The 144,179-nt window shown below is 45.7% G+C and overlaps 1 protein-coding gene across 1 annotated transcript; it reads left to right on the top strand.

Moving 5' to 3' along the window:
- Positions 1 to 25,614: 25,614 nt before the first annotated feature.
- On the top strand, positions 25,615 to 98,730 carry B4GALT5 (beta-1,4-galactosyltransferase 5). Its single transcript, XM_043479096.1, has 9 exons — positions 25,615 to 25,897; positions 78,432 to 78,566; positions 87,612 to 87,725; positions 88,689 to 88,813; positions 89,887 to 90,003; positions 90,632 to 90,819; positions 91,750 to 91,872; positions 94,515 to 94,616; positions 95,505 to 98,730. Exons 1-9 carry the CDS (start codon positions 25,783 to 25,785, stop codon positions 95,650 to 95,652), a joined length of 1,167 nt encoding a protein of 388 aa, XP_043335031.1. The 5' UTR covers positions 25,615 to 25,782; the 3' UTR covers positions 95,653 to 98,730.
- The last annotated feature ends 45,449 nt before the right edge of the window (positions 98,731 to 144,179 follow it).

Raw genomic sequence — 144,179 nt, 5'->3', positions numbered from 1 at the left:
GGTGCTGAGTAAGGATTCCTCTTAGCACTATTCTGTGTCGTTGCCATGGTTATTTCCTGTAGGTGTTCTTGCAGCTTCCTGGGGGGATCAGGCCCTCTTCTCCTGCTGTGATTGGATGCTTCTCTGGGGACCCTGCAGAGCTCCACCCCGACAACTGGGTCCACTCGTCCATCCAAGCACTTTCATCCATTCCCCAGAGGCAAGGATGGGTTCCGTCCGGAGGGAACACATTCTTGGTGTCCTGCACTACTTCTGGGTCTCGGCTTCAGAGAACCTCATCTGGATACAGAGTGTCATGAAGACATTAAGTGGCACCTAACAGTCCATGGTGACTTTTCTCTCTGAAACAGGGGAGGGCACCCCAGGAAGCCGTGCTTCAGTTAAGTTCAGTTCAGTTCAGTTCAGTCGCTCGGTCGTGTCCGACTCTTTGCAAACCCATGAATCGCAGCACGCCAGGCCTGCCTGTCCATCACCAACTCCCGGAGTTTACTCAAACTCATGCCCATCGAGTCAGTGACAACTACACAACCCTGTCTTCAAGCCAGAATTGATTGGATAAAGGTGGGTACCTGATTAGAGGAGCCAATCAGATCCTCTCTCCTGTGGATTTGGGATTATGACCTAATGATTTTGTGGTGGTTGCTTAAAGAAAGGGGTCATGCACTAAGGTGCTGTGAGGCTGCCATATTTGGTCACAGGCTTAGAGAAGAAGGTAGAGGGGAAGAGAAACAGAAGTGATGGAATCTGTGGGCAGGGTGACAGAGGAACACAAAATACGCTGCCACAATTCCTGGTGGTTTTTCAGATGCTAGTTCGAGAAATGTCTGAAGCCACTGCCCTTCCTACTCTGTTGTTTGATATAACCCTGGTTCTCGCATAAAGATAGCTGGGTGATAGAGTGGACACCTATCGTCTTAGCTTTTGAGATCTTGATTCTCCCCTCTTTCAAAAATAGGACTTTGATTTTCCCAGGGGAACTACCTCCGCTTTACTTTCTGTCCATGGTGTTCAGCAAAGCTGATTCTATCTTCATGTGGCTCTAAGCTGGCCCAATCACAACATTTTTTTGTTTTCAATCACAACATTTTATCCCCTGAAGATGATAAGGGACTCATCTCAGAAATGAACACAGGATGCAGCTAGATCCAATGAGACTCCGTTTTGGAATGTTAGGAGCAGTGAGAAGACAGATTCTCTTGACCCTGCAGTTGCTGAGAGGGCTGGAGCCACTGGTGCCATGTTGTTCCCAGGAGGAGAGGTTCGCCTCTGAGACGGAGGGAACGTACCTGCAGCATCATTTTAGCCTTAGATCCAGCTGTGCCTGAAGCTGGTCTTTTCAATTAAGTGAACCAAATGACTTCTCTTTTTGCTTAACCCAATTTTTTGTTGGTTTCTTCTGTCACAAAGGAAATGCTCCTCCTTTTCACTTGAGCTAGTGATGATTTTGAAGGACTGATGCTGAAGCTGAAGCTCCAATACTTTGGCCACCTGATGCGAAGAACTGACTCATTTGAAAAACCTCTGATGCTGGGAAAGATTGAAGGTGGGAGGAGAAGGGGACAACAGAAGATGAGATGGTTGGATTACATCACCGACTCAATGGACATGAGTTTGAGCAAACTCCAGGAGTTGGTGATGGACAGGGAGGCCCAGTGTGCTGCAGTCCATGGGATCGCAAAGAGTCGGACATGGCTGAACGACTGAACTGAACTGAACAGTGATGATTTAAAGACGTTGGATTAGGATTAGAATTGAGTTTCTGTTCTGATGACCATGCTTCCACTCCTTCCCCAATGACTCTCCTTCTCCTCACTTTCTATTTTGAGAAACTGTCTGGGAACAAGAGAACTTGGAACTCCCCTTCATCAAATGATGACAATTTTAACTGTATCTCTGAGGAGGGGATTATAATCAGCCAGAAGTGAGGAGAGGATCAATGAAGGCAGTGTTGTACAGATGGGGAAACTGAGGCTCAAACAGGTGAAGTGACTTGCCCCAAATTAGCCACATAGTGGATAGCCGATCTGAGATTTGAACCCTGATCTATATGACTGTGCAGCCTGGCCTTTAACCACCAGCTGTCCTACTCAGCAATAAAAATACGCCCATGCTCCACCACCTGCTAACATATACATGGAAAGGCTCCCAACTGATGCTCTTTGACCTGCAAATCTCAGGTCAAAGGTTTATTTTAAGAACTGAAGATGTGCGTCACAACACGGAAAGTTAAACCTGGAGATACCGTGAATGTCTCTGAAAGGAGATTTGATCAATTATGATATCACAAATTGTGCTAGGAAAAGCTATATTTATATATATTACATGGTTGTAGTTAAGATCATAGACTCTGGAATCAGACTTTCTTGAGTTCAAGTCCTGACTCTACTGTTTACTAACCATAAACAGCATATGTGCATGCTCAATCGTGTCTGACTCTTTGCAACCCCGTGGGCTGTAACCTGCCAAGTTCCTCTGTCCATTGGATCCCCCAGCCAAGAATACTGGAGTCGGTTGCTCTTTCCTTCTGCAGGGGATCTTCCAGATCCAGGGACTGAACCCTCGTTCCCTGTGTATTCTGCATTGGTAGGTGAATTCTTTTACCACTGAACCACCTGGGAGGCCCCTTTCTGATCATATACTCTTAAGTTAATTTATTTGACCACTATGAGCTTCACTCTCCTTTTCTGTAAAATGGTTATAACAATGGTCCCCACTCCAGAGCAGAGGGTGCTAGAAACATCACTGGGTGTAAGCAAATGTGGACTCTGGAATTAGATTCTATGGGTGAAGCTTCTAGCCCTGCTGTTTAATTTCTCTTCTTTCCCCATCTGTAAAATGAGCCTAAGAATAGGATTATAGTGATCAGTGAATACATACATACAAGTACAGTGCTTTGGACAAGGCTTGGCATAGAGCAAGGACTTAATAAATGTTAGCTATGGATAGGGAACGGTCCTTGCTCCTCCTCAAGGAAAGACTCACATGACAATCTGATACGTATCTCTGAGTTCTTCTACACGAACTAAAGCTCCCATCAAGATGGGGGATGATAACTTCAGGCTGACCACAAGCCCTGGACCCCAGACTGGTTGAAACCAGAAAGCTGATGATTGAGATTCTTGGAACACCATCCTGTTACCTCACCACCAACCAGTACGAGGAAGATAACACATCCTACAGACCTCCTCTCAAATTTTCTTATAAACATTCTTCCCCCCCAAACCACAGGGGAGTTCAGGCCTTTGGGCACCTGTACTCTGCATGGCTCTTGCAACAAACCTTGCTAAGCTCCAAAAAAAAATTTTTTTTTTAAATACTATTATTAGTATACCTGCTAAAGTCTTATAGGGGTATCCCGGGTGTCACTAGTGGTAAAGAACATGCTCACTAATGTAGGAGACAGAAGAGACAAGAGTTCAACTGCTGGGTCAGAATCCCAAGGACAGAGAGCCTGGCAGGCTACAGTCCACAGGGTTGCAGGGAGTCAGACATGACTGAAACAACTCAGCATGCATGCACGCACACACAGTCTTACAGGGTCACCTGTACCTACTTTTTACATATTCTAAGTGTTCCCCTCAATGTGATAACTGTTAATGTTCTGGAGCACTTATATGTGCCAGATACTGTGTTTAACTCTGTATTGAGCCTGCTGCCTGTTTGTTTGTTTACCTAGATGGAAGATTTATAGTTTACTTCTCCAATGATATATTTATGGTTGAATATAAATTAAAAGCCTGCTTGCACACCAAAGCTGGGTCCTTTGGGTGGATATCACCTATGTTTGTACACCTCTTGAGCTAAGATTTCCTTTTTTTTTTTTTTTGAGCTAAGATTTCTTTTCACATTTTTAATAGTTTACAGAACTCAAAAGCTGAAAGTTCCCTGGTTGGCCTAGTGGTTAGGATTCCAGGCTTTCACTGCTGTGAACCAGGGTTCATTCCCTGGTCGGGAAACAGATCCAACAAGCTGATCAGCATGGTCAAAAAAAGTCAAAAGCCGTATGAAAATGATACGAAATTCAAATTTCAGTATACAAAAACGAAGCTTTATCAGCACACAGCATGTCTATTTGTTTTCTTGCTGCCTATGGTTGCCTTGGCCTCTGATGGCAGAGTTCAGCAGTTATGGCAGAGACTTTGTGGCCCTCAGATGTTTACTAAGTGACTTTTATCTAAAACGTTTGTGGACCTCAATCTTACTTGGGTCTTATAACATTTTTATCCCCTTGGTACCAATCCCATTTGAATCTGCTCTCCTGTTTTTATTTTCTTTCCATTAAGAAGAGGAATCAGAGGTTATGCCTGGCCCGGGGTCATTCTCCAGTTCATCCTGATACTCAGATATCCTGGCTTCTGAGTTCAGGGCCTGCCCAACGAGCTAGAGTAGACCCTGATGCTGGGAAAGATTGAAGGCGGAAGGAAAAGGGGACCACAGAGGACGAGATGGTTGGATGGCATCACCGATTGAATGGTGAGTTTGAGCAAGTTCCAGGAGATGGTGAAGGACAGGGAAGCCTGGAGTGCTGTAGTCCATGGGGTCACAGACAGTCGGACCCGACTGAGCGACTGCACGACCGCACTGAGCTAGAACCTTGCCCCTTAGCCGTGCCTGAGACTCGCCCTGGGAATCCCCCAGCTGCTGGCCTGGCCCGTCAGCTGGGTTTCAGCAGAGGCAGGACCAGCAGCGTCTCCTGGTCTAGAGACTGCAGCGTCTCCTCAGATGGCCCCGCGGGGCGCCTCGCCAGGCCCTTTTTTCCTCTGGAGCCCGGCCTGGCTCACACAGGCTGCTCTGTGAGGCTGTGGGCAGGCGGCCTGTGTCTCCAGCAGTGTTCAGTTACCCCAGTGACATTCAATTGTTCCTGGGAGAGGAGGCCCGCGTTTGGCAGCTCCTAGACCTAGATTCCAGGAAACCTCTGCCTGACTCCTATTCCGTTTGTTTCCAGTCAGCAAGTCGGCCTGTATCGCTTTCCACTGGGTTGCGTTAAGTCCGCCTGCCACTCTTGCTGTGTCTCTCTTGCTGTCCTCTTTATGTCGTCCAGCTCACTGCTGGTCGGGGAGGAAGACCTGGGAGGGACCTCACGGGAGGGGCAAGAAGCAGGCGTGTCACTGGGAGTTCCCTGCTGGGGACACACCCGCAGCCCAGATAACAGATCCCAACGGCCGCCTGGCCGAGCCCTGAAGTCTCCAGGGCTGCGTGTCTCACCCAGGCTCTCCGCTCTGAAAAGAGACCCCCGAGACGGCAGTTCAGGCCTGCAGGTGACGGGCCCACTCCACACGGTGGTTTACAGGAGCTTGGAAAACCGAAGGTGAACACACAGCTCGCCCGGGTTCAAATTCCGGCTGTTGCCACTGTGTGACTCTGGGCAAATTACTGAGCTTCTCTGTGCCTCAGTTTCAGTATCTGTACTATGGAGACAATAATAAAACCTCCCTTTATAGACTGGAATAAGAATTGAATCACTTAATAATACATGTACAGGGCTTAGCACAACGCCTTGTACATACTAAAGGCTCAGTAAATGCAAGTGATTTTACTATAATTACAGTAACAGCTATTATTATTTTTAAATTTTTTATTGGCGTATAGTTGCTCTGGAATAAGAATTGAATCACTTAATAATACATGTACAGGACTTAGCACAACGCCTTGTACATACTAAAGACTCAATAAATGCAAGTGATTTTACTATAATTACAGTAACAACCATTATTATTTTTAAATTTTTTATTGGCGTATAGTTGCTTTACAATGTTCTATTAGTTTCTAGTATACAACAAAGTGAATCAGCCCCATGTAAACATATATCCTCTCTTCTTTGGATTTCCTTCCCATTTAGGTCACCTGTGAGCACTGAGTTTGCTATGCTATATAGAAGGTCCTCATTTTAAAATAGCTATTATTATTGATATTCACCAGAGAGCAAAGGTCACATTTGTGCCCAAGGAGATAGGAATGATAACATTTATTGAAGCATTATTTTTAATAATGGCAAATGGAAAGCCGTCTAAATATCTCTCAGTAGGGAATGGCTAAACAAGTTATGGTAGACCCACTCTGTGGGTTTCTGAGCAGCAGTTCAAAAGAAAAGGGCAGATTTACAGAGCCTGATGTGAAAAGACTTCCGAAATATAATGTTCAGTGACAAAAGGCAAGAAGCTGAAGGATACACAAACAGGAACATAGATGTAAAACACAAATATGCAAACAGTCTGTGAGTAACATTCACATGTAAATAAACAGGGAAAACGTCTGGAACTGTACTGTCTGAGATGGTTGTCAGTAGCCACACGTGGCTATTTACATTTAAATGTAAGTTCATTTTAAAAGTTTAATTAAAATTAGGTAAACAATTCAGTGTCTCCATGGCATCAGCCACACCCCAAGTGCTTAGTAAGTCACCTGTAGCCAGTGGCTAATACATTGGACATTGTGGATACAGACTAGCTCATCAGTGTAGAACATTCTATTGGATGGTGCTGGTCTAGATGGGTGAAAAAGCCAAACTGATAATAGCGGTTGCCTTGGGAGGAGGAGGTCAGGGTCTCATTTATTCTTCTATTTATTTATTTCATTTTTTGGCGGCGACATACCACATGTGGGACCTCAGTTCCCTAACCAGGCATTGAACCTGCATCCGCTGCATTGGAAGCAGGGAGTCTTAACTACTGGACCTCCAGGGAACAGTGTTCACTGAGCGCTGGCTCTGTTCCCGCACTACACCAGGACCACAGCTAGGAGCAAAACAGATCAAACCATTTGCCCTCTTGGAGTTTGCCAGTGGGTGATGTGTCAAGTGGAAACTGAGGCTTTGGTGAAAAGTAGAGCAGGCGCCTGGATAAAGAATGTTGGCAGACGGCACGGGGTGATTGTTAAAAGACGCTTTTTACATTTACCCCAATTTTTAAAAAATGAGGAGACTGCCTTACTTGTGTAATTAAAAATTTATAAAAGGAAACCAAAGTACCTTGGCCCTGGAGAGAAGAAACCTGGGTATCTGCCCCAGTTCTGCCCCTAACCCTTGCACCCTGTGCCTAGTGGCTTAAGCTTTCTGGCCCCATCTATCTGTCTTGATGCGCCTTAGATAAGAGCTCTGAGGCCCCACTTCCAGCCTCTTTATCCTATAGTTGATGTTTCTGCCAGTCTCTTCATCTGTCCAGGAAACCCATGGATCACTGGCGTCCTTTGGAAGTGTTAACACGTAAAGACTCTGCAGGAAGCCGTTGCAAGAATCACAACAACCCAAGAAGAAGGAGGATGGGAAGGAGGGGGCTGAGGAGGAGGACTGGGGAAGTGGGGAGACCACGCGCAGTCAGCAGAGGCTTGGATCTCCAGCAAACTTAGCCTGAGAGCTGCTTCAGCACACCCAGGTTAAATCCACACAGAGTTCTTGTTATAGTCGTGCAGACAGACCCTTCATAATCGAAGCTAATATCTGTTGAGATTGACCATGCTGCAGGCACGCTTTCTGTGGATTAGCTCATTTCATCCTCACGATAGCTTTACTGAGGTCAGTGTAATTTATCAACCCCACTTTATAGATGGAAAAAACTGAGGTTCCAAAAAACTAAATAACACCCAATTGTTAGGCAGAGAGGCTGGACTTTTCAACCCAGATGTGTTAACCACTATGCTTCAGCACCTGTGGCTTATAGTCAACTAGAACACAAAACAGAAGAAGTCAAGGTTTCTGCTTGTTGAAAGCAGTCCCTGCATGTATTCTGGGGGCATAGATCAAGTGGAGGTTAATTCTGATTGAGTGTTGTATCTTCTTGCTTCTGCCCTTGCCAGCCACTCCCCACTAGCCAAAGGAATCCTCAGTCAGATGGTGACCCTCCACACAAAGACTGCCCGGCTCCCAGCTCACTCAGAGTAAAATGCTTGTCATGATCAGCAGGGCCTTCTGCGATGGCCCCCAGCCCACATCGCTTCTGGTATCGGTCACTCCCCTCCAGCCACATCAGCTGCCTCCTTGCCTTTCCCACCGGCAGCTGGGTCCCTTCCCTGGGCTCCCGTGGGAGCTGTAACCTCCCAGGACTTCCTGGAGGAGGTGAGCTCTGAGCTGAGCCTGGCAGGGTGTGTGGGTGTATGTTAGCTTCAGAGAGTGGGAGAAGAGGGGAGGTTTTCAGAGAAACGGGGGTGTGGGGGGGCTGGAGAGAGAAAGACAGGGAGAGAGAGGCTCATGTGAGGGACACAGAGAAAACCAGTGAGGTCCATGTCCCTGAGAAAAGAAACAGTGGGAAACGGTGAGGAGGACTGAGAGGCTGGGGCCAGGCCACGCGGGTCTTGGCCAAGAGTATTCGGATTCTCTCGAGGGTCCCTGGGAGTTATGGGAGCGTTGGAGCAGTGGAAGGACGCATTCAAATTGTCTGCTTTTCCGATGCTCGCTCAGTCCTTCCTGGGGGCACTTTGCAGCTCATGACTTGCCATCTGGTTGAGTTCCAGGTGACTGACTCTCTGTACCACCTCTGTCAGTAACTCTAACTATATATATAGTTTAAAATTATGTCTTTTTCCCTCCTGAGGAATGTGTTTGGGTGCGTGTTAATTTTTGTTTTGTTTTGTTTTTAAGTGCAGTTTTAAGTTAACAACAAAATTGAAAGGGAGGTACAGAGATTTACATAGACTCCCTCACCCTACCCCCTGCCATGAGTAGACTTGCCCATTGTCAACATCACTGGCCAGAAGGGTTCATTTGTTTTTCTTTTTAATCAACGATGAACCTACATGGCCACTTCATAATCACCCGAGGGCTACAGTTTACCGTAGGCTTATAGGTTTGCCCTTTTTGTAGATCCTATGGGTTTGGAGAAATGCACAATGACATATGCACATATGCTAAGTCACTTCAGTAGTGACAGAGCCTGTGCGACCCTAGCCCATCAGGCTCCTCTGTCCCTGCGGATTCTCCAGGCAAGAATCCTGGAGTGGGTTGCCATGTCCTCCTCCAGGGGATCTTCCTGACCCAGGGATGGAATCCGCATCTCTTGCGTCTCCTGCCTTGCAGGCAGATTCATTCCTACTGAGTCATCAGGGAAGCCCTCTTGTCGCCATAGCTCTGCCTTTTCCATAATGTCACATAGATGACATCATACAGTATGCGGCCCTTTGAAATTCGTTCCTTTCACTGAGTAATATGCATTTAAGGTTTCCACTCTTTGGCTCTTATGACCATTTATGTACAGGTTTTTGTGTGGACACATAGTTTCACATATGTTTTGAGCATACCTCAGAGTGAAACTTCTGGGTTGTGTGGTAACTCTATGTTTAACCGATTGAGGAACTACCAGATTGTTTTCCAATGTGGCTGGCCATTTGCATTCCAACCAGGCTGTGTATGAGGGCTCTAACTGATAGCTTTTTATACTTTTTTTTCCAGTTACACAACTATATGATCATATATAGAGAAAGAGCTGAAGAAAGGTGAGGATAGGGTGACCAGCGGGGATCAGAGGGGAAGGCTGGTTGGTCCCTGATCCTGCAGGGTCTATAGGCCTCAGGGAGGTGTTGAATTTTCTTGTGACTTCAAGGAGCGGCTATTGGAGGTTTTTAAGCGGGGAAAGAACATGAACTGATTTGTATGTGTGTGTGTTATGTGTGTGTTTTCATTATTTCGACATTTAATCCATTTTACCCATTTAATAAATGGCTAATGAATGATTTACATGATTCCCTCCCCCTGCAACAAGCTTTACTGTTTATTTTCATGCAAATACAAACATATAGTCTTGCTTTCCTACTGTTTTTATATACAGTAGATATCATCACACTTATTTTTTCACATGACAAAGTATTTTAGAGATTTTTCCTTATCAGTATATAGAGAGATTCATTTTTTTTTTTTTAACTCCTGCATCATATTCTGTTACTGGATGAATCAAAGTTTATTTTAGGGCTTCCCAGGTGGTGCTAGTGGTAAAGAACCTGCCTGCCAATGCAGGAGACATAAGAACCATGGGTTCGATCCCTGGGTTGGGAAGATCCCCTGGAGAAGGCATGGCAACCCACTCCAGTATTCTTGCCTGGAGAATCCCATGGACAGAGGAGCCTGGCAGCTATAGTTCATAGGGTCGCAAAGAGTCGGACACGACTGAAGTGACTTAGCAAGCATGCACGCTCCTCTCAATGGGTAATATTTTTTGTTTTTATTTTGCTTTTGTGACCCATGTTTTTTTTTAATAAATAATTCCATACAAATGTCCTCTCACACATACGCAGAGTTCTTTGTAGGACGAATTAGCAGAAATGAACTTGCTGGATCAAAATGAATATGCATTTACCGTTTTGATAGATTTTTCCAAATTGCCCTTCAGAGAGGTTGAGCCAATTGATACCCCAACCAGGAATTATGAAGGTTCCTGCGGCCTCAAACCCTATGGCTCAGTGTGTTATCAAGCTTCCGGAACTTTGCCAGTGTGATAGATGGAGCATGGTGGTTCCTGTAGTTCCAATCTGCATTACTTAGAAGGAGACAGGCTAAACAGCTTTCCATATGTTTAACAGCCATTCGAATTTCCTTTTCTATGAACTGTTTACATCGTTTGTTCATTTTTCTATTGGGTTTTGTCCATTTTTCTTATCTGTCTCATGAGCTCTTCTTACATGAAGGAGAGTAGTTCTTTGTGGGATGAGTGGCAAGAATTATTTTCTGGCTTGTCATTTGTGTTTTGACTGCATCTGGTGGGTTTTTTTCTCTCTCTTTCTCTCTCTCCTTGCCATAAGTTTTTTGTGTTTTTTTTTTTTTTAACATAGTCAAATTTATCAATCTTTAAAAAAATTTTTTTTTTTTTTAGCCACACCGCACAGCATGAGGGACCTTAGTTTCCCGAACCAGGAATTGAAACTGTCCCCGCTGCAGTGGAACCGGGAATCTCACCACTGGACGGCCAGGGAAGCCCTCAATCAATCTTTTCTTTTATGGCTTCTGGACGTTGAATCATAGTTAGAAAGCCCTTTTTCATATTTTTTTTTTTAGTATTTATAGTTCCATTGTTTATATGTTTTCAGTTCAGTTCAGTTAAATCGCTCAGTCGTGTCTGACTCTTTGTGACCCCATGAATCGCAGCACACCAGGCCTCCCTGTCCATCAACAACTCCCAGAGTTTACTCAAACTCATGCCCATTGAGTCGGTGAGGCCATCCAGACGTCTCATCCTCTGTCGTCCCCATCTCCTCCTGCCCTCAATCTTTCCCAGCATCAGGGTCTTTTCCAATGAGTCAACTCTTCAAATGAGGTGGCCAAAGTGTTGGAGTTTCAGCTTCAGCATCAGTCCTTCCAATGAACACCCAGGACTGATCTCCTTTAGGATGGACTGGTTGGATCTCCTTGCAGTCCAAGGGACTCTCAAGAGTCTTCTCCAACACCATAGATCAAAAACATCAATTTTTCGGTGCTCAGCTTTCTTCACAGTCCAACTCTCACATTCATACATGACCACTGGAAAAACCATAGCCTTGACCAGACGGACCTTTGTTGGCAAAGTAATGTCTCTGCTTTTTAAATGCTATCTAGGTTGGTCATAACTTTCCTTCCAAGGAGTAAGCATCTTTTAATTTCATGGCTGCAGTCACCATCTGCAGTGATTTTGGAGCCCCCCAAAATAAAGTCTGACACTGTTTCCACTGTCTCCCCATCTATTTCCCATGAGGTGATGGGACCAGATGTCATGATCTTGGTTTTCTGAATGTTAAGCTTTAAGCCAACTTTTTCACTCTCCTCTTTCACTTTCATCAAGAGGCTTTTTAGTTCCTCTTCACTCTCTGTCATAAGGGTGGTGTCATCTGCGTACCTGAGGTTATTGATATTTCTCCCAGAAATCTTGATTCCAGCTTGTGCTTCTTCCAGCCCAGAGTTTCTCATGATGTACTCTGCATATAAATAAGTTATATGTTTTAAATTCTGCCAAATGTTCTCCTGTCTGTCTCATTTGCTGTTCTCTCTAGCAAACCTTCAGTTCATTTATTTTAACTGTTACATAGTATGTCATTATGTGACCAATAAAACCACTTTTCCCCCCAACCCCCCTAATAGCGAATTTAGGTTGCCTGTAATTTTTCATTATTACACTCTGTGCTACAATGAACACCTTTGTATGTATGTCCTTATGCTCACTTGCCAGAATTTCTTTGGAGTGTGTATCTAGAAGTAGAATTCCTGTCAGTCTCTGGATGTAAAACAGTATCTGATTCTGGCTTTAGCTTGTATTTCACTGTCCTGTCGCTACACTGGGCATCTTTTCATGTTTACGGTCCCCTCAGATTACCTCTGCTCGCAGAAATGCTTTCCAAACCGTTTAGTCCTTTTTCGTTGGGGTGATGGTCTTTTATTCTTACTTATTGATCCGTAAGAATTCTTTATACATTCTGGATATAATTTCTTTGTTAGATTGATTGTGAGTATCTTCTCTGGCTTGTCACTCGTCTTTTCCCTTTGCGGGGTCTTTTGTCATACAAGGATACTCAGTTTTGATGTATTAATAGTACAACAGGCTGATCTTTTCCTTTGTGTCTTTCATGCCTGGTTTAGGAAAGCCCTTGCTCTCCAAGATCATAAAGATATTCTTTCATGTGTTCTTTTAATCATTTTAGAATTTGAGGGGAAAAAAAATTCTTTTGAAATCTAAATGATGCCCAAGGAGATGGAGGTCTTTTATGTTCACCAAAACTGGGTGTGGGCTCAGAAAATGGAGGAACAGCTCTAAGCTCTGACCATCCTGCGGCCTCTCACTCAGGGCAATATTACATCTGCTGTCATATGGGCTGATTGATTATGGCCAGGCTCTGGGATGTTTAGATCCCAGACTCAAATGATCTCTCACTGCCTTTGATCAAGACTCCTCATCCCTGCCTGTGACCCTGGGGCGTAGCTGCGGCCGCAGCTTCTCCCTCCGGCCCCCATCACTCTGCTCAGAGCACCGCTGCGGGCTCAGAGGATGCGAGAGGGGAGAGGCAAACACAGCTGTTTTTCCTTTCCGAGACTGTGACAACATCTGATTGCTCCAGACACCTGCCACAACATAATGCCCTTGGCTAACTGGCTTTCCCTGTTGCGGACATGGGTGGCCTTTCCTCCAACCAGGGGGTGGTATTTGGAGCTGTATCCGTCTCCTGGGAGTTGGGGTATTTTTCTCATTCCAGCAGAGAACGAACTGAGCTCAGCTTTGGAACGTCAGCGCTCTGTTCAGAGGCTGGGCTGGCAGCGGGCAGCAAGTGGGTTGGACGTGAGAGTCCTCTGACCTTCCCACGGGAACTTTCCAGCGACTTTCCCATCTAGGGTCAAGTCGTTTTAGGATTTTCCTAGTCCACTGGCACTGTTACTTTGTAAGGCCCCATTCACACCCTGCTAAGCAGGACAAAATGCCTCCCCATGGCTCAGTAGATATAATCAGAGGCAACCATGTGAGTTCAGAGGCAGATGACTAGCGGACTAACATTATATGTGTTGTTTTTTATGGTTATGGATTTCTGGCTGTGCTGGGCATTTGTTGTTGCGCTCAGGCTTCGTTCCTCTAGCTGTGGTGAGCTGTGGCTCCTTTTTGCTGGGTACATGGACTTCTCACTGCAGTGGCTTCCCTTGTGGAGCACAGGCTTCAGGAGTTGGGGCACACAGGCTTAGTTGCCCCAGGGCGTGTGGAATCTTCCCGAACCAGGGATCAAACGTGTGTCCCTTGCATTGCCAGGCGATTCCTGTCCACTGTACCACCAGGGAAGTCCCTAATATTATATTTTGTAGGTATTTTCACTAAATGTTAATTTCATTTTCTGCTGTTTTCTTTATATATTTTGGAGTCGGTGTTGGCTTCAAACATCTTTATGCGCCCTTGAAATGTTTAGGGACTCTGGGCTCTGGCTTGCTCTGACTTTTGGTGTTCCTTGGAAAAACTGCCCATCCCCCAGCTTTCCTTCCTAAGATGAGATTTGCCAAGCCCACTACAGCCTGCAGAATCCCCAGACACTCACCAAGCACTTGCTTGTGTATTAAATAACGAACTGCTTCCAAACCCTCCTGTGTGTAACATCAACATCAATCTCTACAAATGTAGAGATTCTTTGTCTTCTCAGAATCAAGGAGCATTTGCTGGACTCCCTTCATCTGTGCAAAATCTTGGAAAGTGTTCTGAATCCCCTCCTACATATAAAATCAAGAGATATTTGCAGACTGCTCCCTCCTCTGTGTGAAATCAAGGAATATTTACAGAACACCCTCCTATCTGTAGCATCATTAACTGCACAGAGTTTCCTGTGTTTGGTGCCATGCAATCTTTACAGAGCATCCCTGTTCTAGGTAGAATCCAGGGAATGAACATCCTTCTCCAGGTAGAATCATTAATTGCTTGCAGATCCCTCTCTGGGATGACCAGTGGTTTGCAAAACACCTTGGAAAATCAAGGGAGAGTCACACAGCTCTTTTCTATTTATAGAATTATGTAATATTTGTAAGTTTCTCTTCCCAGGTATGAAATTATAAAATGTTTACAGAGCTCTTGCTGTGTATAGAATTTTAGGGTGTTTGATCAACTTTTCCTTCCTATATATAGAATTATGGACAGTTTTTGAGGAACATTCTTATACATACAGAATCATGGAATGTTTGCAGAGCCCCTTTTTGTGGTTTGAATCTTGTACTGTTTGCGGAACACCTGCTTCCATAAAATCATTGGATGTTTGCAGAGCCTCTTTGCGTATCATTATGGAATGTCTATAGACCTTCCTCATCCATTTAAACTCAAGGAATGTTAGCTGAACCCCCGTCTCCTGTGTAGAGTCATGGATTGTTACCTAAGCACACTCCTTGGTATAGAACTTGACATATTTGCTCTTCATCCCCACTTATACCTTGGAGGTAGGGAAGAGATACATGGCCAGGTCATGGGGGGTGGGTCTCAAAGGTCAAATGAAGGTTATGCTTTCTTCTATAAGCTAGAGAGAGCCATTGAAGTTTTTTGATAAGAAGAGTGGCATGATGAAAATTATGTTCCAGAAGTTTAATATACTGAAGGAAATAAATGGGATAAACTGAAAGGTGATAGCTTAAAAAACATTTTTCAAAACAAAGTAAAAATTAAGGTACTGATGCATTTTTACTAAGTGTGATAATCTACAGTAAACACTTTGATACATTAAAAACTCATTCTCTGTTGCAGGGGTTAGCAAACTACAACTCATGGGCCGAATCTGGCCCACTCCCTATCTTTGAAAATAAAGTTTTATTGGAACACAACCGCATATCTATGGCTGCTTTTGTGCTATAACAGCAGAATTAGGTGGCTGTGATAGAGACTGTATGCCCTGTGAAACTAAAAATATCTGTTATCTGGCCCTTTACAAAAGAAGTTTGCTTACCCATGCTTTAGAGGGAAAAGAAATATCTTGAAACATTTTTAAAATGATTAAATGAAAGGGGTAATTTTTTGTTTTCTTACAGCAGAGTCAGTTGAGTTCATAAACAGTTTTATTCATTTAACCAATAGTTGCTAAAATTCTACCACGTGGAAGGCCCAGATTTAGGCACAAAGAGTGCGAAGATGAAACAGAGACATTTTCTTGTCCTCAAGGAAATGTATAATCTAGGCATAACAGTCACAGCACTCACACAGAACCAGCTGTGTGACCTTGGGCAAGCTCCTTAATCCTAGACTTAAGTTTCTTCTCCTGTGAATGAGGGTGATAATATCTACCTCGAGATGTTGTTGTGAGGATTAAGTAAGTTCCTATTTTACACAGTGCTTAGAATAGCACCTGATACAGACTAAGTGCCACTTAAGTACTCGTTTTATCATGTACACACACGTGCATATACACCCACATGCTCATATGTGCCTATAAAACAGTGTGATTGGTGCTCTCATAGAAGTGTCTATGATTAGGAGAATTTTATGTCAGGAGGTAGTTCAGGAAATAGAAACCACTCCAAGTATTCTAGTCAAAAACAGATTTTTAAAAAATAGATATTTATTTATCCGGGTCTTCCTTGCAGTATGTGGAATCTAGTTCCATGACCAAGGATTGAGACCAAGGCCCCTGCACTGGGAACACAGAGTCTTAGCCACTCGACCACCAGGGAAGTCCCCCAAAAGGAGCTGATACAGGATTATTGGTGCTTGCAAAAATGCCAGAAGGGCTTGAAGAGTAGTCAGGGTGACTTAAATTTAAGGTTCCTCCACCACGCCTTGCTTCAGAAGTCACCAAACTGCTGCTGTTCCTGCCATCACCACTCACCTCCTACTCCTCGCACCCTCCAAACTGGGGACTAGATGGTGGACCTCACTGCCCATACTCCTCCCGTCTTCTAGGACTGGCTGGTCAGCGGTCACAGCCACAGGGAGAGGACCACTGCCTCCCTCTCACCCTTCAGATTTCACGCAAATGCATCTAGTTGACAGAGCTTAATTTACCACTGACTTCCGTGCTGCAGGAGAGTCTGGTAAATGTCATTTTAAGCTTTTGAGCCTCTTGCAATAGAAGGAGAGGGAAATGGAGGTCAAGAGCACCCATCTGAGTATCCAGATCCAGAATTCTGGGAGATTTCATGATAGGGAAACAAATTTGAGCTGGGTCTCAAAGGATGAAGACAGATGAGAACCCAAGGTTTCCAGGAAGCAGAAACAAAGCATGTAGAGGCATGAAGGCATAAGAAGGCTTAGTATAGTCCGCAGATATCTGTTGTTGTCGCTACTCAGCATCTATTCCACTAGAGCGACTGCGCAGTCGGTCTGCCTCTGGGGAGTCACCCTTTTCCACCATCAGCCACATGGTTCACATGAAGCTCCTCCTGCTGCTCGGCTCTAGGCATGGGCATGTGACCAGGTCCAGCCAATCAGCACACTCCATCCCCTTAGTCACAGCGACAGGTTCAGGGATGATCGTGTGACTGAAAGCAGACCAATTAGACTTGATCACAAATACTCTTTTTTGGGTGCAGATTCCTTGCTATGGGGACCACCTTCTCAGGGGCTGGTCAACAGAGGAATCTGATGAAGCCAAGCCAAAGGAAAGCAGAGCTAAGATATGGAGAGAAATTGTCTGCTGATGATATTACACTGAGCCCTTGGATTCAGCTCTGCCTGAAGCCATGTAAACTTGCCTCAGGCCATTATAGTCATGTAAGGCAATAAATTCCTTTTTCCTTTAAGCCAGTTTGAGTTGAAAGTCCTGACTTATACATTATGTCAAAAGAGTAGTTTACTAGTATCAGAGCCATTACATTAAAGATTTTACAGCAGCATTATTTATGGCAGCCTCCAACTCAAAACTACCCAAATTCCTGATAACAGCTGATTGGATAAGAAACTGTGGAACACTATTCAGCAATTAAAATGAATGACTTGCAACCTCACTCCTCAATATGATTGAATCTCAAATATAATGCTGAACGAAAGAAGTCAGACATAAAAGAACATGCTCTATGATTCTACTTATACAAGTGGGAATCACTGATGTTCTTCTTAAGTGCTTGTTTAATGGGCATATTCAGTTTTTAAAATTCAGTGAGCTATACATTTGTGATATGTGTATGTTTCTGTGTGTGTGTTATACTTCAGTTGAAAACAAAACAGAAAAACCTTAGCAAATAGAAAACTGAGGGGACAGGGTTGGGGGAGTGAATGGCAGGCCAGGACTAGGTGGATTCATGACTGAAATTATGTCATCAGGACTCAATTTCTTTTTGTTACTTACATCAGTTTCTCTCCACATGCTGTCTTGAGCCCCAGGCGCCACATGTTGATAAAATGGCTGCCATTGCTCCAGCATCACAAATTTTCATATTTATGTCTAGCATGAAGGGGAAAGTTGGCTCTCCAAAAGTACAAATTTAAATGTCTAGGAACTGGTCTCGCTGGCTCTGATGGGTCTACCCAACCCTGAACCAATTATTACTACCAGAGGAATACAATATTCTGACTAACCAGGCTGGCTTACCTAACGAGTCAGAAATGGAGTTCAGAGTTCAGAGAACCCCACAGACTGAAAGCAAGAGGAGGAGGAAATTGGAGCTGTTGCAGAAGTGAATGGCTGTTAACTAGCTAAAAAAATAAGTTCAGTAAATACTGGTACCTACACTTCTCCTCCTCCTCCTCCCCTTTCTTCTCATAGCATTTAGAAAAATGCCTGGCACCTACTTTGATAGATATAAATCACTTCTATCACTGGACACTCAAAAGCGACCCAGGCATGCCCTAGGCCAGGCTGTTTAGGGTAGAAAAAATAGCGTCAGAATGTAGAACAGGGGTATGAATCAGTCTTTTGATGGCAAAGCCATAGTGCTCTATAGAATTAATGCTACTAGAGAACTTCTGCTAACTTTTTATGCCAGTTCCTCCTATCTTACTCTCTTTCTTCAGAGGGATTTCATGGCAGAGGGACAGAACCCTGGAACAATCTCATCATAGAAACTGTGGGTGAGGCAGGAAGTCATGAAATCCTTGTTCACTGCTGCAGAGAGTGTAAATTGGCACACCCATTTCAGAGAACAATTTGGAAACAGTTCATCAGAAGAGGTGCATTCCTACTGCTCAGCAAACTGCACTCACATGAATGTGCTCTGGAGAAAGTCTTGCCCTCGTGCGCAGGGCACACGCAGAACGGCACTGTTAAAGATCCTATTGCTATGCAGCAAACCACCCCAGACTTCATGGTGTAAACGAGGATGACTTGACAGCTGGGGGCAAGACTGTCTGAAGGTTTGCTTTCTCCAGTATCTGGTGACTGATGCTGCCTGGCAGCATGGACCTCTGCCAGGGCCTTGACCCGGGCACCTGGACATGGCCTCTTCACGTGGCCTGGACTTCCTCACAGTGTGGTAGCTAAAGGCTCCAAAGGTGGGTGTTTCAACCAACACATCAGAAGCCGCATTTCCTCAGAAGTTATGTGCACTCTCATTTCCACTTCTTTTTCTTGGCTACAAGTGATTCACAATCCCAGCCAGATTCAAAGGGAGGCAAATTAAAGAAAGTTCCGGAAGAACACGGGAATGGGAAATATTGTTGAGGCCACCTTTGTGAGTGACATCCCGCCAGAGATGCTCATTGCAGCTATGTTTGCACTGGGCCACCATCCCTTATCCAAACCCCTTGGGGTCTGATGTGGTTTGCAATTTTGTAAGAATCTCAGAATTTTGAAAGGTAATATGGTATATACACTGAACATTTTGAGTGGTATGGTATATACACTGAGCATTTGAAGTCCTTTGAGAGGACTGGGTCAACCTCTAAGTAAAAATCTAAATATTTGCTCATATAGGAACACAGGAATATTCATATTAAGTGCGATAAAGACTACAAATAGCTTTCTATCTATTAAGGTAAGTTTTGTCACTTGTTCAAGTCAGGTTGAGTTTTACTGCCAAATAAATTATGAAGAAACACTTAGGTTTTAGATTTGTTAGATTTTGAATTGTAGCTAAGGATCTATGGACCAGTAATAGCAAAAAAAAAAAAAAAAGAGACAACAAAATAAACATCATTAAGAAATGAATAAACTCCTGCCACGTTTCTTTGCAGCTATATCTTATAAAAACATGTCGAGAGAAAGCAAATTGCACAAGAGTTTATTTGTGATCAGCTAGGTTAAGCCAGGTTGCATGTATGCATGTGTAGTCACTCAGTTGTGTCCAACTCTCCGCGATCCTATGGACTGTAGCCCGCCAGCCTCCTCTGTTCATAGGATTTTCCAGGCAAGGATACTGGAGTGGGTTGCCATTTCCTCTTCCAGGGGATCTTCCTGACCCAGGGATTGAATCCATGTCTCCTGTGGCTCCTGCATTGGCCGGCAGATTCTTTACCACTGAGTCATACGCCTGGTTATATTGACGTAAAACAAATTGCCCCTGGGACTTCCCTAGTGGTCCGGTGGCTAAGACTCTGTGCTCCCAATGCAGGGGACAGGGGTTCAATCACTAGTCAGGGAACTAGCTCCCACGTGCCGCAGCTAAGAGTTCTGCATGCTGCAAGAAAGATCCACGGTCCTGTGTGCCATAACCAAGACCCAGCGCAGCCAAATGAGTAAATAAATAGATATTAGATAAACAAAACCGAAACAAACCCAAATAGCCCCTGGATCTCAGAGGCTTAAAACAAAGTCTTATTTCTTGCTCAGGTTATATGTTCATCCCTGCCCAGTGGGCTTGGGGGAGTTTTTTCCTCTCTCTGGGACTCAGCGGGTGGGGCACCGTCTGCGGGGCACCGACGAGGACCGCTGTGGAGCACTCTGGTGGAGGGGCGGGAGGACCCACTGGCTTTCAAAGCTGCCAGCAGGAAACGATGTCTGTTTCTTCTGCGCTGTGCCTCAGTTTCTTCTGGAAGGGCTGTGGACTCCCCAGCTGGAGCTTACCACGGGGAGCCTCCCAGTCAGGGTTTCCTCAGCAGGGGTTTCTGGCACCAGAAGTAGTCGATGCCAAGACTCCTGGGGCCTGGAAAGCAGTTAGGACATGTCAGCGATCTTTATCTACACACTGCCCCTGGGAGGGTGAACTCAGCTGTCCCCACTGTGCAATGTTATCACACCACTGGTGATTAGCATTTATGGATTAGGCAACGGTTTCCTCGGGGCAGGTGCCTGGAACAGGAGAGTTTGAGGGGGTTGGGGAGGGCATAGTGCTATTTCTGACTCACTTTAGGCTCTAGATCCTTTGATGTGTTTTGCTGCAGCAAGTCTGTAAGTGAGGGTTGACTAGCATGTGAGGCCCAAATCACGCTCTCCTGGAATTTCTCCAGGGACCTCCCAGTCCCCACCGCCCTCCACCTTTCTTTAGGTCACTCCTCTCCTCCAAAACCTTCAAGGGCTCCCTGTGGCCCACAGAAAAAAAAAGTGTAAGAACAGGACAGTTCCCATTGACTGAGAGCCTGCTACATGCCAGACTCTTTACAGACAGACTCTCAAATCCTCACAGCAACCCCAGGAAGAAGGAGCTATGATCCCCATTTTACAGATGTGGACATGGAGGCTCTGAGAGGTGCAATGACTTGCCAAGGTCATGCAGTCAGGGTCAAAAAGAGGCAGAACTGGTTGGTCAGAAGATCTTTCTGACTCCGAGGCCTCTACTGAGCTACAGGGTCAGGGCCCCTTTTCCTTGGAGGAACCAGCTGCTCCAGGCAGGCTGGCCTCCCCTCCCCGCCCCTGGAGCAAGTATGTCTCAACTCCCTTTCAAAGGCCACCTAGAATCTCACAGGCCACCTCCCCAGACTGCTGGTCGTATGAGTCCCGCACCGGACCGCAGTTACTCACTTTCCTGTCCACCCTGCCGCTGGGCTGCAGGCACCTTCTCTTAGTCACCTGTGCATCTGTCATGCCCAGATGTGTTCAGGGCACATCTGCCATTCATTCAGCATTCCTGCAACAACCATTGCGCACCTACCCCATTGGCTCAGCGGGTAAATATGCCTGTAGGAGGCACAGGAGACGAAGGGTCCGATCCCTGGGTCGGGAAGAGCCCCTGGAAGAAATGGCAACCCACTCCAATACTCTTGCCTGGGAAATCCATGGACAGAGGAGCCTGGTGGGCTATATGGTCCATGGGGTCACAAAGAGTTGGACGTGACTGAACGCTCACGCACGCTGTATGCTAGGCACTGTGCTGGGTGCAAAGATTCAGCAGAGAATGAAACAAAATCTCTGACCTCATGGAGCTTATGTTCCAAGGTGGGAGACAGAAAAGGAGCAAATAAAGACATACATGTGATGTCAAGGATGAAAAGTAACATGAAGAAAAAGAAACTGGGTAAGGAGATAAAGAGTTCTGGGTGGGAGAAGGAAAATATTTTAGAGAAAAATCTCTTGGAGGAGATAACATGTGAGCAGAGACCAGAAAGCAGTGAGCTTGTTTGACACAGAGACTGGATAGTGAATGAATGAATGCTTGAATGAGCTGGAAACCTGACTTGGAGGTGAAAGGAGGTGTGGAGGAAAGGTTTTACCATCTTTCCCCCCCTTCCATTTGAAAAAAATAACCAATCAATGCCTTGTTATTTTAGATGAAACTGAGTGGAGATTGGTCATCAGTATATAGTCCAGATGTGGGAGGGTCTCCCCTTCACCGTGAACAGGGGAATTCCTTGCCCACCTAGGCTAGGGTAGAGATGGATGGTAAGGGAATCCAACTGTGGAGGACATTTGTTCTGAGTCAGCTAGATCCCTGCACCCACTTCCTAGCTGGAGCCCATTTTGGATCTGACTCTTTGCAGCCCCATGGACTGTAGCCCGCCAGGCTCCTCTGTCCATGGGATTCTCCAGGCAAGAATACTGGAGTGGGTTGCCATTTCCTCCTCCAGGGGATCTTCCTGACCCAGGGATCTAATGTCTCCTGTGTTGGCAGACAGATTCTTTACTACTAGCACCGACTGGGAAGCCCACAGAGAGGCCCAGCGCTGTTAGCAGTACTCAAGTCCCCGAGATCTCTCCAGGCAGCAGCACTCTGAGGAAGTCAGTCCTATGAGTGTCATTTACCAACGTGCAGTGATGGAGGGAGGGGTTCCAAATGATGCGTCCGAGGATGGTTATTGATCCCGATCACAAATGCAGGGGCACCTCTTCCCTCAACTTCCAGAACACCCAGCCTCCAACCTCTCTGACTCCTTGGCAGAGTCACAATTTCCTGCTCTGCCATTCAAGGCAGACTTCCTCCAGGCTCGGCCCTAGACGCTCCCTTTTTTCCTCTGAACCAGCAGCCAATGTTATATCGAGGTGTGGTTTTAATTTGCATTTTTCAGGTGACAAATTAATGCAATCATCTTTTCATGTGCTTATTGGCCAGTTGCATATCTTCTAGCTTTTTCCTTCTTCCTTTCTCTTTGGCTGCACCATGGGGCAGGTGGGATCTTAGTACCTGGAATGAACCCATGGCCCCTGCAGTGAAGTGTGGAGTCTTAACCACTGGGTCACCAGGGAAGTCTCAAAGATATTTTTTAAACCCAGGGGGAAATTTGGGAATTGCTGTTGTTGTCCAGTCGCTAAGTCGTGTCCAAATCTTTGCAACCCCATGGACTGCAGCACACCAGGCTTCCCTGTCCAAATTTGGGAATGGACTGGATATTACAGTTCATTGTAGTATAACTGTTCATTTTCTTAGGTGTAATAATATTTTTGTGGTTATGTAGGAAAATGTACTTTTTCTTAGGATTTCCTGTGGAAGTACTGAAGCATGAAGTACCAATAAGGCTGCAACTAACTTAAATAATTCAGAAAAAGAACTATATATGAATATAGATAAATCTGAAAAAATCGGGGGAGGGGCAATGTAGGGATGAGGGAGGGGGACGAATAAACTATTGGATGTAAGATAGGCTCAAAGGTGTATTCTACAACATGGGGACCATAGCCAATATTTTGTAATAACTGTAAATGGAAAGTAACATTTAAAAATTGTGTACAAATAAATTTGTTTTTAAATCTGGAAAAAGAACAGTCCAGGTGGAGAGTGTACAGTTGTTCCTTGTACTAGTCTTTGAACTTTTCTGTGTGTTTGTAAACATTCATTAAAGACAGAGTTGGGAGGGAGGCAGCATTGCATGGTCCAAATAAAAGAAGTGGCAGGTCAGATTATTCTAGTTAGTCTGAGATTTCTGGTCTAAGGCCTCACCTCTGTATCTCACTTACCCTGCAGTACATCCCTATAGGATGGGCACCACTGGGTTCATTTCACAGGTAGTGAATAGAGGCTCGGAGGGTGCAGTGACTTGCTCAAGGTCACAGCCAGTTGAGACCAAGTTAAGATTTGAATTCACGTCTGTCCAAGTCAAAATATTTGCTTTTCTTTTTTGTCGTTCAAGCCTCTTCTTTCTCATCCCATTTCCTGGGGGTGTTGCTCAGCTGAGAAGTAGTGTGCATGTATTACTCAAATTCTCACAACAATCTGATGTAGTCCTTACTGATAATATCCACCATTTTCCTGAGAGGCAGAGAGGTTAAGTAACTTGCCTAAGGTTGTGTTCAACTAAGAATGCAAGAGGCAGGAGTCAGTGAACCAGGACAGTCTGACTCTAGAGCCCTCATTTGAAGAGCCAAAGAAACACCGTGAAAAGTATAAACCACTTTAGGAATGAATACAAAGCAGGATAACTGTTGGTTTTCACAGAATCCCTGCAAAGTCCTTTCTTCCTCTGACTGCTCTGGCATTCCAAGGGGATACTTGGCTCCCCAGTTCAGCTGGCGGCCCACTGAGGCTGAGTCAGGTTCTACTGTGCCCACTGCCTCAGAGGTCTTCCTGCCTGAGGCTGATCGTAAAGCATTGCTTGGATATGGCTGCATGTTATCCTACACAGGAGGATACCAATTTGTCTTCAGGATAGGAATTAGGGCCCAGATGGAATGCTGAGGCACTTAAAATCTACAATCTACTGGTCAAGGGTACCTTGAGAGATGGATCATTTTAAAAAGATTTTATTTATTTATTCATTTATTTTTGGCTTCACTGGGTCTTGGTTGCTGCATGCGGGCTTTCTCTAGTTGGGGCGAGAGGGGCCACTCTCTAGTTGTGGTGAACGGGCTTCTTACTGCTTTGGCTTTAGGGCTTGTGCTCAGCAGTTGTCATGCATGGGCTTAGTTACCCCCACAGCATGTGGAACCTTCCGGAACCAGGGATCAAACCTATATGCCCTGCATTGGTAGGCGGATTCTTAACCACTGTCCCATCAGGGAAGTCTGAGCCTGGTCATTTTTAATTTAACCTCTTACTGCAAGGCTTGAGTGGATTGCTTCTCCATCCAGGGCCCCACTCTTCATTTGTACAATAGGAATAATAAGAGCACATATCTCAAGGTTGTTGGGGGTGATTTAATGAGGTAAGTAAAGGCCAGTGTCTCTCAAGGGCAAGTCTTCCCTTTGATGACTGTTATCATTAAGCTCCTTAGGAGTCTTTGGGATGTGGAATCTGCCCAGAGCTACAACCTGTCCTTGGATTTTATCCATGCTGGTCTTGAGTCAACCTGGGGTCAGATCAAGCTTTTTTAACCTCAGGGCTTTGGCAACTGCTGTTCACCCTTTGATGTGACTCCTTAGGGAGGGCTTCCCTGACTTTAGTCCTCCTCAAACATATTCTGTTTTATTGTGTTTCACATCACTTATCAGTACCTGACATTATGAATTGATCTTTCTTTTTTCCTCCCATTTGAGTGTTAGGTTCAAGAAGACAGAGATTTTGCCTGTTTTGTCCTATGTAGCATCCCGAGTGCCAAGACATGCTCACGCACCCGTCTGACTTGCAATAAACGGTGAACCGAATGTATGATTGAATGAAGGTGTGTACTGGGCCCCCTTGCCTACAATCCCCGCTCTCCTGTCGCAGTGGGTGACCAGCCGCGTCAGACACTGCAGACTGTCCCTGGGCTCCCAGGTCGGGGGCGTCCAACGGGCACTTCAGCGACGCTCCCCAAAAGCCAGGGCGGCGGCCGCTCCGGTGAGAGGGGTTGTCGCCATTTGGCGACGTTCCCCGCGGGCCGCCGCGGGGGGCCGCACGGCGGGGGGGAGCACGCGGTGAGCGCGCGCGCGGGTCTTTTGCGACGGTGCCCGGCGGCGCTGGCTCCGCCCCCGGCCCGCCCCCGCGGCCCGCCCCGCCCCGCCCCCGCCGCTGCGCTCTCCGCCGGGCCGCTCAGGCCCCCGCCCGCTTCATGTGGCCGGGCCCGCGGCGGCCGGCGGCTGGGAGGGCGCGGCGGCGGCGAGAGGCGGCCGGTGAGGCCGGGGAGGCGGAGGCCGAGGCCCGCGCGGCGGCGGCGGCGGCGGCCCGGGAGGCGGCAGACGGGGAGCGGCGTGAGCAGGCCCGGCCCGGCGCCCGAGCGGCGGCCTGGCTGCAGCATGCGCGTCCGCCGGGGGCTGCTGCGGCTGCCGCGCCGCTCTCTGCTCGCTGCGCTCTTCTTCTTCTCGCTGTCGTCCTCGCTGCTCTACTTCGTCTATGTGGCGCCGGGCATAGGTAGGAGGGGGGTCAGGAGCCCCGGGGTGGGGGGGTGCCGCTCTGATCTCCGTGGGGGGACTCCGGGAACCCCCCGACCCGCCCCGGGGGGACCCCGGCTTTCGGAGGACACCCGGCTGGGAGGCGACTCGGAGCCTGGCGCTTGGAAGACTACGGGGACTCCGGCCCGATCCTCGGGAGACCTCCGCCCCACGCCGGGCCCTCGGGGGACCAGGACCTTCCCGCCCTCTGTACCCCGGCGGGCTCCGGAGCCCCCACCCCCCGCCAGCCTCCCGCCCACCCCCTGCCCTCCTTCAGCCCCATCTCCCCGCGCTAACCCGACGGTGCCTTCGCGCGCGCACAGACCGACACACACACATACACACACACACACAAACACACACACACACCCTCGTCGTGCTGGGACGCCCCCTGTTCTGGCCCTGGCCTCTCCAGAACCCCCACTTCCCGCTGCTCGCCTCGAGAGCTCCCGCCCCGGGGTCTCCTCCAGCCCCGGTTCCCGGCATTCCGCGGACCCCGAACCCCCCCGCTCCCAGCCGGCCAGCCCCTCCCCGCGGAGCCCGGGTGCCGAGGTCTCCCGGCGTCCCACCTTCCCGGTTCCCATCCATCCTTCCCCTCTCCGCTCGCCGGCGACTCCACCGTTTCCTGCTCGCTCCCCCTCCCTGCCCTTTCTTCCCTCCACTTTTCCTCATTTCAGCCTCCTGGTCCTCCGCCCCAACGCACACGTCCTCCTCCGAGTGGCCAGATCCCTTTCCTCGCCGGGTGCCGTCTCCCCGCTCCCCCCCGGAGTTCCACCCCCCATTCAATCTGCTAGCCCCGGAGCGTCCCACGCCGCCACTCCATCCCCTCCCCCTGCCCCGCCTACCCCCAAGGGCACACCCTTGTCATTCCCCGCTCCCTTACCGCCTGCCTATCCTTTCCCCGGCCCTCACCACCCCTCTCTGGTCCTCTGCCAGTTTCTTCCCAGTTGAAGTCTTGGGGAAGGGGTGCTGTGTGGCCCCTTCCTTTCTTCCCTTCTTTCACTTCTGGCCTCTCCTGGCGTTAAGGGTAGAAGGGGACCTGTTCTGGGGCCGGGGCGGGGGTGGAGGGCGCTAGAGGAGGAGCTGTGACTAGGGCCTTGGGGAAATGGTGCAGGTGGGAAGGAGGAGCGTGGAGAAAAGATGGAATGGATACTGATTCTTCTCTCAAAGGCTTAGCCTTTAAAGGAAAGGCAGCTCTGGAGAAACTGAGCCCTGCCCAAGCAGAGGCTGTCTAAGACCACAGAGCAGACATCAGGGAGGAGAAGAAAGGTACTGGAAGGAAGTAAAAGCCTGAGGGTTAAGGTCAGGGAACTTGGAGGTCAGACTTGGATTCTGGTCCCTGCCCTGTATGACCTTGAGCAAGTTACTTAGCCTCAGTTTTTCTCCTCTGTAAAATGGGGGTGTGCATTAGGATGAAGAAAACCTCATAGGGATTTAAAGCTGGAAGCAGATAAATTCCCTTTGAAGGCACTTACCTTTGTACTTGATGCTTAGAGAGTTTTAAAAGAAAGAGCTACTGTATGTAGCTTTTGAGAAAGAAGGGAGTAGATGGAAGGTTAGGGTTAGGGTAAGATATGTATTTGCCTGACTTGGCACGACCGTGAGGCCATAAGAAAACCTCAGTTTAAGGTGAAAAATGACCAGAAGATGCTGTTGGGAGTGGGGCAGTTTTGCTCTAAAAAGTCTGGATTATTTGGATGTTAGTAAAGGGTTGATGGTTAAACTCTAGAGAAAAACCCTTTAGGATTGTAGTAATGATTAGTGCCTTTCTGTTGACCTATCAACGCTGAACTAGCCGAATAGAGAAATTTCCAGATACAGCAGGAGATTCTTTCCTGATTTTTTTTTTCTTTTTTTTAATTATTATTATTTTTTTTTTCCAGTGGGTTTTGTCATACATTGATATGAATCAGCCATGGATTTACATGTATTCCCAATCCCGATCCCCCCTCCCACCTCCCTCTCCACCCGATTCCTCTGGGTCTTCCCAGTGCACCAGGCCCGAGCACTTGTCTCATGCATCCCACCTGGGCTGGTGATCTGTTTCACTATAGATAATATACATGCTGTTCTTTCGAAACATCCCACCCTCACCTTCTCCCACAGAGTTCAAAAGTCTGTTCTGTATTTCTGTGTCTCTTTTTCTGTTTTGCATATAGGGTTATCGTTACCATCTTTCTAAATTCCATATATATGTGTTAGTATGCTGTAATGTTCTTATCTTTCTGGCTTACTTCACTCTGTATAATGGGCTCCAGCTTCATCCATCTCATTAGGACTGGTTCAAATGAATTCTTTTTAATGGCTGAGTAATATTCCATGGTGTATATGTACCACAGCTTCCTTATCCATTCATCTGCTGATGGGCATCTAGGTTGCTTCCATGTCCTGGCTATTATAAACAGTGCTGCGATGAACATTGGGGTGCACGTGTCTCTTTCAGATCTGGTTTCCTCAGTGTGTATGCCCAGAAGTGGGATTGCTGGGTCATATGGCAGTCTTTCCTGATTTTTTTTTTAAAGAGCATATTTCATTTGGTTAATATTGATGATTTGAACTACAAACTCGATCTCGACGATAGAACAGGTAATATCAGGTAGCTGTGAAAGTTAGTGTTTCAGAAGCATCTCCCTCCGGGAAGGAACTGTGGGTGGTCTGGTGAGGAGTTAGGAATTTGGTCAGAATAAGAAGAGGTGAGTAATTAGGGGAATTAATTGAGAAAAGAGTTCATTAGCATATTGGATATTAGACTCTAATAAAATTGAGTGTAAAATGATGGGTTTGAACCTAGAGGCAATCTTGGAGCCATAACCCCTTTTGTGAAAGGAACAGGTTTTTTCCTGGTGTGGGTGCATATATCAACTATGTCTAAATGGAAAAATATATCCCACTGGGTTGGTAATCACCCTGTTGATTAGAGAGATTAGAAGCAGGATTCTGAAACAAAATGGAACTTATCAACTTAATTAAAATTCTTCAGTGGTAGATTTTTAGGTCAGTGGAACCCCAGTGTAAAGCAGTGGGCTCTACCACACTTCAGTTGCTTCCTCACTGGTAACTGAAGGAGGTGGAAAGCACTGAAATAGTCACTAATGTCTCCTTAAGTGTAAGTCTTCTAAAGGGCAGATCAAGTTAGGATTCAAATTCTGTTAGTGGGAAAAGGGGAGTGGTGGGAAGGATGTGGAGTGGTTTTTGGGTTCTCGCATTGAGGAGTTTGGTGATTTTCTTTATCTTGGCTTTCCTGTTAACCAACTTAATTTTTTTTAAATAATCAGCTTTGGACAGAGGGTGGCAAATTTTTTCAAAAGGTTAAGGCAAACTAGAGAAAGAGCAGCTTTTATATGCCTTGGGCTGTGAAGGCCTTATTTGAGACAATTATTAAAATGAGCATAGAAAATAATATTAGATGATATTCATGTGAAACTTCCATTTTTTCAAGTCAAAACCAGTTGTATGTTGGCAGTTTGATATAGCTCAACCTAATACATTTTCAACTAATGAAGATTTTGTGTTCTGGCATAACGGGAAGTATCAGACTGGTATTTCCTTCCAGGTTTAATTTTTTCCAGTCCTGCTTTTGGTTTGCTTTGTAAACCCTGTGGCCACGTTGTGCTCAAGGGCTAAAGTGAAGTCCTTAATCCAAGAGTGTGTTAAAATACTCAGAAATAGGCAGACTTGAATTTGAGATGTGAGAAAAATCACGTTAGTTACAAATATTTTCAAGTTGCTCACATGTAATATATCCCAGCTACAGTTTCAGCATAACTGTTGTTGATATTTTTGAGATCTAACGCTGGCTCTCAATATCAGTGACCCATATAGTCTGAGAATGATGGGAAATTTTCCTGGGCTTGAGGGTCATTTCAAATGGGGGTCGTGTACCATTTGACTTAGAAAATTGGATGTGAGGAGGATCACTAAATAGGGCTATAATGTGTTTGTAACAAACACAGAGTGCTCTTAGCTACTGTGATATCCCCATGCTGATCCAGTTTAAGTAATTTAAAAATACGGCTTCATTGGCCGTTACGTTTTTGTTATTAAATCAAAAGTAGTGTTTTAACATCAGCAGCTTAAAAGTAGAAATGAAGAGGATGGGGCAGAAGTGTCAGGGAGATGGGAGTTTTGAAAAAGGAAGAGGAAAGGAATGTGGTTATGAAAGTGCGTGCCTCCCTCTTTGTAGCCCCCTGCCCTCTACAGCCAGAGTGGTTCCTGTTGATTTCATCACTTGTTTCACCTGCACTGTTGAAATATCCCTGTTCTTTCAGAATTCTGAAGGGAACTTCGGACTTACTCATGATCCTTTAACTTAGAAAAAATCCAAGAGCTCAGAGTACCTCTGTTCCAGTCTGACCAGGTCTTTTAGAAGATAAGCGAAGTGAACTATTTATGGATGTGCATTTGAAGGGCTGATTTTTAAACTCTTGTGAAGTTTATGGGGCTGTCACATGGGAAGGTTGTTACAGCAGTTACTCACTTTTGCAAATCATTTCAGTTACTGATTTTGAGACAGATGCCCACGCATTGTTAGAGCAGTAGTCTGTATACCGAGGACATATTATTGAAGTTCCACTGTTTAATTTTGCTTTTGATTATTGAGGGAAGGAAAGGAGGAGTGATTTTTCCCTTTGGGCCTGCTTAGTTCCAAGACAAGTTTGATGTATGGCTGGCTTTTGGAAGGCAGAAATCAGTCATTTCAGTCCCACCTGATTTGACCAGATGACCTTGAGCAAGTTTCCTTGATTCTCTGATCTTATCCTTGGCCACAAAACAAAGCTGTTTGAAAAACTAGAACTGCGTCTTAGCCAAACTGCTAGTGAAAAGTTTTTTGTATAGAAAGTTGATAATTCATGCACATTCTATACAAGATTTGGACCTAAGATTCTAGGTAAGATACATGTTTTATGTAATCAAATGCAACCTTTTCTAATAACCCCAGGAAAATTTCAGATCCCCTCCTAAGCATAGTATGAAAATTGTTGTTCCTCACATGAGAGTGGCCTCAAAATGCTTTGGTGCACTTCGTTCCTTAGCTTTTCTGGAGTGAAAATCGCTCTGTGGATGTGGGTTATTTAGAGAATTAAAAGGCACCACCCTGTTAAAGGACCTGCTTCTCCTCACTCCCCTGGCTCACTCAGCTATTTCCTTTGAGTATTACATTGTATCAGTCTTCTTAGAAGGAAAGCACATTTGGAGAGCAGATTGAGGTTATAAAACTGAGCAGCACATTTGACCAGGATTTTGGTGATGTTTTATGTCTTTCTGCAGAAGTTTGCCATGTTGAAACAAAGTCTTAGGTTTGAAGTTGCAATCTTTTGAACAGTGAAAATGTGCTGGTCCCAGATGGACTTGGGAGGCGAGTTCAGATAGTATCAGTTGCCATTCTGGGGCCTCAATACTCCAGCCAGTAGCTAATTCTGCTCCCACCCTGACATTTCCTTTAGTGAGCTTGACAGGCCCCTGGGAGCTGCGTATAATAAGGTATAAGATCGCCAGGAAGGAGGGTCTCCTTGTGTGGCCATGACTCTTTAGAGCCCTCCAAGACTGTGGAACTCCAAAGCTACAGAGACGAAAGTGCCGCTGACTTACTTGCTTTCTTAAGAATCTGCCTGCAATGCAGGAGATCTGGGTTTGATCCTTGGGTCGAGAAGATTCCCTTGGAGAAAGGGAATGGCTACCCACTCCAGTATTATTGCCTGGAGAATCCCATGGACAGAGAAGCCTGGCAGGATACAGTCTATGGGGTCACAAAAGAGTTGGACACGACTGAGCAACTTAACACTAACTGTAAAAGCTTTTATTTTTTTAAAGATTTTTCTGGTGTGGACCATTCTTAAAGTCTTTATTGAATTTGTTACAACCTTGCTTTTGTTCTGCCTTTTGGTTGTTTGGCCATGAGGCATGTGGGATCATCTTAGCTCCCTGACCAGCAGTCGAACCCGCACCCCCTGCTTTGGAAGGCAAAATCTTAATCACTGGACCACCACGGAAGTCCCAGCAGCTTTTTAGATCATGGAAGATGTGTTGTGCACACCCAGCTGCACAAAGCAAATAGAGCTTTAGCAAGCGGGAGGTAGGCTCTGTGATGCTGCAGAGGCCTGCCAGAGAACGAGAGAGAGAGCTAGTGGTTAACACTGGTCAAGATGAAGGTTCAGTTCAGTTCAGTCACTCAGTCGTGTCCAGCCCTTTGCGACCCCCGTGAAGGGCAGCACGCCAGGCCTCCCTGTCCATCACCAACTCCTGGAGTTGAAGGTTAAACAGAAGCAAACATATTGGGTGTTGACTTCAAAGAAGTTCAAGGAGATAACCTCAGAAGAGGAAGGCCTGTGTACACTATTAGTGAAAGGGCAGTTATTCTTTCAGTTCAGTTCAGTCACTCAGTCGTGTCCGACTGTTTGTAACCCCATGGACTGCAGCACACCAGGCCTCCCTGTCCATCACCAACTCCCAGAGTTTACTCACACTCATGTCCGTTGAGTCGGTGATGCCATCCAACCATCTCATCCTCTGTCGTCCCCTTCTCCTGCCTTCAATCATCCCTGCCATCAGGGTCTTTTCCAGTGAGTCAGTTCTTCGCATCAGGTGGCCAAAGTATTGGAGTTTCAGCTTCAACATCAGTCCTTCCAATGAATATTCAGGACTGATTTCCTTTAGGATGGGCTCTTTTGAGTTATTCTTTTGTTTCTAGATTTTTGACTATAAGCCCAGATTGAGTCATTACCTTGTCCAAAGTTGAGAATTATAAAATATCCCTGAGGCACATACCACGTGATTGAAAAGATAAGGTTCATAATGAGAAACACCTAGAGAAAAGTTGAAGATAGTACATAATCAATTGATGGCTTCCCTTGTAGCTCAGTCAGTGAAGAAACTGCCTGCAATGCAGAGAGCCAGGTTTGATTCCTGGGTTGGGAAGATCCCCTGGAGAAGGAAATGGAAACCTGCTCCAGTATTCTTGCCTGGAAAATCATGGAGAGAGTAGCCTGGCAGGCTACAGTCCATGGGGTTGCAAGAATCGGACATGACTTAGCGACTAAACCACCACAACCAGCTAATCAATTTCTAAATTTTGTGATACTAGCTGTTAATGAGGTGGAGGTTCAGATATAGGCATTCATTCATTTATTGAATTAGTAGTATTCTTTGATTGCTGCCCCTCTTGTCAGATACTCTTGGGTATTGGGCAGTCTAGAAATGAATAAGGCAGAACATTTCTGCCATCCTGGTGTTTTCATTCTAGTGGGAGGTTTTTCCCCTTTGTGGTGCTTTTATTCTGGTGGGGAGACAGCCAATATGCAAGATATTTTTGGATAGTGGTCAGAGTAACTGAGGTCTGTTTTAGACTTGAGTGGTTAGGGAAAGCTTCATTAAAGAAGTAATATTTGACTTGAAGGTAGAACTGGTCACTCTCAGGTCTGGAGATTAGGGTGGTGATGGGGGTGTCAAGCATATGTAAAGGCCCTGAGGCAAAAGACCTCGTGAAGGTTGACTGGATTTTTATAAATGATGGGAAGTGGTAGGAACTGAGCTTAGAAAGACGGTAGGGGTCAGGCCACATAGGACCCTGTAGGCCAAGGTAAGGACCATAGGATAAAGGTAAACTAGTGACTCAGACAGCAAAGAATCTGCCTCCGATGAAGGAGACCCGGGTTTGATCCCTGGGTTGGGAAGATCGCCTGGAGAAGGGCATGGTTACCCACTCAGTATTCTTGCCTGGAGAACTCCATGGACAGAGGAGCCTGGTGGGCTACAGCTCATGGGGGTCACAAAGAGTCAAACTCGACTAACACTGGAGTTAACTGTTAGAAATCAATCAGACCTGGATTTGAGTCAACTCTGACTGAGTGGGCAAACTGTTTTCAGTTTTCTCATCTGCCCAGTGGATGATACCATCTTCCTCAGGGTTGCTGTGAGAATTGAGTGCAATATGCATGGAAGGGGGCTTGGCACAGAGCTTGGCACAACACTTCATAGGCTCAGAATTGTTCCGTTTTGTCATAACCATAGATGTCCTATAACAATTGTGTAAATTGTTACAGCCATAGGAGGTGTCCTCTTGGCCTAATGCTAGTGCTAAACTCAGGGGAGGATCGGGCGCCAGTCCAACTTGACCAATAACCAGGTGGAAGCCTTTGTTTCAGTTTCCCCATCTATAAACTGAAGCAATGAACTCATGTACAGATTCCAGGGTCCCTCTCGGACCGGAAGTTCCATGGTTCTGAGCAAGTGTGAGTTGAACCTTTTAGGGGAAGGAATAATGGAGTTCTGTCAAGTAAAGATACCCCATTTATTAAATAAAAAATTCTGACCTCTCATTCACTTAGTTTCCCACCTTAGTGAAATACTGAGCGGTGGATTCTGTGAAGTGTCAGTGTGTAACCATCATGAGGACATCTGCCCTGAAAATAAGACCTAGGATGTCTGCACCAAAGTCTGTCTTTGAAATCATTGTGACAAAGAATGATCAAAGGAAAAAAACCCTAAAGAATTCTGTGGAAATATCTTTGGGATGTTACAGCTTTTTTTTTTTTTTTTAACCTTCTTTGTTTCTTTCCCCCCTTATTGTCCCCTGGGTAATCCTTTTAAGTTTTAATCTGCTAAATCAGTTTTTTTTCCCCTCTAGCTTCACACTTTTGCTTTTAAGCATGAAATGGAGCCCTGGATTCATTAGCTTCTGCTCCATCTTCAGTCCTCTAGGTAATTGGATGTTAAATGAAAAATGAATATTACATTTTGACCCAGTAATTCTTTTTAATATTGTGGCTTATATCGAAGGGCATTCATACCTCCTGCTGATCCCATGAATCCAGTGTTTTTCCCAAGCCTAGGAATCACACTGAATAATTTAAAGTGGTGTCTCTTCTCAGATTCCACCCCTTCCCGCCCCTTTTGTTAGTTTGAGTGAGTAATTATTAGACTATAAGTAGTGTTCGCCTCCTTCCCAGGTGACAGAGATACCCAGGTACTTTGCCATGACTAGAAGGAAAGCTGGTCATTGTTCTGAAGTGCCTTAGTTACCATCATCAATTATGAACAGTTCTCTGAGGCGATTAGTAGCATGATTATAATGATGAAAAATGTTGTGGAGTGTCACGTATAGGGAAGTGTAGATTATAGGAAAGTTCAGTGTCGTGTTTTAAAACTCAACCTAGAGATGTGCTAGTGAGCACAGCTGTTTATTATTTTTGTTAAAGAGCTGTAAAACATTCCATGGAGAAGGAATTTTTTTCACCCCCAAGTGGTCCTAAAAGTATGATTAATAGACACTTAAACTTTTTGCTTAATTTTCAGGTGTTGAACAACTGTATACTTGGAAAGATGGAAAAACTATTTTTTTTTTAACTCATGGAACTGTTAGTTGCCCAATTTTGAGGAGTTGTGCTTTTTAGACACTGAGCTTAAATTATGCTCGTGATTGTGATGTGTATCATTATTTTCTGATTGGTAGACTATTGGCTTTTAAAGGTCAGAAAATAGTATTTTCTTAAATGTTGTGTTGTGGTCTTGTTCGTGTAGTTTAAAAAAATAATCCTTTATTCTCTTGCAGAAAAATGAAAAAAATTGCCCATTTAAGAAAGTTAAACCAGGTGGGCCAGAGGTGACAGTAGACTGACCTCAGGATTCTTGATGTACTTACTGTAAATCTTTACATTTTAAATAAACCCATTTAATCATTTAACTTTTTTTTTTTTTTTTTAATCATTTAACTTTTAAAGAAAAACTCATTTTATCCATATCTTCATAATCTATGGAGTCGTGATAGGGAGGTTCTCTGGGTTGTAATGTTCTTGTTGTGCTTAGCACACTAGATGCACTTAAATATAAATTGAAATGAATGGAGAAACTATTGTGTGGTCAAACTAGCCTCTTTGTTGTTGGATTGCATTTAACCTGGGGAAAGAGTTGCTTCTTCAGTTAATCCTTATTTTGAGTTTTAACAGGAGTGAGGGGAGGGAGTCTGAGAAGACAGACCAATTTAAATTATTCAGTGGTTTTGTGATTTTTGAATTCACTTTGCCCGAAACAACCCTGTCCTTTTTTTCCCCCTTGCTATTTCTTTGTGGTAAAATATTTCTGACATGAAATTTGCCATGTATTTTGCTAATTTAGATGTGCAATTCAGTGGCATTAATTGCATTCACATTGTTAAGCAACCAGGACCACTGTTTCCAAAAGTTTCTGTTGCCCCAAACAGAAATTCGCTTCCCATTAAGCAATAACTCCTCATCCACTGGCCCACCCCGCAACTGCTGATCTGCTGTGAATGATTGCTCCAGGTACCTCGTGTGAGTGGAATCATATAATATTTGTCCCTTAGCGTCTTCCCTGTTCACTTGGCAGAATGTTTGCATGGTTCATCCCTAGCATAGCATGTGTCAGAACTGTATTCTTTTTATGGATGAAAAATATTCCTTCGTGTGTGAGCCCCATTTTGTTTTCTCATCTGTTGACAACACTTGAGTTGCTTCCACCTTTTGGCGGTTGTCAATAGCACTGCTGTAAATGTTGGCACACACGTATCTGTTTGAGTCCCTGCTTTCAATTCTTGGAGTACTTACCTGGGAGTGGAATGGTTGGGTCATACGGTAATCCTAGGGCTTCCCAGGCGGCTCAGTGGTAAAGAATCTGCCTGCCAAGCAGAAGATGTGGGTTCGATCCCTGGTTCAGGAAGATCCCCTGGAGTTAGAAATGGCAACTCACTCCGGTGAACTCACTCCCGGGAAAATTCCATGGCCAGAGGAGCCTGGCGGGTTACCTTCCATGGTCACAAAAGAGTTGACTGAACTAGCGACTGAACTAGTTCTGAACTAGTTGACTGTTCACAAAAGAGTTGACTTAACTAGCGACTGAACTAATTCTGAACTAGTTGACTGTTCACAAAAGAGTTGACTGAACTAGCGACTGAACTAGTTCTGAACTAGTTGACTGTTCACTAGCGACTGAACAGTAACAGTGCAGCAACAGCGATGCTTTGAGGGACTGCCAGACTTTCCTCAGCGCCCGCACCGTTTTGTATTCCCACCAGCAATATGTGAGGGTTCCAGTTTCTCCAGTCTTGCAGCCAACACTTATTTTCTGAGTGTGTATTTTTCTGTGTAGGGCATCCCCATAGGTGTGAAATGGTAGCTCATTGTAGTTCTGGTTTGCATTTCCTTAGTGAGTAATGAGGTTGAGCATCTTCGCATGTGTTTATTGGCTATTTGTATATCTTGTTTAGTGAAAGGTCTGTTCAGGTTCCTTTGCCCTTTTTGTTTATTTCTTTTTTTCTCTTTTACCCTTCTTGAATTGGATTGTCTATTGGTAAGAGCTCTTTACATTTTAAAAATATTAAACCATTACAGATACATGATTTGCAAGTATTTTCTCCCATCCTGTGTGTTGTCTTTGCACTCTATTGGTAGGTGTCATTTGACACGCAAAAGCTTTTAACTTGAATGAGATTCAGTTTATTTATATTTTTCCTTTTTACTTTAACAAATATACTACTTGGTAAGTTTTATGACTTAACTTTTGCTCGCTACATTGTACCCATTTCTTTTTTATTTTTTCGCCCGAGAAAGGTTTCCATAGGCAGCCTGTCAGTAACTTATGGAAACCTTTCACAAGCAATTGAGCTGATTTTTGAGAAAGCAGGAGGCAAGGTTTTTTGGTTTATCTTTCTTTTATTTTTTTTTACCCTCTCGTTTAAGTTTGATCTTCGTTTCTTGATTTCTGATTCTTGGCCTTTAAAATGATTACTGTCTTTGCCAAAGTTGACACGCTCTACAGATTCCATTTGATGTTTCAAGTACTTGAAGAGTCCTTTGACTCTTCTGATAAAGGGGGGGAAATCTAAATCTTACTGATATTTGTTGATTATTTTGCTCAGTAGGAGTGAAATGTCACTTGCATTTAAGTCTTTTCTGTTTCTAATTGCAGTTCTCTGAAAATCCATGTAAGACAGGGCCAGATGTTAGAACACCAAATTTTTGATGTTGGGGACAGTACAGTTTAGTGATTTAGAAGAGAAATTTAGAAAGTATTACAGGTTGATAAGCATAGTCCATGAAACACTGGGCTCACTCTTTCTTCCATACAGAAATGAAAGCGTATGTTGATTTTGATGGTGAAAAGTAAATATCACTTGGCCTTTTCTTGGCCTCGGATCTGGATTAACCAGCACTTTTCATGTTTTGCTGCTTAATATGTGGTGATACTTAGAGCGTTGACCTGGATGCATGGCTTTGAGTTTGATGTTAAGTATGACTTTTTTTTCCTTCCGATTGCTTGAATACCAGTAATTCTTTATTCAGGAGAGCACTGTTTCCCCTGTCCCCAGCGAGCACAGGATGGCAGGCGGTGATGAGGAATGGCCTGCCAGGATGGTGGCCTGGCTGACTAGGAGGTGTGTGATAGGAACACGTGATTTCTTTCTTTCCGGTTTCCTTTATAATATTATCAGAAAATGAAGAGAATGTTAAAGAATGAGGAAATAGGAGAGTCGAACATGTAAAACCTGCTGGACTTCTGCAACGGTGCCATAGTAAAATCTGGCACTTTAATGTTTTTTTTTTTCCTTTTTCCTGGTATCAGCTGAGTTTCAAATGTACTTATCCAAATGTGGGTGATAATGATAGTGACTTAAAACAGGTGGGTCCTTGGGAAATTTTTGTGTTTCGGAGCCTGTAACGAAAGAAAAAATGTACAAACTTGACTTTGCATTTGTCTGATTTGGCAGTTCTCTTAAAGCTAACTTAATCTCTGTGTTAACCCCTTCCAGTGTGCTAGGTCTGGGGATACAGTGATGAATAATCTGAATACCCTAGCTCTGTTACTTTTAAGTCTTCAACAAGTGAGTATGGCTTCATTTTAGTAAAAGCTTCTCAGAATTTTGAGTGATTTTTATATTCCCAGAGGGTATGTTTAATTGAGGGTCATTTGATGTTAACATTCCTTCATTGCCAAGAATAATAGTGGATATATTTTAATTGTAGATATTTAAGGCAGCAAAATTTTTAAAGAAATTCATGAAGACATTGCATTTCTTAACAGCACCCTCCCCTGCCCAGCCCCAGCCCGGGGCCCATTGGTTGTACCTGTTTTTGGTGGTGTTTATATTTGTTATTCTTTAGTCACTAAGTCACGTCAGGCTCTTTTGTGACTCCATGGACTGTAGCCCGCCAGGCTCCTCTGTTCATGAGATTTCCCAGGCAAGAAATCTGGAGTGGGTTGCCATTTCTTAACTCCAGGGGATCTTCCCAACCCGGGGATCGAGACCGCATCTCCTGCATTGCAGGTGGATTCTTTCCCCCTGAGCCCCCCGGGGGTGTTTATATTTAAACATGGAATGTTTCCGATGTTTATCTCCTGAACAGAGTCATGGCGATGGTGGTGAGCAGTGACCTGAAGCTTCTTAATAACCTAGATGCTCTCGACCGACAGAGGGAGGATGTGTTTGTATGCTGGGGCCTCTTCCTTTCCACCTGGAAGTATCGGTTTTAGAATAGAGGTCTGGTAGTTCTCAGTGCGATAGAGAGAAAGTGCTCAGAGAGCATTTGTCAGGTGAGGGTCAGTCTGTCTTCTACCCCTTAGTGGCTTTCATGGCTTTTAGGATAAAGTTCAGTCTCCTTATGGTAGCTTAGGAAAATTTTTGTGGTCTGGCCTTTACCTTCCTCTTCAGTTTCATTTACGCCTCTTCTCTCCCTCTAGCCCCGTGGACTTCCTGCCTGGTTTCTAGCATAGACTATAGACTTTCCTTAAGCTTTTCTCAGGCTGACTCAAATACTCCTGCTTGTCCCTGGACCTGTATGTGTCAATGCATGGGCCTCATCTGTCTTGCTGACTGTTGTATCCCTGCCTAGAACGTTGGTTTGGCACACCGTCCTGTTAGTCGCTCAGTCATGTCCGATCCTTTGTGACCCCAGGAACTGTAACCGGTCAGGCTCCTCTGTCCATGGAGTTCTCCAGGCAAGAATACTGGAGTGGGTTGCTATACCCTCCTCCAGGGGATCTTCCCGACCCAGGAATTGAACCTGGGTCTCTTACATTGCAGGCAGATTCCTTACCGTCTGAGCCATCAGGGAAGTAGGTTCTCAATAAATATTTATTTGTTAAATCGGTCAAGTAAGGTGGAGGTGGACAGATCTGAGGTCCTGAAAAGTACAATTAGCCCATTCTCTGCTCATTTGGGTATGTTGTGCTATTAAGACTTCAAGGTGAAGAATTAAAAAGGATCAAATGAAAACACAATGGATTTGTAAAGATATTAATTGTAATAGAAAGTATGATTCCTAGCGCAGTTGCAGATTAATTATGCCCAGTTCAGTCAGATGTTTGGTTTTGAGCTGGGGGTGGGGGTGTGGGTGGGTGCTGGTTTGTGGGCAGAGGACAAGTAGGGATTCTAAAGTTTTATGCATTTAAGATTCAACATGGATTTTAACCCTTTGAGGTGCTTTGTATCTGACATAGTATGTGTAGGATAATGCTTCGAACTTGCAAATCACAAATGAATGTATTAATGGTTTGTCTTGTTCCTTAACTTGAAATCCAGATGAAGAAATGATAAACAGGGAATTCCCTGGCAGTTCAGTGGTAAAGACTCAGCACCTTAACTGCTGTGGTCCTGGGTTCAGTCACTGGTTGGGGAAACCAAGATCCTGCAAATCACATGTCTTGGCCAAAAAAATAAAGATAAAATAAAAATCGATAAACAGGAAAACACTCAGTCCTGATTTAGGAAGAAGTAGATACAATAATTCTTGTATATTGCTAGGAGCATTGTTTCTCATTTTGAATTAGAAAAATATTTAGGTTAATGGTTTTGGTGTTTTCAAATTTGTGATCAAAGCTATACTTTTTGTCTTGAGTATGCTCATCAGTATTTAATTTGAGAGGTAGTTTTTGCCTAGGCAATGAGAAATTGTTTTACATTTTACTTCTTCCGAGGAGCGATAAGGAAGAAACACTTTCTGAAATTGGAAGTCCATATGGTTGGTATGAAAAGTAAGTCTGTTATTCCTAAGCAGCTAGTCTTGCTATTGGGTGGAAGGTGGAGATAACCTTGCCTCTGTTGCTAAGGTTATTTTTGAGCTGACTTGTGTTAGGCTGGCACCCATCATTTGCTTTGTCTGCAAGGGACAACTGGAATCCCAGAGAGAGAGAGAGTGTGTGAATGTGAGTGGGAGGAAGTGAAACATTTGGTTTTGGTATTGGCTTGATTTTTCTGTTTCGTTGTTGACTTGGCATGCCTGGCTTTTTCATTCTGCTTTTAAGTATCCAGAAATCTTCAGGTCTGTGTGAATTAGAAGATTTGGATTTAATTGAATTTCATTTGGCACTGTGGGAAATTAACTTTAGGTAAGAGTTACTTTTTGGGCTGGCTTAATGACAAAGATAATTTTTTCTCTTAATTGTTTTATTTCATTATACAAAAGTTCAAACAAATGTACAAAAGTAGAGTGCATAGTATAATGGACTCCCATGAACAAAGGTGATTTTTTGACGTGACCTTCATATTTGTGAAAAATGTAAATGTGAAACGGCCCCTTCCCCCAACAAGACAAGAGTCTAAGCTTAGACTAATTAATAACCTGTACTTTTAAAACCTTTGGATAATTGAGTTTCATTTCTGTTCAGCTGTCTTGCTGATCCAGTTACCTAAATGAGTGTTTCTTGATATATAGAAAGGGAAGACCAGAAGTATATAAATACAGGCTCATTGAGAGGATTAAAGGAGAGAGTGTTTGTCAGAGTTTGCGTGGCTCGGTACCAGGTAGATGCTGAACAGGTAACAGCCCCCTTGCCCTTGCTCAGCTGGAGGAGCGGGGAAGGGACACTGGGTGAACTGGGACCCAGTAGAGAGTCGATGACAGCGCAGCTTCCAGAGGATTTGTTTTTTCTATCATCCCTTCCTTCTTTCGAACCCTGGGTGTTTAGAGCTGGAAGGACAGAGGTCAGATGCTTGCCAAGGGTAGACCTTTCTCTGCTCTGGTGGTACCGCGAAGGCAGTCCTGAGCTTGAGAAGCAGGTGCTGTGGTTGAGGACGCCGAAGTCTCCGAGGTGCCCGGGGAGCAGACGACTGCTGCTCGCGTGTGTACCACCTGTGTTCTTTTGGTTCTCTTGGCCTGTTTTTCTGAGAATGTATTGCTGGGGTTTGCAGCAGCTCTTTATGAGTTTGGGTAAACTCCAGGAGTCGGTGATGGACAGGGAGGCCTGGCGTGCCGCATTTCATGGGGTCGCAAAGAGTCAGACACGACTGAGCGACTGAACTAAACTTCACCAAAGCCAGGTGCCAACCTTGCAAAGGAAAGAATGGCAAAAATACCACTTTTAGGACCTGTGTTGGCACAGATTTTGTGATTTGTGTTTAGTAACATTCCCCAGTAACCACACACGAACACCACCACTGATTTAATTGTATTATTAGTTATATTAATTTACTAGTCCTATCATTAAAAAAGTAAAACAGTCAGCATGGGTGAAGCCATAGTTTTGGGTTGTATTGTTTGTGTGAAAAACTGACTCTCTTCATTGTGAATTTTGAACAAACTCACCAGTAGATTATTTTAGTAAGCTTGTGTCATCGGAAGCATTCCAGAATGAATCATGTTTTTTAGGATCTAACAAATGTTACCACCCTTGTTCTGTTGAGCAATGTTTTTAAACTATTTAATCAACTTTAAGGATGATAAAGGAGTTTACCGTAATTTATTCATCATTATCTTTTCATCCCAAGTGTTTTCATTTCATTGTTTCCTTCTCTTTATATACACAAACAGATATTTAAAAATTTTATACCTTAGGAGTTGCTAGGCCGAGAGAATTGACATTATAGGGTGGCGGCAGTTTAGTGAGTGCTCCGAGTGTTTGTGTTGGAATAATCTTGTACCATCTCTTTGCTGTAATATCTTTTCCTGGTTAGTTCTGTTTCTCTCATTTTAACTAAACATAGCATCTTTATATAAGATTATTTCTGGCAGATGACTCTTGAAAGCTCTGAAGAAAACATGTGGAAAGCTTGATGGGAAGTTCTGGACCTTGTGACGTCACATCAGTTTAGTCTCACTCCTAAACACTATTAATAAAGTTAAAATAGAAGGACCTCAGATTTCACTAAATGTTATAATGTGGCTAATTTAATGGGAGATATTTGATATAGCTCCTCCTTTGATTGGGTTCTACAAGACAGAAATAAAATCTTTCTTAAAAACCTATTAACGGGCTTCCCTGGCGGTTCATTGGCTCAGACTCTGCACTCTTAATTAATGAAGGGGGCCTAGGTTCCATCCGTGGTCGGGGAACTAGATCCCACATGCTGCAGCTGAGACCCAGTGCTGCCAAATAAAAACATAAGTAAAATATATAGAGAAGAACCCTACTTGCACTTGGTTATTTTTCTCCAGTCTGATGTTTTTTTCTCCAGTTTGTCGAGAGCAACCAAACTTACTTTCTCCATGCTCTTTTTTCCCTATTCCTGTATGTACCGAAGGGGGACACCAATGATGTCATGCAATTTATTCTTTTTGGTAAAGATGATTATATCAAATGCAGTTAGTTCTGTTATACCATGACTTAAATGTCCCTAAAAATCTCTATGCTCTACAAAACTATTGAATAAAAACCATAGAGCTTATGGGCAAGATGGGGTTAGGCACATAACACTTAAAAACTAAATTAGTGTCGGATTAACAAAAACATAAGGAACCTAATGAAACCAGCACAGTTTGACACATGTTAAATGGTTAAGAAACACCAAAAAATAGGGCACTTTGTTTTGAAAAAGACCTGAAATTTGCCGGTGGAAGTGGGCAATCCGAAGAATTGCAACTCCAGAGTTACTGTGAAGTGTGCTGAAAGAGTACTGGGTGTTGTAACATCCAGTGTGTATGGGATGACACACATCTCGCTCAGGATGAACTGAGGCCGCTGGCAGATGTTAGACATCAGTGTGTGTCCGTTCAGTCATTTGTAGTTTTCTGGGTGTCGCTCATGGACAGACTTGAACATAAGCAACACAAAATTCCAGTTATCCTCAGGTTGTTCCCAGATACGTCACTTGTGTTGAAACAAATGTGTACTTTGAAAATAAGTCTGATAGCGGAATTGCCTGTAAGACAAAATAACGATGTAATGTGAATAAATACGTGAAATAACAAAAGATTTTTTATTTCTTCTTGAAGTGTGGTTGATTTGCAGTGTGGTGCCGGTCTCTTTTGCACAGCAGAGTGACTCAGTTAAGCCCATACAGACATTCTTTTAAAAAAACGGTTTTAAAAATGCTTTGAAATCTCAAGCTTCCAAAAGAGTTGCATGTGTAGTGTAGTGACTTTTTCTTGAACCATCTGGTGACATTATGCCCCCTCACTACCAAATATCAGAATGCGTTTTTCAACAAAGAAGGATATTCCAGCCAAGGACAGTCCACCCATTAACGTTAACGTTGATACTCTACCTCTGTGGCCGTCTAATCTCTGATGTTGCCCCAGTGATGTCCCTTATGTCAAAAGGATACAGTTCAGAATCGCCCACTGTGTTCCATGTAATGTTTCTTTAGTCTCCTTCAGGAAAATCTGGAAGAGTTCTTCAGTTTCTCCTTGAATTTCATGACCTTGACGCGTCTGAGGATGACAAGCCAGCTCTTTTGTAGCCTGTCCCTTACTTTGTCTGATGTTTCCTTGTGGTTAGATCCAGGTTCTGCATCTTTGGCGCTAAAATCGCAGAAGTGGTGTTAACCTCCTCGTGATGCGTGTCAGAGGACACGAGACTCTGATTTGCCCCATCGCCAAGGATGTTTGGTCTGATCCCTTGACTAAGGAGGTATCCGAAGAGGGTTTCCACCATAAAGTGACTCTCTTTCCTTCTGTATTCAGTATGTATTTTGTGGGAAGGTCCTTAATAAATTTAAAGGAAAAGAAAGAAGAAAAAAACATATATAAGTATCTTGTTCTTCATCAGACTTCTCCATGTATTTATTTATTTATATAAAGCCGTACTTTTTTAATGAAAAAAATTGTTATCAGCATGGGTATGTGATTTTAATCTGCTTACTCTTATTATTTGTATTCATGCTCGCTTGTCCTGATCGGGCCATGGGGACTCCGTTGCCCCAGGTGCCCACTTCCTTACTTTCTGGAATAACAAGTTGTTCTAGGCACACTTTGTGTTTTCTTTATCCCAGACCTGGAATCAGCTATTTATCTAAAACATGATTCTTTATAATGCAGAATGGGTTCTTAGAAGCCAAGATCCTGGTTCTGGATGCACTCATTGCTGTTAGTGTTGTGACTTCTATGTTTTCTTATCAGTGTATAGAGCTCTGGAAAATATGTAGGTATACACACACTGTTACACACCCACTCACTACATCTGTATTTATTTCTCCGTGTGTGTGTATAAAATGGTGAGTTCACAGCAGTATCCACAATTTAAACCTAACATCTCAGGGTCCATTTTAGTTTTTTTTTTTCTTTCCGTATTTGTAACTCCTTTCTCTAACAGTGAGAGTCCTAACTCCCGTTTTCCTTGCTGTTGTTAATGTTTACTTATTTGATTAATCCCCTGTATGTAACCGTATATTCCTCTGTGTCCAGTCCCTGTTGGGACACATTTCTCACCCTGAACATAGGTCGGCTCTCTCTCTTGGCTGGGCTGTCTTCCCTCATCATCCCACTTGGGTTCTCTCTATACGCCTGCCCCAGGCTACTCGCTCCACCCCTGCTTGGGTTCTGGAGCCCCACCCTGGCATCCCCTCTCTGATGCTTTCCTCACCCTTCCCGGCTCTGACAGTCCAGGCAGGGCAGTGCCTTCATCCTGCTGGGCTCAGACATGCCTCTGTGTCTCCCCTGTCTGTCCCTGATGCAGGCGTCTGCCTAGCTGGGTGGTGTGGTGGTGGTACTCAGCCGTGTCCGACTCTTTGTGACCCCATGGACTGCAGCCCGCCAGGCTCCTTTGTCCATGGGATTTCCCAGGCAGGAATACTGGAGTGCGATGCCATTTCCTTCTCCAGGGGTCTTCCCGACCCAGGGATCGAAACCTGCATCTCCTGCATTGGCAGGCAGATTCTTTACCACTGTGCCACCTGGGAAGTCCCACTTAGCTTGGCCCCACCTAATGGCTTCCTTTAGGACTGAATTTTTTTTTTTTTTTTTATGGGATATACAAAAGTTTATTGAGAGCTCCCACGACAGAAAACGCACTAGTTCTGATAGCTGTGGACATTGGAGGCAAGAACACACAGGAGTTCAAGATTAGAATCTGATTAGAACCAGATTAGAATCTGAGCTGCCCCCACAGCAGGTCCAGAGATCAGCGCAGTGTTGGAGGGCATCCTAGGGAGGTGAGGTGGACTGTGACTCCCAGCGAGGGAAAGGACTCTGACAGAAGTGACTCAAGAAAAACATTTATTATTCTTTTTTTTTGACTTGTTCTGTAGATTCTTTTGGATTTTTTTTTCCTCCCCCCACCAACCCCTTCCCGTTGTAGTCGATTTTATTGGCTCTGTGAAATCTAATTAAGCTTTTGAGCTTTTTTGTTTCCACAGACACATTTTTTATTGTTATAAACCTCTGCCTCTATGTTGGGTGTTTGCAGTTCTCTGGAGTTTTCCTTTATTTTTTTCTTTTCTCTTTTTTTAATTTTAATTTTTTAAACCTATTATTAATTTTTCTACATTTATTCCTTAGTTTGCTTTTCCTACTGCCCTTTTGCCCTTGCAGTTAATCTTTGATGTATATAAATCTTCTTTATCTACCTCTACTTAACTTGGCATATCTAGTCTTTCTTTCTTTCCTTTCCTAGGACTGAATTTTTTATTTTTAATTTTATTTTTTAGAAAGAAAGGGAAAGGGGATGGCACTGTATAAAACTTCTTGATAAGTAAATTCACACCTTTTGGGAAAAAATTATTTGCCTTGACCATATCACCTGAGTTTTGCATACTGAAAATAGTGTCACCATACCTGTCTGAAATTCTTTTTAGACTATTTTCCGTGTCTCTTGACGCACAAGCTACTCTTGATTTCTTTGTATAGACTCCACACATGTAGCTAACCAGAGGTTGACGAAGTGACATTTAGCCCATGTGATTGTGATGACTCTTCTTTCCCTCTCGAGTGTTTCTTCTGACTGAGGGGCTGGGGTGTTGGAGAAACCCTATTTTGCAGAAGTGACTGTCTCGGCCAGTAGTTTGTGTTTCTGGCTCCCCTTCTTCCAGCTCAGCGGTCCGTCTTGCTCTGTCTCCCAGCCACAGTGGCAGCAGGTGCCGCTTCCATTTGCTGAGCCTTTCTAGAAGAGTTTTGCATTTATTATCCTCTTTATTAGCACTCTAGCTCCGTGAGACATAGATGTTTTAGAGATGAGGAGACCAAGGCTTGGAGAGGTTAAATAATCTGTTCAGGGTCATAGAACTTGTTTTGAGGCCAAGCCTACTTTTTCGATGCTCTTGGATAATCCTACGCTGCCAGTGGACTTGGATTTGAGCAAACTCCGCTCCGGGAGGTGGTGGAGGACAGAGGAGCCTAGCGTGCTGCCGTCCATGGGGTCCCACAGGCAGACAGCAGCAGTGATGCTGCCCCTAGAGGAGGAAGATAAATTCGATTATACTGAGTTTTTCAGTCATCGTTTTTCATTCCTTTTGATTTAGGAGGAGGAAGTATAAACTCTTTACAGTTGGAAGAAGAGAAATAGATGTCATTAGCCGTGTGGAAATACTGACACTTAAATGACTGTATTACTGGAATAGGCCCACAGAAGTGGTAGGTGTGAAGCCTAGATAAACCATCTTTTTTTTTTTTCTGATCTGGGCACAATTCATCTCTTTGTACTTAGAAAGGGTACTTTGAAGTAGGAGGATCAAAACTTTTTGAACTTCTCTTTGGAAACTAATGTGAAAATTAAGGTCTTCAAAGTACTTAAGCTGTCTGTTGCTTTTTAAAGAAGAGCAGCTTAAGACTTCTTTCTTAGCCCGTCTCGGTGCTGGCGTTTCTTGGCAAATGGAATGATGTGGCTAATTGTCAGGTTGAAAGTAGGTTTCCGTCCTGTGGTTTTGAGTTATTTTCCAGGTACAGAGATTATTCTGTGCCTTTGTCCCCATTACGCTAGCTCTCCCTTGTGACTGGTGCTAAGTATGAGGAACACGGCAGGAATTGGGGAACTTCCCCCAGTGCTTCCCTGGTGGCTGAGACGGTGAAGAATCCGCCTGCCACGTGGGAGGCCTGGGTTCGTTCGATCCCTGTATGGGGAAGATCCCCTGGAGGAGGTCATGGCCACCTACTGCGTTGTTCTCGCCTGGAGAATCCCCTGGCGGGCTGCAGTCCATGGGGTTGCAAAGAGTCGGACACCCCAGGCTACTCCTCCTGCTCAGAGTTTTCCTTCCGCAAAGCTGCAGGCCTGCCCGGGGGTCAGACCGGCAGCGTAACCTCGTATCTAACGGCAGCACAAACACAGTCAAGTCAGCGAGGCTTTTGGAAAACGGTGAGGAAAGAAGCTTGTTTCTTGATCATGTGTAACCATGAGACTAGTAAGGGTGTTTATACATAGAATTCCTGGAGCACTGGCAATCAGAGGTACAGAATTCTTTCTCTCCTCTCTCTCTCCCCCTTTCGCTCCACGTTTCCTCCTTCCCGCCTCCCTCTCTCTCTCCATCAGCCAGTCAGTCATCTTTCTCACAGGCCTTTAGAAACAGGAGTTACACTGTCCCGACTGCCGCTGTGCTGTGTTTAGGAGGAGGAGAATTTGCCTGCTCCCGGGGGACGTAAACCTGCTCTGAGCTCTGGAGTCACACACCTTCTAAGCTCTTGGCCCACCTCTGCAGCCTGCTGGTTTTGTGACTTCAGGCAAGTTTATTGAACCGTTCTGCACCTCCTTCAGTTTCCTCGCGGGATAATGTCAGTTTCCTACCTCACAGTGAAGCGCTTAGCAAGGTCCTTGGCGATGGTGAACATGCCCAGTAATGGGAGATTGTGATCTTGGATGTGTTTTCCGGACTAAGTCACATACACAGGGTCACCACATGAAAGAGTGGGAGAGGACATTCAAGGTTACTGCAGCCTCTGTGTTGGACCGGTGGGGGAATGGAGTCTGAGTTCCAGGGTTTACTCAGTCTCCCTGCGATACCAAGACTAGAGCTGATTCTCAGTCTCGTAATTCCAGGGACTTTTCATCAGTTTTATCAGGGAGTCTCATAAAGATGTCATTGAATGATGGTGCTATGATGATACCAGACTTTTTTTTTTCCTTTTTCTTTTTTTGGTGGGGGATGAGGCAGAGAGAGGTTTGTGTATAAATAGAAAAGGCACACTCAACATACCTATTGTTTTTATAATGCAGACTACAGTGAATAAGTTGAAAAAAAAAAACAAAAAACTTGGCAGGTGGGACTGCACCAAAGATAGCATGTTTGCAGGGGAACATAGGTTTAAAACAGTTGAATCCCTGTTGCCCTTACAGACGTGGGGTAAGTAGGATGTCATATTGGTTTGCTGCTGGGAGAACCTGGCTATATGCAGGTGAGCAGAAAGATAAAACAGATACAAAGGGCGTTGTAGGTCTGTAACCAGAGTGAGACGGGGGATTGTTACAGGTCAGTTGCTGCTATACTTTTTGCTTGTTTTATTTTTTTAAGTATGTATTTATTTTGGATTATAAAACTAATATATTCACTGTTTAAATTTGGAAGATAACAGCAAAGCACAAAGAAAATAAAGACAGCCTAAAATCTCAACCCAAAGATAAATTGCTTATTAACATTTTGTGCTCTCTCTTTTTCTTTTTCTTTTGGTATGTGTGTAACATTTTAAAAACATAATTGAGCTCATAAGATATGTACAGTTTGATATACTAACTTAAAGTGTTAAAACAATCTAGAAGCAAAGTGGCTGTCATGTCTTCAGTCCTGTAAGAAAATCTGGACTTTCCCATCTGGCGTAGAAGAACATTCTTTATTGTGTGCTTCATGTAGTCGTGATGTCTAAAGTGGCCTGTTTGTGCTGCACGTTCACTTTTATCAGAATGACTCATATTTCCTCGCCTATTGGAAGGCTCAGAAATGAAAAGGATAATTAATCCTCAAGGAAGTTTTGCCTGGTTCAACAAGCACCATTTGATCACTTACTTACTCAGCCCTTATCTGCTATCTGTCTAATAATATTCCAGGACCAGAGTACAGGCGTAATCTGTTAATTTATGTTAACCCGTTGCCAGATACCACCAGGTAACTCCAGTTCACAGCAGAGAGAGCAATTAATTCTTGCCACAAGAAATTCATTTTGGTCATATGCAGAAAGGAAAGCCAAATATTCATGGAATATACATTCTAGATAAAATGAAAATCTGAGGGTAAGGATTCTTCCCTACAATATTTTGTGCTTCCCTGGATTCATAAAAGTAGAATTTTAGAAAACAAGAACAGTTGTTAAATAATGGCTACATAAGCTGGACTTGGCAATCAGTGCGTCTTCTTTGGAGCTCAATATGATCACACTGAGAGATACTGGCAGTAAATTAGCTATTATTAACACCACATTTTAAGTAGTTTATTGGAATTGAAAGATATCACTTTCTTTCCTACTTGTATAGATATATTTAACTTCAGGAATGTGCTTCCATTTAATGTTATATAGTTAACATATTCATCCTTTTAATTTTTTTGTCCTTAAAACATTACTTTTCTAAGATTGACTCTACACCAGAGACTTTTGAAGATGTTTAAAATGCAGTTCTGAAAAATAGTGGGTTAAAAGTAGCACTTGTTCCGGGAGTGGGGAGTGAGCATGGGGACTGACTCAGAGGGTCTCTGGGAACCTTGAAGGGTGATGGTTGTGTTTCATATCTTAGCAGGGACTTGGGTTACACAGGTATGTGCTTCTGTGAGAACTCAGCAAACGACGTGCTCGTTTTGTGGAACATTTATGTAGATGTTGATCTCTCATTAATGATATGCATGCTGAAGTATTTAGAGGGCAGTATACTGATCTGTGTAATTTGGTTGGAAGTGCATGAAAAAATAAGATGAATTGATGGATAGGTAGATGGATATATTTGTGATGAGAAAGTGAAGAGTAAAGGAGGACAGGGGAGAGATGAACTGAGCATTTGGGATTAGCAGATGCAAACTATAACGCAGAGAATGGATAAACAGCAAGACCCTATTGTATATCCCAGGGAACTGTCTTCAATACCCTGTAATAAACCATAATGGAAAGGAATATATATATTTGTGTATGTATGTTTGTATAACTGAATCACTTTGCTCTACACCAGAAATTAATATAGCATTGTAAATCAACTATATACTTCAAAAGAAAAAAAAGTTAAGTAGAATCAAGATGGTGAGTATCTGTGTGTTCACTGTAAAATTCAACTTTGCTGTATGTTTGACGTTTTTCATAGTAAAATATTGGTTGAAAAGGTTATAAATTAGTATCTTTAATGTTCTAGTTACCATAGAGCAGAAATGGAGCCATTTGAATCTGACCACTGACTTGATCATTTTAGTTTTGAGACTGATAGAGAGGAAGTGAGGAATTGTTAAATTCTCCGTCTTCGCTACATGAAGGCGCTCACAGTCTTTCTCATTGAGTCCAAAGATTATTTTTCTGATTATTGTACTGTCTTGGAAATGGCCAGGTAACATAAACCCTGTATAATTGTCAAAGGTAGCACCTGTGTTCATTTCTACATACAGTGTCCAGTGGGTTCATAAACACTACTTTGCTAAGGCACTTTCTAAGGCTGGTGCTCAGTTCAAACCTGTATTTTTCTTGTCTCTTCCCCTACTCTGCAAGCTTCAGTTTGGATGTTTTCAGTTGTCATGACTTCTAGTTCACTTAATTCTTTTTTTTTTGCTATGTCTAATCCAATATTAAACTCACATACTAAATTCTTAATTGCTGACTTTTTATTTGATACTTTTCTTAAAAAATAGATTCCAATTCATGGTGAAATTCTTTTTTCTCCCCATCTTTTTTCTTAAACTTTCTTCTCTCTTTTCTCGAATGTACTTATTTTGAAAACTCACGAGTGAGGACTCCAATTCCTGTATCCCCTGTGGATTTTTTTTTCCTGTTGTCTGGTTCTTCTTTTGATATTCAACCATCCGGTGTCCCGTCTCTTGGCATGCCTGGTAATTTCAATTGAAAACTGGTTGTTGTGTGTAAAAAATTGCAGTTGGCCTTACATGATTTATCCTTGACTAGAGAAGCCTTGCTTCATTTGCTAGGCAAAGTGGATGGGAGCCGATCCCATTATCCTGCCGGGGATCGAGCTGACCACAGCCAGGGTGGGGTTTACTTCAGCTCACCGGCTCTTAGGTCGGCTTTTAGGTCGTAGCCCTGCAGGAGTTCCAGCTGAGAACCTGGACTGTTGACCATGACCCATCCTCCACGATGTGCCCTGAACTTTGATCTTTGAATCCTCAGCATAGGGGATGGATAAAAACCCAACTGTGCTCTTCAGAGGCTTTCTGCTCTCTTAGCCTCCGGACCTGTGCATCTTTCGGATTCTACTCTACAAATCTCTGAAAGGGAAAATTGGTGCAGTTCTTTTCACTGGGATCCTGGCCCCTTAAGACTCGATTCTTTAGATCTGAAATGACAGCCAAGAGCTCTGCTGATACCTCTGTCTCTTAGTGGTGTCTTCCGCCCTTTGCCCAGACCGCCTGCTTCTTCAGCCTTGTTCTTGGTCCCCAGAACTGGCAAGTACCCCGAAGAACAAACCAACTGCAGTCTGTTGGCTTACATTGCCAAAGGATTCTCCCACTTCCAGGGTCTTGTCTCCTTGAGTCCTGGTTACCTCAGCAGCTCTCTGAAGTTTGCCACTTTTTTTTTCTTTTTTTGACTTTTCTAGCTTTTCTCCAAGGAATCCCTGGTCTGAAGTAGCTACTTAGTAATAGTTGGAAGCAGACACTGGTTTGTATAAATCTTGCTCAAGTGTTTTTTATGTTGTAGAAAAGATGGTATTAGTCTTTGTTCCATTTAAGGAAGACATGTCCAGTTCAAAGGGAACTCAAAAGAAATATGACCTGTTGATTAATCTAAAAGTGAATATATAAGTAAGCTATCATCACTACTGTGCTTTTTGTCTAACAGTATTAACGGTTGATTTAAAAGGGTTTTATTTCAGTTGCTAAGTCGTGTCCGGCTCTTTGTGACCCTGTGGACTGGAGCACACCAGCCGCTTCTGTCCTCTTCTGTTTCCCGGAGTTGGCTCAGATTCATGTCCATTGAGTCAGCGATGCTTTCTAACCATGTCATCCTCTGCTGCCCCCTTCTCCTTTTGCCCTCAGTCTTTCCCAGCATCAGGGTGTTTTCCAGTGAGTCAGCTCTTCACATCAGGTGGCCAGAGTACCGGAGCTTCAGCTTCAGTATCAGACCTTCCAATGAATATTCAGGTTGATTTCCTTCAGGATTGACCGGTTTGATCTCCTTGCAGTCCAAGGGACTCTCGAGTCTAATCCAGCACCACAATTCAAAAGCATCAATCCTTTGGTGCTCAGCCTTCTTTAGAGTACAACTCTCACATCTCTACATGACTGCTGGAAAAACCATAGCTTTGACTATAAAAAAAGGAAATGTTTTATAACACTTATAAGTGTTAGTCTTAGGCACAAACAAGTTTAATGGTTTTTCTAAGGCAGAGTTTCTCAATACCTGCACCAGTGACATTCTGGGTTGGGTAATTCTTTGTTGCTGGGGGCTGTTCTGTGCAATGTGGAATGTATAGAAGCATCTCTGGCCTTTAACTTAGTAAGATCCTCTAGCAACCTCCTCCCCCAACTGTGACAACCCAGAATGTCCCCAGATACGGCCAGGTGTCCTCTGGGGAGCAAAGTCACTCCTGGTTGAGAGCCACTGGTCTAAGAGGAGGGCTTAGTTGTCCTAATTTGATATTTTGCCAGAGAAGTGGAATTGAATTTTGATTTACTCGAGTTACTGTCTTTCACCATTGAACTATTCTCCAGCTGCATTCTTGCCTAATCATTCAGTCGTAGACCCTGGGGCCCTTAAATGGTTATAAGAAGAAATAGGTTCAAGAGGGAGGGGGTATAAGTATACTTAACGGCTGATTTATATCGTGGTATGGCAGAAACCAACAAGACGTTGTAAAGCAATTATCCTCCAATTAAAAATAAATATAAAAAATAAGAACATCCACCTAAAAAAGAAAAAGAACATATAGATTTTATCACCTTAACTTCCCTGTTGTGAATTGGGAGCATAGGTCACTCTTGAAGACACTCTTGACTTGCAGGTGATGGTAAGGGGTCCAGCCTGTGTGTGGCGTCTCCTTGGGCTTCTGCAGAGCAGTACTGTGGCCATCTGCTTTCACTGTGATCTCACACACGGCCAGTCTAAGCCGACGGGAGCAAATTAACGCACAGAAGTCCTCTCAGAATGTAAACAACCCTTTGGAATTTAAGGGACAAAGGGCACAAAGAGATCAGAATTAGGGCTGCAACTAAGGGTTAAAAGTAGAAAAGACAGCTTAGAAGAAAAGTGAGCTGGAGTGGACTTTCTGAAACTAGCAAAAATGATTTAAGCTGTTTGCTACTTTCTCTTACTCTGCAGACGTTTTCCTGTTTTCCAGTTCATTCTGCTTTGATGCCAAGGCTCTTATTAATAATGCATGGCTTTTTTCTGGTTCTCCCTGCCCATGGAGCCTCTTAGGTGCTGAGTCAGAGGAGATTGTTACAGCAGCCGCTCAGCGCCGCGGAGAGAAGCCCCGAAGCGGTACTGAAAGGCTGCCGTCTTTCCTGCGTATCCTGTAGCAACTTTTACCTTAATTACTCTAAACCTCCCGTTCAGAGGTTGCTGTTTTCTTCCTCTTAAAGGCTTTCAAAACTATCCAGAAATGTCTATGACATAAGGTTTTTGAGAACTCTTAAAAAAGTGGGTCTGAAAAATGAAAAAAAAAAAAAAATTGGTCTGAATGTTAATGTGAACTGCATTTGATTTCTGGGACAATACTGTTACTTATTTCAGTACTTTTCTACCTGGCTGCCTGGATATGTCGCTCCTGAGTTCGCTGATATCTGTTTTGTACGATTTAAAATGATATTTTCGCCTCACCTTTTTGATAGGCAGCTGCTAGGAGTCAGACGTAAAAGAACAGGACATGTAATTAATTGCCCAGGGAGCACTCGGGTGCAGGCTTGGAGCCAACATTTTCCTCCCTGCCCCTTGCCAGCCCACGGCCTTCTGGGTGGCCACTCAGCCTGACCTTTGAGAGCCCAGCCACCGCTGTGCCTGCGGTTGTCAAAGGCAGGTCTGTCTGGGCCACAGTTTTATTTCTGGTCGGTTAGGAAGGCGCCGTGTTGGGATGGGCTCTGCGATCAGAGAAATTGAGGAAGCCGTGGGGTTTGTGGTGCAGGTGGAGGGGAGGGCGAGCGCACACACCTGCTGAGCTCCGGGTGCACGTGGTCACGTGGGGAAGGGGTGGCCAGGTCTTGGACGCGCCCTGCAGTGTCTGTCTCGGGTCAGCCTTTAAACCATGACGCATCTGAACACACTCGTTAAATCAGTTTACTGACCCCCTGCCGCGTGTTTAAGTGCTGATTTTCCCAGAACCACCATCCTCTTTGTTACCCTGGGTTTTAAAGGTAGCTCAGAAGTTATTTACCTCTCTTCACAATCAAATAACAATATGGATAAAAAGAATACTCTAGTGGAAACTCACAAATAACCTCACAGTTTTTTTCTGGAAGATTATCCTAAAACAAAAGGCTTGTGAAAATAACAACTGGGACTCGTAAGGAAGGCCCACTCCGTTCTAATCACTAACTTTGGGGTCTGAGATTTGTTCCTTCCAGCCTTCACAGGACTGTGAGATGCTCCGTCTTGAGCTGCAGACCACACGGCTGAGTGGGGTTCAGACTCAGCCCTGGGTCTTAGCTGAATGGAAGACTGAGCCGACCCCATTTCGCTTCCTCTATGTTCACAGAGAAAGGGGATAGCGTTATTTGAACGAGTGGCTCTTGAGTGTGTCATTTAAGTCTGCACGGAAGCCTTGATCGCTTTCTGTTATAGCACCGATAATATTGCACAGCACATAATTAATTTGCACGCTCATGTTCTTGGTGTTATATGTGGCCTCCATCAGTTCAGGGACCAACTTTTTTTTTAATTAAAAGAAATTCTAAGCTAACATGTGAGTGCTAACCATACACAGGGGTCCTGGTCTTCGAGCTTTGTGGGTGTTACCCATCTTCCTTACCTGATGAGGTAGGTGTTTCCTTCATTTTAGAGGTGAGGCAATTGAGGTCCAGAGAGTCTAGGTAACTTGACCAAGGTTCTTCTTTTTTCTTTTAATTGATTACTTTTGTTTTCGGCTGTGCTGGGTCTTTGTTGCCGCACCCCGGGCTCTCGGTGCAATCTTTGGGCTTCTCTGGTCGTGGCGTACGGGCTCCAGGGCTCTTGGGCTTCCATGACTGTGGCTCACAGGCTGAGTTGTCCACAGCATGTGGGATCTTCCTGGACCAGGGATCGAACCTGTGTCCCCTGCATTGGCAGGCAGATTCTTAACCACTGGACCATCAAGGAAGTCCTTGATTAGTCAGCACTCAAGCCTGGGTTGTCTTATTCTGGAGGCCAAGCTCTTCAATGCTAAGTTGTAGTCCCATTTTAATGTATTTGGATCCCCATTGCTTCGTAGTAGAAACTTAAATATTGATGAGTGGTTAGATTAAAAAGTTAATGAATGTAAAAGCAACTCCTTGGAGGCTGGGCACAATGAAATTCTGATTTTAGAACGTACTTTCCTTTTTCAGGTAGATCAGAGGATGTAAATGCTGGTAAGGACTGGATAGGCCCTGGTGAGGATTAGAGTCAATTTAGAAGATGTATTCTGTTGAAAGGGGACAGTCACTAGGCTACGCAGCCCTGAAATTTCAAGAGAATCTAGAAATCTGGATTGAATAATAATAATAGCAAATATTTAAATAAATCGAGTGCTTATTATGTTCTGGGCTTTATTCTTAGTATGTGACAAATGTTAACTCATTTAAGTCTAAATGAGATAGGAGTATTGTTATCCCCATTTTATAGATGAAGAAACTGAGGCACAGAATGGTTTTTTTTTTTTTTTAATTTGCCCAAGGTCATTTAGCTTGACTGGGAATTATCCCTAGGTAGTTCTGTTCCAAAATTGTTACTTTTAACCACTAAACTGTTTGGCAGTTAAATCACGTTTGAAAGTGAAAGGAAAACCAGAAGACATCTGATCAGCCAGACAACACGTCTGTGTGTAGATAATTTGCAGCTTCTCATCTGAACCTTAGCTTTTTGTGAGATGAAAACAATTTATTTCTAAGATAACTGCTTTCCTTACTCATTCTTAGTTGGCGGTTTTTATCTGTTGTATACAAACTTACTTCTAAGTCATTTCAGATATGCTAGTGTTGTTAAATGTCAAAACTGTTCGTTAAACCCTCTACCTGTAGGACTGGTTTGCTACTTGATAAATTCAGAACCTGGAGTTCTTACAGCTTTCAGGTTTCCTTGGTATTTTTGATACTGGGGCAAAAAAGTTACCATCATTCTAACATTTTAAACTTTACTTGCATGATGCATTTTTCTTCTTTAAAACATTTCTTATAAAAACTAGAGTTGCCAATTTTGTCAGCATAGGGTTGGTTGGTTTTTTTTTTTTTTTTTTTACAAACCTCATTTCTTTACTTCTTTAAAACAGGGTTTTTCTTCCTCTAGTTCTGGTCATTTCAGCTAAAAGGGTGATAATGAAATAACATTTTTAACTTTACTTGCATGATGCATTTTTCTTCTTTAAAACATTGCTTATAAAAACTAGAGTTGCTAACAAAATTGGCAACCAACATAGGGTTGGTTGGTTTTTTTTTTTTTTTTTGACAAACATCATTTCTTTAATCTACTTCTTTAAAACAGGGTTTTTCTTCCTCTAGTTCTGGTCATTTCAGCTAAAAGGGTGATAATGAAAAGCAATGTTAATGGGCTATTGGAATAGAATAATCAGAAATGTATAAGTTAAGATGTTGATTTTTGAAGTTTAAAAATTGTTTAATAGGATATGAATAAATTAGAGATTTACAGCTTAAAACAGGTTTTGAATTGTGGGCACATATGGTATTTATTACTTAATTGAAACTCTAGACTGGTGTTTTGATTTTTTTAATTGAGAAATTTATCTTTGGATGGAAGTATTTGTCTCTATTTGAAATGTGTTAGAAGCCAAAATTGTGTTTCAGATTCTTTTAAAGTATGGATACTAATTTTCCCCATCTCTTTTGTTAATTACTTGATTTTCACCCCCAATGATTAGAACAGAAATCTTGAATTTGGCCATAGGCTAACAAATTATACCACACCTACTCTTTCAACCATATTTAACAAATCTTTATTGGGTTGCTACGGTATGCCAGGCACTGTTGTAGACATTGGGATAATGAACAAAACATACAAAAAAAAATCTGCCCTCATGGAGCTAATGTTCTAATGTGTAGCGGTCAAATCAGACAAAAAAAATCATGAATCATATTAGATGATTAGTGATATGGAGAAAGATAATTGCTGGGGGGAAGGTGTGGATATGTGGGGGTTTTTTGAGGCGGGGGAGGGTTGCCATTTGAAATGAAGTTTGGTTCGGGCAGGTCCTGCCCCAGTTGGATGAGCAAGCCTTGCAGTTGTCTGCCGCAGAGCAGCCCTCCCAGAGAGCCACGTCGGCAGGGCCTCAAGGGGCCAGCTTGCCTGGTACCCTTGAAACAGCAAGGAAGTCTCGGGGGCTGGTGCAGAGCGAGTGAGGCAGAGAGTGAAGAGATGCCGGCAGAAGGCTGAGGATGAGATGCAGATCTTTGCAAGTCGGGGTGGGCCGACTGACTCAGTGAAGAGCCAGGTGTGACCGTTTCAGGCCTTGTAGCTCGTAGCCCTGAAGCAGCCATAGCCAATACAGAACCCAGCTGGCGGTGTGCCAGTAATACTTTGTTTATAGAAACAGGCACTGGGCCCCCAACATTTGCTGACTCCTGGTTTAGAGCCTTGGAGACCATTGTCCGGAGTTTGACTTCTTCTCTCAGTGAAACGAGAATTCACTGGAGGGTTTTGAATGGAGAGGAGTGAGATCATTTGATTGCTGTTTCAAAAGGTCGCTGCTGCCAGCCTTGACGCCCCTGCCTGTGAAGGGGTGATGAGGGTGAAAGGGTAGAGTTACCATTAACCAGGGTGGGACGACCGCAGCGGAGCAGCTTCGTGGGCGGGAACAACCGTGCTTTGGCTTCGGACCAGTGGAGTTTGGACATCCAGGTGGAGACGTGGACGATGCGGTTGGCATCCAGACAGGGTGTTCAGGGAGCGTCCCGGCTGAACTTCCTTGTGGCATGTGAGGTCCTGAGGCTGGATAAGCAAAGCAGCGTAATAGCAGCAGCTAGCTTTGTCCGCACTGTTTGACACTTTGGGAGTTTTGACTGTTTCAACTGTTAGATGGATTTTATTTTAATATTGTTTAAAAATTTTTTTTATTGAGGTGTAGTTGATTTACAATATCTTGTAGGTTTCAGGTGTATAGCACAGTGATTCAGGTGTGTGTGTGTGTGTATACTTTTTCAGATTCTTTTCCCTTACAGGTTGTTACATATTATTGAGTATATTTCCCTGTGGTATACAGTAGGGAGGGTCCTTGTTGGTTACCTTAAATGGATTTTAGAGAAAATTTATGTCCCTTTGGTTCGGTTTATTATTTATCACCTGTAATTTTATTGTTATCATTCTGGTTTTTTACATGCGGCTTTTTAATAATTGTGGTGATATAAGTAGGCAAAGTTAAAATTTACTGTTGTAACCTCCTTAAGTATAAAATCCACCAGCATTAAGTACCTTCACAGTATTGTGTGGACACCACCACTGTCCATATCCAGAGTCTTTTCATCATCCCAGAGACTGCACTCATGAAGCGATTCCCCAGCCCCCCTTTCTGCGGGCCCTTGGTCATCACGTTTCTACTCTGTTCCTAGGAATTTGTCTATTCCAGATGCCGCATGTAAGCAGAATCATACAATGTCTGTTCTTTTGTCTCTGACTTCGCGTAATATTTTCCAGGTTTATCCATGTCCTAGCATGTGTCAGTGCTTTTATTACATTTTAAAACATCTTTGAATAATTAGTACAGCCTTCTTGTACTGAGTCTTATTTCTAAGAGGAGTCCTTTGCTACACAGCAGCCTCAAGAACCCATCCCTGTCACCCAGAACACCCAGGGTGCCTGTGTCTGGAACTTGAAGAGCTGGTGAGGCACCTCTCCAGCCGGTGCAGCGCTCTTTATTTATGCTGGTGGAAGAACAGTGACGATGATAGTGCGGAGCTGGATGGCTTACTCTCTGGCCAACATGACTTGATGGGTTTTCTGATATTTTATGGCATGTTTAATCACAGGGTAAGCTTGTCTTATTTGGAATAGATAGAAAACCTGAAAAAGTGGCACCGTAAAGGAAATGATCGAGATTCCTTCTGGAAGAGGGTGGAGAGGTATTTGGGGGAGTGGAATTCTACAGCTGGCTCATCTGACAAATTGCTGAGCTTGGGGGCAAGTCCTGCCCCTCCCACCAAAGCAGTGTTATTTGCCCTGTCTCCTAAGTAACCTCTTCTCTGTTTGCTTGATGACAGCAGTGTTTATGGCATTGTGTGCATTGAGGAAGAAGCTGGCTGTCCTCTGGGCTTGGGGGTTAAGTCCACTGGGAGCTCAGCCGACATGTGAACAAGGTGATATTTGTTTAACCGACATCAGGTCTCAGTGGCAAGGCTCAGTAATGTTCCTGCCTGTAGCGGCAGAGAACGACAGACAGAAGAGAACAATGAAGGATAGAATGAAAATGAATGTTCACCTTGACTTCAGAACTGGCTATTGCAGAAAAACCTTAAGAACAGATTAGTTTAAAAAAAAAATTGAAGAACAGAATTGGAGACAAGAGGTCTTTTTCAAGACGCAGCCCCAGTTTAGCGCCTACAGCGGATCTTTCAGGTCATTTCCCATAATTCATCCCAGCAGTGCTGAAAACAGCTCTGATGAGAGGTGAAAAGGATGATCAAAGTATCCATTGTTCTTTCCTTTTGAATCGTGGTTGGCTTTGGGTCTAGGCCCTAGGTTTTAAATTTTTTTTTCTTCTTTTATCAAGTGGGCAAAGGATGAAATTATTGTATCTGGCAGGTTGGAGGGGAGTTTGCCTGGGGCTCCAGGAACCCAAGAACTTTTCATTTTTACCCCTGCTGGCAGTAAGGGTATGTGTTTAAGAATATATGGAGGCCAAGGGTCTACACCGTCTTAGTAGCCTGGTGAACGGGAACTTTTAAGCCAGGTCAGAACAATGATGGACTCCCAGGTTGTTTTTCTATAAAATGGAAATAATAATACTTACTTGATCAAAATGAAATGAAACCCCCTGATCCTTTCATTTTCTTCTTGATCAAGGCTTGTGCAAGGAAGGAGTTTGGGAGGAGTGTGTCCTTCTTTCCCTGCTAACATCTGTGTCACTTCACCCTTCCAAAGACCTGGGGATCTCCTGGATGGCTTCCAGGGCTCAGCGATTATGTGGTTTTTGTTTTTTTGTTTTTTAGTTCTACCAGTTTATTGCTACCCACCCATCTCCCTCCACCCTCATGCACACATGCTGTCATGTAACCCCATGGACTGCAGCCCACCAGGTTTCTCTGTCCATGGACTTTTCCAGGCAGGAATACTGGAGTGGGTTGCCATTTCCTTCTCCAGATTATGTGTTTTAGCAGCGTTAGGTTGGGAAGCATTTTTCAGGACCTTATGGTCAGCCGATTATAAGTCTTGCCCTTCAGAGGCATGCCCACTGGTACCAAAGGGTGTATCCATTAAGGATGCCCCGCTGGCGTCTAGCTGGTGGCTACACTGGGAAGGCATCTGCCTTCTTTAACAGTAGGCGGAGAAACTCAGAAAGGGCCTAAACTCTTTTCCAGCCAAATTATTATCCCCCTGTCCTGGGCTCTAATTAATGCCGTGACATGCCTTCCATCCTGTTTGAGTTCTGGGGTTGGTTCTGCTTTTCTCTCTTGCTTCCTCTGGGCTGTCTCTGGGAAATTAGTAACCAACTTGACCTTCATCTTCTAATTTAGCCCAGGAGCCCTCGGCTGTATCTGATTGGCATCTGGGCAGCGGTAAGACCCAGGCTTTCTTCCAGTGCCGTCTGATTCTCTACCTTGCCATTCTCAGCTCGGAAGAAATGAAATTTGTTTATTCTGAGTCCTAGGGTGGAAACTGTCTTTAGAGCACATGCTCACATTTGTTTTAAAAGATATTTCACCTGTCATCAAATCCGTGTGTAATTTTGGAGAGTGTGACTTATTTTGTATTGTGTTCTGGTTATATTTTATTTTTTGTGCATAGTAAATAATAAAAGATTGCATGATAAAAAAAAAAGGCAGTTTCAACTCTTTTCCTCAGTAGACAGTTCCACTTCAGAAATCAGACAAGGATCAAGTAAAATTAAAAGAGCTTGACTTTAACATAATCACCATGGGTTTGCACCTAGCATTTAGGATTAGAGATTTGTGTGTTTATGGTCTAAACGGTGTGAAATGGGATTTAAAAAAATAGAAATGATAATGCACTTTAGTGTTGAAGTTGCAGGTGGCTTGAAGATTTGTGCAGTGGGAAACACTGCTTCGGGGAAACTAGGGTGGACGTGTGGTGCTGGGGTGGGGTGGAGTAGAAGGACCTCGTGAACCTTTTACCAGGAGGGGCTACCGTGTGACCTCAGGGCCAGGCTTTGGGGAGGGAGACCACTCGAAGAGTTCTCATAGCCAGGAAGAACTTGTGCTGGATCATCTTCGCACGATAGGTGATGTGGTTGTGGTCATCTTTGAAGCCTGTGGTTCCCTTTCTAGCCCACGCTCCCCGACTGACATGAGAAAGTTGTAGCGTTTTCTGGCTGATACTCTTCAAGGTGTCTCTGAAAAGATTGCAGAAATGCCCCTGGGAAGAAAGACGTCATCAAAACTGTAGCATCTTTTAAAAAAATAGGCATGCACACATCTCGTAGGCTGCTCTTAGAAGGTCCCAGCTCCAGAATTAGAGCGATGACGCCTTTGTGTTATGGAGGAACATGGAAGTATTACAATTCTCCACTTTCCAGGATGACTTTCACTCCTTACTCACCAGAAAGCAGCAGGTGCTAGTCATCTTAGAGAATGAACGCCATCGTGATTCCTTTAAAGGGTGAAGACTATTGTTACTTGGTTTTTCTGTCTCTCCTTCCTTTGAGATGGGGCCAGGACAGGCTGGCCACCGCCGTCTGTCCCCTGTACCTCCCTTCCCTCCAGCCGGCTTCCTACTAGTTTTACGTTTGCCAGCTCTAGTGCTAGTGCAGAGGGCCTTCACAGACTTCACAGCCCCTGTGCAGCTGCCAAGGGCCAGAAGTGTGCTCGGGAGAGCAGCGGGGCTTTTTAAAGGAGGCGGAGATCAGTTAGCAGGTACATTCAACACTAGATCTTGAAGGGACTCATTCATCCTTCTCTCTTTCTCTCTTTTTTTTTTTGGTGGCGGGCGGAAGTGATAACATTGGTACAATCTCCCGTCAATAGCTTAACTTCATCTCTGCTTTTATTACCACTCCCAGCATAAATTATTTAGCGCAAAGGCAGGCATAATCTCATAAAATTACTTAGCATTAGTATCCTGCTGTGAGCATCGTTTTCTCATGTTGTGCTCTAACCACAAATTAGCACAAGACACTTTAAGAAAATCTTCTGTGGATCCACTTAGAGAGGTCATATGGGTAGAAGGTTACAGTTGGAACTCCCTGATTTTTTTTTCTTTTCTTTTGGGTGAGTTTTTCTTTTATTCTTATGTAATTCATCGCTCTACTAGAACAGTGTTTTGTTTTGTTTTGTTTTTTAACCCACTTCTTACCTGATAATATTTCAATCCCTTAAAATATTCAATCCCTTTGCCAGTGACCCATCTGTAGACTTGAGTCATTTTATGAGCAGGGATCCAGAAAGTGCCAGGCTTTGTCTGGGGAGCTAGAGTTGGGGTCGGGGGAGGCGAGGCAGTAATAAAACTTCAGCCAAAAGATCCAAGGCCTACGGTTGAGTTCAAGAACTAGGTTTGTTTCAGGGTGGCCTCCAGAGTACAGCGACCCTACTCTTAAGATGAAGTCACTCGCTCACCCCTTTAGTGATCTGCCCAATTGATGAAGTCAAGTCTGGAGCTGAAAATTTTGCTCCTTTTAATGGGGATCTAATTGTGAAAAGCACAGATGGCCACTGAAAGTTTACAAATGTTGGGCATTTGCTGATTTTAAAAATAACTGTGAGAAGGGAAAACCAAGGTGAGAAAAGAGAAAACCGAGTGGGCATGTTAGGCTTTGGATTGTCAGACAGCAAAAGCAAAGAAGCAAAACGCAGGCAGTGCTGAGCTTGCTCGGTTAGTTCTCTCTCATGGTTCAAGTTTTCCTCCTGGTACGCTGAACCCCTAGTGCATTCACTGTAATAGGTTATTGGTCAGAGGCACCTGCTAACAAATCCACAGGGTCATAAGCAACTCTGAAGGCCTGGAGAGCCAGCGTAGTTGGGCGTGGTGGGAAATGGTAATTGGCCTCTGCTAGGATTCTTATCCCTTGATAAACTTACTCCCTCTGGCAGTCTTGTTAATACTTAAAGTGCTAAATCTATTACAGAGGGCCGTAATTTAATTTTCACGACATTTCAGCCCTATATGGTTGCCAGCAGAGCTATTGTTGTCTTTCAGTTGCTAAGTCATGTCTGACTCTTTGCAACCCCAGAGACTGCAGCACGCCAGACTCCTCTGTCCTCCGCTATCTCCCAGAGTTTGCTCAGATTCATGTCCGCGGAGCTGGTGATGCTATCTAACCATCCAACCCTCTGCCGCCCCCTTCTTTTGCCTTCAGTCTTTGCCGGTATCAGAGTCTTTTCCAGTGAGTTGGCTCTTTGCATCAGGTGGCCAGAGTATTGCAGCTTCAGCTTCAACATCAGTCCTTCCAGTGAATATTCAGATTTGATTTCCTTTAGGACTGACTGGTTTGATCTGCATGCAGTCCAAGGGACTCTCAAGAATCTTTTCCAGCACTACAGTTTGAAAGCATCAATTCTTTGGCGCTCAGCCTTCTTTATGATCCAGCTCTCACAGCAGAGAGTCAGTGTCTTAAGGTCTTTGGGCATACTCCAGTTTTTTTTTATTGTGGGGTGTGCAGGCCTAGGGATTGGCCTAGAGGATAAATCCAATCCCAGAAATTAGGCATTTTTCATTTGGTGAACCTACAAATGTAACTGAAGAGAGCCGCAAGCAAGGCACCCTCAGGAATGTGTGAAGGGAGAGGGAGGCACAGCTGGGTTTGGTCTTCCCTGGGATCTTTTCTCTTCCCCTCCCTATTCACCCCAAACACATGCTTTTTCTCAGTGAAGGTCCAGGCAGTGGAAGCAGCCCTGTCTGAGATCCTGGAGGACGGCTGATGTCCCTTGTGGCTGGGATTGGGGCGTGGCAAGATCTGAAATTGCAGCAACAGGGGACAGGTTTTATGAACACTGAGTCACCTAAGCATAAGGAATTTAGAACTTGACCTTGAAGGCTGTGGAAAGCCATTCAGAGATTAAGTGAGGGAGCAACAGGAAGATTTATGTATAATTTCGGTTCTCCTGAGATAAAGAGTAAGTGCAATTTTGGTTCCCAAAAACAAAGAATTGGGGAGTGAGGGGCATAGAATAGCCATTGAACGCTCTAAGTTTGTATGCGACCATTACCAAGGTATTTATCCCTGTATTATAATTTATGGCATGTTTAGAGAATTCTTAGTTTAGTATTACTATAACTTAGATTTAGTTGGCACTTTAGATACATCCAAAATCAGACTTTGCCCCCAAATTTTTATTATGAAAAAATTCAAGCATGCAGAAAAGTTAAAAGAATAACACAGTGAACACATGACCCTCCATCTAGAGTCTACAGTTTTTACCACTTTGCTTTTATTTAACTCTGGCTTTCTTTTTCCCCTGAACCATGTAAAATTAAATTGTAAGTAGACATTGAGATATTTAAATACCTCAGCAGACATCTCTTTAAAAAATAAGGGTATTCTCCCATATAACCACACTGCTGTTACTGCAACAAACACAAGTAACAGTCCTTTGATAATATCTTCCAGTAGCTAACCCACATCCAGACTGCCCCAGTGGTGCTGAAAGTGTTCTTTATAGCTGCCCTCCCCCCAATCACGTATTTTTATATTTGATTATGTCTTTTTGGTCTCAGTCTGTAGCTGCCTGTCCCCTCCTCAACCTCCAGCACATTTTTGAAGAGTTTAGGCCAATTGTTTCATAGAATGTCCTACAGTCTGGAATTGCCTGGTGTCCATTTGATGTGTTCCTTAATCCTTTGTATTTTTTATAAACCAGAATATCCGAACTCTCGATTAGATGTAGGTTAAAAGTTTTTGGCAGGAATACTCTTGAAGGTAATGTTACCTGGTTTTAATGTTAGCGATGCCCAGTTTGATCTCTTGGTCGAGAATGCTGGTCTGCTCTCCCCATTGTAAGCATGCATTTTTGCCCTTAGCCATCAAGTGATCCGTGGGAAGAATGTGTGATGTTCCAGAGTGGTCTTACGAGTTCTGACCACAGTTTACGCCCTGTAGCATTCCCTCGTAGGGTGGGTTGGCTCTCCTGTTTCTGTGGACTTGGTGGGCCTTGCATTGCTGTAGCATGTGAGCGTCACTTAGCTGGAGAAGGAAGAGTTACCGTCTGCTCATCCTGGGTCAGCGAAAGACAAAGCCGTTATCAGAGATGACAGAAAATGAGTGCGCAGAAGACCCCTTTTGTAGCACTACGGTTTGACGTTTGCTAAAGACAGACCATCTGGTCTGGAGGAAGGGCGTCATACTCACAGGGTGTTAAGGAAAGACCTTATTCTGCTGAGTGTTTATGCCTCAGTTTCAGGTGCTTTTTTTGATAATTTTTGTCCTTCTATAGAAACAGTGGCTCTGATTCCATGTATTTGAACAACCGGGGTGCTTGTTTCAGCTAGAACATTACCTTCTGGAAACACTTAAATTCCCAAAGAGTAGATAACCCTATTAGTCTGTTACAATCTTCTAGGCTAAAAATAATATGATTATCATATATTATCCCCATGGGACATGGAGAGTAATCTCCTTTCCAAAAGAGGATCAGGAGGGAGCCCAAAGGGCTGTCTCTGGGAAAATACTTTGGGGTCATGGGCTTGATGGAGAAAACTTGCTTGGTTAAGTTATAACTGGAAGCCCCAGAAGTTTTAGGATGATAATAAATCATTTGGAGGTAGGCGAAAGTAGAATAATGGTTTGGTACTGGGAAGATTATTTGGGTCTGGAGCAGTAAAAAGGGGGGATCCTTAATAAGGCAAAAGCTTGGTTCTGTTTTTGTGCGCCTTCCCCCATATAAATGTATGATCATTGTTTACAAAAATTAAAAGAAAGAAAAAGACCATGTCCCAAGGCAGCATTCCTAGAGTCTGTTCCTAGACATTAAATAGGTGCTGTATGGACAAGGCGTTCTCAGTAATTCTGGAAACTGTAATTTTGGATCAATTTGAACAAATCTGGTTACGGCAAGAATTTCTACATTTATTCTGTTGATAACGTTTCATAGCTTTTACTTTTAAGGTTGTACAAGATTCTACCAGGTATATGTATCTATTCTTTAGTTGTTGCTTTTGAGTTTTTTGTTTTCCAAGTTTTTATTTTGAGGAGTAACAGAATTAAAACCTTTGTGTGTAGAATGTCCTTGTATTTCAGATAATTGCCTTAAAATTGCTAGATCAGAGAATATGAGTATGTCTATGGCTCTTTGTTGAACTTGCAAATAGTTTTCCCAAAGGATTATACTAATTTACACTTACACCGGCAAAGTTGGTCAAGTATTAGTTTCACTATGTCACCTTCTGGCCTGGAGAATCTTTCTTGTATGGTTGCAGAAAAACCAGTCTGCTTCTGACTTGAGAAAACAAGGCACCTCCACCAAATGGCCATAACAGCAAGCTATGTGCTGAGCCGTAATTCATTAATTTAATAAACAGATAAGTGTCTCCTATTTATCAGATATTGTAGATGGAAAAAAAAGTAAGACAGTCTGTACTGGTAAGAAATTTATAGCCTGCTGGAAGAGATAAGCTCACATTTATAGGGATCATGATAAGAGTTTATATATATCAGTTGGGAAAGAGTCAAGACCACCCAAGACTAATCTTGGGGATGGGCTGGTACCAGGAAAAGCCATGAAAAGCACCATTAAAGCTTCTTCACGTGAACAGGTGACACCCGAGCATGTTTGTACAGAGGCCAGGCGTCAGCAGCCGCAGGAGGTGCTCTGCTCTCTGGCTGGTGGGACTGAGACCAGAGAGCCTTGTTCAGGCCCAGGAGGTGGGCAGAGGCAGGCTCCCCCGTGTGACACGTCTGCTCACTCTGCACATTTACCCCAGGGGACGGCCACGGTCCGTGCAGGCAACCCAGCGCCAACGGCCCCAGAAAAGTCATTTTTGATCGTTTCTGAGACAAAATTGGACATCCTTGGTTGCTCAGCCTCTCCTGCGCGTGTGTATTTCTAGAGGTTGTTAACTGACCATGCTGTTGAGAATTTGGAGGGAGGGACTTCCCTGGTGGTCCAGTGGTTAAGAATCCGCCTGCCAATACAGGGGACATGGGTTCGATTCCTGCTCTGGAAAACATCCCACGTACCTGGGGCAACTAAGTCCATGTACCACAACTACTGAGCCTGAGCTCTAGAGCCCGCGAACTGCAGCAAGAGAAGCCGTGGCGATGAGAAGCCTGTGCCCCACAGCTGGGGGGCTGTCCTAGTGGGGGGGCTGTCCTAGTGGGGGAGCTGTCCTAGTGGGGCGGCTGTCCTAGTGGGGGGGCTGTCCTAGTGGGGCGGCTGTCCTAGTGGGGGGGCTGTCCTAGTGGGGCGGCTGTCCTAGTGGGGGGGCTGTCCTAGTGGGGGAGCTGTCCTAGTGGGGGAGCTGTACTAGTGGGGCGGCTGTCCTAGTGGGGGAGCTGTCCTAGTAGAGGGGAGCTGTCCTAGCGGGGGAGCTGTCCTAGTGGGGGGGCTGTCCTAGTGGGGGGCTGTCCTAGTGGGGAGCTGTGCCTAGTGGGGGGCTGTCCTAGTGGGGGGGCTGTTCCTAGTGGGGTGCTGTCCTAGTTGGGGGGCTGCTAGTGGGGGGCTGTCCTAGTGGGGGGGCTTGTCCTTAGCGGGGGAGCTGTCTAGTGGGGGGTGTCCTAGGGGGAGCTGTACTAGTCGGTTAGCTATATAGTAGGGAGCTGTACTAGTCGGTTAGCTATACTAGTAGGGGAGCTGTACTAGTCGGTTAGCTATACTAGTAGGGGAGCTGTACTAGTCGGTTAGCTATACTAGTGGGGTAGCGGTACTAGTGGGGGAGCTGTCCTAGCCGGGGAGCTGTACTAGTAGGGTAGCTGTACTAGTGGGGGAGCTGTACTAGTAGAGGGGAGCTCTGCTAGTGGGGGAGCTGTACTAGTGGGGGAGCTGTACTAGTAGGGGAGCTGTACTAGTCGGGGAGCTGTCCTAGTGGGGGAGCTGTCCTAGTGGGGGAGCTGTACTAGTCGGTTAGCTATACTAGTAGGGGAGCTGTACTAGTCGGTTAGCTATACTAGTAGGGGAGCTGTACTAGTCAGTTAGCTATACTAGTAGGGGAGCTGTACTAGTCGGTTAGCTATACTAGTGGGGGAGCTGTCCTAGTGGGGGAGCTGTACTAGTAGGGTAGCTGTACTAGTGGGGGAGCTGTACTAGTAGAGGGGGCTCTGCTAGTGGGGGAGCTATCCTAGTAGCTGGTTGCCACAACTAGAGAAAACTCTCAAAGCAACAAAGACCCGGCACAGCCATAAGATAAATAAATAAATAATCTTTGTTCTTTATTTTTTTTTTTAAAGAACTTAAAATTTTAGAAGAAAAATTGGGGGTGGGAAGCTGAAGTTAAGCGACCACCAGAGGCTACTCAGCTAGCTAATATCTCTCAGGCAGCACTTTCATTTCTAATCTCATGTACAGTTTAATAATTTAACAGATAATAGACTAACAGGTCAGTGGAAATGTTTACAGGGTATTTCAAAGCTGTTAATTTTTACCACTTGGACTTTTTTTTTTTTTTTAATAGCTAGGGATAATAATTAGAGAGGGTGGAAAACAAAACCTATGTTTGATTTGGTGATTTGTCTGCCTCAAGTGGGAAGGACTGGGAAAGCAAAAAATTAGTCAAATGAAATTTTTCTCTTCAAGTAACTGTTGGGATTCCTTTCGGTTAATCTCTCGTTGCCAGACCCCCATTTTCTTTAAATACTTTATGTGTGAAAATTGCCACACAGTTGCTCCAGAACATTAAAATAGATGTGCCAAAGGGTGTAAATTTATTGTCAAAAAAAATTCCTTGTGTCTTAAAAAAAAAAAAAGCCCAACAGCTTTCTTTTCCTTCTTCAGTGTATGTCACCGTACCCCCAATTTTGGATCTTCATCTCTCTCTGTATAGTATGATTCTCCAGCATTTTAAGTATATCTGAAATGCAAAAATTTGGGATTCATTCTTGAGCTTCAAACTGGTAAAATATTTAATAAAATATTAGTGGATGTACCATACTATGCCATAATCAGTGGTGTCGCCACTGAAGTGGAGCATTGGAGGTGAGTCACATATAACAGTTTTTGATGTAAAGATCCAGATGGAAAGAATCAGTGAGCAAAGTGTGATGACAGTGGGGCTCCTGGGCATCTAGAACCTGGGAGACAATGGAACACACTTGCTAAAAACCTGGACTCTGGAACCCAAGACCTGTTGGGAAGTCTTGGCTCCCAATTGTCAAGTCACTTATCCACACCTCAGTCCCTTCATCTATAAAGCGAGAGTAATAACCTATTTCTCTGTTTACTGTGAGGATGAAATGAGATAAGGCATGAAGTGTTTAGAAAGGCACTGGCACACAGAGACTCAAGACATGAATTGCTTTTTACAGGAATCCTTCTCTTAATGAGCAGAATAAGTTGGCTCATTCTTTACAGAACACCTAGTGTGTGGAGCAGTGAACATGGACCATCTGATCTGGGGCGGGGAGCAGTCAGTTTATTTTTCAGGTTCTGGTATATATCAGAAAATCTTGGTCCAAAAGGCTGTGTAAGTTTTGCAGCTATTCTAGCATGGCAGAAATCAGACTTCAGCATTCCTGTGACATAGTCAGTCCTTGTTTCCCCTTGGTTTTTATTATGTCTCGTTCAGGTGTTTTATAGATGGGGGCAGAAGAGAGAGTGAGCAGCCTTCCTGTTTTCTTCTATTTACTCCTTTTCTACTCTGTTCCCTTTATACTCTCTCCCTTTCCCCATCCTTTATTTTGAAATCATATGAATGTGAACGGGGTACAACCCTTGGTTCATGGATCTGTTCTGTTGTTTTCCTGGAATGTTCTTGACCCTGTTAGGAATCACACGTTGGGTGGGCTGTAGGAGGTGTTCAGAACAAAGCTGCCAGATGTGAGCCAGTCCCCAGAAAACACCTAGTCTGATGGGCCCACGCTGGCCTCCAGAGCTACCTTTGCGCCCCGCCCCCACCAGCTCTCCCCAGCTGTGTATCAGGAGTTGTTCAGTCGTGTCTGACTCTTTGTGACCCATGGACTGCCGCATGCCAGGCTCCCCTGTCCTTCACTGTCTCCTGGAGTTTGCTCAAATTCATGTCCATTGAGTCCGTGATGCTGTCTAACCTTATCTCATCCTCTGCCGCCCTCTTCTCCTTTTACCTTCAGCCTTTCCCACCATCAGGGTCTTTTCCAATGAGTCAGCTCTTCACATCAGGTGGCCAAAGTATTGGAGCTTCAGCATCCGTCCTTCTAATGAATATTCAGGGTTGATTTCCTTTAAGACTGACTGGTTTGATCTCCTTGCAGTCCAAGGGGCTCTCAGGAGTCTTCTCTAGCACCACAGTTTGAAAGCATGAATTCTTTGGTACTGAGCCTTCTTTATGGTCCAACTCTCGCATCCATACATGACTACTGGAAAAACCGTAGCTTTGGCTATATGGACCTTTCTTGACAAAGTGATGTGTCTGCTTTTTAACATGCTGTCTAGGTTTACCATAGCGTTCCTTCTAAGGAGCAAGCGTTGTTTAATTTTGTGGCTGCAGCCACTGTCCTCAGTGATTTTGGAGCCCAAAAAGAATAAAATCTGTCACTGCTTCCCCTTCTTCCCTTTCTGTTTGCCATGAAGTGATGGGACCGGTATCTGTAGTACCGGCTTTATATCCTGACGTCTTCCCTCCATCTGCCCGCTCCAAGATTTGGCAGACAGAGGATTCTTCCTGCTGCTTCATCTAGAGCAAAAATACATTTTTGGTAAGATTTGACACCCAACTTGTAGTAACCAAATGGGATTCTGCGTACAGCACCTTATTCGGTTCCGTACAAAGACGTTCCTCCCGTTAAGGGACTGAGAAGCTCAGTCTTTTATCCAGAGCCATGAATTTGAGCAGGGAGTGTGTATTCACTTGTTTTGACTGATTCCTACTAGTTGGCTCACCTGAAATCTGATCCTGGACTATTTCTTCAATGTCAGGCCCCTAAGTAGAGCGCATAAAGCCCTTTGTGATCCGCTCCCCTCTGCTTTCCTACCCCCGCCCACCCCAGCTTCCCGTTTTCGCCACACACACCCTTCATTCCTGCCACACCCGACTGCTTTTAGCACCTCCGACGTCTCTTCCCCCGCGTGCCCTCCCTTCCCTGTGTCAGCGTTCTTATTTCTAGACTATCTCCTGGAGGTCACCTGTCCTTGGGAGTATTCTCTGCCACCCCGCCACCCTCACTCACACTGTGAGTTATCGCTCCTCTCCTGGGCTCCCTTACAGACAGCACCGGTTGCAGTTTGTCTGACAAGGACTGCGTCTTGTTTATAACTGTCATTCTTTTCACATAGTAGAGGGCAGTTCCTGGCACATAGCAGGTGTATAATAAATGTTTACCTGAACAGCTTGATGACTTTTTCCAAAAGGAGTATACCTATGAAACCAGTATCCAGGTCAGGAAATAAAAGGTGACCAGAAGCCCCCTCCCAGCTCCCCTCCTCCACACACACACATCCCTGCCCTACACATACCTCTTCCCAGGCTTCTGACACTCCAGATTAGTCATGCCTCTTTCAGGCCCTGTGTACATAGAATTACATGTGTTGCATGAGAGACTCATCCGTGCGGTTGCATATAGTTGTAGTTGATCTCTTCTAGTGGCTGTGTAGTATTCCAACAGGCTACACATTTTTAATCTGTTCTATTATAGGTGAACTTCTGGGCTCTTTTCCAGTTGGGAGCTGTTTTGACTGGTTCCTCATTCTTTGGTATTAGCCTCACGGTACTCCATCCATGTGAATGTACAGTAATTCAAGCAGTCTCCTTTCGATCTACTTTGGGTGGACATTTAGTTTTTTTCTGATGTCTTCCTATTACAAATAATGTGGCACAAGGTTTTGAATAAATTTGTGCAGTATGTTAAGGACCATTACAAAACCAAGCAACTTAGTGGGGACCAAGAGTAAGTGAAAGTCTCTCCGTCGTGTCTGACTCTTTGCTACACAGTCCATGGACTTCTCCCCAGGCCAGAATACTAGAGTGGGTAGCCGTTCCCTTCTCCAGGGGATCTTCCCAACCCAGGGATTGAACCCAGGTCTCCTGCATTGCAGGCGAATTCTTTACCAGCTTAGAGCTGCCAGGAGCGAGAACCAGAGAACATTTTTAGGGAAAATGTGATCTGTTTGGCAGCTCTGCTTGGTTGGTACAAAGAAATTGCTGAACTTTTCATGAACACGTTCGTGCAAATGAAGCTGGTTAGCTCAAAACATTTTGAGTTCCTCTCATAGCAGAGTAGGGCGCTAATACAAGAGAAAAGCTTGAAACCCCATATCCATGCACAGCTGAGTTCAGAAGGCTCCATTGTTCGTTGTCCTAACTTAGATATTCATGTATTCAAGTACTTACTGTGCATCCTCTTCTGTGTTCCAGACACACTGTTCCAGCCACCGGGGGCATAGGTCCTGCCCTCACCCAGCTCACGTTCTAGAGGACAGTAACAGGACAGATTAAGAAAAGGTGTCATGTGTTAAATAAAAGAGTAAAGCCAGAAAGGACTGGGGGGTGTGCATACACACATGTGTTGGTTGTTGGCATTGAGACACAGATTTTAAAGGGTAGTCAAGAAAGGGCTTTCTTAATTCTGTTTACCTTACCCAGCCGGATGTAACACACTTTAAGGATACACATGTTTAGGTTAAAATTATGAGCTCTTTAAGTATATAGACTCCTCTAATTGTGTCAATTCCTCTTGGGTTCATTGTGTCAATTTATCTTGCTTTTAAGCCAAAATGTCAGATTTCATTATCTAGTGAGGAATTTTTTATGAGTCCGAGTCATTTATTAACCTGTGTGTTCAAGTGAAAACGGTGTTCCCCGACTCCTAAGGAAGTGGAGGCTTCCTGGAATCCTGATGGAGGGAGCAGAGGATGCCTTTCCATTAGGATGCCCACTGCTCTGCTCCCGGAAGCTCTCCAGTTAAAGCCATGGCCCAAGGCTGCCTCCGTGGGCACCTGGATGGAAATTTCCGATCATGTAAACCTGAAAGGGGCTTATCTTTCATCTGAGTTATGATCACGGGAGATCCCTCAATCTAGAATCGGGGGCAGGACAGTAATTTCCATTTCTCATGAAAGTGTAAAAAAGCTACAAGTAAGCCTGAATTTGTAGTAAACGTTGTTTTAGCATGTATCAAAGGGCAAGGGGGCTGCTCTGGGCAATGGTGGATTAGGTAATTCAGCGTCTCTGTTGTAGGCTTTCTTTGGCCCTGAGCTGTTGCGTGTTTGCATCTCCAAGAGGAGGCAAGAGTTGACAGCGCTTTGGTAACAGATGGCTCTGGGCCCATCAGACTGCACCTGGCCCGCTGTCGGCATGGGCCACACTCTTTGTCAAGTGTGGACTGCTGGGCTGAAATCCAGAGCAGCCCAGGACAGTGACTGAAGTCATGGTGATTCCAGGAAGAGGGGGTGGGGCGGTTAACGGAGGAAGCGGGGGCTGTTTAGCATGAGGTTGCAGGTTAGGCGGGGTGGGTGTGAGGTTGGTTGACAATGTCTCTTCCAATATCTGAAGGGTAGGAAAGGAAGTTGACTTTTCCGTCAGGGGGCAGGATGAGAACCTGTGCTTAAAAGTGACTGGAAAACATTTTAGACCCAATCCAAAGTAGAGGTTTTTTTTTCTGAAGACGGCTCTACTGTACAGACTGACTCTGCATTCTTGGAAGGCACAGTTTTTGGGTGGCGGTGTCTGAGGAGGTATTGAAAAAAGTGTTCTTTAAAATCCCATCCAACCCTGAGTCTATGAGTCTGTGATTATTTTCTTTGGCAAAAATTTGCTTCCTCGGGCTTTTTTTTTCTCTCAGTCTTTTGCTAATTCCTGTGGAGAGTTTACAAAAGCATTAATAATATGTGGTTTGTGTAATTTGTTAATTGAACGACAAGACGAACACATGAGACAGTTGTTAGCAAACTAAGACAAAATATAAACAAAAGGCACATTTTTGAATACCACAGAAATCCTAGAAGGGGAAGACTGGAGAAGTATCTGCACTGGGGTTTGAAGGATTAATGAGATTCGCAGGGCAGCAGGGAGAGCAGAAGCCCAGGCACGAAGGCCAGAGATGCAGAAGGCTTTTGAGGAGGATATATCTGTACATCTGTAATTACGAAAGACCTGCCCGGCACCTTTGTGTAGGAGATAAAGACTTGAGCGCCATCTTCTTAAGAGCAATCGTTTAAGTCGTGTGGGTGTGAAATCTCTGAAGAACTGGTGGCTAGAACACGGATGAGCAAGTTCTTAAGCTTAGCGGTTAGAGCTTAGAGCGCCTGGTTCAGATCCATCCCTGTGACCTGGGAGAAGCAAGGTGGAGAAACCGAAGCCTAGAAGGCAGCCCTGAGTTGGATGGTATTACTTGCCTCTTAGGTTATGAGGATTAAGTGAGATAAAGAATTAAGTGCTCAATATATGTGTTACTCACTATTACTGATTACGTAGCTGAAGTTCCCTGAAGGGTTGCTTCTGGAAACATGCTCCTGCCCAGCCACACTGGTGTCACCTGTGAGCTTGTTCCAAGTGCAAGTTCATGGGCGCCACTCAGACTTCGTGAATTAGGGTCACAAGGGGGTGTAGAACGAGCTCTCCAGGCGATAGGCAGGGAAATGTTTGCGAACAGCCCTAGGGGAATCCTACAGAACTAAGAAAGGGAGAGAGTTTTTTTTCCTCTCATTTATTTATTTTTAATTGAAGGATAATTATGATGTTGTATTGGTTTCTGCCATACATCAACTTGGATCAGTCATAGGTCTAGAGTTTTTTTAAAGAGGGGCTAACAACAGTGTCCTTCACAGTGGAAAGGATAAAAAGCTCAGAGAAGATGAAATTTGGGGGGAAAAGAGGTAGTGTGTATTTTTTGCAGTGTTTGACAGCTTTACACACAGTGTTCAATAAATATTTGTCTTTATATTATTGAAGACAGCTGGTTTAATAGTATGCTGGGGATGGAAGGAAGATTTAGTGTAATATATGTGATATACATAATATATAGCCTAAGTGATTTAAAAAAAAAAATACTGCAGAACCACGTGAGAAATACGATGTTGGATGAAGTTTAAATCTTAGGTTTAACTGCCTCCCTACTGTGACCAGGCAAGCTGCTCTCTGTTGTAAATAGAAAGTGAGATGCTGCTCTTGTTTTCCGAGGCTTCACAACATTATACTTTCTTTAAGGACTTGAAGCTGTTCCTCTCCCCCCACCACCCTGGTAACTTTATTATGCTACAGAGAGTTAACCCTGTGTCTGATCTCTCTGGCCACGCCAAGAGTTAGGCATGCCCTTGTCTTCGGGTCACTGCCAGGCCTAATCTGAAACTGCCCCCTCATTTCTGAATATTGACTTCTTTTGTTAATTATTTGACGGCTCTGGGTTTACCTTAGAGAAGATCTGAAAGCTTCTATGTCCCCGGTTAACGAGGGCCACCTGGGGTTCCCCCACTAAGCCTCGTGCCAGTTGACCTGTCCCTGTCCCCACCCCCCATCGCCAGCACAAGCACCAAACACAGTAGCTGGAAATAAATTGACTTCTAAGCTTCATCCATTTAGTCCTTATTTACTGCCCATTATGTGCAGGACACTGTGATAATAATGAGACAGTGTCCACAAAATGTGTCTTGCCGAAGAGCCAGGACCGCCCGAGGCTGTGTGGATTGAGTCTGGAGGAGAGGCCGGGGCTGTCTGTTGCGTACTTGCCTGGAGCCTGGTTGGAGGTCAGCCAAGTGTTCAGCCGATCCCGAGCACACACCAGAGTCCAGACCTAGAAACGTGCCGTCCCCTCAGACAGCCCCTCTCCCAGTGACTGGTGAGGGAAACGTGAGTAAATTAGAATGGCTGGTGAAGAAGCTATGTTTGTAAACCTGACAGTTTCTTTCAAATACGTAGCATTTGAGATTGCAGCCGGAGTACAGGAATTATACTGCTGCTGCTGCTGAGTCGCTCAGTCGTGTCCGACTCTGCAACCCCACAGACGGCAGCCCACCAGGCTCCCCCGCCCCTGGGATTCTCCAGGCAAGAACACTGGAGTGGGTTGCCATTGCCTTCTCTGACAGGAATTATACTAGAGTTAGGCTAACTTCATGCTGTAGAGAGACTTCAGGAAAACCCGAGGGGAGATCACTTTCCAAAGATGATGGTGATTGGGCAGTTAATCTGTTGAGTATATTTTTTTGTTTGTTTTGCTTTGTTTTTATTGAGCTATAACTTGCATATAACATTATTTTAGTTTCAGGTGCACATCATAATGGTTGGATGTTTGTATGTATAGTGAAGAGAATCTGTTTTAATTGACACCCGGATCAAGCCAGTTGCTCCTTTTCCATTGCTCTGAACTTCGGGGCTTAGGCGGATGGATAGTGAGGACTGCTCGCATTTCATTATCTTCTTCTCTCTCTCCAAATAGTACCAAAAAAAAAAAGGTAGCTGGAACCTTCATCACCCCTTTTAAAAGATAGCCAGGACCAGACCTACATCTAGGTGATTCCAGAAGGCAGGGCAGTTGGTGGTCTCCTTTCTCTGAGGATAACCACTGAGTCTGAGAATGTGAATTTTAAAAGAGCAGAGATCTTTTTCAAAATGTTTTAATTGATCCAAAAGTTCTCTCTGATCATATCAGGGCTAGAATATTGCTTGGGTATTTGAAGATCAGGTAGAATATAATTTTTTAAAGCTGTCGAATATGGATAGATATTCCCCTCAGTCCTACTAGCTACCCAAGAGGAAGATCAGTGTCCTGAAAACTTAGAACCCAGTATGGAAGAGAGAAGTTATGGCCTTGTAGAACCTTAGCGCCTAAAGACTTTTCAAAAAGAAAAGGGGGAAAAAAGGAAAGAAACTCAGAGGAATGTGGGTTTTTTGTGTGTTTTCTGTTACTGACTGCTTCTGAATTAACCCCTTTTCCGTCCCCTTCTGTTTCTGCAGTGAACACCTACCTCTTCATGATGCAGGCCCAGGGCATCCTCATCCGGGACAACATGAGAACCATCGGCGCGCAGGTTTACGAGCAGGTGGTTCGGAGCGCCTATGCCAAGAGAAACAGCAGTGTGAATGACTCAGGTACATTTTTAGTAAAGAGGGGGTCTGCTCAGAATGTCTCCTCCCAGAAGAGGGAGATGTGCTTCGAATAATTCTCTTTGATGGAAAAAACGTGCATTGTGGAGGAGGAAAGGTTTGACTGAATCTTAGGTTGTCATCAAAAGAAGCTCTTGCCAAAGGAATCCTTGTTTGATCTGTGGACAGTATGTTCAGGGTGACCGGTTGATTCCACTTTCAATTCATGAAGAGTATCTTTCAAGAGCCCCCTTTTTGCGTAGTTGCCCTAAGTAGGCAGATTAAGCATGTGTGTCTTTAGGACACCAGAAAGGCAGGAGCACCAGAAACATTTTGAAAATAATTTTATTTCAAAAAATACGTCCATACAGTGAGGAAAATATAGGCTGGTTGGACTTGACCTGCACTTATTTTATGGGTTAACACTCTGCGGTTCGTTAGTTTTGTTTTCTGCGTTCCATGTGGTAGTGGTGGGCCCACGGTGCTTTCAAAGCTAATCTGGTCCTGGCGGCCACACAGGAAGAATTGCACCATCTCGTCCCTTCCGTCAGATGCTGCTTGAGCTTGGCCAGCCCAGTAGGCCTGGTTCACCTTGTTGTGTCTAAATGCTTTAGTTGAAACGTAATAAACTTCCATTTCGTAATCATCAGGCAGTCTGGGACAGTTTCCACAGATTACGAAAGCGACTTCAGGAAGAGAAATTGAACGGATCACCTAGTTTGCCTTCCTCAGTCAGGTGTGATTTTCACCCGGTGGTTGAATGCCAGTTGCATGCCCATGTTTGGTGGTCAGACTCATTTAGCTTTGAAGAAGGCTTTTCAGATTATTCAACTTAGCAGCAGTGATGGACCCCAGACTGGACATTTCCGCCTCAGTTTTTGGAACTTGGTCCTGTAGCTTTTATTATCTTTTAAGCGCTAATTATGTAACGAGAGAAAAAGAGCACCAAGGTTAGATGGCTTGCCTAACATTGTATTGTTAGAACTTGATCCTGAATTGTGGGTTTGACTTTAGCTATTTTTTACAGAAGACTATACATAGCAAGTTCTTTTTGAGAGAAAGCTGTCTTTTTTTATGTCTGTCTTTTTAACTCTTCCAAAAATTGAACAGAGGAAGTATTTCTAGATGGTTAAATGGGTCTGTCGTGAAGCATATACAATCTCCAGCCAGGGATGGTTTTTATTTAGAAAACGGATTTTGAAATTTCAGTTTACTTTGAATTCATGATTTACCTTTTATTTCTTTAACTGAGGACTAGTGTGCTTTCCCTGTGGCTTCTCACTGATCTCACTCAAGCCTAGAATTATAAAATACATACGTTTTTAAAAACACTTTCCTCCAACTCAACCCTTTGTTCCTCTCTAGTAAGTTGTAAGATTATCCGGAACTCACTGCTGAATGTGAAGTTGCTTTGCAAATGTTGCAAATGAGAATTCTTCTGTGGTGTTGGGATCTCAAGAGGAAGCACTACCTCTGAAAGGGAAGTTAAATCCTGAGAAGAACTGACCATGTCCTAATGCATCAGTCTGCCCCGCTGACCAGTTTAGCAGTAACCAAGCACCGCAGTTAGCAAACTGATAAGCTTCGATACTTGCTTTCTTCTTGCATGCATACTAAGTCGCTTCAGATATGTCTGACTCTTTGCGACCCCATGGACTCTAGCCCACCAGGCTCCTCTGTCCATGGGGATTCTCCAGGCAAGGATACTGGAGTGGGTTGCCATGCCCTCCTCCAGGGGGTCTTCCCAACTGAGGGATCCAACCTGTGGTTCTTAGGTCTCCTACATTGGCAGGTGGATTCTTTACCACTAACAACCACCTGGGAAGCCCTCCTTTCTTCTTAAAAGTTTGCAAAGAGCTTGCCATCAACTTTTCAGACCTTTGCAGCCACATTGTGGCCTGACAGGACAAATGGCCTGAGGCTTGCCCCATGCCTGGAAGAGGAGTCACTGTAGCTCCTGAAGTCAAGGGGAAAGGTGAGTACAGTTCATCATTTATGGCAGTCAATTTGAAAAGGATCCTACACGCATCGTCTCACTTGACTTGGGTGTGGTTCCGTTGGGTAGGCAGGATCTTACTTCCATTTTTTACATGTACGTGTAATTAATCTTGCGAGTGTTGGCATGGTTTGGTCATGTGACTTTCCCTAAATCCCGCCCCAAACCTGCTTCTGTTTGTGTGATGACTTTTTTGACTGAAGGATGAAGCCATTCAAAGCTCTTTCCCCCTGTGTCACTCTGGATAACGAAGCATGTACCCCGTCCTGACCTTTACCCGGTCCGAGTATTCAGGCCTCCAAGGGCAGAGCATGCTGGGGCTTCTCGCTGGGCCATTGACGTGCTGGTCTGTTTTCTCTCCAAGTTAGAGGATGTGTTAGCAGGTCTCTGTCCCCCTGCCAATGCCAGTCTTGCAACACAAGCTCACGTTAATTCCCTGAGGGGTCGTCATCCTAGAAGCTGAGCGGAGAGTGAGCGAGCCTCTTGGAAGGCTTATCCAGGGACCCATTATTATTTGAATTTGCATGTGTTTATCTTCAAATTATCACCCACTAAAATAATTCTTCCCAGCATCACTTGGGTCAAACTGGTTAATCATCCATTTTGAGTTTAACATGTCTCTTTTTCTTGTAAATTGTAAGTCTTTGTCGTTGGGAACCTGCTCATGATGGGGTTCACACTTTGTTTGCGTTATCCATGGGCTCCTCACGAGAGCTCAGGAAGATAACTGCCGTGTCCCCATTTTAGGGGCAAAGGGATCAGGGCACACTCGGACTCTGCACTGTGGCGGGCTTGGCACTTGCTGACCTCTGGACCCCAGCAGCGCCCTCCTTGCCTGTGTTGTCTTTGGACCCCCATGCCTGCCTGGTACCTGCCTCGCACACAGGAGGCACAGACTAAATGATTTTTGAGTGCACGAGTGGGTAGATTTAACAAGGAAACCCACCTTTAAGTGTTGTAACCTAGATCTGAGATTACCATCTTGATTCGCTTCTGTGTTATTGGCACTTGGTGACTAAGTGTTGAAGAGGAAACATTTCATTGGAGGTTATCCAGTAAAAGCCAACTCTTTTTTTAAATTCATTTCAAAGTAGTTTTCTGCCTAGCACAGTCAGAGAGAGCGTTTGGGACCTAAAGTTGCTGAGATAGCCAGATGACCATCACTGCTGACCCAGCCACTCTCGCCAGGAGCTTGGTGAGAGTAGCCTGGCTGAGATAGTTCGTGAACTGTGTTGACCCACCCTGAAAAAAGTGCTGTTGAACACATCCACGTTCAGAGATCTTCAGGAGGCCAAGTGTGGCTGAAAAGCTTAGTGTGTCGTTGAAGTAATGCCGGCTATCTTCACCCTTGAAAGCAAACAAGGCTACTGCCTAAAAAGAACATACCTTAAGAGATCAGGACCGTGACCTGGAAATAGCCTGAAATAAGGGCTTCCCTGGTGGCTTAGTGGGTAAAGAACCTGCCTGCAATGCAGGAGACCCAGATTTTTTTCCCTGGGTTGGGAAGATCCCCTGGAGGAGGGAGTGGCCACTGCCCCAGTATTCTTGCCTGGAGAATTCCACAGACAGAGGAGCCTGGTGGGCTACAGTCCATGGGGTCGCAAAAAGTTGGGCATGACTAAAACAACTGAGTATGCATGCAGTGACGTGGAGAACCTTCGTGTCCCTGAAAGCCGCTGGTATGTGAGATTGCAAGTCTGGCACAGTTGACTCTGAGTGGTTGAGAGAGATGCTCAAGAGACTTTTGGCATCAGGAGAGAATTCTCTGGGTTCATCCAGGCCAGCCACTTAGTTGTGTGTTTGAGGTGAGTGATGGGGTGGCCTGGCATTTCTCATTCTTAAATACAAATTTCCAGGCACCATTCTACTCAGAGAGACAGTTCTTCCCTCCGTATACACGTGCACATACACACCAACCTCCCCACACTGATGACCTGAGTCCCCTTCTGGTCACGTAGTCAAAAAAACTGTCCTGTTGCCCACATCCTTCAAAACAGGTCTGTTGTTGTAGACAGATAAAGTCATTGCCAGGATGTTTTGTACTGTATTCAAGGAGGTGGATATTCTTAACCTCTTTGTCTGTGGTTTTTGGGTGGTCAGCCCATAGTCGTAATGTGTCCTGTCCCAGCCGGTAGTCATTCTTAGTGGGCTAAATCCTGAAGAATGCAGATCCTTTGTATATTAAAAGTACTTGTAAAGATGTCCTGATGGCATCTTTCTAGTGTGTGTGTATGTGTATTTTTTTTTCCCACTTTTTCAAACAGAGAGGCAGCTGTTTGGCCTTTTTGCAGATGGGAAGGGAAAGTAGTGATTCTTCCTGGATCTGTTGGTCAGCACTTTGAAGCCCCTACTCAGCTGGATTTGGTAATTTGAGGGAGAAAGCAGAATTTTAGTGCCCCCACATATTGGAGTAGCCACAGAAACCTGAGGGCATGTTGGACTTCCCTGGGGGCTTTACAAAATACCGATGTCTGCTCCTCACGCCCAGAGGTTCTTATTTACTAAGTCTAGTGTATAGCCTGGGCCCAGGTATTTTGTAAAGCTTCCTAGGTGATTCTAATATTCGGCCAGGACTGCTGAACTACTGATGTAAAGCAGAGTTGACCAAGTAGGCTGTTTGAGTCTACAGGTGGCAAGCATGTCCTCTGTTATAAATGTAAAAACAGTTGCCTTCTTTGCTGTCTACCTCCCTTGCTGGAAGAACATGTTCTGGTTCAAAATGGTTTAGATTTAAATTAAAAAGTAAAACCATGGCCATAGAAATTCAGCAGGCTGGCCTTTTCTTTTGATTCCCTCATTCAGTCGGGTTGTACTTTAGAAGACCAAGAAATTGGTGTTTGGAACCCCTGAGGAGAGTAGGCAGTATAGTCCACCCATTTCCAGGCAGCTGGAGGAAGACCCCATGATAACCAGGCACAGGTTTCCCATGTGTGCGTGCGTGCGTGCGAGCGAAGTTGCTTCAGTCATGTCTGATTCTTTGCCATGTCATGAGCAATTAGGTTTCTCTGCCTCTTCCACTTTAAAAGGCTTCTACTGCTAGTGGGAAGGTAGATTTTGTTTAAATTTTTACGTAAAGAATTGAAAATTACAATTGATGGAATTAGGGTTTGGTGGGGTGGGGGTTCTTCGAGATGGAGGGCAAGGTTATGGACTTTCACTTAGAACTTGTATATTTGAGGTTTTCTTTTTTTTAACAATGACATTATTAATTTAGTAGCCAGAAGAAAAAAATAAGTGGTCTTTTGTTTCCTGCTTGCTGCTGGTGAAACAGGAGGGAAGGAGGGCAGGGCACAGCCTTTAAAAGAATGACGTAGCTGTTGAATATGACATAAACTGGGTAGAACCAACTAGGTCCAAGATGGTGGATGAGTCGACTTCCGCTAGACTTTGAGCCTCAGTGAAGTTCATTGTAACACATCCGCAAGCTGAATGACAAACCATAGGTACCATGACAGTTCTGAGGCTGACCATCAAAGGTCGAAAAGTGGGCGGTGACCCAGTTCCTGAAAACCTCCACCCCTTCCTGAAGATAGTTGCAATAATCCTCCCACTCATTAACCCATGAAATACCAAGCCCATAAAAACTAACCACCACGTATTCTGGGGCCTCTCATCTTCTGAGATGGGACTTGCCTGGTGGTGCAGTGGTAAAGAATGTAGGAGGCGCAAGTTCAATCCCTGGGTTGAGAAGATCTCCTGAAGAAGGAAATGGCAACCCACTCCAGTATTCTTGCCTGGGAATCCCCGTGAACAGAGGGGCCTGGTGGGCTACAGTCCACGGGGTCACAAAATTGTCAGACACACCGAGCAACTAAACGACGGCGACAGATGTCAAGGTCATCAACCCATCGTTTAATCAGGTCTCAGACTTGCATAGGCAACTCTCATAGGAGTTCTGTATACGGTGCCTCACTTTCTTTATCTGTAAAAAGATAAGAGATTGGAAGACCCTCTTCATGCCTCCCTCTAGAAAAAAGGCATTTGCAATAAAGTTAAAACGTCACTGAAATAACAGCAGATACTGTGTGTATGTATGGGTGTTTAGTGCTGTAAACCCTTAAAAATGAGAAGCACAAGAAAGGAGACCACCTCAAAAAATTATGGAAGTTGGAAAGCAGATGGACCAGTGATAAAGGACTTGACAGACCCAAGAAAACTCACTGCTAATGTGCAACCACCCCGTAGTTGATAGCCCAAAATCGCTCAGAAGCTCAGAAGTTTAGAATATCAGGTATTTTCTGGAGATAAAAATAAAGGTGGCAACTAAGATAAAGATGGGTTGAAAGCTGTTTAAAAAGCAGTCCGATATTCCATCCCCCAACCTGGCAAAGTACTGGAGACTGGATAACCTCCAGCCAGAGATCGTAAAACAGAGAGCCTGTCAGCTGGGGCACCTGACTTTTTTCAAGGTGCCCCCAGCTTTTCCTCTTCCTGTTTCAGGATGCTTGTAACAAAGACTGTACCATTCTGGCAGGAGAGTAGAATGACTTCTCTGGGGAACCTGACCGGACCAAGAAGAAAGACCCAAAGATACTGACCCTGGAGGTTTCCCATCCAAACCTCTGACCAGAACGCCCTCCAGTGAAGAACCTCCATCCAGACCCTTCCAGTTAGGTGATAACGAGCCCCACTCTTAAATATTAGCATATGGCCAAGCGCCACTGTGCTGGCAATCAAAACAAGTAACAAATTGGAAGAAACAATATGCTGGGAGGAGAAAACTTAACCATCACATATGTTCTCAAGGGTCAGAGGAAAAGGATTGTCAACATGGAACAAGATACCGAAAAAGATGAACATTCGGAAAATTAAAGGGACACTTGGAAATTAAAAAAACGTAATAGCAGGAAATGATAATTAAAAGGACTAGATACAATTGAGGAAATCTCTCCGAAGGTAGAGCAGAGAAATGGCAGGATAGAAAGTCAGGTAGAAAAGATGAGGAAATTATAAGGCCAGGAGGCCCAACATCTAAGTCATATTTCTGTCCTCCAGGAAGAGAGCCCAGAATACAGAAGGCAGGAAATCATCACCACAGTGATACCTCTGAAAAATTCTTGAACAGGACTTGAATCCCCAGACTTTAGAGGCCACAACATTGCCAACACAGTGGAGCAGACACGCCAATATCAAATTTCCTGAACAAAGAGAAAGTTCTTCACACTTCCAGAAAGAAATTACTGTCACCTTTTACAAAGAACAGGAATTGGAATGACTTTGGACTTAACAGGCCCAGGGGACTCTAGAAGGAAGTGGAACAGCACCTTTACAATTCCAAAGGAAAATTTATCTCCAGCCTAGAATTCTGTAAAACCCATGTATCAAGTGAGAAAGAATAAAAATAATCAGATATCCAGGGTTTCAAAATCACTTCCGTTTCCCCGCTTTTAGGAAGCCACTGGAAGAATGTTCTTTACTGAGGGATAACAAAGAAGTTGAAGTTAGGAAAACTGAGGCTCGACACTCTCGGGAGGTGAATGGACTCCCCTGGCCACTGATGAAGGGAGATCCCAGAGTAGCACTAGTGGATCACGCTCCCAGGAAAAGCCGTCCAGACTGGAGTGGGTCGGGAGGCGCTGGACCTTCCTAGCAAGAGGAAGACCCGATGCCTGTGTCTCGAGGGGAAGTGAAGTGGCAAAGGGCAAAACATCCACTTGTCATCATTCCACGTAAAACTAAGCAAACAGGAAAACAAGACAGTTACTCCGGGGGGGCGCGGGGGGGGGGGGGACAGTTTGCAGGAAAGGAAACATAATCATCCTTTCCACATTTCTCAGCAACAGAGAGTGTTTATTGAATATCATCATAAAAATACTGAAGATTGTCCTAACCACAATTAGCGTGTGTGACTGTAGGGATACTGGAGGATAGGAAGGGTATGTCTGTGGTGGGGGCAGGGGAGGAAGGGTACGAAACCTTCTTCCCCCATAGTGAGAAGTTAACAGACCTAAAAACGAAGCATCGAGATCAACTGTGTACCATGAAAAGGAACAAAACTGTGCCATCTGCAGAGACGTGGATGGACCGAGAGACTGTCATACAAAGTGAAGTCAGGCAGAAAGTAAACAAGTGTCGTGCATTAGGAACACACATATGTGGAATCTAGAAAAGAATGGTACTGCTGATCTTATTTGCAAAGCAGAATTAGAGACACAGACATAGAAAATAAGTATATGTGTACCAAGGTGGGTGTGGGGTGAATTAGGAGATTGGAGATTGACATAGATACACTATTGATACTATGTATAAAATGGATAACTATTAAGAGCCTACTGTATAGCACAGGGAACTCTCATGCTCTGTGGTAACCTAAGTGGGAAGGAAATCCAAATAAAAAGAGGTGATGTATGTGAACGGATGCCTGGTTGACTTTGCCGTACAGCAGAAACTAACACAACATTTTAAAGCAACTATACCGCAATAAAGTAAGAACACCCCCCCAAAAAAAGAAAAGATTGGCTGTGTAGGCTGATGGAGATAAATACTAAGGTATGCATATATGTACATGTTAGTTGCTCAGTTGTGTCCGATTCTTTGCAGCCCCATGGACAGTAGCCCGCCAGGCTCCTCTGTCCATGGGATCCTCCAGGCACGGATACTAGAGTGGGTAGCCTATCCCTTCTCCAGGGAATCTTCCCAACCCAGGGATCGAACCCAAGTCTCTTGCATTGCAGGCAGATTCTTTACCATCTGAGCCACCAGGGAAGCCCAAAATACTAAGGTAGTTGACTAAGAGAAGTGAGAGCATTTCATTTCAGAAAGACATGGGAGGGCATGCTGGTTTCTGTTTTTTAATTATGTTATAGGGTTGTTTGACTATGAACTGACTGCATATAAAGCTATAATAACAGTAAGAATAGAAACACTGGTGAAATAGTATCATCTGATTAACATTTCTATTGATGTATTCAAATTTTAGCTGAAGGGCTAAGTCAACATCCTGCCTCAAGGAAGGATAATGACTTAGAAAAATCCTTGTTTGGGGGGTATCTGAGAATTGCAGAAATGATGACTTAGACCCATCGGAGCTGCCTTTTCTTTTCTTTCCTCTCTAGATTATCCTCTCGACTTGAACCACAGCGAATCCTTCCTACAGACCACGACTTTTCTTCCTGAAGACTTCACCTACTTTGCAAACCATACCTGTCCCGAAAGGCTCCCTTCCATGAGTGAGTAGAGTGCTTGCTTGTCTTCCTCTGCTTTTAAAACCAATGACCTTCTATTTGATTAAAATAAAAGGAAGAGTGTTCTTGATCTCTCGATATGTCTACTTATAGAGAGATTTTGAACGCCTCCTGGCCCTTGGAAATAGGAGCTATGAAGGTTACACGGGTCCTGGCTCCTCTCCAGCCCGTCTGCAGGGTTGCCTGTGTTCCTGGTGCCATCTTCCACCACATTTTTCACTCTTTGCTTTACATGTTCCACTTCCTTTGTAACTTGAGGTCTGTTAAGATATCCTTGAGAAAGTGTAGGCAACCAGCTTTGTCTTTTACTATAAATCTCACACCAATTGTATAACTCATTTAATATGAGGGAAGTTATTTTCTTAACAAAGTGCTGGTTAAGAAAAATTCTTGCATGTTTTCTTTCTCTTCCTTTTTCCTCTTCTTCTTCCTCTTCCCTTCCCCTTTCCTTCTTAGAATGTGTGTAATCTAAAGCAAGGACAGTGTACGTTACACCTTTCCTGTGCTTTGGGGCTTCTTGGACTGTGTTCTTGACTTGAGTCCAAGATGATGCGTGTTATGAGTTTGGCCATGACCAGTCAGGGTCACTGATCAGTAAATTGGGACAGCATGTCTGCACCCGCCTCAGGAGCGCACAGAGTTGCTACCAAGATCAGCTGCTCTTCTCCTTCCTCTTTGAGAAGTTCAGCTGCTGTTGTCCTTGGTCTTCATTTCTTTCTACATCCTTGGCAGAAGCAGAACTTCCAAGTCTTTATTTCTTGGTTTGCCGCTTTACCCAGTAATAGGGATGAACTGAAACCCAATGGGTTGGGAAGCAGACGTAGGGACCCCCATCCTTGTTAAAAAACACAACCCACTGAAAAAGCACTGAACTACTCCAGAGATTACAACCCTGAACGTAGGAATTTCGTGGCCTCTTATTATCTTTTTTCCCCCATCTCTCTTCAGAGGGCCCGATAGACATAAATATGAGTGAGATTGGAATGGATGCCATCCATGAACTCTTCTCTAAAGACCCAACCATCAAGCTGGGCGGTCACTGGAAGCCGTCGGATTGCGTGCCTCGATGGAAGGTAGGGGTGGGGTCAGACCCCAGGTGCTGGGAAGCCTACCTGGCAGTTGCCATCACCATGGATTTCACTCTGACATTTTGTAATTTGTACCCTACTTATCACTTACTGCAAAGGATTTGCATCTGATGGGAACATATTGGAGGAGTGGGTTTCCCTGAGGACACTGCTATAGCCGCAGACATACACATTGTTCTGGTCACTGAACCAGGACCCTTTTCCTTCCGTCCAGGAATATTGGCTAAGCAGTGGGGGAATCGGGGGAGGGTGGGTCTCTCCTGATAGATTTGCAGAAGCCATCTTCACAAATTCAGCGCTTTTATTTGGCATTGTTGCCATGAATCTAGTGGAGTAAAAAGCAGAACTATCTAGCCTGATACTGAGAATTTTTTTTTTTTCCTGCATGACTGTAATCAGGAGACATCAGTAGTGTGGCTCAAGCTTATGACACTGACTTAAGTCAATTCTTTCAACAAGTGTTTAGTAAAGTGCTTATTCCATGCCAGCCCTGTATAGTGCAACAGTGATCAGAACAGATCTGGAACAAAGTAGTGTTTCCACCCCGTCACTGGGATGTAAAATCAGTTTAATGACCAGCGTTAAATATATATATATATATAAATATTTTTTCATGTCAGTTAAAAGTATTCATTTAGTATATGTGATGATAATACAGGGTTTCCCAGGTGGCTCAGAATCCACCTGCAATGTGGGACAACCCCTGGGTCAGGAAGATCCCCTGGAGAAGGGAATGGTTACCCACTCCAGTATTCTTGCCTGGAGAATATACAAGACACAGAACAAGGCTTTGCTCTGATATAAAGAAGTGTTAAGACATCTCACCTACCCCCCTAATCTCTTAGTCTAGTGGTTAGGACAGGCACACCCACATTGTTCTCAAACAAGCTGCACTAGAATAAAGAAACAGGAGATACTATTGACATAAAGGGCGACTGAGAGAAGTGGAGGGTAAGTCAGCTCCCCGGAGCCCCCCAGGTGAGCTGGGCCCCAATGCTGCGGGAGCAGTCGAGGGGACTCGCTGACCGGGCGGCCTCTGTCGCTGTGACCCGCTGCAGGTGGCCATCCTTGTCCCCTTCCGGAACCGCCACGAGCACCTCCCGGTCCTGCTCCGACACCTCATTCCCATGCTCCAGCGCCAGCGCCTGCGGTTTGCGTTTTATGTGGTGGAGCAAGTGAGTGGCCCTTTCTTCTCTCTTCTTTCTCTTCCGAGACTACAGCTGAGAGAGCTTCAAGCTGATCCATCCTTGGGGTTAAGAGCCCATAAGATCGAAAACTCAACGATTGAGTGGCCCTGTGGGGGGCAGGGAGCAGAGGGTGTCCTGCGCTCCTCCGTGGAGATGTTCAGTCCCAGCAGGTCTGAGTGCTGCCTGGAACTTCGTTTACCCTTGAACAAAGGCCTCTTGTGGGCTGGTTTAGCTGGAACCGCTTTGGGTATTGTCTTTACATTTCAGACCCAGGAAATTCCCGTGAGATAAGGGGCTGCAGGTAGAAATGGCCGTGTGGTTCTTCCTTCTGTGTAGGGAGTTGGGTACCCTTCTAAATGCCGTTACACAGCTCACTGTCTGCCTGCCTTCAAATGGCCTTGGGAGAGAGAGGCTTAGGTTTATCCTTATCACCCTTTTTTATTCCTGAGGAAGTTGAGGCCAGAGGTCAAGTGATGGTGAGTCAGTGATGAACCAGGCAGGACCCACCTCCCTTCTGGCCCAGTGTTCTCTCAATAAGCTCTCCTTTAGGCAGGGCTGAGGCAGCAAAGATTATTCTTCAAGAGTCCTTTTAAAAATAAAGTTCTGCTGCTTTTAGGTTGGCACCCAACCCTTTAATCGAGCCATGCTTTTTAATGTGGGTTTTCAAGAAGCAATGAAGGACTTGGACTGGGACTGCCTCATTTTTCATGACGTGGATCACATACCAGAAAGTGATCGTAACTATTATGGATGTGGACAGATGCCAAGGCACTTTGCAACTAAACTGGATAAGTATATGTATCTGTGAGTATCATTTCCTTTTAATTAAAGAGGTTAAATTTAGAAGGATGATGAAAGATGCAAGGATGAACAAATCAGATTAGCTCCAACGTGAATCGCAATCTACTGATGAATGGACAAACGAAATGCAGTGTCTGCATCCATACGATGGAATGCTATTTCACAATAAGAAGAAATGAAGTACCGATAGATGTGACAGCCTGGATGGAACTAGAAAACGTTATGCTCAGTGAAAGAAAACTAGCTACAAAAGACTGGGTATTATATGATTCCGTTTGTATGAAATGTCCAGAATAGGCAGATCTATAGAGACGGAAGGAAGAATAGTGGTTGCATAGGGTTGAGGGGAGTAGGGAGAAATGAGTGACTGACTGCTGATGGTGGGTACAAGGCTTCTTGGGGCGGGGGGGCGGGGGGGGTGATGAAATTGATTAACACTGATTGTGGCCATGGTTGCAAATCTCCATGAATATATTAAAAAAAAAAACCCATTGAATTATACACCTTAAATAAGTAAATTAGGGACTTCTCTGGTGGTCCAGTGGCTAAGACTCCTTGCCTCCAATGTGGGGGACCGAGGTTTGATCCCTGGTCAGGAGACTAGATCCCACATACTTCAACAAAGATCAAAGACCCCACCTGCCACACTCAGACCAAACCAATCAATAAATAAATGGGTAAGTTATATGGTATGTCAGTTCTGTCTCAATAAAGCTGTGATTAAAAAAAAAATCAATTAGAAAAGAAATTTAAGTAGTTACTCGGGTTGATGCATTTGGCCCAAGGAAACCATTTCAGGTGGTTCGGGGCAGTAGCACAGAGAGTATTGTTTTACTTAAGACTTAGTTCTCCCATGAGATGGCCTGTTCTTGGGGGGGAAAAAGAGAACACCCTTTCATGCACAGATGATTGATGCCATACATCTCCTTTTAGGCTTCCTTATACTGAGTTCTTTGGTGGAGTAAGCGGCTTAACAGTGGAACAGTTTCGGAAGATCAACGGCTTTCCTAACGCGTTCTGGGGGTGGGGTGGAGAAGATGACGACCTGTGGAACAGGTATTGGCCCTTCTTCTGATGTCTACTAGAAACGCTCCCTTAGGCTCTCCAGACCAGCACTGCCTAGGGAATATGACGCGTTAAGCCATGTATTTAATTTTCAATGTTCTAGTAGCTCCATTTAGAAAGATTTTAAAAAGGAAAAAGGTGAAATTAATTTATTATATTAATAAAAATATTTTAACAATTATACTTACCACAGTATATCCAAAATAATACCATTTCAACATGCAATCCATATAAAATTTCTTTTAATATAAAATATTAATGAGATATTCTACATTCACTTTTTTCCTTACTAAATCTTAGAAATCTGATGTGTACTTTACACACATAGCCCATTGCACTGAAACCTCCCCAAACCAGAGGTCAGATATGAGTTATATTTACACAGATTTATCCATGCCATCAGGTAAGGCTCATATTTTGTCTGTAGGAACAGTCTCATGTATGAGTAGTGTCAAATAGTATTTTTGTACTATTTGTAAATAGTAAGTAAATAGTAGGGGCTTCCCTGTTGGCTCAGCAGTAAAGAATCCGCCTGCCAGCACAGGAGATGCTGGTTTGATCCCTGGGTTGGGAATATCTCCTAGAGAAGGAAAAGGCAACCCACTCCAGTGTTCTCGCCTGGGAAATCCCGTAGACAGAGGAGGAGCCTGACGGGCTGAAGTCCATGGGGTCACAAAGAGTTGGACACAACTGAGCAACCAAACAGCAGCCCGGCAACTACACCATTTTTACATAAGGGACTTGGGCATCCTCGGATTTTAGTAACTGCAAGGCGGGTGCTGGAACCAGTCCCCCCCACCTGGAGACTGAGGAACAACTATATATAATAATGAGAGTATAAGTTGGATTCAGAGGAGGCTGGTAAAAATTCAGTAATACAGAAGTATATAAATGGGCTTCCCCGGTGGCTCAGCGGTAAAGAATCCACCTGCAATGCAGGAGTCGACGGAAACACAGGTTTGATCCCTGGGTCAGGAAGATCCCCTGGAGGAGGGCATGGTGACCCCCACTCCATGGACAGAGGAGCATAGCGGGCTACAGTCCATAGGGTCACCAAGAATTGGACACAACTGAAGTGACTTAGCATGCACGCATGCATGTAAACAAAAGAGTGTAAGTCCTAATCCCCATTGTTACCCTGTTTCCTTCCCAGGAAGTAGCCATTTGAACAAGCAGTTTCTTTCTTTATAGTTCTTTCTATTCATACATAAACAGCCCAGACACATTCCTTTTCCCCTTCCAATCATGTCAATACAGAGAGCCATTTCATTATTATTATAATTCTGTGGTATTTCCTTGTGTAGACAGCAGTTTATTTTTAATCCTCTCCTATTGATGAACAGTGGTGTTTAATTTTGAGCATCTTTTGTTCACATGTGCAAATATTTCTGTAGGTTAATTTCCTGGTTGCAGAACTGCAGAGTCAAGAAGTAAATGCACTTTTAAAATTTTGATAGTTATTGTCCGATTTTCCTCCAGAAAAGACTGCAAAAGTATTGTGACCAACAGTACATAAGCGTACAAATTTTCTTACTGCACCACCTGCTTTTGGATATAAATGACCATTGAAATTTGTGCCCCATTTCAGCACAGCAGCTCCTGGACAATTCTTTCTCAGTCTGTTAGGTAAAAATGGCATCTCATCCTTTTAATTTGGGTTTCTTAGGAACCTAGTGAGGATGAGCAGCTTTTCCGTACTGGTTTGACTGGTTTCTGAATCTAGTTGGGCTCCCCTAGGACATCTGTCCTGCCAGCTCATCTTGTTCTTTCCCCAGCTCAGCAAGGAGTCCCTCAGGCCAGGAATGTGTGATTGGTTTTCCCCAGCACCCCCACACAATTACAGGCACACAGTAGGCATTTCATACGTATTTATCAAATGAGAAGGAGAACACATCTTCACCCTGTCAGCCCTCCATAGCCGCCGGTTCTGAATTTGAGGATTCAACCAACTATGGATGGAGGGTGGGGGGGAGATTCCAAAACGTTCCAAAAATCAAAACTTGGATTTGTTCCCTGCAAGCAACTATTTACACAGCATTGACGCTAGAGATGATTTAAGGTCTGCTGGAGGATGTGTGTGGGTTATATGCAGATACTCTGCCATTTTGGGCTTCCCAGGTGGCTCAGAGGGTAAAGAATCCACCTGCCAGTGCAGGAGACATAAGAGACACAGGTTCGATCCCTGGGTCAGGAAGATCCCCTGGAAAAGGAAATGGCAACCCACTCCAGTACTCTTGCCTGGGAAATTCTGTGGACAGAGGAGCCTGGGGGGTTACAAGTCCACAGGGTCACAAACGAGTCAGATGTGACTTAGCAACTAAACAACAAACACAGTGACCCAGAGGGGGCATGTTTGCACCTGTCTGCAGGGGAACTCACACAGTTGTACCTGTCACTGAGACCCCGTGTCAGACCTTGGGAATTTTTAATTTCTCTTCTTCTTCAAAACTTTTCGTATTGTAGACTCCTTTTCTAAAACCATGAACTTACCCAGAAGGAAAATGACTTGAATATATAGCTGTCAAAAAAGCACTGTTGTTCAGTTTGGCGTTCCTCAGCCTTGGGATCGGTTTGGTCTCACCTGTCAGACTTGATTATTTTACCCAAAAGCCCATCTTCTTTGTCTTGGACAGAGTCCAGAACGCAGGCTATTCTGTGAGTCGGCCAGAGGGTGACACAGGGAAGTACAAGTCCATTCCTCATCACCATCGAGGAGAGGTCCAGTTTCTTGGAAGGTTGGTGCAGCTTGTTTATTCGTCATACGAAAGTCCTGTATCTCCAGGGTCCTCAAGCACTGCAGTCCCTGGGCTTGCTCCTCACCCGTTCCAAGGTCCTGTTCAGACAGCTGTTTGAGAGTTCCTGTTTATCACTCATTTAAGTGTGAGGCAGGTGTTTGGGGGCAAAGTGATGCTACTGGTGAAAAATGTGATCATAAGATCTTCTAGGAAATCACTCCTTCTGCACTTAAGCTTTGTAGTTGTCTGCGGTGTAGCCTTCAGGGAGTTGGAGAAAAACCCATTCGGGTCAAAGTCCCTGTGTAACTCACGCTCATGTGACAGAGTCTGGCACCCTCTCTGCTAGCTCGGTTCTGGAAGGGTCCCTGAGCCTCTGTTTAGGTGGCTGCAGCTGCTTTATCACCCTGCACACCTTCAATAAAAAAAACTCCATTGGGCTGAGCAGAGCCAGTGGATAGCCTGCACCTCCGGGTCCTCAGGGGTGGCTCTTGCCTGTTTTGTTAATTGTTGAGAGGGCTGTCCTCACGACAGTCGATCCGACTGCATGAACTGTTTTCCTGGGGAGTAAGGGCACTGAATACAGATGGAACTTTCTCGTCCCCCCTATTTAACATCTTGCCTCTCACTTCCCGGGGCCAGTTAGGATTGTGAACCTCGGTTTCCTCATCTGCCGAGGGGCAGGCGCATTACATGAAGTCCAACAGGTCACGTGAAATAGGAGGTGTTTCCAGTCCTGATAATGGCACGCGGCCTGGAGGAGCCGCAGGGCTGATGACCCACCCTGCAGGGCCGGGCAGGAGCGTGGTCTCCCGGCTCGTGCCCCCCGCCTGCGGTCTGTGCCGCTTGGCCCCTGGCTCAGAGCCGCCCCCTGTGCCCCCTGCCTCACAGGTACGCGCTGCTGAGGAAGTCCAAGGAGCGGCAGGCGGTGGACGGCCTCAACAACTTGAACTACTTCGCGAACGTCACGTACGACGCCTTGTACAAAAACATTACCGTCAACTTGACACCCGAGCTGGCTCAGGTGGCTGAGTACTGAGGAGGAGGGAACAGTCGTTGGCTTCCCCCACCGCCCCCAGGACAGCAGCCCGCGACGCGTCTCGTGGGGGGCGCTCCACAGAGGAAGAGAACAGGAAACCCAGCGCCTCCGGAAGGATCACAGGGTTCAAGGAAAAAAAAAATGTGAACAGAGCACACGCACAAAAACGCCTTCCCCGTCTGGACCCGCCGGGGTGGAGGGAGGCGGCCGGGAACTGACCTGCCCTTTTCTCAAGACCGCCGTCTGTCCTGCTGCCCTCCTCCCCGGCCTCCCGCCCCGTCTCAGCCACGGGCCTCCGCAACCGGAACCGGAACCGGAACCGCCCCGGAGCCTCTCCCGCGGCGAGAACGGCCTGGGCAACTTCTTGGCCTCCAGAGCAGAGAGGCAGACCCGCCACAGGGCAGCTGTGTTTTAGGAAGAGCAAAAGAAAACACACAACCATCCTTCTACATCTCTGGTGTCCCCTCTCTCTCTCCCTCTCTCTCTCTTTTTTTCTAAATTACCTGCATTGGGTGGGGATTGAGGGTGGAGGGGGAGGGCTTGGGAAAGAGAAATAGACATGCAACAATCACTTCTTGAAGAAGTATAATTGTAAATAAGCCATGTAAAATGCCTTTTTTTTTTTTTTTTTAAATTTGATTTTCTAGCCGGCTGCAACTCAAACCGAGGGTTTATACATCAGATCCTGTACTGGTTTGGCAGACACAGGAACTCGGCTAAAAGGGAACGACAGCATCTCCCCGGTTGCTGTCACTGTGGAAGGGAGTGGATATAGAGCATGTCACAGCAGAACAAAACAGCCCAGTCATTATTGCCAGGGGCCAACTTCTTCTGCCTCACCTCCCGTCCCCTTTTCCAGAAGCGTTGCTCTTGACTTTGGCTTTGGTTCTCTCTTCCCCGCTGGGCAATCCTCCGGGGTCCCAGCCTTGCTCTGAACAGGAAGCCGTGTTAGTGCAGTGCTGTCCTGCTTGATGCCAGCCCGTCAGGTGGGCCCACCGCACACCGCTGGATCGCTCACCTTGGGGTCTCTTCCTTTCCTCCTCATCAGGAGAGAGTGGGGGGTGTTGGTTTTTCCTACTTTCTCTCTCTTTTCTCTTTCTTTCGCTTGCTCTTGTGGACCGTGGCCACAGTTTCCGAAATCTGTGCCTAAATTACCAACCAGCTTCAATGGATTCCTCTGAATATTCCCCTTTTTGGTTTCTGGAAAAAAATTTTTTTTTTTTTTGGTCAACATTATTAACTAGTAATGGGTTGGCCAGAAAGCTCACTCGGGTCATTCTGTACCATCGTATGGGAAAGCCCAAATGAACTTCTTGGCCAGCCCGATACATTGAATCATGAGCAACTGAATGATGTGGAACTCAGCCAGGGAGCAGGTGATACTTGTGTGCTGTGGGTCAACTGGGCTCCAGGCTAGACCAAATCAGAGCTTTGGGATTAGATTAACAAAGCTGCCGGGCAGACAGACACAGGAGCCCAAGTGCTCCTTTCACACCCCCATGTGCTTTTTTGAAGTCAGATTCTAAATTGCATTTGAATTTGTGCCTCAGTTTCCCCCTGAGCCAAATCCCTCACCTCATAGTCCCCTTTGGCTCCTGCAGAATTTTGAGAGATACCAGGTCTCCCCGTCCTTTTCCATGAGACATATTTATGTATCCATACTAAAGAGTACTTTCTGAGGAGTACTTCATAGTTTTTGTTTAAATTGCCTTGTTTGCCTTCAGTTTCCTTAATTTTCATGGTTTACATGGATGTGTGTGTAGGGGCTATATTTGTGTATATACACGTGGGTTGGGGTTTTTGCATGTGTGGGTTCCATGGACGTATGATCCCCACAAGCTGTGGGAGTGATTGGCCAGGCCTTGTTTTTTTGTGTGTGTGTTTTTGTTCTTTCGAAGACGAGAATGCTATTTAGAAAAGAAATCGCATTGAAAAGCTCTTACCAGCTCATATGAGAGAGCAGATTCCTGCCCTTGAGCACGCTGGTAAGTTGTTATCATAATATTTTAAAAGAGTTTTGAGCATTTCATGCTTTAAAAGACCTTCACAAGGAACACGACACACGGAAGTTCTCTTGGTTTTCCTTTTGACGTATGGTGCCTAAAGCAATAAAAATTTTCTTTCCCTCTTCCTCCATGCGCCTCCCGGCCTCTGTGCTGGCCTGGCTTGTTCTTTCTCTGAGAGCTGTGAGCTGCTTTCAGTGTGACAAAATTACGATGTCCTTTAGAAGAATTTGCCAGGGCAGACTGATCATTGGTCAGGGAAGGCCCGTGTTTGAAGCCTTTCATTAGCATATTTGCCATCAAGAACAAATGCTGGCAGAAAGCTAACAACACCTGATTTGGCAAAGAAAATGCTGGCTTGCGGACAAAAGGAAAAGTCTTTCCAGGGCTGGAAGTTGGGTGACTTAAATCATCTTGCAATCATGTGTGAGTTTGTTTTATCCGTGTGAAATCTCTTAACTGTGCACTGTTAATCATTTATCCACTAAACTGAGTGGGGAAACGTAAAAGCAAAAAAAAAAAAAAAAAATCACAGCCAGCCCCGTGTGCTGTTGGTAGCGTGAAATTATCATGTTAAAAAAAGAACCAAATGTGACCTTGCGCATATTTTGGCAGCTGAAATTCCTTAAGGCTACCAAATGGACGACTGCTTAAATCAGCCTTGTCTTTTGATTGCAGCGTGCAAGGAAAAGTTTTCTTTCACGCTGATTTTTTTGCGGGGGAGGGAGTGTCCACAAAGCTATTCATTTTGACAACACAGGGCCTCCCATGAGAGCCGCTCCACCACAGACCCCAGTAGCTGAACGACAGCCACACGGACTGATGGTATCCACTCACCAATGACGATGACATTGAACTAGCTTATTTCCATCACTACGATTTTTTGAGCTTGCTCTTATGTTTTAAGAGGTGCCAGGGGTACATTTTTGCACTGAAATCTAAAGATGTTTTAAAAAACACTTTTCACAAAAATATAGTCCTTTGTCATTACATTATTTACTCATGTGTTTGTACATTTTTGTATGTTAATTTATGAATGATTTTTTCAGTAAAAAATACATATTCAAGAACCAAACCTTAGTGGTCGTCTCTCTTTGTCTGGGACAGTTTGGCTTCTTAAAGTCTTGGCTTCTGCTTTAGCCGGGCTGACCTCAAGGTAGTCCCGAGAGAAATACTGCCTACTTGAGCCCTGCAGTCAGGCCACTTGAGTGAAAAACGCTGCTGATGTAACCAAAACATTGAACCCCCTGTGCTATGGGGCATCCACCCACACTTGGGTCTTCATTCAAGAACTAGCCCAGGAAGGGAATTCCCTGGTTAGGATTTCATGTTTCCACTGAAGGGGCCACAGGTCCAATCCCTGGTTGCAGAGCTAATACCCTGCATGCCAAGTGACCACAACAGCAAAAGATTTAAAAAGGGGCTTCCCTGGAGGCCTGAGCTGCCCTGGTGGCTCAGATGGTGAAGAATTGCCTGCAATGTGGGAGACCTGGGTTTGATCCCTGGGTCGGGAAGATCTCTTGGAGAGGGGAATGGCAACCCACTCCTGTATTCTTGCCTGCAGAATCCCACAGACAGAGGAGTCCATGGGTTCGCAAAGAGTCAGACACAACTGAGCAACTTAACGCTTTTATTTTCCCTGGCAATCTAGTGGTTGACTCCACACTTCCACTGCAGGGGGCACAGGTTTGATCCCTGGTCAGGAAACTAAAATCCCATGTGCCCAGAGGTGTGGCCAAAAAAAAAAAAAAAATAGGAATTGGCCCAGGTAATGCCCATCAAGTCAAATCAGACCCCTGGACAAGGGATGGGTGAGGGTCGACGGACTTTGCCTCCAGAAGGTCCTCTGGGGCCAGTCCAGAGTTTGCTGTCTGCCTGTGTCTACTTGGGAGGTTGTAATCATAGCTTCTTTTTGTTGAAGGTTTACCTCTGACTAACACTCTGTGGAAAGTTCTGTGTCCAGGTCCTAGGGATATAACGATTAGCAAACTAACAGGTCAGTGGCCTCATAAAGCTTAACTGTCCTTTTCTCCTCCTGCACTCCTGATGGAAGGTAGGATTTAAATGACAGCCACAGTAAGTGCCGTAACGGAGGTAACAACAGACCGTGAGTGCCTGGTAGGGAAGGCATCCCTGAAGTGCAGCGGGTGAGCTGAAGCGAGGTGAACAGGGTACCCCGGTGAGGAGAGGGCAGAGAGAGCAAAGGGCACAGCGGGCAGTGTTGGGCTGGGGCAATGGACAGGGCCAGACTGCGTGCAGGCCCTGTGAGCCAAGCTAAAGCATTTGGGTTTGATCTTTAGAGCAGTGGGTTCAAGCATTTCCAGTAAGCAAGGCTGTGTGATGTAAAGTGAAAAAACCAGTGAAAAGTGTTAGTCACTCAGTCGTGTCGGACTCTGCAATCCCATGGACTGTAACCCACCAGGGTCTTCTGTCCATGAGATGTCCCAGGCCAAGAATACCTGAGTGAGTAGACATTTCCTTCTCCAGTGGGTCTACCCCACCCAGAGATCGAACCCACATCTCCTGCATTGCAGGCGGATTCTTTACCATCTGATCCACCAGGGAAGCTGGTGTGATGTTAAGTAGAGGGTAATTTGAACAGATGTCTGGCAGCAGGAAGAATGGCGTATTATAGAGAAACAAAGGAGACTTAAGGCGACCAGACAGGAGAATGCCGTCCTGGTGGGGGCAGGATGTGTGGGAGAGAAGGATGCTGACGTCATCCAGGATCCAGGCATGCATTGCTGTTGGGGTGGAGGAATCCACTACTGGCTTCCCCACTTGTATGGGTGGCAGGGCCATTTTCACGAGACAAGGGCACTGGAATTGGACCAGGTTCATGATGAAGATCATGAGATGAGTCACAAGTGTGTTGACTTCAGGGAGTTTTGAGAAAACCAAATAGAAACAGCTAACAGGCTGTTCAACATTTGCTGGTTTGGGTGGCTCAAAGGAATGGTCAGGACCATGGTTGCATTTGTGAGTCTCTGGACTAGGAGATCGGAGAAGGCAGTGGCACCCACTCCAGTGCTCTTGCCTGGAAACTCCCATGGGTGGAGGAGCCTGGTAGGCGGCAGTCCACGGGGTCGCTAAGAGTCAGACGCAACTGAGCGACTTCACTTTCACTTTTCACTTTCATGCGCTGGAGGAGAAAATGGCAGCCCACTCCAGTGTTCTTGCCTGGAGAATCCCAGGGACGGGGAGCCTGGTGGGCTCTCATCTATGGGGTCGCACAGAGTCGGACACAACCGAAGCGACTTAGCAGCAGCAGCAGCAGCAGGACTAGGAGATAAGTGAAGATCCTGGCAGACTACCGTCCATGGGGCCGCAGAGTCGGTCACTACTGAGCACGCACGCAAGGAGTGGGTGAGATTGCTGAGCGAAGGAGTAGAACAGGATGGACAGAGGGAGAATAGTGTGGCCTTGACCCAGGCCTCTAAGATCTCCATTAATAACAGTTGGGAAGAAGAGATTGAATGAGCAAGGGAGACAGGAAGAGTGGTAGGAGGAAAACAGGAGTGGCTAGGACAGGAAGGTCAAGGGCGGTGTTCAAGTCAGTGGTCAACAGCATTGAATGCAGCAAAGAAGTGAAGCAAGATGAGGCATGAAGATTAATGATTATTAGTGGGGAGGATGCTGGTCTAGGCCAGAGCCAATTTGCTGAAGCGAGTCTGCAAGGGACACCACCCTGGAGAAGACTAAGAAAGGAGATGGAGTAGCAGCAAATGCAGGCATTTCTTGAATTTCATGTACAGAGGTGAAAAAAGAAAGATGGGGGCTGGAGGAAGTGTGTGAGGCTCAGGGCAGGCTTTGATTTTCCAAGAGAAACTTGAGTGTGTCTTTGAACCCTAGGGAGATGCCTGCCCAAGAAAGATAGCTGAATATACGTGAGACAGAGAAGAATTCAGCAGGAATGCTCCTGAACTAGTAGCAGGTGAGTGAGACCAAAGCAAAACCCCAAACCAGGAGGAATTAGAAGTCCTTCCGAGCCATCTCCAATAAGCAAACACCCTGCGAAGGCCTGTGTTGCTGTTAGCAAGGATCCAGGATCCTGTCCAGTTAATCACCAGAATCAGAATTCGGCTGAATTGATCTCTGGTTCTACCACTTCCTCCCCACTGAAAGTTTTTTTAGTTTAGGGGAAGTCCAGTGGTAAAAATAGTAGTTCCCATTTACTGAGTGCTGCTTCTGTGCCAGGGTCTGTGCTAATTAAGCACGTTGTGCCCTCTCAGGCTTCAGCCCTGCAAGGTGAACTCTTCCCTTTTTTAGAATGCAATTTCTCAATCTCACCACTAGACCCTGACCTTGGGGCCAGATAATTCTTCGTGCAAGATGGAGCAGGGAAGGAGGGTTGGCGTCCTCTCTGCAATGTAGAATACTTAGCTGCACCCTTGGCGTCTACCGTTTAGAGGCTGGTAGCATAGCATGCCCTGCTCCCAGTTGTGGCAACCAAAAATGTCACCAGACATTTCGAGGCGACCACAGGGAGAGCAAAATCCCCCAGCTGGGAACCTCTGCTCTAGAGTTGAGGAACGGAAGCCACTAAAGCCACCGCTTGCCTGAGGTCACAAAACTAGCCAATGGAGCGCCCAGCCTTTCAACACCATGTGGCTTTTACTCCAAGGTAATTGCTCTGAACCCCCAGGCTATTTCTGATGCAACTTCTTTTTTTATTTTTTGCCTAACTACTCTTACTAGCGTCTGTTCACAAACACACCTCACAGATACTTTTATTGTAAAAGTAATGCCTGAACATATGCTTGCTGAAAAAGTTTTAAAAACTCCCTTTAATGTTAGCAATTTAACTCATGTCTGTAGGTACCTATATACCTATGTGCAAGTATAGGGAGATAAAGATAGGTTATATTTTTAAGGAAATATAAATTGTAATTACTTTGGGCTTTTAATCTTACTATTTCCTGGAGATCTCTTCTCTATAATGAAGAGCTTTCTCACATAAAGTTCAAATACCACCTCCTCCAGGAAGCGGTGCATCGGCACCGGATCTACAATGCCTCAGCCCTCATTCACCTTTCTTTTGCTTCTCAAGACTTCTTACTCTGAATCCTTACTGTATGTTTGTTCACGGTCACATTAAATACCACCGTGAACAGCCGCACGTAAATTCGGGTGCATTTACGTGAGTAGGTCAACTTGAGAGTCCAAAAAGTGAAATTGCTAGGTGAAGGATTTGCATATTTTAGATGTTGATGGAACACACCAAATTGTCCTACAAAAAGGCAGCTTAGGGACTTCCCTGGTGGCCCAAGTGGCTAAGACTCCAAGTTCTCAATGCAGGGGGCCTGGGTTCAATCCCTGGACAGGGAACTAGACCCTGCATGCCGCAACTAGAGATCCTGCATGCCACAATGAAGATTGAAGATCCCATATGTCGTAACTTAAGACCTGCCGCAGCCAAATAAATAAATATATTCTTAAAGGCAATTTGGATTAACCCTTCTACCATCTATGCATGACCATGCCCTTTATATCTTGGTGTGTGTGCGCTAAGTTGCTTCACTTGTGTCCGACTCTTTGCGACCCCACGGGCTGTTGCCCACCAGGATCCTCCATCCATGGGATTCTCCAGGCAAGAGTACTGGAGTGGGGTGCCATTGCCTTTTCCGCCCAGGTGGTGCTAGTGGTAAAGAAACACCTACCAATGCAGGAGACATAAGAGGCTCAGTTCAATCCCTGGGTTGGGAAGATCCCCTGGAGGAGGGCATGGCAACCCATTCCAGTATTCTGGCCTGGAAAATTCCATGGACGAAGGAGCCTGGTGGGCTGCAGTCCATGGGGTCGCTAAGAGTCGGACACGACTGAGCGACTTCACTTTCACTTTTCACTTTCATGCATTGGAGAAGGAAATGGCAAATCACTCCAGTGTTCTTGCCTGGAGAAACCCAGGGACGGGGGGACCCTGGTGGACTGCCGTTTATGGGGTCGCACAGAATCGGACATGACTGAAGCGACTTAGCAGCAGCAGCAGCAGCACCACCCGGGAAGACCATAATCCCGTGGAATTGATTTTGTTGATGAGATGAGATAGGGAGAAGGGCCAGGTTTTTTTTTAAATGGACAGTTAATTGTCCCTATAACATTTGTTATAATATGTAATTTCCTCATTTTTTTGAAATACGTCTCAGACATTAAATTCTTTAGCCAGATTCTTGCATTCCACCAAGCTCTTTGTCTCATTCTGCTTTACATGGTTTATATTTACCCCCACAATATATTTTAATGAGACAAATGCCTCTCATCTTCCATACGCTCCTCCAAACTTTTAGATGTAAGCTTTCCTAGAAGTGGAATATACATACAGAGAAGTCCATAAATATAAGTGAATAACTCTTTAAACTGTTAGAGTAAACATATTCATATAACCTCATCATTGCTTATTACTAAAAATTTCTTGGCTATTTTTACCTATATTTTTATTTTGTATTGGGGTATAGCCGACTAACAAACAGTGTTGTCATAGTTTCAGGTTAACGGCAAAGGGACTCAGCCATACATATACATGAATCCATCCTCCCCAAGTCCTCCTCCCATCCGGGCTGCCACGTAACATTGAGCAGAATTCCCTGTGCTATATAGTAGGTCTTTGTTGGTCATCCATTTTAAATAGGGCAGTGTGTACATGTCCATCCCCAACTCTCTAACTATCCCTTCCCCCCATCCTTCTCCCTGGCAAAATCACAAGTTTGTTTTCTGTTAGTCTCTGTTTTGCAAGTAAGTTCATTTGTATCACGTCTTTTTAGATTCCATATATAAGGGACATCATGTGATACTTCTCTTCCTCTGTCTGACTTACTTCACTCAGTATGACACTCTCTGGGTCCATACATGTTGCTGCAAATGGCATTATTTCATTCCTTTTTATAGCCGAATAATGTTCCATTGAATATATGTACCACATCTTCTTTATCTATTCCTCTGTTGATGGACATGTCTTGGCTATTGTAAACACTGCTGCGATGAATATTGGGGTACATGTATCCTTTCAGATCATGTTTTTCTCCAGATGTATGCCCCCAGCGTGGGATTACAGGGTCATATGCTAGCTCTATTTTTAGTTTTTTAAGGAGCCTCCGTACTTGCATTTTCTTAACTCAGTGAAATTTAGATTCATTTTGTCAAATTCTTTTAAAAAATTATTGTAGGAGTACAATTGACCTGACATGACATTGAAGTACTAATTTGGGAAGACTTGGTATCTTTACAATATTAAGTCTAATCTCCAGAATTACCAAATCCTTTTGCTCAGAGGAAACATGAACCATTCCCTCTAGCTGTGACCAAGTCATGATCCCACAACTATGTTTTTATTAGTCGGTGGATTCACAACCAAAATACTGTGATAAAAAGAAAAGTCCCTGGCGGTCCAGTCACTAAGATTTTAAGTTTCCAATGCAGGGGGCCCAGGTTTGGTCCCTGGTTGGGAAACTAGACCCCTCATGCCACAACTAAGACCTGGCGTGGCCAAATAAGTAAATAAAAATATTTTTTTAAAAAGAAAAATTCCTAAATGATAGGAAAGCAAATCTGATGGCATCTTTCTATTTTGTTGTATTATTTTGTATTTCATTCCATTGCAACTACTCTTTTGACAGAAATGTCCACGATCTTGTCACCAACTAGAAATCCCGGCTCCCAGTAACTTCTCTTGTAGGTGAGTTGGTCTTAAGAAGCAGGCTTTACTAATAGTAAGAGTGCCTTAGATTTATATGTGCCACTTTATAGTGAAGCTGCCGTGATGAAGGAGGCTCTGTGGGCTGACCACCTGCTATGAGACAAGCATTGTGCTGAGTAACTCACATACATCATTGCACTTACTCTTCAGAATGGCCTCATATGGAAAGTGTTACCCTCTCCTTTTGCAAAAGAGAAAGCAGAATTGGAGACACGTGACTTCACTTAGGGCACCTGAGTGGGATTCAGTGCTAAGCGTGTCCGGCTCTTTCTGCATTCATCGCATCTCACCTAGTTCTTTCCCTATCAAATTGAGACGGTTCATTTTTTTGTTCACTCAGCAAATATTTGAGCACCTACACAATACCTTAGGTCCTGCCATATACAAGTCATGGACTGAGTACTGGGGATCCAACCGTGTGAAAAACAGAATCCTTTTTCTCCAGTACAGTTGGGAAGAAAGACAAACAGACCAGACCTACTTCACAGTATCAGCTCAGTCGCTCAGTCCTGTCTGACTCTGTGTGACCCCATAGTGTGTGTATATATATATATATCATGTCAGGGAGTGACAGGGTGCAGCTGAGATTTCAGTTCTAAACTGTTTTGCCTCCAGTAAGTGTTGACAAGGATGTGGAGAAACCTGCAACCCTTGGGCACTGGTGGGAATGTAAAGTGGAGCAAATGGTATGGGAAACAGTCTTTCTTTGAAAAATTAAAAATAGAATCCCACATAATCCAGCAATTCCACTTCTGGGTATACATATCCAAAAGAATTGACAGTCTCGGAAAAATAGTTGTACACCCACATTCATAGCAGTTTTGTTCACAATAGCCAAAAGGTGGAAGCAACCCGTGTCTATCAACAGAGGAATGGATTAGTAAAATGTGGTACATATAATGGAATATTATTCAGCCTTGAAAAGAAAGGAAATTCTGACACATGCTACAAATGGATGAACCTTGAGGATGTTATGCTAAGTGAAATAAGCCAGTCATGTCACAGACTTTGAGAATGAGCTCATGGTAGCTGGGGGGGGGGGAGGGGAGTGGGAAGGGATGGTTCCGGGGTTTGCGATGGGCGTGTACGCACTGGTATATTTAACGTGGATAACCAACAAGGACCTACTGTAGAGCATATGGAACTCTGTTTGTTGTTCCTTGGCAGCCTGGATTGGAAGGGGGGTTTGGGGGAGAATGGATTCGTGTGTATGTATGGCTGAGACCCTTCAGTGTTCACCCGAAACCATCACAACATTGTTTGTTAATTGGCTGCACCCCAATACAAAATAAAAAGTTAAAAAAAAGAAGCCAGTCACAAAAAGACAAATACTCCGTTTACATGAGCTTCCTGGAGCAGACAAAATCAGGGACCAGGGGTAGTTCCCAGAGATTGAGGGGATGGGAAAATGAAATCTTGTTGTTCAATGAAAACAGACTTTCATTTTCACAAGATGAAAAGTTCTGGACATGGTGGCCCAACAGTATGGATATACTCAACAGTACTGAACTGTTCATGGGAAAATGGTTAGCATGGTAATTTTTACATTATGTATATTTTACCACAATTAAAAAGAAATTTTTTAAATAATTATAAAATTCTGCTTCTCAATAACCCCATCCAATAGGAACTGTGACTATCCCCACTCCAAGTCATGGTAGCCCTTCACATAGTAGGTCCTTATTAAATATTTACTGAATCAACTTGTAAATTTTTTTAAAAAGTCTGCTTGGGCTCTGTTTTGTTTTTGATCATCTGTTCAGATGACAAACATAAACGTTTGTCAGACACTGAATGACAGGCACAAAAATGCCATGGCCCCCATTGCTCTAAATCTCTGGTTAGCTCTCCGCAGCCACCGGCCAGGACAAAGACTGGTTGCTGTCTTTTCCCCACCTCGCCTGGGGAATCCCAATCAGTGTGCCCGTTCTTCACCGTCAGGCTTGCTTTTCCGTGCCCCTGTGTTATCTGTCACTCTTCACTGTCACTTCCTCTTCCTTTGCGTCTGCCTGCTCTTCTTGACTTCCTTCCGAGGGATTGCTATTGTTACATGGTGAAAAACCGGCTAGCACACATTGTTGGCTTTATTTTTCCTGGACTCCTTTTTTATTCTGTGATCTTCCTTCATCATTCATATTTCATCATTCATATTTACCCTACCTTAAGGGTTGGCAAACTCTGGCCAGCTGGCTAGCCTCTGGTTTTTATAAATAAAGTTTTATGGGCACATAGGCATGCCCATTGGTTACAAAGACAGAACTGAGTGGTTGAATTGCGACAGGGACTACGTATGGCCCCCGGAGTCTAAAATATTTACTATCTGACCCTTTACAGGAAACATTTTGCCAGTCTCACGCCTAATTAATTCAGTTTAAAAAATTATATTTAGTAGGTGAATCTGGCACGTCTTAGGTATCAAAAACCTCAGATATGCAAATGACACCACCATTATGGCAGAAAGCGAAGAAGAACTAAAGAGCCTCTTAATGAAAGTGAAAGAGGAGAGTGAAAAAGTAGGCGTAAAACTCAACATTCAGAAAACTAAGATCATGGTATCCGGTCCCATCACTTCATGGCAAATAGATGGGCAAACAGTGGCTGACTTTATTTTTCTAGGCTCCAAAATCATTGTAGATGGTGACTGCAGTCATGAAATTAAAAGACACTTACTCCTTGGCAGGAAAGTTATGACCAACCTAGACAGCATATTAAAAAGCAGAGACATTACTTTGTCAACAAAGGTCTGTCTAGTCAAGGCTATGGTTTTTCCAGTGGTCATGTATGGATGTGAGAGTTGGACTATAAAGAAAGCTGAGCACCGAAGAATTGATGCTTTTGAACTATGATGTTGGAGAAGACTCTTGAGAATCCCTTGGACTGCAAGGAGATCCAATCAGTCCATCCTGAAGGAAATCAGTCCTAGGTGTTCATTGGAAGGACTAATGTTGAAGCTGAAACTCCAGTACTTTGGCCACCTGATGCGAAGAGCTGACTCATTTGAAAAGACCATGATGTTGGGAAAGATTGAAGGCAGGAGGAAAAGGGGACAACAGAGGATGAGATGGTTGGATGGCATCCCCGACTCAATGGACATGAGTTTGGGTGGACTCCAGGAGTTGGTGATGGACAGCAAAGCCTGGTGTGCTGCGGTTCATGGGGTCGCAGAGTCGGACACAACTGAGCAACTGAACTGAACTGAACTGAATGAAGTCCCATAGCCCTGGCAGCAAAGCTTGTTGGGACTGTCAGTCTTGCTGGCCTTCTTCTGATCTTTGCAGACCTTTCAGGCCCTTTCAGATCTCTTGGTGTGCAGGCGAGATGAAAGCAGAGCTCTGATGGAGGAGAAGCAGCTCTGAAGCTGCCTTGGCTCAGCAAACTCGCTATCTTATGTCACGTGTTTATCTGGAGTGGCTTTGAGGGTGTTGAAGTTACAGGGACGAGACAAGGCACTTCTCACAGCCCTTGACGCTCTCACTGACCATGATAACACCCCAGGCCTGAAGCGACGGATGCCAACGCTTCCTCCTAACCTGGCCCCAGGACCCCACGCGACAGTAGGGGCGAGCTGTTTCTTTAATGACCATGATGGCTAAGTAATGATTCATATTCGCTATCACCTGCAAATTAGCTTCGAGGAAAGACTGTTCCGGGTAATTTATGCTGCTTCTGAAATGAATTCTGCTCCTCGTTCGGGCAGAACACTTCCCTGGGAGGTTATGAGCTGTGCCACTCTCTCCTTCTTTGCCACCGCAGCCCCTGCTTTGTGGGGAGGCTGGGGCGGGGGGAGGGGGGAGGAAGAGGGGAGAAAGAGACTTCAATCTGCTGGTCTTCATTCTAGAAAGAAGGATGAGCAGAGTGGCTTCATACCTGAATCCCACGTCTACAGAACTCCGCAGCCTGGGAACTTCTCTGGGACTCCATTTCCTTAGCAGTGGTTCATAGATAGATAGATAGATGTAGGGCTTCCCAGGTGGCACTAGTGGTAAAGAAACCCGCCTGCCAATGCAGGGGACACAAGAGTCGTGGATTCTATCCTTGGGTCTGGAAGATTCTTTGGAGGAGGAAATAGCAACCCACCCCTGTGCTCTTGCCTGGGGAATCCCAAGGACAGAGGAGCCCGGCGGGCTATGACCCATTGAGTCACAAAGGAGACACAACTGAAGTGACTTAGTGCATGCGCGTGCACACGTGTGTGTGTGCGTGCACACACACACACACACGTGTGTGCTAGGTCTTAGTTGCAGCATGTGGGATCTAGTTCCCTAACCAGGGATCTAACTCAGGCCCCCCTGCATGGGGATCAGGGAGTCTTGGCCACTGGACCCCCAGGAAAGTGCCCATATTTTTGTAAGAAGGACAAATTGAAAAGTCAAGAAGTCTGGATAGCTGGATAGGCCTGTCTCTCTCAGTCAACAAATATTTTATTTTTTTTTTTATTTATTTTTTTTATTTTTTTATTTTTTTTTATTTTTTTATTTTTTGTCATACATTGATATGAATCAGCCATAGATTTACACGTATTCCCCATCCCGATCCCCCCCTCCCACCTCCCTCTCCACCCGACTCCTCTGGGTCTTCCCAGTGCACCAGGCCCGAGCACTTGTCTCATGCATCCCACCTGGGCTGGTGATCTGTTTCACCATAGATAGTATACATGCTGTTCTTTTGAAATATCCCACCCTCACATTCTCCCACAGAGTTCAATAGTCTGTTCTGTATTTCTGTGTCTCTTTTTCTGTTTTGCATATAGGGTTATCGTTACCATCTTTCTAAATTCCATATATATGTGTTAGTATGCTGTAATGTTCTTTATCTTTCTGGCTTACTTCACTCTGTATAATGGGCTCCAGTTTCATCCATCTCATTAGAACTGATTCAAATGAATTCTTTTTAACGGCTGAGTAATATTCCATGGTGTATATGTACCACAGCTTCCTTATCCATTCATCTGCTGATGGGCATCTAGGTTGCTTCCATGTCCTGGCTATTATAAACAGTGCTGCGATGAACATTGGGGTGCACGTGTCTCTTTCAGATCTGGTTTCCTCAGTGTGTATGCCCAGAAGTGGGATTGCTGGGTCATATGGCAGTTCTATTTCCAGTTTTTTAAGGAATCTCCACACTGTTTTCCATAGTGGCTGTACTAGTTTGCATTCCCACCAACAGTGTAAGAGGGTTCCCTTTTCTCCACACCCTCTCCAGCATTTATTGCTTGTAGACTTTTGGATAGCAGCCATCCTGACTGGCGTGTAATGGTACCTCATTGTGGTTTTGATTTGCATTTCTCTGATAATGAGTGATGTTGAGCATCTTTTCATGTGTTTGTTAGCCATCTGTATGTCTTCTTTGGAGAAATGTCTGTTTAGTTCTTTGGCCCATTTTTTGATTGGGTCATTTATTTTTCTGGAATTGAGCTGCAGGAGTTGCTTGTATATTTTTGAGATTAATCCTTTGTCTGTTTCTTCATTTGCTATTATTTTCTCCCAATCTGAGGGCTGTCTTTTCACCTTACTTATAGTTTCCTTTGTAGTGCAAAAGCTTTTAAGTTTCATTAGGTCCCATTTGTTTAGTTTTGCTTTTATTTCCAATATTCTGGGAGGTGGGTCATAGAGGATCTTGCTGTGATTTATGTCGGAGAGTGTTTTGCCTATGTTCTCCTCTAGGAGTTTTATAGTTTCTGGTCTTACATTTAGATCTTTAATCCATTTTGAGTTTATTTTTGTGTATGGTGTTAGAAAGTGTTCTAGTTTCATTCTTTTACAAGTGGTTGACCAGTTTTCCCAGCACCACTTGTTAAAGAGGTTGTCTTTTTTCCATTGTATATCCTTGCCTCCTTTGTCAAAGATAAGGTGTCCATAGGTTCGTGGATTTATCTCTGGGCTTTCTATTCTGTTCCATTGATCTATATTTCTGTCTTTGTGCCAGTACCATACTGTCTTGATGACTGTGGCTTTGTGTAGAGTCTGAAGTCAGGCAGGTTGATTCCTCCAGTTCCATTCTTCTTTCTCAGGATTACTTTGGCTATTCGAGGTTTTTTGTATTTCCATACAAATTGTGAAATTCTTTGGTCTAGTTCTGTGAAAAATACCGTTGGTAGCTTGATAGGGATTGCATTGAATCTATAGATTGCTTTGGGTAGAATAGCCATTTTGACAATATTGATTCTTCCAATCCATGAACACGGTATGTTTCTCCATCTGTTTGTGTCCTCTTTGATTTCTTTCATCAGTGTTTTATAGTTTTCTATGTATAGGTCTTTTGTTTCTTTAGGTAGATATACTCCTAAGTATTTTATTCTTTTTGTTGCAATGGTGAATGGTATTGTTTCTTTAATTTCTCTTTCTGTTTTTTCATTGTTAGTATATAGGAATGCAAGGGATTTCTGTGTGTTAATTTTATATCCTGCAACTTTACTATATTCATGATTAGCTCTAGTAATTTTCTGGTAGTCTTTAGGGTTTTCTATGTAGAGGATCATGTCATCTGCAAACAGTGAGAGTTTCACTTCTTCTTTTCCTATCTGGATTCCTTTTACTTCTTTTTCTGCTCTGATTGCTGTGGCCAAAACTTCCAACACTATGTTGAATAGTAGTGGTGAGAGTGGGCACCCTTGTCTTGTTCCTGATTTCAGGGGAAATGCTTTCAATTTTTCACCATTGAGGGTGATGCTTGCTGTGGGTTTGTCATATATAGCTTTTATTATGTTGAGGTATGTTCCTTCTATTCCTGCTTTCTGGAGAGTTTTAATCATAAATGAGTGTTGAATTTTGTCAAAGGCTTTCTCTGCATCTATTGAGATAATCATATGGTTTTTATCTTTCAATTTGTTAATGTGGTGTATTACATTGATTGATTTGCGGATATTAAAGAATCCTTGCATTCCTGGGATAAAGCCCACTTGGTCATGGTGTATGATTTTTTTAATATGTTGTCTCAGTCTACAAATATTTTAAAACAATCTACTGTCACACCCTTCCCTGGATGGCAAGGAGACCTGAGAGTCTTGCCCTCCAGAAGTTTACTGTGTAGAGAGGGAAGAAAGACAATAAACCAGTGCACATATGGATTCATCTAGTGATGCGATGTAAAGAAAAATAACACAGACCTGGGACCGTCGGCTGCTCCGAACAGGGTGTTCAGGGATGACACCTGAAATTGAGAGTGTGCTCCCAGCAGAGGGAGGAACAATCCTTCAGAACTAACATTCTCAGTGCCAGCTTTAAATGCATTCCAATGCTGATCTCCTTTGGGATGAACTGGTTGGATCTCCTTGCAGTTCAAGGGACTCTCAAGAGTCTTCTCCATCACCGCAATTCAAAAGCATCAATTCTTCGGCCCTCAGCTTTCTTTATAGTCCAACTCTCAAATCCATACATGACCACTGGAGAAACCATAACCTTGACTAGACAGACCTTTGTTGGCAAAGTAACATCTCTGCTTTTTAATGTGCTGTCTAGATTGGTCATAACTTTCCTTCCAAGGAGTAAGTAAGTGTCTTTTAATTTCATGGCTGCAATCACCATCTGCAGTGATTTTGGAGCCCCCAAAATAAAGTCTGACACTGTTTCCACTGTTTCCCCATCTATTTGCCATGAAGTGATGGGAACAGATGCCGTGATCTTAGTTTTCTGAATGTTGAGCTTTACTCCTACTTTTTCACTCACCTCTTTCACTTTCATCAAGAGGCTCTTTAGTTCTTCGCTTTCTGCCATAAGGGTGGTGTCATCTGCATATCTGAGGTTACTGATATTTCTCCTGGCAATCTTGATTCCAGCTTGTGCTTCTTCCAGCCCAGCGTTTCTCATGATGTACTCTACATATAAGTTAAATAAGCAGGGTGACAATATACAGCCTTGACATACTCCTTTTCCTATTTGGAACCAGTCTATCTATTGTTCCATGTCCAGTTTTAACTGTTGCTTCCTGACCTGCATACACACATACAGGGCTATGGGTCTTCGTGGTTTGGATGAAAATCACGTGAGAGTGTGTTTTTACTAATCTGATGCTGCACAGCTCTTAGAATTGAAGGATCTGGTCATTATCAGTCAAATTAGCCCTTCCTGAGAGACATTGCAGGCTGATTGCTGGTAGGTCTCAAATTTTCTCTGTTATCACAAAGCCCTACCTTTACAAGCACTTCTGAAACCCCAACCAGGAGCGGTGGCCTGAAACAGTGAAACTCCTCCTGTTTTCTAAATTTGGAAAAGTGCACTTCTCAGTCTGAAGCTTCTAGGTCCTGAGCCCTCTCACTTGCTGGCTTCTCGAGTCACGCTCACTCAGTCGCTACTTCTTGCATTTCTTCATCAAACATCTCTGATGCGGCTGACCAGGGGCTAACTGCCAATAGACCAAGATGAAGACTCCCGAGACCCCAGTTGGCTTGTGGCTGGGTGGGGGAGGCAGCCAGCCAGCCGGTCCACTTCCTAATGGGCCAATATGAATGATTTCTGGGTGTGCAGTGAGCACCCAGTCTGGTACCAGTTCAGAAACCCTTGAAAGTCACAGAGAAGGTTCTGCTGTCTTTCTATAGATGGTGGGAAGATTCTTGAGTGGGAGAGTGGCAAGATTATGATTTCCCTGGTGGCTCAGACAGTAAAAGCGGCTGCTTACAATGCGGGAGACCCGTGTTCGATTCCTTGTTCAGGAAGATCCCCTGGAGAAGGAAATGGTAACCCACTCCAGTACTCTTGCCTGGAAAATCCCATGGACAGAGGAGCCTGGTGGGCTACAGACCGTGGGGTCATAAAGAAAGAGTCGGACATGACTGAGCGACTTCACTTTCTCTCACTTTCACTTTCTACATTTATTTGTCTGGCTACATATGAATTCATCCATCCCTCCATCCATGCAACAGATGTTTACTGAGCGTCTACTCTGGGCTACACAGGGCTCTGGGTATCTGGCTTCCGTCTATAGCAGCAAGCAAGGCAGACATGAATCCCTGCCTTCACGGAACCAACTTTCTGGGGAGGAAGGATGAGTGGACAGTCAACAAGTGAGCAAATAAATGACTGAGTTCTGGATCTGCTCAGAGCTGGGAAGAAAATGACAGGGAGGTGGGGTTGAGAATGACCAGGACCCATGGTGGGGCTGTTTCGATTGGATGGTCAGGAAAGAGACCCCTGGGAAAGTGATGAGTCCCCTGGGGTTTAAAAGAAAGGCAGTTAATGACAAGACCCCGGGGAAAGAGAGTCGCAGGAAGAGGAAAGAGGAAGTGCAAGGGCTCTGAGGCAGCAGAGAATCTGGCTTGTTGGAAAAGGTAGAAGGAAGCCAGAACAGCTGAAGGGGAGGGGAGGAGGCAAAGGCGGGGCCTTGCCGGCCAGGTGAGAGCTGGGATAATCGCCGAAGGCCAGCCAGGAGCCACTGGAAGCTTTCGGCAGGCGGTGACACGTCTGGATTTTCGTTTCTGAAAGTTGACACGTCTGGATTTTCATTTCTGAAAGTTCCCTCTCGGGGATTCCCTGGCGGCCCAGTGGTTAGGACTCTGCAGTTTCACTGCTGAGGGCTCAGGTTCAATCCCTGGTCAGGGAACTAAGATCCCACAAGCTGTGAAGCATGGCCAAAAATGTTTTTTTTTTTTTTTTTAAAAATACAAGTTCCTCTGGCTTGCTATGGGGAACGGAGCGGGCAGCAGGGAGACCAGCAAGGAGGCTGCAGGTGAGGGTGGTCGTGGCTTGGATTAAGGCAGTGGCGGTGGAGGTGGACAGAAGAGGATGATTCAGGACCCCTTTTGGAGGTGGTGGTGGTGAGGGGCGGGGAGGGATCCACAGCGACATCTAACTTTGGAGCCTGAGCCGTCAGGGGGTGTTTGAGGAGCAGAGACTGCATGTTGTGGGGAGGGGATGGCAGAGAAATAGTGTTTGGAGAGACGCACGATGTCTTTTTAGGATATTTCAGGCTGGCAATTAGATATGCAAGTCCAGAGCCTGGGAGGCAGCAGGATGCCAACGGAAACGTGAGATTCATCACGTGTGTTTACTGAAGGCCGCAGAATGGGTGAGGTCACCCAGGAATGGGGCGGACCACCGCTGGCAGGGGATCCGGGAGCATGGATGCCATGCTCAGACTTGGCAGCAAGGATCGTAACGTCAGGGCCATTTTGGGGGCATGGAGGGTGGAAGCCTGGCTGGGGGACAGCAAGGAGGGGGTGTGGACATGGGCCAGGGAGTGTGGACGCTCATCAGGTGTAGGGGATGGGGATGAGGGAGAGGGCGCTCGTGGGAAGATGCTGGGGTCGAGGGAAGGCATTTTATGCTTTTCAATGTAAGAGGTCCTGGGAGGGGGGGAACCTGAGGCTGTATCTACCCCATGGCCTAGTGGGGGTGATTTTATCCCTATTTCACAGAAGACACCGAAGCACAGAGGGATTTGGTAACTTGTCTAAGGACACACAGCTAACAAAGAGGACTTGAACCCAGCAGACTGACCCAGATGCTTTCTTCTGTCATATCAGCCATTTGGCTGGTCCCTTCCAGAAACCCTTCCTGTTACCGGCCTGTGGGGAACATCCTTTACCCTTCCCACCTTGCCCTCCTGAGGCTGCCCTCTGAACCCACTTCTGTAACCACAGGCCCCATCCTGGGGACTTCACAGTCAATTGTCCTGTGTGCTGCTCTCATTATCCCGGTGCTACAGGTGGGGAAACTGAGGCAAGGAGCAGGGCGACCTGCCCCAGGCCGGAAAGCAGATCTGAGTCAAACCCAGTGTGTCTGATCCAGAAAACCACGCTCCCCTACTGGCCTTCATACTTAGTCCTACCACGACCGGCCTCCTGCTATCAACACCTGGGTCCCCCAGGGCCTCACTGTCAGGTCAGTCCTGTTTTTCACCCTGTTTTATTCATTTATTTATTTTAATATTTATTTGTTTGCATCAGGTCATAGTGGCGGCATTCAAACTCTTAGTTGCGGCGTGCAAAATCTAGTTCCCTAACTAGAGATGGAACCCAAGCCCCCTGCGTTAGGAGCCCAGTGGGGTACTCCTGGTGGTTCACCCCATGTTAGAGGTGAGGGAACTGAAGCCCGGAGAGTGGGATGATGTGGCCAAGGTCAGTCAGCTGGGGGGCGGGGGGTGGGGGCTGGACTTACAATGGGGCCGTGGGACCTCAAAGCCTTCACAGGACTGCCCTGTGTGTCCAGGTGACAGGGCTGCATGAGTTTCTCTCCCCCACCCGGGGAAACCTGAATCTCCTGGGAAGCTCCCGACTTTCAGATGTTGCCAGCCAGGGCTTCCTGGGAACTGACAAGCGGGAGCCGCCCTCTTGGGCTGCCCCGGGTCCTTCCCATCGGGCCGTGAATGAGCCTTTGTGTGGCAGGTCTAGCCCAGCCCCTGTCCACACCACACAGCTTCCTGATGACTCAAGGGCTCTTAGCCAGCTGCCTTGCCTGACCCGGGAGCCCACCCCCCAAATGAGCAGACAGGCCTGCTCGAAGTCAGGGGCTAGGGCCTGAGCAGTGCCCCGGGGGTCTTTGCAAATGCTATTGCCTCTGTCAGGAACCAGCCCCTTCTCATCCTTCAAGTCACAACTCAAAGCCACCATTCCAAAGAGAGGCCCTTCCTGACCATCTGGCTTACCAGAACATGTGCTCTAAGAGGGCAGGGATTCGCTATGCAAAGCAATTAACATTTTGATAAAATCCTTTCTGCTAGTGATACATGGGGTAAAAATATTCAGGCAACTGGGTAGAGAGTGTCTGGAACAGGGGGTGGTGATAGCTGAGCAGAGACTGGATGGAACGGAGCAGCCCTGTCAATATCTGGGGGGAAGAGAGCTCCAGACACAGGAAGCAGCAAGTGCAAAGGTCCTGTGGCAGGAATATGCAGATGGGTGGGAGGAGCTTCGAAGAGGCCAGTATGTCTGGCACAGAGTGGCTAAGTGAAGAGCAGGGGTAGATTTTTCCCTCTAGGGCATGACCTGGCAATGTCTGAAGACAATTTTGGTGGTCACACAAGGGAGTTAATATTCCCTGGTGGCTCAGCTGGTAAAGAATCTGCCTGCAATGCAGGAGACCTGGGTTCGATCCCTGGGTGGGGAAGATCCCCTGGAGAAGGGAAAGGCTCCCCACTCCAGTATTCTGGCCTGGAGAATTCCCCAGACTGTATAGTCCCTGGGGCCGCAAAGAGTTGGACACGACTGAGCGATTTTCACTTTCACTAGGGAGTAAGGGTATGGGGCTGACATTGAGTGAGTGGAGGTCAGAGACGCCTCAACGCACCGGACACCTCAGACCACAGAGGCCTTGTCCAGACGCGGCTGGTTGAGAGAGGCTGGGCGGAGCGGGGAGGGCGGAGCGGACAGTTTTCCCCCTGCGCGCAGCCTCGGGTCCGCCTGCTGTGCGCTGGTGCCACCTGCTGGCCGGATGACACACCGCACCAGCTTCCGGAGGCGCCGAGTCGTCCTGTCGCGGGGACACCAATGAGATCCATGCAGTGCTTGCTGGGGACTCGCAGTGGCCGGGTCAGTGCAGGATATTTTATTCCGATGAGCTCAGCCTCCACATCCCCACAACAGGCAGCTCTGAGCAGACGCGCCTGCGCCGGAGCCCCTCCCCGGAAGCTCAGGGAGCCGGTCGTCCCCGTCCCCTGTCCGTCACCCCCACGTGCCTCTCCTGCTCAGAACACGGCTCCCGCTTCTCACTCGCAGAGAAAGCCAAAGTCCCTAGGAGGCTCCAAAGGCCCCGGCCCTCCTGCTGAAAGTCAAAGCGCGCTGCCGCCTGCTTTCCCCTCCTCCTCACTCTGTTTTTTTATATACAGCAAGAATTACCAAGTGGCATAGATTTGGCTTATTTATCTCGCCCATCTTCTCTAGGTGAACAGCTCCCTGGGGGCAGGAGCTGTCTGTTCGTTCACTGGTCTCTCTCTGACACCCAGCCCCAGGCCTGGTCCACAGTAGGTGTGCAACAAACATTTGTTGGATGAATGGATGGGGATGGATCTGCCCGACCTTTCCCGCCTGGCACCTGGAACTTTGAGGGTTTTAATCTCACCTCCATCACTAAGGCTGTGTGACCTTGGTCAGGCTCGTTAGCCTGTCTGGGCCTCAGCTTCCTAAGAATAAAAACAGTACCCTCCTCACTGCATTCTGAAAGCATTAGGTGCATTCCTCCACAAGTGTTTACAACAGAGTGGCACCCAGTGGGTGCTTCATAAGGGGGCAGTCCTGTACCTCAGACCCCATTCCTGGCCTCCATCCCCCGATGTCCACCCCGGAGGGAAAGGCTCCGAGTCTCAGCCTCCTTCTTTAGTCCTCTGCACACAGTAGGTGCTCCTTAAATGCAGGTGTTGAGGGAAGGACACTGATGATTGAGGAGGGCCTCCTGTTTGCCATGCACTATGAGACAAGCTCTCCTGCCCTGGTTTATGGGTGAAGAAACTGAGGCTTCCACAGCGGCAGAAGCAGGACCTGTCCCTCAAAGCTGGCGAGGTGACCTCCTTCCATCCAGCTTCCATCCAGCTCTGAGGGTGCAGTGTTGCTCAGTCGTGTCTGACTCTGCAATCCCATGGAGTGTAGCCCGCCAGGCTTCTCTGTCCATGGGATTCTCCAGGCAGGAATCCTGAAGTGGGTAGCCATTCCCTTCTCCAGGGGATCTTCCCGACCCAGGGATTGAACCTGGGTCCCCTGCATTGCAGGCAGGTTCTTCACTGTCTGAACCACCAGGGTGAAGTCTGGGACCTTTGGGGGCAGAGGAAAGGCATGTCATTCTGAGGAGTGACCAGCAGGGGGCAGCAGACATCTGGCTTCCTTTGCAACTTCCAGCACCTCTGGGTCTGCACGGTCCTGAGAGGCAGCCCTCCTTACATTTCGTACCCTAAGTACCTCACTAGCCTCGCCCTAGTCCCAGCCCTGATCTGAGAGGTCACTTCTACTGAGAGATGCCTTTCCCCTGCCCTGCACTGAGCAGTGTGCTCAGAGCTTCCCACCTGCTTTAACCCTCATGGCAGTCAGAATGAGGTGGCTACGGTTATCACCCCGTTATTCAGAAGCGGTAACTGAGGCCAGAGAGCTGAGGTCGTTGGCCAGAGGCAGTGCTGTTCCGCAACGCGTGTTCAGTGCATGGAGGCAGATCACACGCCTTTGGATCATAAGCCATGACTGTGCGTATCAGATATTTGCATGGTCTCCTTTGGGGAAGGGGTGAGGGCTTCTGCTGAAGAAAGGGAGCCGATATTATGCCCAAGAGAGAATTATTTGTTTATAGTGTTCATGTCCTCCATATGAGAAAATAGAGGACTGAGGAGCTGGGATGGCCCTGAGAGAGGAAGCTTGGCCCAGCCTCAGGGGATGCTCCAGGGAGGGCAGGAAGCCTGCCTGATTTTCCCAGGAGGAGCAAAGTTACCCACCTGGAAGCAGCAGAATGTTTCAGGCTGAAGGGACCATGTGCACAAAAGCCCCGGAGTGGCTCAAGGAACCTCAACAGCCAAGTCTGGTTGAAAGAGCATCAAGAAGGTGCGGTGGGGGGGAGTCAGGAGCAGGTGGAGAGATGTCAGGGCACAATTCACGGAGGTCGAGAGGCAGGGACGGACCCAGGACACGCAGGGTGCCGTGGGGTCCCAGAAGGCACCCCCCCCCACCTCCTGCGGGAACCTCAAAGAACTGCCAGTGGCCCCCTTTGACAGATGGGGAAGCTGAGGCTCAGAGGTGGTGGGGAGCCGGGAGCAGCAAGGGAGCTTTGCCTTGAAGTGCGCAGAGCAGCTGATTGAAGAGAATCCTTGTGCCGAAAACTCCCGCCTCTCTGGGACTCGACGCCCCACGTGACTTAGAACAGCCCACAGGCCTCAAGTCTCCCGGCAGCTCGACCTCAGCCCCAAAGCCTTCTCCTCTGTTCATCCAACCTGCCCCGCCCTGGGCCTTTCAGCCAGAGTCCACGCATCCAGGGTGGGATGGGCGATCCCGGGGACAGAGCCCAACTGTCCCTCTTACCTTCTGCGCCTTCCTAGCAGAGTCCCCCAAGGTGGGGATAGAGCTGGCGCTCAGCCAGACCTCCAGAGCCGGGCTGGCAGGAGCTCAGGGGCCAGTGTTTGGTCTCGTTTTGTTGTTTTTAATGGAAAAATGTTCCCTGTACCACCAACTCTTTCCTGGGCAGGGTTTGGAAACCATCTCCAGATGGGGAATAATTTTAGGGGAGAGGAACGGCTAAAATTACGGGCCAGTTTGCCGCCAGCTCCCACCGGGACGAGCCAGCCTTGGCCCTGGAACTTTCCGGAGGTGGGGCGGCTGGGTCTGAGTCGGGGAAAGAAGGGAGGGTGGATCACTGAGGCTGGGTGAGCTGCGGTCTGGTCACGGGGGCGCCCCGGGGAAGCTTCTCGACTACTGCGTTCGGAGGCTGCCCACCCACACCAGGCTCCTCACCCATCCTTATTCTTCACGGACATCCCCAATCAAGCGTCCGCACTTGACTGCCATTTTTCAGGAAACCCCAAGGCTAGAGTGTCTTGTGTTGCAATCAGCCCCAGGGAAACTGGCAGGTCAGATGGCCCAGGCTCTGCCACAGATAAACCATGAGGAAGAAACAAATGGCAGGGGAAGCAGACATTGAAAGACTGAACAGGTATCAGTTTTGTTTTGACCTCGCTGGCTTGCAGCATCTTAGTCTCCCCCCTGCAGGGATCGAACCAGGACCCTCAGCTGTGAAACTACAGACTCCTAACCCCCGGACCACCAGGGAATTCCTCATCAAAAAAATTTTTTCTAATGGGCAAGACAAAATATAGCCTAGGGATACATGCAGAAGTGATAAAACTATAAAAAAACACAAACGTTGACTCTAGAAGTCAGGGTCCTTTTGGAAGGAGGGAGGGTGGAGCTGTCCCTGAGTGGGACAGGACTCCTGTGGGGGCTTCTGGGGTAACTGGCCAAGTTCTGTTCTTCACCTGGAGATGGTCACAGGGAAGTCCAGTTGCCTTATCAGAATCATGAAGGTATGTGTTTGCACTGTGTGGTTTTCTATATCTGTGCTTTATTAAAAAAAAAAAATTGAAGGGAAAGATTGAAGACGGGAGGAGAAGAGGACAACAGAGGATGAGGTGGTTGGATGGCATCACCGACTCGATGGACATGATTTTGAGCAAACTCCGGGAGTTGGTTATGGACAGGGAGGCCTGGCGTGCTGCAGTTCATGGGGTTGCAAAGAGTTGAACATGACTGAGCGACTGAACTGAAAAAAAAGAAAAAAAACAACTTCTTTTTAAATGGAAATGTCCCCATGCAGATCAAGGAAGGTAGGCTTGGAATGGAGTGTCTTTCCTGGGGATGAGTAGAGAGCTGAGATCAGAGCCCAGCCTGTAGTCCAAGCCCAGGATCTGTGCCGGGGCCTGGGGGTGAGACAGACTCACTCCTGACCCACAGTGCTGGGAGGCTGAGCAGTGGGGCTGGTCAGGAGTCTCTCCCACCAGGATACCCAGAGATTCTGGATAAAACGAGGCATGGAGCCTTGTAAGGGGATGACTGGGCTGGCAGAATTGAAGGGAAATACCTCTTCAGGGGCCACTGGCTGGTGGTGGTCTAGTCGCAAAGTCGAGTTCGACTCTTGCGGCCCCACGGACTGTAGCCCGCCAGCCTCCTCTGTCCGCGGGACATCCTAGTCAAGAACGCCAGAGTGGGTAACCATTTCCTTCTCCGGGGTATAGTTCCCTGTGCGACACGGACCTTGTTCATTTCATCTTTTTTAACCTGAGAGATTCTGTCCTTAATCTTGATAGTTTTTGAGGAGTATAGGCTAGTTATTGAAATAATTATTGATCATCATTAACATTTATTAGTGATGTTCAATTTGATCAATTGATGGCTGGTGGGGGTGCTGAGGGCAGAAGCAGGGAAGCTGAGGAGGAGGCTCACGGCAGGTGTCCATGCGGTGACGGCAGGAGAGGTGCAGAGATTGAGGAAGGCTAGATTCGGGACTCTGGATCTGAAACGAGGGGAAGGGACCTCCTTTTGGCTCAGAGCTGCATCCTGCCTGCCCGCCTGTTTCTCCCATAAGCTGTGACTTGGGCAAGTTACTTCTTCTGTGACTTAATTTTCCCATCTGTGAAATGGGGATGGTGGCACCTCTCTAGAGGCTGTTATTAGCACATCTGAAACAACGTGGCTTCTAGTAAGTGCTACAAAGCGTTGACTGCGGTTACTCATTATTAGAATCTTATCATCTCCCTCCAAACTTCCCAGCAGTGAATCCAGCCTCCAGAACTCCGTGTAAACCTGGAGTTTAACTCTTGAAACTGAGTTTCTCTTCCATGAAACTTGCTCTGACCCCAAAGGTCCCAGCCCCTAAAATCCAGAACTCCTCGTGCTCCGTGACCCCCACCCATCACTGGGTTTCTGACCCTGACTCCAGTCTCCCTTGTCCTGACGGGGACCGGCACGTTGGTGTCCACTGGACATGGGATCATGGCACTTCCTCCCCTCTGTCCCTGCCTGCCTGCACACTTGTCCCTGATACTTGTCGCCACTGGCCACGTCACTGTCTCCCCAGCCTGTCCAGGTCAACATCTTTCCTCCCCTTTATTACTGCAGACACTTCCCTGCTCATATCTTGAGTTAAAAAGAAAGTGGTTGTATGTTTAACTTCAAGTCATGCCGCCTCTCATACAAGTTCAAACAATACAGAAGCATGTCAACATTTAAGTTGTCGTTCAGTCGCTACGTTGTGTCCGACTCTTTGTGACCCCGTGGACTGCAGCTCGCCAGGCTTCCCTGTCCTTCACCATCTCCCAGAGTTTGCTCAAATTCATGTCCATTGAGTCGATGATGCCATCCAACCAGCTCATCCTCTGTCATCCCTTTCTCCTTCTGCCTTCAATCCTTTCCAGCGTCAGGGTCTTTTCTAATGAGTCGGCTCTTTGCATCAGGTGGCCAAAGTACTGGAGATTCGGTCTCAGCAACAGTCCTTCCAATGAATATTCAGGACTGATTTCCTTTAGGATGGGCTGGTTTGATCTCCTTGCAGTCCAAGGGACTTTCAAGGGTCTTCTCCAACACCACAGTTTAAGATCATATGTTAAATCTGAAAAGTGGTTAATGGTAGTGATTTGTGTGTGTGTGTGTGTGTGTGAGGTGGGGCGGTACATCCATATATTTCCCTATAATTCCATTTTCCCACTTAATTCCCAGAGCCTGAATAGGGGTCAAGAGCCATGAGAGGGTCGTTCTTTACTGGAATCTTGGTCAGGCTGCCACTTTTTACTGTTGTGTCAGTGTGTATCATCTTTTTAGATTCCACGCATACACGGTATCATATGTTTGTCTTTGTCTTAAATCCCACATAAACTAACTTCACCCAGTATGACAATCTTTAGGTCCATCCATGTCACTGCAAGTGGTATTCTTTCTTTCTTTTTTATGGCTGAATAATATTCCATCGTATATATGTGCTGCACCTTCTCTATCCATGCATCCGTCAATGGACATTGAGGTTGCTTCCATGTCTTGGCTATTATGATAAACTTCTGTTTTTACCAGGGGTTCCTGGTAACTCAGCTGGTAAAGAATCCGCCTGCAATGCAGGAGACCCTGGTTCGATTCCTGGGTCAGGAAGATCCACTGAAGAAGGAATAGGCTACCAACTCCAGTGTTTCAGGCTTCCCTGGTGGCTCAGCTGGTAAAGAATCTGCTCGCAATGTGGGAGACCTGGGTTCGATCCCTGGGTTGTGAAGATCCCCTGGAGAAAGGAACAGCTACCCACTCCAGTATTCTGGCCTGGAGAATTCCATGGACTGTATAGTCCATGGGGTCGCAAAGAGTCAGACATGACTGAGTGACTTTTACTTTTCTGTTTTTGAATTGAGAGTGAGGCAGACACCTTTTACTTGTTGAGTTAAACATGCTATCGTTGGTTTGTATCAGGGATCTCCGTGGTTTTACTTTGTTTTGTTGTATTTTCTCCCCTCATCCTTAATGCCCAGGCCCATGACAGCTGTCTCTGGTTGTGTATGTGTCTTTGTAAAACAAGTAGCATTATTTTATGCATGGGTGTTTTTAATTTAGAGACAAGTTCTCCTGTTTTCTCTCTTCTTTCACTCAACATTCTGTCTCCAAGATCTCTGCGTGCTGCTATGCTGAAAAGTCATTTATTTCTGCCTCCTTCCTAGCAGGCCATTTACTCATGTCCTTTGGTGCAGAACATTTTTTTGTCATGAGAAAACCTGGGCCCTGAGCCTGCCTCCTTTGAAGCCAGGAGGGCCTGCACCATAGGGAGGAGGAGAAATCTCCAGCTTCTACATGACTAATGGGGTCCTGCTGGGCCCGGGGATGGATCGGCCAGGGCTGGGCAGCTGTCTGCACGCCCTGTAGGCCGTGGGAGGAGGGTTTGGGAGGGTTGTGGGGGCAAACAGAGATGGGGTCAGGGCCAGGATGATCCACCCTTGGAGCCGCCCAGACCTCCGGCCCGCTCTCTGGGCCTGGCAGAGCCATGAGCAGCTGGTCCAGGAATGGGCAGGGCCAAGCGGTGAGGGAGGGAGACCACGCATACCCATCTCCTCTATGTGGGCTTGGGATGACGTCACGGGACGCGCTGCGGTGGGTATCGCGAGGCCAGGGGCTAAGTCACGGCGCCCAGTCCTAGGCGCGTGGGCCTCCTCTGGACCAACGTCTCCTGAGTAAGACAGGGAGGACCCCTGGGTGCCCAAGTCGCCTTCCCCGCCTCCCTTCCCTTCATTTCCCCACAGTCTGCTCCATTCAGCCATCCACTCACCAAATTATTGAGCTCTGATTAAGCGCCGGGCACTGGTCATAAGGTAGTAAACCAGATGGACAACAATCTGTGACCCCTTGAAGCTCTGTTGCGTGTGTGCATGTGCGTGTGTATGTGTGGTAGGTAGACTAAGAGCCATCTCACCCCCACCCATGTCCTACTCCCTGGAACCAGCAAATATGTGAGGTCACATGGGGAGTTACGGTGGCAGGTGGAATCAAGGTTGTTGTGCAGCTGACCTTGAGCTGGGAGATGGTCCTGGATTATCTGCTGGGCCCTGTTTTTATTTATTTACTTTAAATATTTCTTTATTTGGCTGCCCCAGGTCTTAGTTGCAGCACATGAGATCTTCGATCTTTGCTGTGGCATGTGGGATCTTTAGTTGCAGCATGTGGTGTCTAGTTCCCTGGCCAGGCATCAAACCCTGATCCCCTGCACTGGGAGTGTGGAATCCTAGCCACAGGACCAAGGGAAGTCCCTACTGAACCCAGTTGAATTGCAAGAGTCCTTGTAATCCAAGAGGGAAGAAGGAGAGTTAGACCCAGAGGGACGCAGCACAAGACAGAACGGACCGGCCTCTGCAACTCTGAAGACGGAGGAGGGGCCACAAGCCCAGGTGCGCGGGCGGCCTGGAGAAGCTGGAAAAGACGCGGAAGCCAATGTTTCTCTCTTAACCTCCCCGAGGAGCTCAACCCTGCCCCTTAATGGTGGCTAAAGAAGATCCCATTTGAACGTCTGACCTCCAGAACTGTAAGATAAATTTGTGTTGTTTTAAGCAACCAAATTGTGATTTGTTACAGCTGCAAAAGGAAACTCATACCCAACAAACACGTGAGACATCCAATACATGAGATGGTGGTAAGTGCTCTGGGGAAAAATAAAGCCAGGGGGAGGACAGGGGATGTCGGGGTGGTTTGCAGTTTTAAGCAGAGGGAACAGGCAGGCAAGGCCTCCCTGGAAAGGTCACGCTTCACGGAGGCCTGAAGGAGGTGAGGACGTGAGCCAGGCAGTTAATGGGGGAACATGGTACCAGGTGGAGGGACGGGCAGGTGCAAAGGCCCTGAGGTGGGAGTGAGCTTGGCATGTTCGAGGCACAGCAGGGCAGCCACCGTGATGGTGGCAGAGTGAGCTGGGGGGATGGAGGTAGGGGAGGTCAGGGAGGATTGTGGGGGGTCAACTGAGCTCTGGTGAGGGGGCTTGGCATGTAGGAGCTGCCCTCCCTGGTTTGGGGAGATCCCACATGACAGAGTAACTAAGCCTGTGCGTCGCCACTATCGAGCCTGTGCTCTGGCCCAGGGGCTGCAACTACTGAGGCCCGCACGCCCTCTAGGGCCCCACAACGAAGAGTAGCCCCAGCTCATGGCAACTAGAGAAAGTCCGTGAGCTGCAATGAAGACCCAGCACAGCCAAAAATAATGAATTAATTAATTTAAAAAAGATCAGCCCCTTTCCCAGGTCTGCCCCGGCTGCTGCCGTGGTTTCCCGCTCAGTAAAGTGAAGAAGGAACGTGCCCACCCTCTATGCCATCATCCCATTCCAGGTCTTGCTTCCTAGGTCAGCCTGTTACTTGGAATCCTTCTCTGAATCTCAGCGCCTGATACAGCCTGGTCTAGGTGGGGTGGGCAGAGATACCGCGACCTCCATCTCACCCTAGAACTGCCAGGCCTGGGAGGAGACGGCTGCGCTGCCTCCCTTGGGATCAAGGCCAAGCAGGACCACCTGTGCCCTGGGCTTGAGCAGCTGGGCTGGCGGCCGGGGGATGAAAGTCGCCAGCCGCTTCCCCTCCACTTTCTGTGCTCTGTGACCTGGGGCTGGTGGCTCGCCCTCTCTGGACCTCAATCGCCACATCCAAAGGCAAAAGAGGTTGGATTAATCAGGGGTCTTGAACTGACAGCCTGTAACCACATCCTGCCCACAGACATATTTATGTGTTTTAGATTAGTGGTCAGCACTTAAGAGTTGAGAAACTTCTCGTAACCTCCAGATTTCTGGCTTCTTTTGAGAAACGAGAAGATCTGGCAGGTGGTGCCTGGAGCTGACTCGGTGCCATCAAGTCAGTGCCCCGCCCACCCCGTCATTTCTGCCTCGTGTCTCGAGATGCTGGGATGTCTGAGTTTACAGCCCTGGATGTTGCGGCCCTTCCAGCTCCAACTTCATTCACTCAGCAGCTATTCCTTGAGCATTTAGTATGTGTCGGACCTATGAGATAAGCCTTACAAGCCCGTTTTAGAGACAAGGGAAGTGAAGCTCAGAGAAGGGGGGGGATGTGGTTTACTAGGCTCACGGTGTCGGCCTTGAGGCTGCATCTGAGCCACAAATGTCCGGTTGATTGACAACTGATCCCAAAGGTCTTTGGCCAAAATATATTAAGTACTGACACGGGCCTGGGCCATGGCCCTGAACCGGACAGACCAGTCCTGCCTTCGTGGGCTGATGTAGTTCCTGGAGCCACAGCGATCAACCAGGAAAACCTGGGATTCCAGGAGAGAGGTAGATGAGCAGGGTGGTGGCGGGCCCAGGAGGGAGGAGGTGAGGGTGGAGCTGCTTCCCACGGAGTGAGGGCTGGAGGCTCGAGCCCCGAGGTCCCCCTTCCTCCTCCTCTGTCCATTGTGAACACTTCTCTGAGACCTGTCCCTGTCCAGGCGCTGACGTTCCACTAAGATTCTGGTGACATGTGGCTCTGGAGTCCCAGTCCTGCTGCTTACGTGCTGTGTGAACTTGGACAAGGGGCTTAGCCTCTCTGTGCCTCGGTTTCCAAGTCTGTAAAATGGAGACAGTGTGGGTGTCTACCACCCAAGGGCGTTGGTGGTGATGCGAAATGAATGACGAACTACAGTCACTGAGGATGTAGCTGGGGAGAAGGCAATGGCACCCACCCCAGTACTCTTGCCTAGAAAATCCCAGGGACGGAGGAGCCTGGTGGGCTGCAGTCCATGGGGTCGCGAAGAGTCGGACACGACTGAGCAACTTCACTTTCACTTTTCACTTTCATGCACTGGAGAAGGAAATGGCAGCCCACTCCAGTGTTCTTGCCTGGAGAATCCCAGGGACGGGGGAGCCTGGTGGGCTGCCGTCTATGGGGTCGCACAGAGTCGGACACGACTGAAGCGACTTAGCAGCAGCAGCAGCAGGATGTAGCTGGGGCTCAGTCACCAGGGACTGTGATCAGAAAGTCCTTCCACTGGGCAGAGTCCGGAGGCTAAATAGACTACAGAGTATCCGCTCCCTGGAGGATGGGGTATGGGTGGAAGATGGGGTTGCGGGACACATTCCTGGGGAACCCCACGCACAACGGTGGGATCAGAACCCACCACTGACTCTACCTGCGGAGATTTTCCACCACAGTGGAGGGGCCTGGGCAGCCCCTTGGGCAGACAGGAGGCTGGGGTCTGTGTGGGACCCTTTGCTGTTCACTCCCACCAGGAAGCTGCCGGAGGAAATGTTTTCACCACCCATGTTTTTACTTTCAGTGTCTCAGAAGCCCAGCCCCACTGGCCTCAGGCTTGGGAAGGAAATGCAGGTTTTCACCTTTTCCACGTGGTGAGAGGAGCCAGGACCTCTGCAGAGAGACACCGTGAAGCTCTGACGCAGCCTCCCGAAGCTCCGCCTAGTCCCTGGATCTCCCGGGACAGGGATTCTCCTGAAGAGGGGATGGAAGCAGGGATGATGGAGGATGGGGCTGAGAAAGGCCTGTGTAGTCCCCACCTCATTCACACAGTTCAGACACATAGTAGGTCTTCAACAGTATTCTATCAATGGATGGATGGGTGGGAGGGAGAATGAGAGGGTGGGTGGATGAATGGATGGATGGTTAGGACTTAATTCTGAGAACACTGATCTTGGAGGAAAGTTACTGGGTCATCACGATCCTGACCACAGACTCATCGAGGCCAATGGCAACTCCCCTCCCTCCCGGCTCCCTCAAGTCCAAGCATCTCCAGGGCAAAGGTGCATCTTCCTTCAGAGACTGAGCCATGCGCTGCCCCGGGTTCTGTGTGGGTTATACCTCCCCTTGACGCCCAGCACAATGCGTTTGTGCCTGTGACATGCTGAATAAATAAACACACGTGGAGCCCACGAAGCTTAATCAGGCAGCTCTGGTGTCCCAGGTGTTACACAGTCACAGGAACATCTAATCACAGCCAGCCCGTGAGAGGTCAGATTACTGACATTCTGCAGATGGAGCAGGTGGAGCCTCAGAGATCTCACTAGGAAGGGATTTAAAAAATAAATAAATTCTTTTAAAAAATGAAAAATCACTCAGTTGTGTCTGACTGTTTGCGATCCCATAGACTGTAGCTCACCAGGTTTCTCTGTTCAGGGGATTCTCTAGGCAAGAACACTGGAGTGGGTAGCCATTCCCTTCTCCAGGGGATATAGGGATGAGCTCTTTGAGATGTGTCTGCTAGTCTCAGAATGACTTCAAAACGAGGTCTGCTCTTTTAGGTGAGGGAAGGGGAACCGTATAAGCAACCGCCATGGTGTTGGTATTTCTTGAGCATTTGTTTTCTGCCAGACTTTCTAAGTATTATTTATCCTTCCTGAGTCAGTCAGGGCCCACCAAAGACACAGAATGTATGAAATAGATGAGTGAATGAATCTGTAATGAATGAAAAACCTCCATCCCAGGCCTTCCCATCCCCCAGAGGTAGCTGATCTTATTTCTTCCAGATCTTACTCCAGTGGTTCTAGGCCACGGAGGATTTTGCCAGCAGGGTACATGTGGCAATGCCTGGTGACATTCTGGTGTCTCACCTGGGGGTGGTACTACCAGTATCTAGTGGGTAGAGGCCAGGGATGTTTCTAAACATTCTGGAAGTCCAGGACAGTCCCCAACAGAAAGTTATCTGCCCCAAATTGTGTCCAAGCTGAGAAACTTTGCCTAATTCTTGCAGCCACACAAATGTATACAGACATGTACAAGATACAAAGATTTTTTTTTGGGGGGGGTGTGTTTTAAAATAAGTGGCATAATATTGTTCTGAGCTTGCTTCTCTTTCTTAAAAATACATTTTGGAGATTTTTCAGGTCAGCATATGCAAACCTTCCCAACTTTTTTTTTTTTTTAAATGGCAGGACACATGAAGATTGGTTCCAGTTTGGGATTATTACAAACATTGTTTCAATAAATATTTTTGGATTTCTCAATGCTATGAGCCAATAAGTCACTAAAAAATTTTTTTTCTGCTTTGGCCGAGTTGAGCTGAGATTTTTGCTCTTACCACTAAAGCACCTGGAACTCTAGGGACGGTTGAAGATTATTTCAAAGATCCTTCAAGCGCAGACATTTCCTGAATCCTTAAGTGGAGTGCATACCAGCCGGAGGAGGTGCCCTGTCTGAGAAGGTGAGGAGCTCAGAGAGGTTTAGCAGAGAAAGGGAGGGCATGCCAAGCAGCAGGGGCACAAGAGCATGCTGGGTGACCGATGATAAAACTCGCCCCGGCAACGACCTCAAGCGTCAAGCCGGGTGCTAAGGCCCCCACCCCTCTAGGTGCAGCGTCAGCGCCGCCCGAGTGCCTATTGGAAAGGCAGAATCTCCTGCTCTGCTGCAGATCTACTGAGCCAGCTCTGCTTTTAACAAAACCCCTAAGGACTTCCCTGGTGGTCCAGCATCTGCCTTCCCATGCGGAGGAAACAGGTGCAATCCCTGGTAAGGGAACGAGAATCCCACATGCTACGGGCATGTGCCATAACGCAATGAAGACCCAGCACAGCCAAAATTAAAACAAAACCAAACCAAACTGAGACCTCCAGCTGTCTCCTATGCACATAAAAGATGGAGAAGGACCAGTTTCGGTTCAGAAACCTCCAGAAACATGCTTTCATCCTACAAGAGAGAAGAGTTGACTGAACTGCTGTTTCTCTCTGTTTTCACACCTCTCAAACACCTTTCAACACTTTCCACTTTGGTAGAAGAACAGAGGAGAAAAAGAAGATGCAGACACGGCCGCCGGCATGCCCGTGGACATGCATGCACACGACACAGGCAAGGTCATCACCACTCACGTGATGGCTAACCGGCGCCTATTTCTTTAATGAGCACCATTTCCTACCAAAGTAAGTGCAATGCTCCATGCATTCTCCCGCCAAGATCGTTAAGCTCTGGGGGTCATCCCAGCCAAGAGGTCAGAGGTGATGCTTCAGACACTTAAAGGACAGTCGTGGTAAAACTGATAGCATGAAGGCCATTTTCAGTCTTTTCATCGCCTGGAAGGAGAACCCAGCGGCGGGGTCTGTCATCTCTGATGGAGAGCAGAGCCCACTATGGCTTTCACTGTCAGGACCTTGACTCTGATTACTCAGCTCACCCGAAGGCCCCTCTGTCATAAATCCAGCTCCTTCCACAGCTCAGAGTCACATCTTGGACGGCAACCATCTGTGTAAACAAAGTATTTCGGGGTTGAAAAAAGTGGTTCTTTTCTGGGCACCATTTTTTAACTTAATTGTCCCCTCACTTCTAACTCCATGCAACACTGGGCTTAAAGAAACATATCATTTTCTCCCACATCTCCTAAGAAAACAAAAACAATTTGAATTCCAAGGCTCCCTGAGGGAGGTGACTGCTGGAACCCAGTTCCGCCCTGGAAGGCTTTGGATGTCGAGCGGAGAAACAGACGTTTATTTCCAGTCTCCAATCTCCTGGCCTCTGGCCTCAACTCTTTTCCCTTTCCCTGGATTCTGTCTCCCCAAATCTCCTGGACCACCTCTAAGTCTCCATCTGTCCACCCAGAAAGGAAAAGAGACTTTACACTGTAAATATTTAGCTTGCAGGTCTTGGACAGAGTTTGGGGGAGGGTCCTAGCAGCAAGGTTTCAGGCTAGGATGACCTCACTGCTTCTCCCCACAGCCCCATCTTGGTCCCTCCCCTGTCCTCGTCTCCCTCAGCCCCACCATCCAGGGCAACCTAGAGGATGCTTGGTGGTGATGGGTGAATCTGGCTCCCCCATAATCTCTATCACTGCTCCCAAAGTCAGCCCCATAAGCATACAATCTAAGTTAATGCAACTCACCTTCCCAGCAGGCTGACCCCAGGTCACCTCCCAGACCACTGCCCCTGAGAGAGTCAATTCCTAGGCAGGTTGATAAGAAGGCCAGGGGTCCCCAAGGAGAGAGGGATCTGGAATTCTCAAGGAGGAAGAAAGGACCATCTTTTTTTTTTTTCTCTCTCTCTACATTCCTTAGGATTATATAACAATAATGTATCCTGTTTGAGGACAGTCTCGAAAAAACTGGCTAATCCTATTATCTTAAAATGTAAATTATGGGAGTGGGTCTAGTGAGGTCTTTACAACCTCCAGACATTCTTTTGATTCACTGTAATAAGTAATTAAAAAGTATATAACTCCATTGCTAACACCAGTGAGGGGACACTCTTTCAACCCCCTTCTGATGTCTATGTCAGAAGCTTTCTCTACCTCCTTTATACTTTAATAAAACTCTTGTTACACGAAAGCTCTGAGCGATCAAGCCTCATCTCTGGCCCCAGATTGAATTCTTCTTCTCTGGAGGCCAAGAATCCCGGCGTCTTTCGTGGTTCAGCAGCAATCTTTCATCTTGGGGACTCATCCGGGATTCTTCAGGACAAGGTAAGGATGCTTGGAGCTCTAGATCTTTGTTCTCCTAGCGAACACGTTTTCTGCTGTACTTTACCTACTCTACAATGTGCTTGTGTGAATGAATGACATGCCCTGCGCGAAGCAAGTGAGGAGCCCTCCTCTGTGGTTCTGCGGTGACCTCATATGGCTTATGGCAGAAATCTGTCGGGGGTTTATACTGACCTGCCAATGCCAAGAGGCACCCAACGTCTCCTTCGGGGACTGGCCAGAAATGGGCAAAGCGTGTGGACCAAACTCTCCTTTCTCGGTCAAACTTTCCGGTGTCCTTGACCATTTCATAACTTTTTGGGAATTAGAACTACTAACCTAATCGGTCGGATCATAGACTTTCAAGGGACTTGCGATCAATGCTGTTACGGTGTACTGTTACTTAGGTCCCCAACTTGGATTGGTAGTCAGGAAGAACCTAGCCTCTCTAGGAATCGAAAGTCCGGAAGCTAGATGGAGCTCTAGCTCCAAGAGCATCTCGGAGGTTAAAGGTCACTCAGATTGGACGTGCAATGGGTTTCTTCCCTTGGTAACACTGGCTCTTAGGGGACCAGAGGAGGCTCTCCAGTGGCTTTGGTCCCAAACTCCTTAGATATTCTTCCTGTGGAATCTGTGGGAATGAACTGGAAAGACTGGCCCTAAAAAAACTTGAGGACAAAAATCACTTTTTCCTCACTGGCCAGCCCTTCACCATCTCTTTTGCTATTGTTTACACTGGTATGGTAATGCTTGGAAGGATTGTCTCAGTTTTATGTTTGTACCGGTCTTATATACCACGGGCCGTGCACAGGCACTCGGGTGACGAGAGTTTCCCCCAGCGGCCTTAGCTGCGGAGGCATTCCGGAAGGTTACTCTGATCGCACCCCGGGTGGCGTCAGAGGCAAGCAAGGTTTTAATGGTGAGGAGCTGGACGTCAGTCTGGGATGACATCAGGTCTACCCCGGGGCATCTCCACCCCGTCTTGGTGGTAGAACCGGGAGGGACAAGTGTGGCGCCTGCTTCGGTAAGGGGCAGACTAAGTCTGACCAGGGAAGGAAAGCTTCGGTGTAAAGTCTGTCTACACCCCCATCTAGAGCAGGGAGGGACGCCTCCGGTAGAAAGATGGCACTGGTCGCTTTTTTTCTCTCTTACAGATGGGAACTAACAATTTCAGCCCCATTTCTTTGAACAGTATCCTGAAAAACTGGGATAGATTTGATCCCCAGGGCTTAAAGATCCCCTGGTCTTCCTATGTGATACTGCATGACCACGGTATCCAATGGAGGATGGCAAATGGTGGCCGGTTGGAGGGTCTCAATTATAATACTGTTTCACAATTAGACCGGTTCTGTAGAAAACAAGGGAAGTGGGTAGAAGTAGCATATGTGTTGCCCTTGTCTCTCTTCAAAATATGCCAGACTTATGTCCTAAGGGTATAAATTTGGGTGTGAAACCTTCAGCTCCCTCCTGTCCTCCTACTTTGCCCCCATACCCAGGGCTCCAAACTGAGCAAATTGAAAGTCAGGGGCCTCCCCCTCCCCTTCAAGAAGGGTTTCCTTGGTCTCAGTAGAAACCCAAACTGAGATTCAAAATGCCCAAGTAGAGGTCCAAACAACACGACCTCAGACTACTCTGATTTCAGTAGAAACTCAGACCATCGAAGTAAGAGAAGCTCAGACAGCAAAAACTAAGGGTGAAATACAGGATGAGATGGAGGACAGGAAACAGAGAGATCAGAAAAGCAGTTTTCTCCAATCTATCCCTGGGATCATATGCGCAGAGCAGCCAGAGAAGCTGAGGGACAGCCACACCAGCTGTTGCCTCTTCATGAAGCACCCACCGGGAGACATGATCAGGCTATGAGAGTTAATAAGCCCTTTTCTTACCAAGAAATACAAAGAATCAAGGAGGATCTGGGAGACTATTTAGAGGATCCAAAAAGTACATAGAAGCCTATACGGGACTAACTGCTTTATGATCTTACTTGGAAGGATGTGATGTATATCTTGGGACAAATGCTGACTCCCGACTCAAAATCTCGAGTTTTGGGGAAAGCTGTTGCTTATGGAGATGAATCAGTAATGAATCAGTAGGGAAGAGGGAGGACGAGATAACCACCCTCCCCGCTGGGAATCAGGCGGTCCCAACTATAGAACCAGACTGGGAATACAACAAGGCTGAAGGAAGATGGGATCAGAGTCATTTTGTCAGATGTATTCTGGAAGGACTCAGGCAAGTGCATGCTAAGACTTTAAGCTATGCCAAATTGGCTAACATAGAATAGGAGGAGAAGGAAGCTCCTGGTAAATTCCTAGATAGACTGAGAGAAGCCCTTCGCAGATTCACTGAGATTGATCCTGAAAGTGAAGAGGGGAGAGTGATCTTAAAAGATAGATTTTTCACTCAATCGGCTCCAGATATCCGCCGTAAGCTATTAAAACAGGCGTATGGACCAAATCAATCTTTAGATAATCAGTTGCAACTGGCTTGAACAGTCTATTACGGTAGGGAACATGAGGAAAAGAAAGGAAGGCGGAAAGACACAAAGGCACAGGTGGAAGTCCTCACAATGGCTGTGAGAACCGCTCTTAAACAGCCTGAGAAAGATGCCCAGAGGGACCCAGGTGAAAAGGGATGGGCTTGCTATTACTGTGGAAAGGAGGACACCTCAAGCAGGATTGCCCTCAGGCATCCAAGACTACCCGCCCCCCCCCGCCCCCGGCTGCATGTCCAATCTGCAAAGGACCACACTGGAGGAGAGACTGTCCCCAGAGGAGTAGGTTTCAGGGGTCTGACTCTCAAGACAATCAGGACTGAAGGTGCCCAGGGGTCCCCACACAAGCTCCCTTCCTAATTACACCTGAGGAGCCCTGGGTATTGATAACGGTGGGAGGCCAATCCATCAATTTCCTTTTAGATACAGGGGCAACTTACTCCGTGCTTACTGAAGCCCCTGGCCCACTTTCTTCCCGATCTGTTTCCGTAATGGGACTGTCTGGACGAGCCAAAAGGTATTACTTCAGTTGTTCTTTAAGCTATAACTGGGACTCTGTGCTATTTTCACATGAGTTTTTGATCTTGCCAGAGTCTCCCTGGTGAGCTCTTTTGGGGAGGGATATACTGAGCAAGGTCCAGGCCTCTGTTTTCATGAATATGGAGCCTTCCCTTTCTCTCCCTTTAATTGAACAAAATGTGAATCCTAGAGTATGGGCTGATGGAAGATCTGTGGGTCGAGCACAAAATGCTCTTTCCGTAGTTGTCGAGCTCAAAGACCTGCACTTATTTCCACATAAGAAGCAGTATCCACTGAAACCTGAGGTTAAGGAATGGTTAAAACCCATCATCGAGAATTTAAAGGAGCAGGGACTATTAATTCCCTGAAACAGTCCACACAACACTCCTATTTTGGGTATAAAGAAATCAAATGGTAAATGGAGACTAGTTCAAGATTTATGAATAATAAATGAGGCTATGGTTCCTTTACACCCCGTGGCGTCCAATCCTTATACTCTATTGTCTGAAATTCCTGAACGAGCCAAATACTTCTCAGTAATTGATTTAAAAGATGCTTTCTATTCAGTGCCTTTGGCGGAGGAAAGTCAATTTCTATTTGCCTTTGAAGACCCCACGCAGCCAGCTTCTCAGTTAACCTGGACAGTTTTGCCCCAGGGATTTCGGGACAGCCCTCACTTACTTGGGCAAAGTTTTCACGGGATCTACAAAACTTGAAAAGCTCCAAAGCAGTGGTACTACAATATGCAGATGATATTCTGCTCTGTGCTGAGACAGAGGAAGCTTGTTCACGAGCCTCAGAAGATTTCTTAAACTTTCTGGCAGGCTGCGGTTACAAGGCATCAAGAGAAAAGGCTCAGCTTTGTCAACAATCTGTTAGATATCTGGGCCTAATCATATCAAAAGGGACTAGGGCCATAGGCCCCGAAAGAATTAAACCTACACTAAATTATCCCCTACCTATGACTTTAAGACAACGAGAGGGTTTGGGGTAATCACAGGCTACTGTCGCGTTTGGATTCCGGGCTATGGGGAACTTGCCCGACCTTTATATAAACTTATAGCTGAGACTCAGCAGGCCTAAACCAACAAGTTGGTTTGGTCTCCAGATACTCAAAAGGCTTTTAAGGTTCTTCAGACTGCTTTCCTGCAAGCTCCCGCTTTGAGCTTGCCCAAAGGGTCAGAATTTAATTTGTTTGTCACTGAAAGAAAAGGTATGGCCTTGGGAGTTTGGACATAACCTTGAGGGCCTCAGCAGCAACCTATTGCTTATCTAAGCAGATAATTAGATGTAATTTCACGTGTGTGACCACACTAAGAGTAATTGGGGCAACGGCTTTATTAACACCTGAGGCTTTAAAAATAATTCATGGATGAAATCTTACTGTATTGACTTCTCATAATGGGAGTGGAATCTTAAATTCTAAGGTTAATACTTGGATGATACAGACAGTAGGCTTCTTAAATATCAGTCATTGTTGTTAGAAGGACCAGTAACTAAGCTTAAAGTTTGTGGAAATTTAAATCCTGCCACTTTGCTTCCTGAGAAGGAAAATGAAACACCTGATCACGACTGTTCCCAATTTCTAACTTTATGCAGCTCGGGAAGATCTAATGGATACCCCATTAGACAATCCTGACATGGAAATATTTAGATGCCAGTTCTTTTGCTCGGAAGGGGAAGCGTAAAGCAGGTTACGCCGTGGTGATGGCTGAACAAGTTTTAGAAGCAAAATCTCTCCCCCAGGGAACCAGCGCTCAGTTAGCGGAGCTTGTGGCTCTGACCCGAGCTCTAGAGTTAAGCAAAGGGCAGCGAGTAAATATCTACACTGATTCTAAGTATGCTTATTTGACTTTACATGCCCACTCCGGTATTCTTGCCTGGAGAATCCCAGGGACGGAGGAGCCTGGTGGGCTGCCGTTGTGGGGTTGCACAGAGTCGGACACGACTGATGCGACTTAGCAGCAGCAGCTCAGGCTGCAATATGGAAAGAAAGTTGAAAACAGCAACAGGAGAACCTATTAAGCATTTCAGAGAAATCCAGAGACTTTTAACTGCTATATATTGTCCTAAAGAAGTAACTGTTATGCATTACAAAGGGCACAGCAGGGATGCCAGTAAAGAAGCCGAAGGTAATCAGCTGGCTGACTGTCAAGCCAGAAAAGCGGCACTTTATGAAACCTCTTCACTGCAGATGCCTTTGAACTGGACAGGTCCTGTGGAACAAGAAAAACCACAATACACTGAGGAAGATTTAGAAAGATATGAGAAAAGAGGAGCAAAGATTATTGATAAAGGATGGTCACAGTCCAAGGATGGATGATTAATAATTCCTGAAAATGCTCAATGGAAAATTCTTAAGGGTTTACACCAGAGTTTTCATTTAGGTGTGAGAGTACTTACCAGATGGTTTCTCATTCGTTTGAAGGTAAAAATGTAATGAAAACTTTAAAGAGCATTATCAAAAGATGTGAGGTTTGTCAGAAAAATAACCCAAAGCTGAAAAGCTAGCAAAATCTGGATTACAACGAAGTGGAAAATATATTGGAGAGGACTGGGAAATTGATTTTACTCATATGCCAAAAGCTAATGGATATTCTTGCTTACAAGTTAAGGTGGATACTTTTTTTGGATGGATTGAGGCTTTTTCCTATTGTAGTGAACCGGCTAAGGAGGTTATAAAGATTTTAATCCATGAAATTATCCCCAGGTTTGGGCTGCCATGGAGCCTTCAGAGTGTCAATGGCTCTGCCTTTAAAGCTGCTGTAACTCAGGGGGTGTCAAAAGCTCTAGGAATGTAATATCACTTACACTGTTCTTGGAGACCCCAATCCCCCAGGAAATGTTGAAAAAGCTAATGACATTATCAAAAGACATCTGCGCAAATTAAGAGACACAGGACAATGGATTAAAATTCTACAGATAGCCTTAATGAGGCGTCTTTCCTGGTTCAGCAACAATCTTTCACCCCCAAGCCCCTCCCATGGAGACAGCCTGGGTCTGCCACTGCAAAGAGTTGACCTCCTTCATAGCAGAGGTTAACATCGGATCTCTGAGCCAGACCTGAATTTGAATCCTGCTGCTTCTTAGCTGCGTGACTGTGGGCAAGACGGCTTGGCTCTGGGGCTCTTTTCCCCGTACAATGAGGATAACACACTGGGACTTAACTGGGGTGATTCTGTCCCCTGGGAACATTTGGCAAATTCTGGAGACATTTTCGGTTGTCACCACTAGCAAAGGGCACTTTGGCCATCTAGCCAGGGATGCTGCTAGAAGATCCCACGGTGCAGCCTGGGTCCCACACGGCAAAGAATTAGCTGGCATGAGCTTCCCGTGGCTCAGATGGTAAAGAATCTACCTGCAGTGCAGGAGACCTGTGTTTGGTCCCCGGGTTGAGAAGATCCCTGGAGAAGAGAATGGCAGCCCACTCCAGTAGTCTCGCCTGGGAAATCCCATGGACAGAGGAGCCTGGCGGCTACAGTCCACGGGACACAAAGAGTCGGACCCGACTGAGTGACCAGCACACACGCAATGTCAACAGTACCGAGACTGAGAGTCCCTGAGGATAAAGTGACCCCGCGTCGTAGGGTTGGTGCGAGGGTGCAGTTCCTGGAGAGGCCCACACAGGTGTCAGGGCTGCGGGTGCAGCTGCTGTTCCTCTCCTGTTTACTCCCCCTCTTCTCTCCCGCCCCGGACTGCCTCCTAGAAGGACGTCGGGGGTGCCTTTCGCCGGGCAGCTTACCTGAAGGCACCACAAAGTTCTCTGTAGGGAGAACCCCGCCTGTGCTATTTCCACATCCCAGCCTCAAGTGCATCCTGGGGCCGCCTCCTCACTGGTCTCCCTGCCTCCACGCTTCAGCTCTGTTCAGTTCAATCGTTCGGTTGTGTCCGACTCTTTGCAACCCCATGGGCTGCAGCACGCCAGGCCTCCCTGTCCTTCACCAACTCCCGGAGTTTACTCAAACTCATGTCCATTGAGTCGGTGATGCCATCCAGCCATCTCATCCTCTGCCATCCCCTTCTCCTGCCTTCAGTCTTTCCCAGCATCAGGGTCTTTTCCAATGAGCCAGCTCTTCACATCAGGTGGCCAAACTATTGGAGCTTCAGCTTCAGCCCCAACCCTTCAAAGAACACTCAGGACTGATCTCCTTTAGGATGGACTGGTTGGATCTCCTTGCAGTCCAAGGAACTCTCAAGAGTCTGCTCCAACACCACAGTTCAAAAGCATCAGTTCTTCAGCGCTCAGCTTTCTTTATAGTCCAGCTCTCACATCCACACATGACCACCGGAATAACTGTAGCTTTGACTAGACGGACCTCCACGCCTGCTCCCCTCCAACCCGTCCTCCCCATCACCGCCATGGCGAGTCCCTAACCACCAGTGATTTTTGAGCACTATGAAGGTTCTACGTTTTCAACCTGTGTTGAGCCCTTTATGTACATTACCTTACTTGGTCTTTAGAGGAACCCTGAGAGACAAAGACTAAGATTGTCTTCATTTTAGAGAAGGGGAAACTGAGGCTCAGAGAGGTGCAGTAAGTGTCCTAAAGTCACACAGGAAGTGAGTGGCAGAGCTGGGATTTGCAGCCAGGTCTGGCTGAGCCCAGACCTGTAACCTAGGATGTTACCCAGCATCTCTGGAATCACTAAAACAGCAGGTGTGCCTTAGAGTCACCTCAGAGGAGGCTCTGTTAAAATGAAGAGCCTGTCTATGTGGGACCCCAGGAGTCTGTGGGGCTTTTTTTTTTTTTTTTGGCTTATAGGAGCATTTATTAATTATGGTTGCACTGAAGTGCCATTTTACAGAAAATGGAGTTTCATTGATTCATAATTCCTGTACTTTTCCCAACACGTGTATTTAAAACTGTACTGCCTTTTATATCCTGAGGCATCCATGAGTGGTTAACATTTCTTTGCTGTTTTTTAAAAAATAATTTTTACTGGAGTACAGTTGATTTACAATGTTGTGTTAGTTCATTTCAGTAAAATGAATCAGTTATCCATATACATATATACACTCTTTTTAGATTCTTTTCACATACAGATCATTACAGAGTATTGAGTTCCTTGTAATGCAGTCGGTCCTTATTAGTTATCTCTTTTACATATAATAGTGTGTACACCTCAATCCCAACCTCCCAGCTTATCCCTCCCCAGGAATCTGTTTTGACTTCTTCTCCTCATCCTCACTGTTGTTCTTATGCTGACGGTCTGGGGACCACACTTGGAAACAGACTCTCAGATCTAGCTGGTCCTCTTCCTAAAAGCTTCAGTGGTTTCTCTTTCTCCTCAGAATTGAGTCCAAAGTCCTGGGTATGTGATGTAGCCCCCTTTCCGCCTGAGTCTCTGAGTCTGCGTCCCGCCTCTCACCCCGGGGCATTTGCACACGCCACACCCCTGCCTGCAGGCTTTCCTCTCTCTTTCCTGGTTGGCTCCTACAGGTGCTGGGCTGAGGATCGTAGTCTCATCGGGCAGCATAACTCTGGACAAGGTCTTCATTCTTTTTTGGGTCTGTTTCTCCACTCGGACCATGAGGATTTGAGTAGATGTCAGCTCTGTGAACAGGGACAGTTAAAGCAGGTTTGAAAGTCAGGCGTCTGGGACGCCCCTCCTGGTCGTGAGTCAGCAGCCCATTTTCCTGGCAGGTGCTAAGTTCCAAGTCATGCTGCTGAAAAGTTCCAGAGAGGTCCAGACCCAGCGCTTTGGCTGCTGCTTTGGCCAGATCAGTGTTTCTCCACCTTATCTCCAATTGGCTTGCTCATGATGTTTAAACACTTGACCTTAAGTTGAGAAATCTTGTGACTCAGAAAGAAAGCAGCTGCAGCTGTCCCCTGCCTCCACCCCCAAACCTCTACCCCTGACAGCGACACGCCCTTCTAGACAGAGAACGTACTTTCCCCAACAACTGTTCTTCATGGAGGCAGAAGGAAACCAAGCCCCAGAGAGGGAAAACAACTTCCCTAAAGCCGCACAGTCAGCCTGCGGCATGCATGCATTAAACATTTACTGAGCACCTACTGTGTGTAAGTCCCTACTATGTGGTGGGTGCTAGGAAGACAGTGGTGCACAGGACCAAGATGACAACTGTCCTTCTGAGGAGTTTCATCATAGCAGAAATGTCTTGATCATATTAAAACCTACCATGTGCTGGTTACCCTTTGAAGTAATCTTTATGTGATTAATTTATGTAATTAATTTATTTGATCCTCATAATAGCCTCCGGAGGTGGCTCCTATCACTTCACAGTAAGAAAAATGACACACAGGGAAGTTAAGACACTTGTCTGGGCTCCCACAACTAGTGCAGTGGGTTAGATGGTGGGTCGTTAAGATATCAGGTCATAAATTCCTGTGAATGTTACCATAATATGGTAAAGTCTGCAGGTGTGATTAAATTAAGGCTTTTAAAAAATATTTCTTTACTTATTTTGGGCTGTGCGGGGTCTTTGTTGCTGTGTGGGCTTTTCTCTAGTTGTGGCGAGCAGGGGCTCCTCTCTAGTTACAGCGCACGGACTCACTGCAGGAGCTCCTCTGGTTGCAGAGCACCGGCTCCAGGCACACGGGCGTCAGTACTTGCGGCACAGGGGCTTGGTTGCTCCACAGCATGTGGGATCTTCCCAGACCAGGGATCGAACCCACATCTCCAGTACTGGCAGATAGATTCTTTACTACTGAGCCACCAGGAAAGCCTAAATTAAGGCTTTGGAGATGATATTCATCAATTATATTCTGGATGATTCAATATTATCCTGGACTATTCAGGAGGGCTGTAAGTGCCAGCACATGTGTCGTTATTAGAGGAAGGCAGAGGAAGCGTAGATGGACATGCAGATGAGGAGACGCCGTGAAGACAGGGGCAGAGGTTGCAGTAATGTGGCAGCGGGCAAAGGAATGGCAGCAGCCACCAGGAGCTGGAGGAAGGACTGTCCCCTAGATCCTCTGCCCTGCCAGCATCTTGCCATGGGGTTCTGATCCCACGAAACTGATGCTGACCATCTGGCCTCCAGAACGACGAGAGGATGAGTTTCTGTTGTTGCAGATCACCAAGTCTGTGGTAATTTGTGGCAGTCACAGGGAACTAACACAGCCAGTAAGTGGCTGAGGCAGGATGTGAACCTTAGCAACCTTTCAATTTTCAACTATACAAATGCACTTCATCTCTGTTCCCTTGCCTTCTGTCAGTTCCAGTCCTGCCAGGAAGGTAAATAAAATTTTTCAAAAGCAAACTCTTGCTTCTTCCCATTTTCTGATGGTTGGAAGGCAGGTGTGATGGCAGGAGCTAGAGCAGCCACCCTGCACCCAGAGATTGAAGCTGCATGGGAAGAACGGCTCAGTCATCCCTGGATCAGTGATCTCTAAATTGTTGCACTAGAGACAGAAATAATGTTCTATGTTGTTAGAAAGAAAGAAAGGAAGACAGGAGGGAGGAGAGAGGAAAGAAAGAAAAAGAGAAAGGACCTCATTATCTGAGTTCCTCTCAGAAATGCCTGCGAGTTCACAGGCTGCCTTTCACTTTCATGGGGAATGAAATGAGTAACATCTACCATAAAAACCTTTTTTTCCCCCCTGTTAGATTCCTTATATAAGAAGCCCTTACTGCCATCTTGGAGTCAAGGCTAGAAAAACATTTGTCTTCAGACAGTCTTGGATATAGTTTTGTTTTTGTTTTTTCTTTCCTTGGATATAGTTCTTTTTCCTTTTTTTCTTTCCTCCTCCTCCCCCACTTCCTTCTTCATTAAATATTAGGTAAAGAGACTGAAGCAACTCAATACATTTCCCTTTTTACCTTGGCTGCCAGGAAACTCAACTAAAATCAGTAATTCAACTGCCATGATTGATTCATCTCATATGCATGATCACATTTGTGTCCATGTTCCACTGAATCCAGACTCATCACTCAATTTTTGTACTTGTTCTGGGAAACTTGGTGGACCAGGCTGAGGGGCAAATTGATTTCTCTCTCATTTTACCAGTTGAAGAAACTCTCTGAGCTTCAGTTTCCTTACTTGCAAAATGGGGATGATAATTATAGAGCAAGAAATAATAGATTGCCCAAGATTCTTCCTGCCCTTCTGGTAAGAGAACACATGTCTCATCTTAGCAAGCACCCCTCCTCCACTCGATCCACATGGTTCCGGTGGACTGACCCCTGTATCTGTCAGTTTTTGGTACACAAATTGTCCTGAATCTCAGTGGCTTAAAATGATAAGTATTGGGACTTCCCTGGTGGTGCAATGGTTAAGAATCTGCCTTGCAATGCAGGGGATGCGGGTTCGATCCCTGGTTACGTGGCTAAGATCCCACATGCCACAGAACACTAAACCCAAGCACGACTACTGAGCCCATGTGCCACGACTAGAGAGTCCAAGCGCTGCAACAGAAAGACACCGCATGACGCCAAGAAAAGACGGTGTGCCACAACTGGGACTCGAGGCAGCCAAAAATAAATTTAGAAACAAAACGTATTTATCGTTTCCCACGAGTGGATGGAACCATGGCGCAGTTTTGGTCTCAGCTTGTCTCATGCATCTGGGGTCAGCTTCAGGTTG

Source organism: Cervus canadensis, chromosome 10, assembly GCF_019320065.1.
Source record: "Cervus canadensis isolate Bull #8, Minnesota chromosome 10, ASM1932006v1, whole genome shotgun sequence".
In the NCBI taxonomy this organism is placed as follows: Eukaryota; Metazoa; Chordata; class Mammalia; order Artiodactyla; family Cervidae; genus Cervus; species Cervus canadensis.
This window is presented reverse-complemented; position numbering and strand designations above follow the sequence as displayed.

Bases quoted from the DNA above. Each gene is read 5' to 3' on its own strand.
- B4GALT5 (XM_043479096.1), top strand. From the start codon at position 25,783: ATGCGCGTCCGCCGGGGGCTGCTGCGGCTGCCGCGCCGCTCTCTGCTC. The intron at 88,814-89,886 runs GTAGGGGTGGGG...GACCCGCTGCAG, and splicing joins ATTGCGTGCCTCGATGGAAG to GTGGCCATCCTTGTCCCCTT. The intron at 94,617-95,504 runs GTTGGTGCAGCT...CCTGCCTCACAG, and splicing joins GAGGTCCAGTTTCTTGGAAG to GTACGCGCTGCTGAGGAAGT.